Consider the following 112,563-nt stretch of genomic DNA (forward strand, 5'->3'; position numbering starts at 1 on the left):
GTGTTGCTGTTTTGAAAAGGTCTGGTTGTGTTAGCATGGTGCTTCAGTTATTTGCGATATTTATGAAACTGTCTCAAAACTCAAATGCTAGTATCTTGTCTACTAAAGGCTCAGAGAAACTAGACTGCAAACAGGGCAAAGGTTGCAGCATGAGAGTAAATATTTAGATTCCCTCTTAACTCTGCCAGGTGCAACATTCCCATAAAATAGGGATACTGAAACCAGCTCTGGAAATGGAAAATATAATCAGGATGTTTGTTTTATGATAATTTTAATCCCTTGATCCCAAATATTTGCTTCTGATAACTATTTTTACATTCTCTTACTCAGTATTTATAACTGAATCTCCATTCTCCCAGTTCTCTGAATGTGCTCCCCCATAACATACTCCTGATTTCATTCACATGTCCCACAATAATTTCACCAAGTACGCGCTGTGTTTTCTTCCGAATCGTTTGGCCTAGAGGTTCTGTGAATGATTCACTGAAGCATGCCCTCCCCTCTGCTACAAACCAAAAACACGTGTGAAACTTCTCTCTTCCATTTTCTTTTTTTGTTCTTTCTTTTTTGAGATGGAGTCTCACTCTGTCTCCCAGGCTGAAGTACAGTGGCATGATCTTGGCTCACTGCAATCTCTGCCTCCTGGGTTCAAGTGATTCTCCTACCTCAGCCTCTGAGTAACTGGGATTACAGATGTGTGCCACCACATCCAACTAATTTTTGTATTTTTGGTAGAGATGGGGTTTCACTATGTTGATCAGGGTGGTCTTGAACTCCTGACCTCAGGTGAAGCCCAGCTATCTATGCCATTTTCTACCCAGTTAATGGACACTCAGTTTGGAGTAGTGAAGACAAGTACCAAGCACAAGGCTTGGGTACTGGGTACCCAGAAAACACAGCTGCAGGTCTCAAAGGAGTCTTGGCCTTGTTGCTTGACTTTTAATTTTTTTGTGACCTACTATACTTAACTAATCTGGCCAGCCCAACCAGCAGTCCAACAGTAACATCTGTTAACCTAGATGAACTCCACCATCATTAAGCACCCTATCAGATTACATTATTTTTGTATCCAAAGATAATTTAGCTGAGATTATTTTCTGGAACTCTAGTTTTTTCAACTCTCCTGATGAACCAACAGATATTTTTACAACTCTTCTGATCAACCAACAGATGGATTTAGCCAAGGCCACAAACCAATTCAAAAATGGCAGTGGGCCTGATGCAGTGGCTCACGCCTGTAATCCCAGCAATTTGGGAGGCTGAGGCGGGTGGATCATGAGGTCAAGAGTTCAAGACCACCCTGGCCAGTATGGTGAAACCCCGTCTCTACTAAAAATACAAAAATTAGCTGGATGTGACAGCTGTAGTCCCAGCTGCTCAGGAGGCTGAGGCAGGAGAATCGCTTGAAGCTGTGAGGCAGAGGTTACAGTGAGCTGAGATCGTGCCACTGCAGTCCAGCCTGGGTGACAGAGCGAGAGTTCGTTTAAAAAAAAAAGGCAGTTGGCCGGGCGCGGTGGCTCAAGCCTGTAATCCCAGCACTTTGGGAGGCCGTGGCGGGTGGATCACGAGGTCAAAAGATCGAGACCATCCTGGTCAACATGATGAAACCCCGTCTCTACTAAAAATACAAAACATTAGCTGGGCATGGTGGCACGTGCCTGTAATCCCAGCTACTCAGGAGGCTGAGGCAGGAGAATTGCCTGAACCCAGGAGGCGGAGGTTGCGGTGAGCCAAGATCGCGCCATTGCACTCCAGCCTGGGTAACAAGAGTGAAACTCCGTCTCAAAAAAAATAAAAATTAAAAAAAAAAAAAAAAAAAAGGCAGTAAATTTGAACAGCCATTTTTCAAGGAAGATCTACACATGGACAGTAAGTACATGAAAAAAATGCCCAACATCACTAATCATTAGGGAAATTCAAATCAAAACCATAATAAGATGCCACTTCACATCTGTTAAGGTGGTCATTTATTTATTTATTTTTTGAGATAATCTCACTCTGTCACCCAGGCTGGAGTGCAGTGGCACAATCTAGACTCACTGCAACCTTTACCTCCCAGGTTCAAGTAATTCTTCTGCCTCATCCTCCTGAGTAGCTGGGATTACAGGTGTGTACCACCATGCCCAGCTAATTTAGTATTCTTAGTACAGAGAGGGCTTCACCACATTGGCCAGGCTGGTTTCAAACTCCTGACCTCAAGCTATCCATGTGCCTCAGCCTCCCAAAGGGTTGGGATTACAGGCTTGAGCCACCCCGCCCAGCAGGATGGCTACTTATTAAAAGAAAGAAAGAGAAAATAACAAATGTTGGCAAGGATGTGGAGAAACTGGAACCCTCATGCATTGCTGGAGGGAATGTCACAAAGAGGAAGAGGAATTTCTACAGTACAGTCATTCAGTACCAATTCCTCCTCGAGAGAATAGGCAGAAATCAAGGAACTGTAGGGAAACAGTGACTCTGAAAGTGACTCATGAGTTACGGACATTTGGCACATTGACATCAAACACCTACAATAACGTTCTTATAGTATGTAATCTCTCATATTCTCTAATTTCAAACCCTTAGCCCTGAGGGTTTCTTAAAAAATCCTGAATATCACCATGAATTCCATGAACAATAGCAGACTGTTTCTACCTCATTGTGGCATCTGGGCACCTATATCACGTGGCAGGCACCTTCCAAATACTTGGGAAGCTAGTTCTGAGTAACTCTGTCTTTCGGTTTAACTTGGCTCTGCCCTTCGGCAATAACAATCCCCCAAGTACCCTTGAATATTAACACTGGCAGCCTTACTGCTCACAAACAAGATTTAAATTGGGAAGGGCTGCTATTGTTCACACATTAACCAACAGCATTTCCTGACCTGTCATACATCCTTCAGCCTCCTGCCCTGTACACAAAGGGAACTCATAGGCACAAACGCATGATGTTGAATAAAAGCATTTAAACAGGTATAATCTTCAGGTCCATTCACGCGCAGACTTTTTGTTTTAGAACCACTCATAGGGAAAAGGAGAGGAAATGGTTACATCTACCATTTTAGATGTGAGGTTTGGCTTGAAGTCTCACACACACACACACAGACACACACACAGGCTTGGGTTTCAAATATGGCTCATTAAGCCAATAGTTGTTAAGATTTTTGTTTCCCTAGAACTTTGTGAATGTTTTCCAAAGATCGCTAGAACACTACAGGCAGTTCTCAATTTATGAAAGGATTGTATTCTTTTTTTTTTTTTTTTTTTTTTTTTGAGACGGAGTTTCGCTCTTGTTACCCAGGCTGGAGTGCAATGGCGCGATCTCGGCTCACCGCAACCTCCGCCTCCTGGGTTCAGGCAATTCTCCTGCCTCAGCCTCCCGAGTAGCTGGGATTACAGGCACGCGCCACCATGCCCAGCTAATTTTTTGTATTTTTAGTAGAGACGGGGTTTCACCATGTTGACCAGGTTGGTCTCGATCTCTCGACCTTGTGATCCACCCACCTCGGCCTCCCAAAGTGCTGGGATTACAGGCTTGAGCCACCGCGCCCGGCCCTGGATTGTATTCTTAAATTTACATTTTTTTTTTGGCCAGGCACAGTAGCTCATGCCTGTAATCCCAGCACTTTGGGAGGCTGAGGCAGGTGGATCACCTGAGGTCAGGTGTTCGAGACCAGCCTCATCAACATGGTGAAACCCCATCCCTACTAAAAATAGAAAAATTAGCTGGGCATGGTGGCTTACACCTGTAATTCCAGCTACATGAGAGGTTGAGGCACAAGAATTGCTTGAACCCAGGAGGAAGAGGTTGTGCTGAGCTGAGATCGTGCCATCCAGCCTGGGCAATGAGTGAAACTCTTTTCAAAAAAAAAAAAAAAAATTGAGGTATAATACATGTATAATATATGTACAGTAAAAGGTGCTAATTTTAAATGCTTAGCTTGATGGAATTTTAAATATGTATATATCCTGGTAAGCAATGAACTAGATGCAGGTACAGTACCCAGAAGGCTCCCTTGTGCTTCTTCCCAGGCAGTAAACATCTCTCACAGGTAACATTTATTCTGAATTCTATCATCAGAGGTTGGAGTTTTAAAATACTTTTTTTTTTCTCTCGAGACGGAGTCTTGCTCTGTTGCCCTGGTTGAAGTACAGTAGCACAACTCTCGGCTCACTGAAATCTCTGCCTCCCAGGTTTAAGCAATTCTCCTGCTTCAGCCTCCTGAGTAGCTGGGATTACAGGTGTGTGCCACCAGGCCTAGCTAATTTTTCTATTTTTTAGTAGAGACGAGGTTTCGCTGTATTGGCCAGGCTGGTCTCGAACTCCTGACCTCGTGATCTGCCCCCCTCAGCCTCCTAAAGTGCCGGGATCATAGGCATGAGCTACTGCACCCGGCCTTGAAATAACTCTTTTAAAAGAAAATAACTCAAACACAGATTTATTTATTTTTTTATTTGAGACAGGGTTGCTCTGTTGCCCAGGCTGGAGAGAAGTGGCACAATCACAGCTCACTGCAACCTCAGCCTCCTGGGCTCATTTGAACCTCCCACTTCAGCCCCTCTAGTAGCTGGGACTACAGACACATTCCATCACACCCAGCTGACTTTTTTTTTTTTTTTTTTTTTTTTTTTGAGTTTTGCTCTTGTTGCCCAGGCTGGAGTGCAAAGGCACAATCTCAGTTCACTGCAACCTCTGCTTCCAGGGTTCAAGCAATTCTCCTGCCTCAGCCTCCCAAGTAGCTGGGATTATAGGCATATGCTACCACGTCCGGCTAACTTTTTTGTATTTTTTAGTAGAATATAAACAAAACCTATTTGATCTTGCAAAATCTTATTTAAGATTAACTCAAGTTCATTGTTTTAATAAGATGACAATATCGTTTATAAACATTGACATTTATAAATGTGTTCATTATGCATGTCAAATGCTTCGGTAAAAACGGTAGAAAAATAGGAAAATAAAGAAAAAGAAAACAAATTAAGTGAACACATAAAAAAACAGATGTTGTGTTGCCTAGGCTGGAATGCAGTGCCATGATCTCAGCTCAAGTGATCTTCCTATCTCACCTCCCAAGTAGCTGGGACTATAAGCACGTGCCACCATCCTGTCTAATTTTTCTATTTTTTGTAGAGACTGTTTTTACCGTGTTGCCCAGGCTGGTCTCGAACTCCTGAGCTCAAGCGATCTGCCTGTCTCAGCCTCCCTAACGGCTGGAACTACAGGCATGAGTCACCATGGCTAGCCTGAAATTTAGTTATTTTTTTTAAAGGTAAGGGCTGGGATTACAGGCATGAGTTACCATGGCTAGCCTAAAATTTATTTATTTATTTATTTTTGAGACAGAGTTTCGCTCTTGTTACCCAGGCTGGAGTGCAATGGCACGATCTCGGCTCACCACAACCTCCGCCTCCTGGGTTCAAGCAATTCTCCTGCCTCAGCCTCCTGAGTAGCTGGGATTACAGGTACGTGCCACCACGCCCAGCTAATATTTTGTATTTTCAGTAGAGACGGGGTTTCACCATGTTAGTCAGGATGGTCTCGATCTACTGACCTCATGATTCACCTGCCTCAGCCTCCCAAAGTGCTGGGATTACAGGCATGAGCCACCATACTCAGCCAACATACAAATTTCTAATGCTTAAATATATTTTTCCTTAATATGAGGTATTAAAAGATATCTTTAACCATTTAATAGGTTTCATACATAAAGAGGATATTTAAAAATACATATATATTCAGGCCAGGTGTGGTGGCTTATGCCTATAATCCCAGCACTTTGGGAGAGCGAGGTGGGTGGATAACTTGAAGTCAGGAGTTCAAGACTGGCCAACAGGGTAAAACCCTGGGTCTACTAAAAATAAAAAAAATTAGCGGGGCATGGTGGCTCATGCCTGTAATCCCAGCTACTCAGGAGGCTGAGGCAGGACAATTGCTTGAACCCAGGAGGCAGAGGTTGCAGTGAGCTGAGATGGTGCCATTGAACTCTAGCCTGGGTAACAAGAGCGAAACTCTGTCTCAAAAAAAAAAAATATATATATATATAGTCAATAATTATTTGCTTGGTAATTCATATTTTGTTTAAAATAGTAATAAAATATTTTTTAATTGATACATAACAGACTCATGTTAAATGCACAAGGTGCGTGCATCTCAAGGATAGAGTTCCACCAGTGTTTCATAGGTATGCATCCTGTAGCTGGGCATGGTGGCATGCATCTGTGGTCCCAGCTACTCGGGAGGCTGAAGCAGGAGGATCACTTGAGCCCAGGAGGTGGAGGCTGCAGTGAACCATAATGGCACCACTCAACTCCCAGCCTGCGTGACACAGTTAGACCACCCCCCTCAAAAGTATGCATCCATGTAACTTCCATCCAGAGCAGTACAGAGCACATTTTCATATCCTAGAGGCTCCCTTATGCCCCTTCACAGGAGGCATGACAGAGTGAGACTCCATCTTAAATAATAAAAGAAAAAAATCATGTGGAAGAAAGGAAATGTACAGGGAAGTACTTTTCCTTCTGCATCTTGTTAACTTGCCAAAGGTAGCTATTACAGGCTAATAGTGGCCTCTCAAAAGGTAACGTTGAAGTTCCCAGCCTCCAGTACCTCAGCATATAGCATCCTAGCAAATGTCATTAGTTGACAGGAGGTCGTGCTGGAGAAGGTGGGCCTCATTCCATATGACTGGTATGGCCAAAAAGACAGGGCAGAAGTCATGCGAGAATGGAGGATTGGAGAGGTGCATCTACAAGCCAGCGAACGCTAAAGATTGCCAGCAAACCATCAGAAGCTAGAAGAGGACTCCCCTACAGGCTTTCGAGGGAGCATGTCCTGCCGACACCTTGCTCCCCGCCTTCTAGGCTGCAGGTCTGTTAGACAATACATTTTGGTTGTTTTGAGCCACTCAGTTTGCTGTACGTTGTCACAGTGGCCTTGACTTTGAATTCTTGCAAATAATGGGGGAAGGGGAAACAGTGAGTCACCTGAGCATCGTGACCTACAGGTTTTCAATGACTTTCCAGTTTATTTTCTGATAAGTGAAAATATTTTCAAGAACATGCACAGTGAACACAGGAATGCTAGGAAAGCAAACATAAAGGGCACACACACGACAGCTGACTGAAACTTTAATACACCTAGGGACTGACCACAACATTTACAAATCAGTGTTACAGCACTGGATTTTCAAAGATTAACATTTACAGTTATAAACTTTATTTTACAAGTTTCACAATGTTCAATTTCCTTAATATTTCAATAGGAATCTAACGCTTTTTTTTTTTTTTTTTTTTTTTTGAGACGGAGTTTCGCTCTTGTTACCCAGGCTGGAGTGCAATGGCGCGATCTCGGCTCACCGCAACCTCCGCCTCCTCGGTTCAGGCAATTCTCCTGCCTCAGCCTCCTGAGTAGCTGGGATTACAGGCACGCGCCACCATGCCCAGCTAATGTTTTGTATTTTTAGTAGAGACGGGGTTTCACCATGTTGACCAGGATGGTCTCGATTTCTTGACCTCGTGATCCACCCGCCTCGGCCTCCCAAAGTGCTGGGATTACAGGCTTGAGCCACCGCGCCCGGCCGGTAACTCTTTACAGTCTATCAAAATGGTAATATTTTACCTCTTTTTTTTTAAGCACTGGTGCTCTTTTTTTTTTTTGAAACAGAGTCTCGCTCTGTCACCAGGCTGGAGTGCAGTGGTGCAATCTCAGCTCACTGCAACTTCCATCTCCCGGATTAAAGCGATTTTCCTGCTTCAGCCTCCTGAGTAGCTGGAACTACAGGAGTGTGCCACCACGCCCAGCTAATTTTTTGTATTTTTAGTAGAGACGGGGTTTCACCATGTTGGCCAGGATGGTCTTAATCTCTTGACCTTGTGACCCACTCACCTCGGCCTCCCAAAGTGTTGGGATTACAGGCTTGAGTCACCACGCCCGGCCTCACTGTTGCTTTTCTTAAGTAAAATGTTAACACAGGGATCAATACATAAAAGAGAAAGTGAAGTTGTTCCATTTGGGGGGTTCCCATGAAGGGTCTCACGCTTCCCTAGGTGTCACCCCTTCAGACACAGCCCAGCCTGATGCACAGTCTGGGAAGCCATGGAATTAAAATATGAACAATGAATGCATAAAGATTTCACTCACATAAAAACTGGAGAGTGCATTCAGTGGCCATAACTTCCTAAGCGTCTGCTTTTCCACAAGCTTTTCTTTGGTTTCATCGCTTTAGAAAACTCTTTGAACATTAATTGTTTGAAAGGCAGCTATATTAGGCAGAAGCTGAAATGCTACACCTGGGAATTTATCTACACACTAGATGCTGCTGAATAAAATCCAAGAAGAATGATTTTGTTTCTTAAAAAAATGTTTTAAAGGCAGTTTATTGTTCATACTAACAAAAATAAAACATTTCTCATGAATAAATTCCAAAGCCAGGATAATGCTTAGAAAGATGAAGCATCCCTGCCAGGCACAGTGGCTCATGCCTGAACCCCAGCACTTTGGGAGGCCGAGGCAGGTAGATCACCTGAGGTCAGGAGTTTGAGACCAGCCTGGCCAACATGGTGAAACCCTGTCTCTACTAAAAATACAAAAAATTAGCTGGGCGTGGTGGCGGGCACCTGTAATCCCAGCTACTCGGGAGGCAGGAGAGTTGCTTCAACCCAGGAGGCAGAGGTTGCAGTGAGCTGAGATCACGCCATTGCACTCCAGCCTGGGCAACAAGAGCGAAACCCCACCTCAAAAAAAAAAAAAAAAAAAGATGAAGCATCCCAAAAATTCAAAGGGAGGTTTCAAGGAAATGCTACATCATGTGAGACTGTAGTGTGGATGCCCAAAGGGAAGAGAAAGGCAATACCATTCATACAATTCAATAAGTCCAGGGCAGGCTGGACTATAGGGAGATGGAGAGATGTGCAGTCACATTGATGAAAGACAGGAAGGCCATGTGGAACCCCAGGGGGCCACAGAGCCACAGGGAAGCATCAGGCTAAGGCCACAAGTTAACACCACAAAAAAGAAAGGCACCAGACACTTGGGCTTTTGGTTAAGTAGGTTGGGCTTACTCATTAAGGACCTCTTCTTGAGACTCATTCTTTATAATTTATTCATTTCACAAACACTTCTGCAGATTTCACAGACACTAATATAGTCCTTACTATATTAGCGATTCTTTTAATCCTCATAATAACTCTATGGGGAAGGGACTATTATTGGTCCCATTCTATGGAAGAGGAAACAGGCGCAGAGAGATTAAACAATTTCCCCAAGATCACAATGTTGGAAAATGTTGATCCGGGATTCAAACACCATTCAAGGGAATAAACGAAACCTTTGAAAAATGTCACCCATTTACCCTTAGAAAAATCCTTTAGAAATCCCCGTGGAATTTCTATAGGAAGAGAAATTTGTCCTAGAAAAATCCTAGGAAACTGCCTGAGTTAGAAAGGAAAGTAGCACCAGAACTGGCAGTCCACCTGCCCATCACGCTGCCAGAATACGATCTCTGAAATGATGACACATTTAAATGAGATGGACAAATATGAAATTGGACACAGCTGAACACAGGATTTGTTCCATGCTTAGTAAAGGCCCTTAGTACATTTGAATTTGTTTTAAAATGTCGGAGTAAAATCTTCAATGTTGCAGACTGGTTAAACCAACTGGAAGCTGATTCAGGAATCGCTTGCTTCTCTATCACAGAAGCGGGCATTAAAAAGGCAGTAAATAAATAGTAAACTTGCTATTTTCTAAAAAAAAGTGGTTTCCCAGCCTGACCAACATGGTGAAACCCCATCTCAACTAAAAATACAAAAATTAGCTGGGTGCTCTGGCATGTGCATGTAATCCCAGCTACTCAGGAGGTTAAGGCAGGAGAATTGCTTGAACCCAGGAGGCAGAGGTTGCAGTGAGCCAAGATTGCGCCACTACACTCCAGCCTGAATGACAAAAGGAGACTCCACCTTACAAAAAAAAAAAAAAAAGAGGGCTAAGAATAACCTTGTATATCCCAATTCATTACTTTATCGTATTCTTGAATTCTTTGTTTTATGTGAGAAAGTTTATTCTTTAGGTAATCACAGCGTTCTTTTTTTTCCAGAAATGTAGGATCCTGTAAAAGAAATATAAGTATTACTTTGGCTCCTGGCTTCCTCTGTGAAAAACACAGAAACATACATTGTCACCCAGGAAATGATCATACACAGCAATATTCTCTATAGCAGATTCTGAACGCAGAGTAATAGTTAAGCTCTCTACAGATTTTTTAAATGTACATTTCTTTTTAGAGCAGTTTTAGTTTCACAGTAAAACTAAACATAAGTACAAAGAGCTTTTATTTTAATGTCTGATGTACATAAAAAAGGAAATAAAGCCAGGTACAGTGGCATGTGCCTGTAGTCCCAGCATCTCAGGAGGCTGCAGTGGGAAGACTGCTTGAGCCCAGGGGTTTAAGGCCAGCCTAAGCAACACACCAAGACCCCATCTCTCTTTTTTTTTTTTTTTGAGACGGAGTTTCGCTCTTGTAACCCAGGCTGGAGTGCAATGGCGCGATCTCGGCTCACCGCATCCTCCGCCTCCTGGGTTCAGGCAATTCTCCTGCCTCAGCCTCCTGAGTAGCTCGGATTACAGGCACGTGCCACCATGCCCAGCTACTTTTTTTTTTGTATTTTTAGTAGAGACGGGGTTTCACCATATTGACCAGGATGGTGTCGATCTCTTGACCTCGTGATCCACCCGCCTCGGCCTCTCAAAGTGCTGGGATTACAGGCTTGAGCCACCGCGCCCGGCAAGACCCCATCTCTTAAAACAAAAAACAAAAAACAAGTGGGGCCAGGCTTGGTGGCTCACGCCTCTAATCCCAGCACTTTGGGAGGGCCAAGGTGGGTGGATCACAAGGTCAGGAGTTCTAGACCAGCCTGGCCAATACGGTGAAACCCCGTCTCTACTAAAAATATAAAAATTAGCTGGGCGTGATGGCAGGTGCCTGGAGTCGCAGCTACTCGAGGGGCTGAGGCAGAAGAATTGCTTGAACCCAGGAGGTGGAGGCTGTAGTGAGCCAAGATTGTGCCACTGCACTCCAGCCTGGGCGACAGAGAGAGACTTCATCTCAAAAAAAAAAAAAAAAGCAGTAAGTATAGAAAATATTAATAAACGGTCTCTCCGGCCTCTACTAATTTTTTTTTTTTTTTTTTTTTTTTTTTTTTTTGAGACAGGGTTTCACTTTGTTGCCCAGGCTAGAGTGCAGTCACACTGCCTCCCAGGCTCAAGTGATCCTCCTACTTCAGCCTCCCAAGTAGCTGGGACTACAGGCGTGTGCCACGTGGCTAATGTTTATAATTTTTTTGTAGAGACAGGGTTTCGACATGTTGCCCAGGCTGGTCTCAACCTCCTGGGCTCAAGTGTTCCACTCGCCTTGGCCACCCAAAGTGCTAGGATTACAGGCGTGAGCCAGTGTCCAGCCACCTCTACTGATTTTGAGATTAAGTTACACTTGGAAAGATGTAAAGAAAGTTCATCTTTTGGAAGGAAGAGGTGGAGAATTCCAGATCAATGCTCATTTCCCTAGGTTCCTAGTCAGGACACAGCAAAATGTATTCAGGACAGACATGACAAGAAATGGCATCAAGCAGCCATATTCCCTTAAAAGGAGCATCTCATGAAATACAAAAAAGGAACTATGTTAGCTAACAGAATCTAGAGTCTATCAATTATGTATGCACCTCAATGAGAATATAGTTTGAAGAAGAAAACTGTTTTACTCACATTCTTTTTTTTCTTAAACTCTTCGTGGATTCTTGAAATTCTCTCATGTTCCTAAAAATAATATATTGTATACCTAAGTTAAAAGTTTCCACTTATTCAAATCATATCTCAAAGCACACTGAGAATTAGAACAAAAAAACAATTTTTACCCAAGAAAATAATGAAAATGTTCACACACAAAAATTTAATTCACAGGCAAATATTTGAGGGCTTACTATCTGCTAGGCCCAGGAGTGTCTAAGAGAGAAAGGGCCCTGACCACCCGTGCCCCAGGCCCTTTAGGGAGGATACATAGCTTGCCCAGGGCCACACAGCAGGCAGGCTCAGTTTCCTTATTAATAAAATGGAAATATAATCATAATGACCTCAAAGGGTTTTAAGAAGATTCACTTATTTGAAATGATCCTTATAAAGTGCTTGCCACATAATAACCACATTTGCTATTATTATGTTCATCCCCTTTGGAAAGTTTATCCCTTTGGTAAGTTCTTTTTCGAGTTATTAGGTGTTGGGATTAAGCAGTTTGAGAGTATGCAACTTTTGAAAATAGCTAACATAAGGTTCCTCGTAATTTCATTCTAAGTTTTAAAATAAATACCAACTTTGTTAAGGAGTTGAACGGTCTATTCAACAGATTACTACAGCAATGCTCTCCTTCATCTATGCAAGCCTATGCATAGAGATTGTCAGATACTGCAAACCTAAAAACTAAACAGATATAATAGTTGAGAGTTGTTTTTTTTTTTTGGAGACAGTCTCGCTCTGTTGCCCAGGCTGGAGTGCAGTGGCACAATCTCAACTCACTGCAACCTCCACCTCCCTGGCTCAAGCTATTCCCGAGCCTCAGTCTCCCAAGTAGCTGGAACTACAGGTATGCACCATCATGCCCAGCTAATTTTTGTATTTTTAGTAGAGACGGGTTTTCACCAGGTTGGCCAGGCTGGTCTCAAACTCCTGGCATCAAGTGATCTGCCTGCCTTGGCCTCCCAAACTGGGATTACAGGTGTGAGCCACCGTGCCCAGCCAGTAATTTATAGTTCTAAAAGCTTGCCCTATGCCTGTAATCCCAGCACTTTGGGAGGCCTAGGAGGATGGATCACCTGAGGTCAGAAGTTTTAGACTATCTGGGCTGACAGGGTGAAACTCTGTCTCTACTAAAAACACAAAAATTAGCCAGGTGTGGTGGCTCACACCTGTAATCCTATCTACTCAGGAGACTGAGACAGGAGAATTGCTTGAACCTGGGAGGTGGAGGTTGCAGTGAGCCGAGACCGAGCCATTGCACTCCAGCCTGGGAGACACAGCGAGACTCCCTCTCAAAAACAAAAAAAAAGGAAAAATAAATAAATAAAATAAAATAAAAAAATAAAAGCTTGCCCTGAGAACCTTTTCTATCACTGATCCATACCCTTTTCCCAGCATATTTTCTTTTTTTTTTGGGTGGGGGACAGGGTCTTTGTTGTCCAAGCTGGAGTGCAGTGGTGTGATCACAGCTCACTGTAACCTCAACTTCTTGGGCTCAAGTGATCCTCCTGTATCAGCCTCCCAAGCAGCTAAGATTATAGTGGTATATCATTAGGCCTGGCTAATTTTAATTTCAATTAATTAATTATTTACTAATTAATTTATTCATTTTTTGAGATGGAGTCTTACTCTGTCCCCTGGGCAGGAGCGCAGTGGTGCAACCTCGGCTGACCGCAACGTCTGCCTCCTGGGTCCAAGTGATTCTCCTGCCTCAGCCTCCCGATAAGCTGGGAATATAGGTGCCCACCGCCATGCCCAGCTAACTTTTTGTATTTTTAGTAGAGATGGGGTTTTACCATGTTGGCCAGGCTGGTTTCAAACTCCTGAACTCGTGATTTGTCTGCCTCAGCCTCCCAAAGTGCTGGGATTACAGGCGTGAGCCACTGTGCTCGGCTGCTAATTTTTATTATTTTTTGTGTGTAGATGTGGTCTTGCTATGTTACTCAAGTTCATCTTGAACTCCTGGCTTCAACCAACCTTTCTACCTTGACCTCCCAAAGTGTGGAGATTACAGCTATGAGATCCCTTGCCCAATATTTTAATTCTTCAATCTCTTTTACATACTGAGATCATGAGTATTTGTGTTTTGAATGCTTGCCAGCAGTGAAGATAAACCTGGTGATTTAACTGTAATCTGTAACAACAGGTCCTGGACAAGGAATAAACTTGCTGCTGTGGTTAGCACTGCTGTGCTGGAGACGCAAGCAGAGATGAGCTGTAACATCTATCTAGAGTCTGTCACTGAATTTAAGGAGTGGTGAGGACCAGAGGGATTATTTGGAGTAAATATTTGTATTTTATGGGCTCAGAAAAGTCATGTGACTATTTTTCAAGGGTGCACAACCAGGTCTGTGAGACAATCTGTGCCTCCAAACAGGCTGAATGGGCTTTGAAATGCCTCACATGCTTCATGGGGACATGGTGGGAAAATGAATGAGCCTGTGGACTCTTGCTCCGGCAAAGCTCAGCCTGTGACCAAGGAGAAGCTAACTTTTGTGATACAATGTATATTTCTACTTTAGATAAGGACTAGAGGATACACTGATAATAATAACCATGGGCCTGCCATTTGGGTTACTTACAAGCCCTGTCTTGTTAAAAATCACAGGTAATGGCTGTTGTTGATATTGTGTGGAAACATCATGGGAAGACTTGGTCTCAGCCTGTACTGTAATCAGGACCCTCTTGATTTCCCAACTGCAGACCACGTGCTGCAGCCCTTGTGTATTGATACAAAGTATACAAACCAGACACCACTGGGGGCTGGCTCAAAGATTACAGGTCAGGATTGTCTGCATTATTTTCCGCAACAAGCCTCCTGCTCTTCCCAATCTGTGCTGATCCAGATTCCTGGGGCCTCATGCCTTTCTCACTCCTTTGAGAGCCTCTAAACCAGGCCACTCTTCTTAGACCTATGGGCCTTGCTTACTTTCCAAATGGTACTGACATTCAACCTCAATATTTGCTGAATTTCTCTTGCTTCCTGGTACTGGCGTCTCTTGGCCAACACCATTCCATTCCTCCAGGATTAGGAAAACGTCACTGCAATACAGCTAACTCATAATGATAAGTGATTTAAATGTATATTTAACAGTCTGTGGTTGAAACAAAGACACTCAATTAATAATGGTTCTTGGGTAAAAAATTTATATATGTGTGTGTGTGTTCACATATATAAATTTGAATTTAGTTTGTGTGTGTGTGTGTGTGTGTGTGTGTGTGTGTGTGTGTGTATGTGAGATGGAGTCTTGCCCTGTCGCCAGGCTGGAGTGCAGTAGCGCGATCTCAGCTCAATGCAGATGTGAGCCACCACACCCAGCTAAATTTTTTGTATTTTTAATGGAGACTGGGTTTCACCATGTTAGCGAGGATGATCTCCATCTCCTGACCTCATGATCCGCCCACTTTGGCCTCCTAAAGTGCTGGGATTACAGGCGTGAGCCACCACCGTGCCAGGCCTGACATTAAGTTTTAAAAAGCTGTGTTTTAAAAATTTAATCATACAAGTAATAGATTATACAGCCTCTTTTAAAAAGACAGATTGGATGGGTGTGGTGGCTCATGCCTGTAATCCAAGCACTTTGGAGGCCAAGGTGGGCGGATCACCTGAGATCTGGAGTTCAAGACCAGCCAGACCAGTATGGTGAAACCCCGTCTTAAAAAAATAAATAAACAAAAATAAATAAATAAATAAAAAGACAGATTATACAAATATTTATGGCGGCATTATTTATATTAGCTAATGAGCTGAACTGAACCAAATGTCTATCTCATGATGCATGGACAAACAAAATGTGGTATATTCATATAGCAAAATATTATTCCACCACAAAAAGGAATAAGTATTGACTTATGCTAAAATACAGATGAGTGTGAAAACATTAGGCTAAATGAAGAAGCCAGACACAAAGGATTTATATGACATTTTCAAACTAGGAAAATCTATTCAGACAAACAGGAGATTAGTGGTTGCCAATGGTTGGATAGATGTGGGAATGGGAAATAACTGCTAATGGGTATAGGGTTTCTTCTTCTTTTCTTTTCTCTCTTTTTTTTTTTTTGAGGCAGGTTCTCTCTCTGTTGTCCAGGCTGGACTGCAGTGGCGTAATCTTGGCTCACTCCTGAGTTCTTTTTCTGCCTCAGCCTCCCAAGTAGCTGAGATTACTCAGCCCGCCAACACACCCAACTAATTTTTGTATTTTTAGTAGAGATAGTGCTTCACCACATTGGCCCAGCTGGTCTAGAACTCCTGATCTCAAGTGATCCTCCTGCCTTGGCCTCCCAAAGTGCTGGAGTGATGAAACTCTTCTGGAATTTGAGTGGTGCTGATTGCACAACTTTGGAACTATACTAAAATTCACTGAATTGTACACTTTAAAAGGGTGGATTTGTGATATGTAAATGAGATCTCAACTAAAAAGAGTACATCTGGGCCAGACACAGTGGTTCATGCCTGTAATACCAGCACTCTGGGAGGCTGAGGTGAGCGGATCACCTGAGGTCAGGTGTTCGAGACCAGCCTGGCCAACATGGCGAAACCCCATCTCTACTAAAAATACAAAAATTAGCTGGGCGTGGTGGTGGGCGCCTATAGTCCCAGCTACTCGGGAGGCTGGCCCTGAGGCAGGAGGATTGCTTGAACCTGGGAGGTGGACGCTGCAGTGAGCCGAGTTTGCATCACTGCATTCAAGCCTGGGTGACAGAGCAAGACTCCGTCTCACAAAAAAAAAAAAAAAAAAAAAAAAAAAAAAAAAAAAAAGTATATCTGGCTAAAAAAATGGCACAGGTTATAAGGAATCCCTATTTCAGAGATAAAAACATGTGAAAAATGTGGAGGAAAAAAGAGCACCACAAAAAAGCTTAAGTTCCCTATAACGACCATTTCTATTCCCAGTGCTCCTCTTTGTCATGATCATAGCTGTCAGTCTGGTGTGTGCCCAGTAGCTCACATTTGTAGCATCATATCTCACATCTGCTCTTTTTTATTTTTTTGGAGATATGGTCTTACTCTCTCCCCCAGGCTGGAGTACAGTGACACAATCATGGCTCACTGGAACCTTGACCTTCTAGGCTCAGGCAATCCTCCCACCTCAGCCTCCTGAGCAGCTGGGACTATAGGTGCATGTTGCCACGCTTGGCTAATTTTTATATTGTTTGTAGAGAAGGGGTTTTACCATGTTGTCCAGGCTGGTCTTGAATGTTTGGGCTCAAGCCATCTGCCCACCTTGGCCTATCAAAGTGTTGGGATTACAGGTATGAGCCATTGTGCCCGGCCATATCTGCTCTCTACTCTTACTCACTGGGCACTCTGCCTTCGGGCCTGGGGTGCTAACTGCTGGGCTCTGGCTTAGCAGGGGAATGCAATGCCCCTGGTGGCTTCCCTACACTCCGCCCTCCCCTTTGTGAATAAACCTTTGTAAATTATCCTAGCTTGAATGTGCCGTCTGTCTCCTTTGGGACCCTGACTGACTTAGTATCTTAGGCAAATTTATATTTTACTTAAATAAGAATATAAAATATGAGTCAGCACAGAGTGAAAAAAAGAAAAAATACTGTTTAATAGCCGAAAACAAAAGATATTAAGCTACACAATTTGAACTGTTATCTTAACTAGGCACCTTGAGGATCTCAAATACTTTCCTAGACACAGAAAGCAGATGTAAATGGTTATATATTTTTTTAGAAGCCAGATTTTATGCCAGACGCAGTGGCTCATGCCTGTAATCCCAACACTTTGGGAGGCCAAGGTGGGTGGCTCACTTGAGGCCAGGAGTTTGAGACAAGCCTGGCCAACATGGTGAAACCGTGTCTCCACTAAAAATACAAAAAAATCAGCTGGGTATGGTGGCACATGCCTGTAATCCCAGCCACTCGGGAGGCTGAGACAGGAGAGTCACTTGAACCCAGGAGGTAAAGGTTGTAGTGAGCCAAGATTGTGCCACTGCACTCTAGCCTGGCAACAGAACGAGACTCTGTCTTACAAAAACAAAAAGCCAGATTTTATTCGTCCTCTAGATTTCAGTGGTTCTCCTAGGCAGTGGCACACACTAACCTGCCGGCTTTCCGAATGATGTGGCAGTCTGCTCATCACTGCATCCAGCTCATCAAACTTCCTCAGGACAGCCTGAACTTCTGCAGACAGCTCTTTGTACTCTGAAAACTGGTCCTGGAACACAGCTTTATAGCGTTCTCGCTCATCATCCGTCTGAATCACAGGGTATTTTCTGGGGGAAAGACATAAACCAAAGGTATAATTGTTTCACTAAAAGAAGCTGAATGGGAGATCAGCTTAGCTTATTCTTTACTGATCATATTGTACCTTCAATTCAATGTATCACCTTTCAGATAATAAACAACTATTTGCATACATGATTTTATGCACAGAGTATTAACGTAGAGACAAACTGGAAAATGAAAGGCCCAAATGGGGCCCCTCGACTTCTACCTTGAGGAAGAATTCAGACTGATACTTACGCCACATAATCGGGCATCACGATAGGTTTTGGAATGTGACCTGGGGGGATGTGTCCACTCAGTAGTTCAGGTTTCATTTTTGCTGTTCTCAATTCTTTGGAATTAACTTCTGATTCTCTTTGTCTGTCACCACTGGTGGCCATTTCACACTGCAGCTAGGGAGAAAAAGAGGATTTATTAATAAATAGAGATAGAAAAAAACCCCTCTGAATTTATTTAGAAAATGGGGAGGAAGGTCAGGTAGGGTGGCTCAAACCTATAATCCCAGTACTTTGGGAGGCCGAGGCAGGAGGATCACATGAGGCCAGGAGTTCATGAGCAGTCTGGCCAACATGGCAAGACCCTGTCTCTATAAAAAACTTAAGGCCAGGAGCGGTGGCTCCTGCCTGTAATCCCAACACTTTGGGAGACTGAGGTGGGTGGACCATTTGAGGTCAGGAGTTCGAAACCAGCCTGGCCAACATGGTGAAATCCCGTCTCTACTAAAAATACAAAAATTAGCAGGGAGTGGTGGTGGGCGCCTGTAACCCCAGCTACTTGGGAGGCTGAGGCAGGAGAATCACTTGAGCCCAGAAGGTGGAGGTAGTAGTGAGCCAAGATTGCACCGCTGTTCCAGTTTGGCGACAGAATGAGACTTCATCTTAAAAAAAAAAAAAAATCTGGCAGGTGCAGTGGTCTTGGAGGCTGAGGTGGGAGGATTGCTTGAGTCCAGGAGGTGGAAGTTACAGTGGCTGTGATTGTACTACTCTACTCCAGCCTGGGTAAGAGTGAGACCTTGACCCAAAAAAGAATAAAGAAAGAAAGAAAGAGAAAGAAAGAAAGAAAGAAAAAGAAAGAAAGAAAGGAAGGAAGGAAGGAAGGAGGGAGGAGGAGAAGAAGAAGGAGGAGGAGGAGGAAGGGGGGAGGAGGAGGGGGGGAGGAGGAGGGGGAGGAGGAGGGGGAGGAGGAGGAGGAGGAGAAAATGGGGAGGAAGACAGGAAGAAGAAAAGTAAAAATAGGAGTTAACATTTCACATCACAATTACATGTTTTATAGTCACAAAGTTGTTCTGAATGTTTCTGTAATAGATAAGGGAATCACATTTGGGATGTGGTAATACACAGTAGGTAAAACACATTCTAGCCCCAACTGTGGACATGTCAAAGGTGGTTGATGCAATGTCAAATATGCAGTCTTAAGAACCTACCTATTTAGAATTTACATCCCAATTAACCATAAAAGAATAAAAAATGTAATTCAAAATAAATTCAGGGGCTGGGCGCGGTGGCTCAAGCCTGTAATCCCAGCACTTTGGGAGGCCGAGGCGGGTGGATCACGAGGTCAAGAGATCGAGACCATCCAGTCAACATAGTGAAACCCCGTCTCTACTAAAAATACAAAAAATGAGCTGGGCATGGTGGCGCATGCCTGTAATCCCAGCTACTCAGGAGGCTGAGGCAGGAGAATTGCCTGAACCCAGGAGGCGGAGGTTGCGGTGAGCCGAGATTGCGCCATTGCACTCCAGCCTGGGTAACAGGAGCGAAACTCCATCTCAAAAACAAACAAACAAACAAAAAAACCCAAAATAAATTCAGGGATAAAAATGGAACAAGTCTACTTAAATGCAAAGAGAAAGTCATGATACTGGCAATTTGGGGTGATTTAATTGCACATAGCCACTGAGTGGATTACAAAAGGAAATGAGTTACATTGTTTTCATTATATGAAGAGGGAAAGCAAGCAAATTCACTTTCAGAATGAAATGCTTCCTGATCGTATTTTTTTTTAACGAGACAGAATCTCGCTCTGTTGCCAGGCTAGAGTGCAAAGGCACAATCTCAGCTCACTGCAACCTCCACCTCTCGGGTTCAAGCAATTCTTTCACCTCAGCCTCTTGAGTAGCTGGGACTACAGGCATGCACCACCATGCCTGCCTGATTTTTTTTTTTTTTTTTTTTTTTTTTTTTTTTTTTTTGAGACGGAGTTTCGCTCTTGTTACCCAGGCTGGAGTGCAATGGCACGATCTCAGCTCACCGCAACCTCTGCCTCCTAGGTTCAGGCAATTCTCCTGTCTCAGCCTCCTGAGTAGCTGAGATTACAGGCACGAGCCACCATGCCCAGCTAATTTTTTTTATTTTTAGTAGAGACGGGGTTTCACCTTGTTGACCAAGATGATCTTGATCTCTTGACCTTGTGATCCACCCGCCTTGGCCTCCCAAAGTGCTGGGATTACAGGCTTGAGCCACCGCGCCCGGCCCGATTTTTGTGTTTTTAATAGAGACGGGGTTCACCATGTTGGCCAGGATGGTCTCAATTTCTTTTTTCTTTTTTTTTTTTTGAGACGGAGTTTCGCTCTTGTTACCCAGGCTGGAGTGCAATGGCGTGATCTCGGCTCACCGCAACCTCTGCCTCCTGGGTTCAGGCAATTCTCCTGCCTCAGCCTCCTGAGTAGCTGGGATTACAGGCATGTGCCACCATGCCCAGCTAATTTTTCGTATTTTTAGTAGAGATGGGGTTTCACCATGTTGACCAGGATGGTCTTGATCTGTTGACCTCGTGATCCACCCGCCTCGGCCTCCCAAAGTGCTGGGATTACAGGCTTGAGCCAACGCGCCCGGCCTCAATTTCTTGACCTCATGATCTGCCCGCCTCGGCCTCCCAAAGTGCTGCGATTACAGGCGTGAGCCACTTAGCCCGGCAGATTGTCAGTAATTTTATATTATTTTCATTTCTTTTTTTTTGAGATGGAGTCTCGCTCTGTTGCCTAGGCTGAGTACAATGGCGTGATCTCAGCTCACTGCAGCCACTGCCTCCTGGGTTCAAGCAATTCTTATGCCTCAGCCTCCCGGGTAGCTGGGTTACATACAGGCGTGTGCCACCATACCTGGCTAATTTTTGTATTTGTAGTAGAGAAAGGGTTTTGCCATGTTGACCAGGCTGGTCTTAAACTCCTGGCCTCAGGTGATCCACCCGCCTTGGCCTCCCAAAGTGCTGGGATTATAGGTGTGAGCCACTGCACCCAGGCTAATATATTTATTTAAAAAAAAATTTTTTTTTTTTTGAGACAAGTTCTTGCTCTGTCATCCAGGCTGCAGTGCACTAACATGATCACAGCTCACTGCAGCCTCACACCCCTGGGCTTAAGCAATCCTCTCACCTTAGACTTCCAAGTATCTGGGACCACCATGCCAGATAATCTGGCTAATTTTTAAATTTTCTGTAGAGATTAGGTCTTGCCATGTTGCTCAGGTTGGTCTCAAACTCATGGATGCAAGTGATCTGCCTGCTTTGGCCTCCCAAAGTGCTGGGATTACAAGTATGAGCTGCTGTGCCTAGGCTTAATTTTTTTTTTTTTTTTGAGATGGAGTTTTGCTCTTGTTACCCAGGCTGGAGTGCAATGGCGCAATCTCGGCTCACCGCAACCTCCGCCTCCTGGGTTCAGGCAATTCTCCTGCCTCAGCCTCCTGAGTAGCTGGGATTACAGGCAAGCGCCACCATGCCCAGCTAATTTTTTGTATTTTTAGTAGAGACGGGGTTTCACCATGTTGACCAGGATGGTCTTGATCTCTTGACCTCGTGATCCACCCACCTCGGCCTGCCAAAGTGCTGGGATTACAGGCGTAAGCCACTGCGCCTGGCTTTTTTTTTTTTTTTTTTTTTTTTTAAAGAGACAGGGGTCTTGTTATGTTGCCAAGGCTGGTCTTGAACTCCTGGCCTCAAGTGATCCTGCTGCCTCCACCTTCAGCTCCCAAAGTTCTTGGGATGACAGACATGAGCCACCATGCCTGGCCTGGATTTTTAAATGTAAGGAGGATGTTGCTGGGACCACAGAGGAAGGGCAGAAGATGTCTTCAACTTGTCCAAGTGCTCCTAATCTGTGATTCCCTGAAAAGGGCTATTAGAATCCTAGATGCAAGAGATGGTGGTTTAAGTCATGCTAGTTTATTTATTTATTTATTTATTTATTTGAGACAGAGTTTTGCTCTGTCACCTAGGCTGGAATGCAGTGGCACAATCTCAGCTCACTGCAACCTCCACCTCCTGGGTTCAAGCAATTCTCAGCCTCCTGAGTAGTTGGGACTACAGGCACAAGCCACCACACCTGGCTAATTTTTTTTGTATTTTTAGTAGAGACAGGGTTTTACCATATTAGTAAGGCTTGTCTCGAACTCCTGACCTCAGGTGATCCACCTGCTTCGGCCTTCCAAAGTTCTCAGATTACAGGTGTGAGCCACTGTGCCCAGCCAAGTCACGACGGTTTCTAAACAGCAGAGCTCTTAGTAGAGGCCCTTTTAGTAAAAATTATGTGTTCAAAACAGAGAAAGAGAACACAAGATGAAATAGCCTAGAGAGGAAGTCTCAGACAGAAAGGAGGTATCCGAGATCATGCCATTGCACTCCAGCCTAGGTGAGAACACCGAGACTTCATCTCAAAAATAAATAAATAAATAAATAAATAAATAAATAAATAAATAAATAAATACAGAACTGAGGTTCAGAGAGGTCAAGTAAATTCTCCAAGGTCACATAACTATTATTAAGTAGAAAAGCCACAATTAAAACCCAGAACTGGGCTGGACGAGGTGCTTCACGCCTGTAATCCCAGCACTTTTAGAGGCTGAGGCAGAAGGTGGATCATTCGATGTCAGGAGTTCAAGACCAGCCTGGCCAACATGATGAAACACTGTCTCTACTAAAAATACAAAAAGTAGCTGGATGTGGTGGTGTGTGCCTGTAATCTCAGCTACTCATGAGGCTGAGGCAGAAGAATGGCTTGAGCCAGGGAGGTGGAGGTGGCAATGAGCTGAGATTGCCCCACTACACTCCAGCCTGGGTGACATTGTCTCAAAAACAAACAAACAAACAAACAAACAAACAAACAAACAAACCCAGAACTAGGCCAGGTGCAATGGCTCCTGCCTATAATCCTAGCACTTTGGGAGGCCAAGGCAGGAGGACTGCTTGAGTCCAGATGTTTGAGACCAGCCTGGGCAACATAGCGAGACCCTGTCTCTAAAAAAAAAATTAAGAATGATTTGTCTTCTTCTTTTGCCCAGGCTGGAGTGCAGTGGCATGACCTCGGCTCACTGCAACCTCTGCCTCTAGGTTCAAGCAATTCTCCTGCCTCAGCTTCCTGAATAGCTAGGACTACAGGTGTATACCACCATGCTTGGTTAATTTTTTGTATTTTAGTAGAGATGGGGTTTCACCATGTTGCCCAGTCTGGTCTCCAACTCCTGAGTTCAGGCATTACACCTACCTTGGCCTGCCAAAGTGCTGAGATCATAGGTGGGAGCCACTATGCCCAGCCAAAAAATAAAAAATTAACTGGGCATGGTGCCATGCACCTGTAGTCCAGGTTACTTGGGAGTTTCAGGTGGGAGGTTTACTTGAACCCAGGTGGTCAAGGCCTCAGTGAATCATGATCATGCCACTCTACTTTAGCCTGGGTGACAGGGTGAGGCCCTGTCTCAAAAAACAAGTAATAATTAAAAAAACAAAAAAATCCCAGAACTGTTTGGTTCATTGATACTTTTCTTTTGAGACAGTCTTGCTCTGCCACCCAGGCTAGAGTGCAGTGGCAAGATCACAGCTCACTGCAGCCTCAAACTCATGGGCTCAACCTATTTTCCCTCCTTGTCCTCTCAAAGTACTAGGATTACAGGTGTGAGCCACGATGCCTGGCCTAGTTCACTGATAATTTAAATGAAAGAAACCTGTTTAATTAAATGTATACTGTTCATATCCTGAAGTCGGAAGTTCTAGTAGCACATTAGAAACAAGCTTGTGACGGACAGGGCAAGCAATGCCAACTGCTACTGGAAAGTAATATCATGCTTGGGAACATGATTCCTCTTAGGAGCTGTAACCTCCCTCCCCTCTACTGACCCCTTAAGCCTTCAAGAAATGCTTGCCGAACTAAACTGAGAGTGGCTCGGGAGGGCCCCTATTTCACTGCAAATAAAAAACAAAACAGGATTATAAAACTTTCTTTTTTTTTTTTTTTTTTGAGACGGAGTTTTGCTCTTGTTACCCAGGCTGGAGTGCAATGGCGCGATCTCGGCTCACCGCAACCTCCGCCTCCTGGGTTCAGGCAATTCTCCTGCCTCAGCCTCCTGAGTAGCTGGGATTACAGGCACACGCCACCATGCCCAGCTAATTTTTTGTATTTTTAGTAGAGACAGGGTTTCACCATGTTGACCAGGATGGTCTCGATCTCTTGACCTCGTGATCCACCCGCCTCGGCCTCCCAAAATGCTAGGATTACAGGCTTGAGCCACCACACCAGGCCATAGGATTATAAAACTTTCATCTTCATCTTGCCAGGCAGCTTTAAAACTCCTTTGCTTCCTGATATCCTTATCCTGAAACTGGCTTTGGGCTTTGGTTTAACATTAGCTCATTCTAAAAACCACTAGCACTTAACTTACCTAACAGTCCATCTCTTAGATTGGATTAGGTGTGGAAGCTGCTAACCAGCCCTAAGGGAAGGTTATGAAAAGGAAAAGCTCTCCAACCTTGGCTCTAGGTGGGACAGAAGCCAGATCACCCAGATGCAGAAAGCATGCCTCACCACTGGGGCTCCACATCTATGAAAACCTAAGTGGCGAGAAGAGTACCCCGAGGAAATGAAATTAAGCAAGGATATTTTTAGGGAATACATTTGGAAGTTAGTATTTATTCTGCTGTGTTTCTTGCTGATTAGGATGCCATTTTTTCATCCTAATGAATTCCTATATATTTAGTCTTGAAAATGAATAATGGTATCAAACATTAGGGGAAGCTTTTTTGGCTTGAATAAATGAATTTCTAGTTACCTTTAACTTCTGTTTCCTTTTTTTTTTTTTTTGACCCCTATATGAACACATGGTTTAACTTCTAAATGTTTAACTATCTAGATCTTATGGCACTGAGGAAGCTGCTAGGAGCTTATTAATTCTCTGGACCTCGGCACCAGCTCCAGCATGAATCCCAGATCTCCTGGTCAAAGTTACTTTGAGCAGAGGGTTCATTATTAATTTGTTTTCTAGGTAAAACTTTTTCAAGCAAGAACTAATCATTTTTCTTACTTGCCCATCTCTAATTCTAAGAATTACCTTTTAATATAGAAAGGGAGCCTGAAGAAATCAGAATACATCCATAGACATTTCACCTGCTTTATATTTATTTTAATTATTTATTTATTTTTGAGACAGAGTATCGCTCTGTCACCCAGGCTGGAGTATAGTTGTACGATCTCAGCTCACTGCAACCTCCGCCTCCTGGGTTCAAGTGATTCTCCTGCCTCTGCCTTGCCAGTAGGTGGGATTCCAGCGTCGAATCACAATGCCCAGCTGATTTTTTGTATTTTTGGTAGAGATGGGATTTTGCCGTGTTGCCCAGGCTGGTCTTGGACTCTTGATCTCTGGTGATCCACTTACCTTGGATCCTTGCTAGGATTACAGGCATGAGTCACTGTGCCTGGCCTAATTTTTAAAAATTTTTATGGTCCTTTTTCTTCTGCTCTTTTTAGATTAACCTTCCTGATCATCAGTATGGAAAACTCCACTGGGAAAAGTTTTTTTTTTTTTTTTTTTTTTTTTTTTTTTTTTTAAGACAGAGTCTCACTCTGTCACCCAGGCTAGAGTGCAGTGGCATGATCTTGGCTCACTGCCTCCCGGATTCAGGTGGTTCTCCTGTCTCAGCCTCCCAAGTAGCTGGGATTACAGGTGTGCACCTTCAAGCCTGGCTAAGTTTTGTATTTTTAGTAGAGATGGGGTTTTATCATGTTGGCCAGACTGGTCTCAAACTCCTGGCCTCAAGAGATCCACTTACCAAAGTGCTGGGATTACAGGTGTGACCCACCACACACGGCCTCTATTGGGAAGAAATAGAAAACTACATATGAGACAAAGAATTAAGTCGTTGTTAGGCTTTTGTGGGAAAGCTGCATTAGACTCCAGCATGGGAAAGGTCACACTTAGACAGTACTCTTGATGACAGACATGTCAAAGGAAGAGGGAAAATGGCCCAGTCTCCAAGATTAATATGACCATTCTTTGCTTCCAGCAAAAACTATTCTAAGTAATGTTATGGATACAATGATTAAAATTTTCAACTTAAAAATGGTCTGAATGAATATCTGTCAGGTTAGAAACAGGGAGAACTAGTTTCAGTATGCATTTATTTCTCCAATTCTTGATTCTCTTTCCCTTTGAATATAAAACAAATTAACGCACAGACTTCTCACCTCAAACCCATACCATCACCTTCCATGCCCACATTAAATTCTGCCTTTTCTCACTTATAATATAAACCTGCTTACCACTTAAAGAGTTTTGTCAGAATTTGTTGTTGTTTCTACGTGATCTTACTTTATATCTATTATTTCTTTTAAAAGTGATCTTGGGCCGGGCGCGGTATCTCATGCCTGTAATCCCAGCACTTTGGGAGGCTGAGGCGGGTGGATCATGAGGTCAAGAGATCGAGACCATCCTGGTCAACATGGTGAAACCCCGTCTCTACTAAAAATACAAAAAAATGAGCTGGGCATGGTGACGCGTGCCTGTAATCCCAGCTACTCAGGAGGCTGAGGCAGGAGAATTGCCTGAACCCAGGAGGCGGAGGTTGCGGTGAGCCGAGATCGCGCCATTGCACTCCAGCCTGGGTGACAAGAGCGAAACTCCGTCTCAAAAAAAAAAAAAAAAAAAAAAAGTGATCTTATTTGCTTTTTAAAAATTATATTCATTAAAACCAAAAAACAAGCAGGGTCAGCCTAGTATTAGACCAAATTGCAGGCAGGCAACTGAAGCTCAGAGCAAGTAACCAATTTCCCCAGGATCACAGAGCTAGTAAGTAGCTGACCTAGCAGTTAAATTTAGATTATCTGACTCTTTTTTTTTTTTCCTGACATGGAGTCTCATTCCATTGTCCGGCTGGAGTGCAGTGGTGTGATCTCGGCTCACTGAAACCTCCGCCTTCTGGGTTCAAGCGATTCTACTGCCTCAGCCTCCCAAGTAGCTGGGATTACAGGTGCACGCCACCACACCCAACTAATTTGTCTATTTTTAGTAGAGATGGGGTTTCACCATGTTGGCCAGGATCATCTGATCTCTTGACCTTGTGATCCACCATGCCCGGCCTAGACTGTCTGATTCTAAAGTTCACTTGCTGGCTGGGCAAGGTGGCTCATACCTGAACAGTAATCCCAGTGCTTTGGGAGGCCGAGGCAGGAAGATCACTTGAGGCCAGGAGTTCAAGACCAGCCTGGGTAACATAGTGAGACCGTTTCTCTACTAAAAATTATTTACAAATGAACGAGTATGATGAAATGTGCCTGTAGTCCCAGCTACTTGGGAGGTTACGGTGGGAGGATTGTTTGAGCCCAGGAGTTTGAGGCTGCCCTCAGCCTGGGTGACAGAGGGAGAACTTGGTCTCCAAAAAAAAAAAAATTATAAAGTTCATTTTTGGTTATCATGCTAGTCTGACAATTCTTTCCTACTATGAACTACGAAGGACACAGGTGAGAATCATGCCCATTCCAGTGAAAACCTGGATGTCCTGATATTTCTTTCTTTCTTTTTTTTTTTCTTTTTTTTTTTTTAAGACAGGGTCTCACTCTGTCGTCCAGGCTTGGGTGTGGTGGCGCGATCTGAACTCACTGCAACCTCTCCCTCTGGGCTCAGGCCATCCTCCCACCTGAGCCTCCTGAATAACTGGAACTACAGGTGCGTGCCACCACACCTGGTCCTGATATTTTCTGCCAAGTTTCTCACTGGTAAGTCCGATAGGGATTCCTTGATTAAGTCATGAAGTTCCCTTTATAGGTCTGCTTTTAGAGTATTCACAGTGATCCACCTCCAGGAAAAGAGACCTCTAAATGGATGTTCTTTGGCTTTAGCTCCCATATCTTGAAAGACTAGAAGTTACCTGGATTGATATGATATCCAATGTAGTCCTAGGAGTGGGAGTTCTCATATCGGCTAGGTTATTCCTGATTATTCTGGAACCTCTCAGTATCTGGGACCCTACAATACATCCTGAACATTCTGAGCACCAACCTTCTAGGGCAGCCAGAAAGAGGTACCCTAGAACTGTCTGGGAGATCTTCCTAATCCTGCCCATCTATGAGCCTACATCAGGTACATGCTTACCAAACAATGACCCTGACCACCCTATCATTTGGGGCATCTTTCTCCAACTTACCCAGGCCATTCAGGTTGACTATGTACTTAATCCCACCTAGAGAGAATGACCAGGGAGCTCATAAATTCCACCCTGTCCAAAAATGACCCCCATTGCCACATCATTACCACAACGCAGCCCAGTGAGACAGCCCTGTCCAGCCTAGTGCTGAGTAGTCAACCTCTACAAAGTGTATACTTTCAAACTCCTAAGGCACACGGATTCTTCTCTTCTGCCCCAAGGATGTTTGAAACACACTTTTTAATGTTAGTACTCTGGGCTGGGCACGATGGCTCATGCCTGTAATCCCAGCAATTTGGGAGGCTGAGGTGGGTGGATCACTTGAGGTCAGGAGTTCACAATCAGCCTGGCCAACATGATGGAATCCCATCTCTACTAAAAATAAAAAATTAGGCCCAGTGCAGTGGTTCGCTCTTGTAATCCCAGCACTTTGGGAGGCTAAGGTAGGCAGATCCCAAGGTCAGGCGATTGAGACCAGCCTGGCCAACATGGTGAAACACTGTCTCTACTAAAAATACAAAAGTTAGCTAGGCGTGGTGGCACATGCCTGTAATCTTAGCTACTCAGGAGGCTAAGATAGGAGAATCGCTTGAACCTGGGAGTCAGGTTGCAGTGAGCTGAGATCGTGCCATTACACTCCAGCCTGGCAACACAGTGAGACTTTATCTCAAAAAATAAAGTAAAATAAATAAATAAATAATTAGCCAGGTGTGGTGGTGCATGCCTGTAGTCCCAGCTACTTGTGAGACTGAGGTGGGAGAATCGCCTGGAGCTGGGAGGCAGAGGTTGCAATGAGCTGAGATTACGCCACTGCACTCCAGCCTGGGTAACAGAGCGAGACTCTGTCTCAAAAAATTAAAAAAAAAATGTTAGTAGTCTGCCCAACTAACCCTGAGACCAGATTTTGATATCGCCTGTTAACGAGAAGGTCAGCTTTTAGAAAGCAAATTTCCTAAGGGTAAGTTTTAAGTCCCCTGTTTCAATATAAACAGTCTATCTAATCCTGATTCACCTTCTAAACCAAAGTCCTTTTAAACTCATTATTTTCCATGGAGGGAACACTATTTTAGGACTCTCACTGAGCCATGACGTAGCCATGATGATCGTTCTTAGCCACGTGAAATTTATGAATTTCTTCAGAAGGGGTGGGATTTACATTACTGACAGTGCTGAATGAGTGCTGGCAATGACCCTCCCAAAGCCATCCTTATGAGGACCCCCAACTGGGAAGACAGCTCCTTCCATTTACTCAAAATCACTTATATCTCTGTAGTCACAATGGAAAGCAGCCCATAGGATCATTATGGAAGTTCCATTTAAATCTCAAAGGGCCAGTGTTAGTAATTACTTAATGTCAGCCTTATATTGCTCATCTTGATACTTAAAATAGGTATTTATTAATTTAATTTTTAAAAAACTTAAAAAATTTTTTTGAATAAGTAATCTCTACACATAGTTAGCTGGGTGCCCACCTAAAAGGAAACCATTATTATGAGTTTCAGGGTATCTAACAGTATATTTGACAGCTTAAAAATGAGTATCTTCCTCAGTTAACTTAGTCTGATTGTTAGTACCACTGTCATTGAGTTAGAACAAGTGTAATTGAAATCCTGAGAGCAATGAATGCTGAATAAATGGATGTAAAACTAACTACAACATAAGGGTAGGAGAATCAGAAGTTAAAACAAGGCATAATCAAATCAAACCCTCCCCTTCATACAAAATATGATTACTGTAATTCTATGCCCAATGTTTAAGCTATATGGATTTGTAGCAGTGGGTGTGGGTCCATGCTGCCTTGTGAGAGGAATGCTTCCATCTTCTGCAGACCAGCTAATGTCAGCCTTACTTGTCCCACACCTGGTCAGTTCAGACTGGTCAGGTATCCCTTGATTTCTGTTTTTTTTCCCTTTTTTTTTTTTAAAGACAGGGTTTCAGCATGTTGGTCAGGCTGGTCTTGAACTCCTGACCTCAGGTGACCCACCTGCCTTGGCCTCCAAAGTGCTTGGACTGCAGGCATGAGCCACACGTCTGGCCCTCTTGATTTCTAAGAATTTATGGATATCCAGAAAAATCCTTGCAAAGTTGTTGAGCCTTCATAACAGCAATAAATGGGTCCACACACATCAGAAATAATTTAACTCAAATGACTCATTAAAAAAAAAGTGACTTCCAGTGTGTATTCTAGATGCTAAAAAAAAAAAAAGTGACTAATTACAGGTTTTCAAAAGATGCTTTGACCAATTAACAATGTTGAATTTGAGACAGCCAATAAACTGCTTTCCCCAGGAGAGGTGAGAGAAACAGCAATCTGTAAGCAAATTATTTAATTTTACAGTCTTTTATGATCTCTCTCATATACATACATATCTTCACAACCATCACACTCTGCTAATCTTCTGTATTTTTTTTCCTTTCCACTAGATTTGTAAGCCCTTGGAAACTGGAGATGATGCTTCTTAATAACATTCATATCACAAGTCACAGCCTAATTGGCACATGTCTATTCAATGAATGAATGAATGAATGATGACATTGATGCATTAATCACAATATCTTGGACAGACTCCTTTATCTACTTCATAAATCTCTTATTTCAGTATGAATCATTTATTCAAAAAGAGTCTCATAATAGGAGAATACAGTTAAAAGGTATGTTATCAAAGGTTTTTTTCAAAATAATCACTTAACACAGGCCTTGCACAAATGATAGTTATTAGAAAGGAAAATGTAAACATAACACATGAAAAAGGCAAAGATGACATGAAAAATGTTGAACCTCATACCTGATAGAGAAATGGTAATTGGCTGCCATGTTAGCTCATGTCTATAATCCCAGCACTTTGGGAGGCTGAGGCGGGTGGATCATGAGGTCAGGAGTTCAAGACCAGCCTGGTCAACATGGTGAAACCCGGTCTCTACTAAAAATACAAAAAATTAAGTGCCTGTAATCCCAGCTACTTGGGAGGCTGAGGCATGAGAATTGCTTGAACCCGGGAGGTGGAGGTGAGGTGGAGGTGGAGGTGAACCGAGATTGCACCACTGCACTCCAGCCTGGGCAACAAGAGGGAAACTCTGTCTCAAAAAAAAAAAAAGGAGAGAAATGCAAATTATACCTCATAAGATACTGCTGTTCACCTATCAGACTGACAGATGGCAACACATTTTCTAACAAACTGTGTTGGTCAGGGTGTGAAGAAACCTGTAGCACTGTTTGAAGTGAAAACTGGGAAAATCTCTATTGGACCATTTGGCAATCAAAATAAAAAGATACATCCTTTTGATGCAGGAATTCACTTCTCAGGATTTATCTGTCAAAGGTACTTGTACATATATGGAATGAAGTATGTACCAGTATGTATTTGTATGTATACGGTTATTCACTGTAGCATCGTTTTTAATAGTGAAAGACTGGGTCAGGTGCAGTGGTTCACACCTGTAATCCCAGGACTTTGGGAGCCTGAGGCAGGTGGGTCACCTGAGATCAAGAGTTTGAAGACCAGCTTGGCTAACACGGTGAAACCCCATCTTTATTAAAAATATAAAAATTAGCCGGGCGCGGTGGCTCAAGCCTGTAATCCCAGCACTTTGGGAGGCCGAGGCGGGTGGATCACGAGGTCGAGAGATCGAGACCAACCTGGTCAACATGGTGAAACCCTGTCTCTACTAAAAATACAAAAAATTAGCTGGGCATGGTGGTGCGTGCCTGTAATCCCAGCTACTCAGGAGGCTGAGGCAGGAGAATTGCCTGAACCCAGGAGGCGGAGGTTGCAGTGAGCCGAGATCGCGCCATTGCACTCCAGCCTGGGTGACAAGAGCGAAACTCCGTCTCAAAAAAAAAAAAAAAAAAAAATATATATATATATATATATATATATATATATAAAAAAATTAGCTGGGTGTGGTGGCAGGTGCCTGTAGTCAGACCCTACTTGGGAGGCTGAGGCAGGAGAATCGCTTGAACCTGGGAGGCAGAGGTTGCATTGAACCAAGATTGCGCCACTGCACTCCAGCCTGGGTGACAGAGCAAGACTCCGTCTAAAAAATAATTAAAAAAAAAAGCCTGGAAACAACCTAAATGCTCATTATGGTTAAATAAATTATGATACATCCACATAATGCAATATTATACAGTTATTAAAAAATACAGAAACTCGCCGGGCGCGGTGGCTCACGCCTGTAATCTCAGCACTTTGGGAGGCCGAGGCGGGTGGATCACGAGGTCAAGAGATGGAGACCATCCTGGTTAACATGGTGAAACCCCGTCTCTACTAAAAATACAAAAAATCAGTTGGGCATGGTGGCGTGTGCCTGTAATCCCAGCTACTCAAGAGGCTGAGGCAGGAGAATTGCCTGAACCCAGGAGGCGGAGGTTGCCGTGAGCCGAGATCGCGCCATTGCACTCCAGCCTGGGTAACAAGAGTGAAACTCCGTCTCAAAAAAACAAACAAACAAACAAACAAACAAACAAATACAGAAACTCTTTACATATCATGAAGAAAGCATCTTAGAAATATACTGTTAAGTGAAACAAACAAGGGATAGAACGTGTGCAGCACGCTACCGTTTGTGTAAAAGGGAAGGGAGAGCAAGTAACACAGGCAGGGGAACTAGGAAGCTAGGGTATAGAAATGAGATAATTTTGTATTATAGACCCTTTTGGATTTTCAACCAAGTAAATATGCTCCCTTTTCAAAGAAAAACAAATCCAAAGATTGAATTCTCAACTTCTCGCTAAGAAATAAGGTCTAGTATCTTAAAAAAGATATTTTCAATGAGGGTAAAATTATGATTATGAAAATAAATTATTACATATATGTAAATAATGGTAACCGCATCTTAGTCCTTTCAGAAAACTTGTGGGGTAGGAATCATTATTATTATTATTATTTGAGACAGAGTCTTGCTCTATCGCCAAGCTGGAGTGCAGTGGCACGATCTTGGCTCACTGCAACCTCTGCCTCCCAGGTTCAAGTGATTCTCCTGTCTCAGCCTCCCAAGTAGCTGGGACTACAGGTGCCCGCCACCACACTAATTTTTTTTTTTTTTTTTTTTTGAGACGGAGTTTCGCTCTTGTTACCCAGGCTGGAGTGCAATGGCGCGATCTCGGCTCACCGCAACCTCCGCCTCCTGGGTTCAGGCAATTCTCCTGCCTCAGCCTCCCGAGTAGCTGGGATTACAGGCACGTGCCACCATGCCCAGCTAATTTTTTGTATTTATAGTAGAGACGGGGTTTCACCATGTTGACCAGGATGGTCTCGATCTCTCGACCTCGTGATCCACCCGCCTCGGCCTCCCAAAGTGCTGGGATTACAAGGTTGAGCCACCGCGCCCGGCCACCACACTAATTTCTATATTTTTAGTAGAGACGGGGTTTTGCCATGTTAGCCAGGATGGTGTCGATCTCTTGACCTCATGATCTGCCTGCCTCTGCGTCCCAAAGTGCTGGGATACAGTCGTGAGCCACTGCGCCTGGCTCAGAATTATTATTATTGCGATCTGACAGATGAAGAAACGAAGGCATAGAAAGGTTAAATAATTTGTCTACTGCCACACAGCTGATAAATTATGAAATATAAATTCCCAGACACTACAAAATTTGGCATCTTTTTTTAAAAAAAAGCATTATTATTAATTTCTTTTTTTCTTTTTTGCGATGGAATCTCGCTCTGTCACCCAGGCTGGAGTGCAATGGTAAGGTCTTTCAGCTCACTGCAACTTCCATCTCCCAGGTTCAAGCGATTCTTTTGCCTCAGCCTCCCGAGTAGCTGGGATTACAGGCGTCTAATTTTTTGTATTTTTAGTAGAGACGTGGTCTCACCATGTTGGTCAGGCTGGTCTCTAACTCCTGACCTGGTGATCCGCCAGCCTCAGCCTCCCAAAGTGCTGGGATTACAGGCATGAGCCACCGCACCCGACCTATTAATTTCTTTTTTAATTGTCCTGTGAGTGTATGTAGCAAAAAATCTGGCATCTGAAAGCAAGAACAGCACAGACCTTTAAACACAAGTGAAGAAAGTTTGGGAGATGTCACTTTCAGTTTTAAAAAATTAAATTTTAAACATATGTTGGATTATGTTGGTTCTCCTGAACCAACTTTGTTCACCTGCATACATTTTCATCTTACAAAATTAAAAGAAGCTATAATAGGATTGTTCTATTTGGTTCTTTTAGTATCAGGAAAAAAGCTCAAAGTCCAAATATGAAGTCGAGGTAATAACTGTGCTTCCTTTTTTTTTTTTTTTTAAAGCAGAGTCTTCCTCTGTCACTGGAGTGCAGTGACACGATCTTGGCTCACTGCAACCTTCACCTCCTGGATTCAAGTGATTCTTGTGCCTCAGCCTCTCCAGTAGCTGGGATTACAGGCGTGTGCCACCATGCCCTGGTAATTTTTGCATTTTTACTAGAGACGGGGTTTTACCATGTTGTCTAGGCTGGTCTTGATCTCCTGGCCTCAAGTGCTCTGCCTTCCTCAGCCTCCCAAAGTGCTGGGATTACAGGCGTGAGCCACCATGCCTGGCCAATAGCTACATTTCACAGATGTATGATACTACTATGCAGATAAATAGATATAAGATAAAAGTATTTAATAAATCTAAAGCATAATGTGAAATAAACTTTATTCTTACCATTTTCCTTTTCGATGACAATGATGGCTCATGTATCTGAAATAAAAAGAGTTTGAATAATTTTTCAAAGGCATGTGAAACTACTTTGAAAATATTTTCGCCTATTTGCATTTATAGCCCAATCTCAATTTTAGGAGGTTGATCCTCTACTTGTGGGTGTTTCTCATCCTATTTTTTTTTTTTTTTTTTAGACAGAGTCTTGCTCTGTTGCCTAGGCTGAAGTGCAGTGGCGCTATCTCGGCTCACTGCAACCTCTGTCTCCCGGGTTCAAGCCATCCTCTGCCTCAGGCTTCCAATTATCTGGGATTACAGGTGCCCGCCACTACACCCGGCATATATATATATACACATTTTTTTTTTTTTTTTTTGTATTTTTAGTAGAGACGCAGTTTCACCATGTTGGCCAGGCTAGTCTTGAACTCCTGACCTTGTGACCCACCCGCCTCAGCCTCCCAAAGTGCTGGGATTACAGGTGTGAGCCACTGCGCCCAGCCTCTTATTGTCTTTTTGCTTAGGTTTTGAAGGGTCAGTGGAGAACTGAGAAGAGGGATAACTGTAATTCCCGGTCAATCAGGGGCATAGCGAGGAGTTGGGAATATGGGGATGGTGGAAAATGTTACATAAACCACTTTGAACTACTCCCAAATTTTATTTATTTCTGCCTCTCATTATCTTGCATGATTAAAGAGTTAGGACAATTACTTTGTAAAATTAATAGAAAAAGGCCATAGGCTATATTACATTTTCTAACCTTTAGGAAGTTATAGCCACACACAGACAGGCACAACTTTCAACATCAGAGGTGACTGAAGTCTAATCAGGCATATAACAAGTCTCATAGAAACAAGTTTTTGTTGAGAAAGTAAGAAGAAATAAAAGTATTATGCCGATCATTCTATTCATGTAGAATTTTCAAATATTAAGATTAAAAAACATGCAATTAGAATAAAATGAGGAAGTATGTGAGTTTCACTATCTGGATTTCATATTGATTAGAATTAAAATTCTTTAAACTTTGTACACAGAGATGTACGTTTAAGAAATAAATTGTAACTTTAAGAAACACAAATTTGCTGGGCGCAGTGGCTCACGCCTGTAATCCTAGCACTTTGGGAGGCTGAGGTGGGTGGATCACCTGAGGTCAGGAGTTCAAAACCAGCCTGGCTAACATGGTAAAACCCCATCTTAAAAAAAAAAAAAAGAAACGCAAATTTAATACATGTGAAGGTTTGTTACATAAAAAAAACAAAAATGTAAGAAACATGTTAAACTGCCAAGACAAATTTTTAGAAACAACTTGAATCTATGTAGAGTCCTAGCAAGACAATACGTTTTGTGACAATCAAGCTAGGCACAGGGGCTTACGCCTGTAATCCCAGCACTTTGGGAGGCTGAGGGGAGAGGACTGCTTGAGGCCAGGAGTTTGAGACCAGCCTGAAGCAAGACCCTGTCTCTACAAAAAAAATTATATATATATACACACACACATATATATATATTTTTTATATATATATTATATATATATCACATTGACACATGTCAAAGTTCTCTGTGTAACATGTAGGTTTCACCATGTTGACCAGGTTGGTCTCGATCTCTTGACCTCGTGATCCACCCACCTCGGCCTCCCAAAGTGCTGGGATTACAGGCTTGAGCCATGGCGCCCGGCTATAAAACTATTTTTTCCCACTGAGCATGGAACTCATACTCATAATCCCAGCACTTTGGGAGGCTGAGGCAGGAGGACTGTTTGAGCCCAGAAGTTTGAGACCAGCCTGGGCAACATAGTGATACCCTGTCTCTACAAAAATATAAATAATTAGCCAGGTGTGGTGGTATGTCCCTGTAGTTCCAGTTACCTGGGAGGCTGAGGCGGGAAGATTGCTTGAGCCTAGGAGGTTAAAGCTGCAGTGAGCCATGATTGCATCACTGTACTCCAGGCTGGGTGACAGAGTGAGACCCTGCCTCAAAACAAACAATCAATAACAATAACAAAAAACCAATTTGCTTCCCATTCCAGTAGGTGTAGAAAGAAAATTTAAGGCCGGGTGCAGTGGCTCATACCCATAATCCCAGCACTTTGGGAGGCCAGGTGGATTCTAGACCAGAACTCCTGAGGTCAGGAGTTCTAGACCAGCCTAGCCAGCACAGCAATGCCCCATCTCTACTAAATATACAAAAATTAGCCAGGCATGGTGGTGCGCGCCTGTAATCTCAGCTACTGGGGGGCTGAGGCAGGAGGATCATTTGAACCTGGGAGACAGAGGGTGCAGAGAGCGGAGATCATGCCACTGCACTAAGCCTGGGCAACACAGTGAGACTCTGTCTCAAAAAAAAAAAAAAAAAAAAAAAAAGCCGGGTGCGGTGGCTCAAGCCTGTAATCTCAGCACTTTGGGAGGCCGAGGCGGGTGGATCATGAGGTCGAGAGATCGAGATCATCCTGGTCCAACATGGTGAAACCCCGTCTCTACTAAAAATACAAAAAATTAGCTGAGCATGGTGGCGCCTGCCTGTAATCCCAGCTATTCAGGAGGCTGAGGCAGGAGAATTGCCTGAACCCAGGAGGCGGAGGTTGCGGTGAGCCGAGATCACGCAATTGCACTCCAGCCTGGGTAACAAGAGCGAAACTCTGTCTCCAAAAAAAAAAAAAAAAAAAAAAAAAGGAAATTAAAAAAAAAAAAAAGACAGGCTGGGCATGGTGTCTCACACTTGCAATCCCAGCACTTTGGGATGCCAATGCTGGTGGATTGCTTGAATCCAGGAGTTTGAGACCAGCCTGGACAACATGGTGAAAATTCATCTCTAAAAAAAAAAAGTAAATTAAAAAACCAAAGGGCTATTGGTTGTTATGCATCAGATTAATGCAAAAGATTAAAAACAAAATTCATATGTCAGTGTGTGCTAAGGACAAGACTTAATTTTTATTTATAGTTTTGCCCAATACATAACATGTGCAATTGTATAGTATCTGAGATGTCTTAGGAAAAATGGAAAAGGAAAAATTCATAATATAGTTATTTTAAAATTACAAAAGAATTTAAGGTAAATACTGAAATTTTCCGTGACACAGGATATTCGACTACACACATCTTCTTGGAAGAAAGCAAAATATCAACTTACTTCAGAGAATAATGAAGCCAGTGGAACATACACATCTGGTGTCTACTTGTAATGTTATATAACAGCCAAACAGCAGAGTGGGTTATCCCAGTCAAAGCATGTCAGATAGAGAGCCAGGTTTTTTGAATCTCAGATCAAAGAAAGAAAAGAAAAGGAAAGAAAGAGAAAGAGAGAAAGAAAGAAAAAAAGAAAAAGAAGAAAGAAAGAAAGAAAGAAAAGATTTCTACAAAAGCTTTCTGTTTTCAGTACTATACATTTTTAACAAGGGAGCAAATAACAGAAGAATCAAACATACACAAACAAATGAGGGATTATGAAATCACTCACCTCCTGTTGTTCCATGTATTCTCTATGTCTCCGAGCTGCCTCATGCCTCCATAACTTTAGGCAAACCAAAGCACTAATGAGATAAACTATCATGGTGACAAACAGGAAGATCATTGCAGCTATCTGTCCTCCTTCTACCCGGCAGAACACTGCGTTCACTGGCGTATTAAATAACGGATAGTAGCAGAGGCCACCACGGTTGGTATCGTTCACATAGACTATGGCTGCGGCCATATACAAAATAAACAAGGCAACGTTAATTCCAAATTCAGTTAGGGGCCACCAGTTAGAGTCCAGGAGAATGGTCCGGTAATACATGGACATGCCAAGAACGAGAATAATAATGGTGGTGATCCAAGCTAATCCAGCAACCACGAGTACAAAAGGGGTCTTAGGGCCGCTGTAGTAATAGCCCCCATACAAACTGCCCAGTCCACCAACGCCTCCCATGCCGTAGGGCTGTGAATATCCAAACAAGTTGTACCACTCACTGTCCTTGTGAATGTAAGCTGTGACACAAGCAAAGACGCCGGCCCCCAAAAGCAGCTCCACCACACCCAGTATTCTCAGCAGGCCTGCCCACGACTTCATGTAGGAATATCTCAGATTATACTCCTCCACTTTCTCGCTGTATGTTAGAACTGTTTGTGTGTGTCGGTCTAGCGATCCATAGGGATCCTGGGGAAACACTGCGTCAGCCTCTTTCTGGGAACTAAAGGTTCCCTCTGACCCTCCGTAAGGATCTTTGCAGGAGTTGTGGGGCGAACGGTGGTTTGGTCTTGCTGGAGAGGCTGGCGGTGAACACTCCACTCCATCGGAGATGTATCTGATATCAGATACCGGCTTATCCCATTTGGGGTCCTTTTGCTTCCCTCTGAAGAAGTTCTTCCAGGAGTCAGGGACAAAGCGCCTTACTGGTTTGAGATCTGGCGCTAGAGCTGGTTCCTCTGCGTCACTTGAGTAGAAGTCTGGGCCGAATGGTGGCTGTAATGGGAGAGGGGGTGGTGGCAAGGGATCAGCGCTCACTGCTCGCTCACTATTGTGAAGGGTTCCTATGGTATCATCTTGATAGGGCAAGTTGCCTGGGACCTCATCATAGTGCCTGTCCCGATTCCTGGATCTTCCATCATTTGACGACATTTGCGATTTTCACACCTGTGGCCAAATGTAAAGTTATCACTTATGATTAGTTACTTATCCTCTCGATGCTGACTTTATTCATGTAGCAGCAAAAAGTATTTAGGAGACCAAAAGAATCATGTCTAATTATTATGACATACAAAAATGATAAATATCAGGCTGGGCGTGGTGGCTCACGCCTGTAATCCCAGCACTGTGGGAGGCAAAGACAGGCAGATCACTTCAGGTCAGGAGTTTGAGACCAGTCTCACCAACATGGTGAAACCCTATCTCTACTAAAAATACAAAAATTAGCCAGGAGTGGCGGCACACGCCTGTATTCCCAGCTACTAGCTTACTCAGGAGGCTGAGGTACAGCTCACTTAAACCTGGGAGGCAGAGGTTGCAGTGAGCCAAGATTGCACCACTGTACTCCAGCCTGGGTGACAGGGCTAGCTAGACCCTGTCTCAAAATAAATAAATAAATAAATAAATAAATAAATACCTAGAGACTTTAAACCTATAAACCTATAGATTTTGCATATTTTATAACAATTACATTACCTAGGGATATAGTCATCATTCTATGCCATTTTAAGTGTAATCAAGATTTTAAATCTTAGGCTGGGCATTGTGGCTCGTGCCTATAATCCCAGCACTTTTGAGAGGCCAAGACAGGAGGATTACTTAAGGTCAGGAGCTGAAGACTAGCCTGGCAACATAATGAGACCCTGTATCTACAAAAAATTTTTAAAAATCGGCTGTGTGTGGTGCTGTGCCCACAGTCCCAGCTACTTGGGAGGTTGAGGTGGAAGGAAGATCACCTGACCCCAGGAGTTTGAGGTTACAGTATACTATGACTGCACCGCTGCACTCCAGCCTGGGTGACACAGCAAGTCTCTGTCTCTAATAAAAGGAAAAAAAATGAAAAATGAAATATCTATAAACTTAATTTCTGTGAGCCCTATTAAACAATAAAGAACAAAACTGACAAAACTTTAACAAAACAGAGCATGAACACATTCCCAAGTAGAGTCATTTCTTCAAACATCTAAATCAAAATACTAAGAGTTTGAGTGTAGTGAAATTTGATGGGTCAGCAAATATTCTTCATTTTCACTTGGTACAGACTAGCAGAAGCAGTCTGTTAAAACATAGGGAGTGCACAGCCCTTTCCCTTACTAATCAACAAAGTCTTTTTAGAGGAGTTGCTTCTTCCAGTCTCAAATATTAACACTTGAAACTAGATGTAAAAAAAAAAAAAGAAAGAAACTAGATGTAAAAGGCTCCCCCAAGCACAATAGAGAATGGCAGCAATGACCATTAATATTACTCTTTCCAGAGCAGTTACGTACAGGTGATTTACTGTTGCCAAGGAGAGATTCAAGTATCTCCGAAGGTATTCAATCCACCTCAAAAACAAGGCACAGAAAATGCACTTTTACTAAGCCTGTTGATTCATGAAATCAATGCTCTGAACCCATGTACGCAAAGAAGTAAACCATTTGCTAATTAACTACTAGGTTTAAGGTATGCTGCATTTCTCTCTCAAACTGTTTATAAGTTATTTTGTTTGAAGACTTAAAACAATTTTAATTCACACTCTGCCAAGTCTCATTATTGAAGACTCAAATTGGGCACATGGTATTGTACTTGATACTATGAAGGTCTCAAAATTAAAATGGCTAACCCCATCTTTTTTTTTTTTTGTTTTACTTATTCATGTATTCATTTGTTTATTTTATTATTTATTTATTTATTTATTTTGAGACGGAGTTTCGTTCTTGTTACCCAGGCTGGAGTGCAATGGCGCGACCTCGGCTCACTGCAACCTCCACCTCCTGGGTTCAGGCAATTTTCCTGCCTCAGCCTCCCGAGTAGCTGGGATTACAGGCACGCGCCACCATGCCCAGCTAATTTTTTGTATTTTTAGTAGAGACAGGGTTTCACCATGTTGACCAGGATGGTCTTGATCTCTTGACCTCATGATCCACCTGCCTCGGCCTCCCAAAGTGCTGGGATTACAGGCTTGAGCCAACGCGCCCGGCCTCATTTGTTTATTTTATATTTTCAAGACAGGGTCTTGCTCTGTTTCGCAGGCTGGAGTGCAAGAGCACAATCATAGCTCACTGCAGCCTCAATCTCCCTGGCTCAAGCACTCCAGCTGCCTCCTGAGTAGCTAGACTACAGGCGCATGCCACCACATCCAGCTAAATCTTTAAAATTTTTAGTAGACATGAAGTATTGCTATGTTACGTAGTCTTGAACTCCTGGGCTCAAGTGACCCTCTTGCCTTAGCCACCCAAAGTGCTGGGATTACAAGCAGTAGCCACTGTGCCTGATGTGATTTGGAAATTCCAAAGGGTTTATTTTATTTATTTTATTTTTATTATTATTATTATTATTTTTTTGAGACGGAGTTTCCCTCTTGTTACCCAGGCTGGAGTGCAATGGCGCGATCTCGGCTCACCGCAACCTCCGCCTCCTGGGTTCAGGCAATTCTCCTGCCTCAGCCTCCTGAGTGGGTGGGATTACAGGCATGCGCCACCAAACCCAGCTAATTTTTTTTTAGTATTTTTAGTAGAGACGGGGTTTCACTATGTTGACCAGGACGGTCTCGATCTCTCGACCTCGTGATCCACCCGCCTCGGCCTCCCAAAGTGCTGGGATTACAGGCTTGAGCCACCGCACCCGGCCGGGTTTATTTTATTTTACTTTGGAAAATGCAGACCCTTCCTTTAACCTGCCTTGCATCAGGCATGCTGAAGGTACACTGGTGAACAGAGCAGACTGAAATCCTTGCCTTCATGGTGCTTTTTAATTGGGGAAGTGCCAGGGGGATTGACAGATGACAGGTACGTGAAATATACAGTATGCTAAAGAACACAGTTGAGCAATGGGGTGAAGATTGCAATGGGGACAGGATGTTACAATTTTAAACCAAGTGACCAGGAAAATCTTCATAGAGAAAGTGATATTTGAGTATAGAACTGAAGGTGAAGGAGGAAGCCAGGCCATTATCAGGGACAAGAGTGTTCCCAGCAGATGGAACAGCTAGTGCAAAAGCCCTAAGGTAGGAGTGCCTGTTACGTTCAAGAAATACGAAGGCATGGAGGCTACTGTGGCAGCAGCGAAGTGATTAAGAAGGTAAACAACAGAACTGAGGCCATCTGAATCATGTAGGGCCTTGAAAACCACTGGAAAGGACTCTGTCTTTTGCTGGGAGTAAGATGAGAAGCCACTGGATGATACTGAATAGAGGACTGACATGATTCGACTAGTTTTAACAGTATCATTATGGATGCTGTGTTGAGAATACACTCCAGGAGGCAAGAGGCAAAACAGGATGACTAGCTAGGCCATTGACATAATCCAATGGATGACCGAGATCGTGAGAAGAGGTCAAATGTGAGACAGATATTTTAAATTTTTATTATAGAAATTTTCAAACATAGTAAGAAGTAGAAAGAATAGTATTATGAACCCTTGTGTACCCACATCCAGCTTCTACACTCAATTTATGGCCAAACTTGTTTCATTTATACTCCCCATACTATTTCCTCCGCAGTAAACCCCAGACATCTGATCGTTTTATCTCTATAATTCAGTCTCCACCCCTCCAACTTAGCCTTGGGGAGCAGCAGACTGAATGCAGCGTATTTCGGATGCATTAAAAATCCAGGTAAAGATGTTAATAGGGTAAGCAAGGCACAGAGGGTATCTACAGAATGGAGACAAGGGAATGGGGTGGAAACCCAGAGTCTTCTAATAGGGCAATTACTGTGATGGCCCCAGCAGGGTTTCCAACGCAAAGCAGCTCTGTACTTTACAGCGGTTATTTTTGTACCTTTCTCTTTTATTTCTTTCTCTAAAAAAGTTTAAGTTCTAGGAATGTTATTACCACTATAGTTTCTGAAGTACATTCCTAAGAAATGTAGAAGCAAAAGCACAACAAATAATTTTAGCAAGTTTTACACAGCATTTACGGAATATTCTTAATTCAATTCACTGGTAAAAATATGATTCAATGTAATGGATTTAACACCTCCTCGTTAAGTGGCTTATTTGAATCAAACCATCTTATCAATCTTTAAAAAGCAAGCAATTATTAAAGAGTTGTGGAAAAGCAAGATAATGTGATTTTTAGAAGGGAATGGTTAGCTGTATTTCACTAAATCTTAAATATCTGGATACTCCTCCTAATGTCTTTCAGGAGGTCACCTCAGAGTTCGTTTTGGTCCCGCAGGCCGAGGCAGCGAGGGTCCTTGCCCCACTCAGGTCCCGGATCCTGAGTCCACTCTTGGACACTCGTCTTGGAAAGCCGCGGCAGTGGCAGGAGAAATGGCTCCCACAGCAAAGTGTCACAGCAATCATGCCTGGTCGCCCTTATACAAACAGAACCACCGGTTTGCCTGGCTTAAAAGTTCTGCTGGACTCAAGAAAGGGGTAGCTTTCGAATACTTACGCGCTTCCGAGGGGTCGAAAAGGCTCTGCGGTTTTAACTAACCCACGACTGACTGGGGCTACCGAGCTTCTCTGCTGTGGGGTCTCCCCTGCGCCAGCCTCGGGGAGCCGGGTGCCACAAATCTCATTGTGTCCCCGGCTCTGCCCCCGCCGGCTGGGCGTTCGTCTTTGTGTTTCTGGCTGAAACCCACTGTCTTTAGAGATTCCGCCCCAACGAGGCCGGAACTCAGCCGAGAGACCCCACAGGTCATGAACACCGGGATCGCCGCGAACTGCGCGCCCCGCCCAGCGCCCGGAAGGACGGCGCCTCGGCCGCACCTGGGAGCGGAGAGCGAAACTCCGCGGGGCTCCGGCCTCCGCCGCGGGCTATGGCAGACTGAGCGCGGAGCGCGGGCCTCCCGTCATCTCCACAGACAGGGCCGAGGGGCACCAGGCCCTCCCCTCCCCTTCTCCTCCGGGTCACGTGCCCCCAGCGCTACCCTCCACTTACCTGCGCGGCCGCCAGGAAGAGCGCGCACGCCACCCAGGATTCTAAAACCGGGAGCGGGCTCCAGGGGCTGGGCGGGGCGGGACCGGGGGCAGGACGAGCCCGGCTTTGCCCCGCCCGGCTTTGTCGGCCCGACTACCGCTCTGGGCTCAGGTGGCTCGGTGCCACCCAACCGGTACCTCGCGGCAATGACTACCCACTGGGCTCCTTTGGAAAAGCAGTTACAGGTTGGAGTAGGAGTCACCGAGAGTTCTCATAACAACACTGCCATCCTCTTGCCTATCTTTTGAAAAAAGTTTGACATGGTTGAGGGAGATTCTTGCACTGTGCCTAAGGACCCGTGGCAGAGAGTGTTAAAAGACAGTAGACTCAAAATGAAATTCAACATTTTAATTTTGATATAAATAATGTAAATACTTTCCAAAAAGTATCTAAGACATTCCACTGTACAACACATCAAAACGGTATCTGGAAAGCTAGAGACAATAAAGCGTAAATAAGGCACGCAGTTTATTTACACTCATAATTGCATCCTAAACTGTTGAATAGTTCATATTTACAACCCCCATAACGTTTTTGCATTCTGAATTAGTCCTTCACATTTTGATATTTGGCATAATGTTCAAACACACTTTTTTTTTTTTTTTTTTTTTTTTTTTTGAGACGGAGTTTCGCTCTTGTTACCCAGGCTGGAGTGCAATGGTGTGATCTCGGCTCACCGCAACCTCCGCCTCCCGGGCTCAGGCAATTCTCCTGCCTCAGCCTCCTGAGTAGCTGGGATTACAGGCACGCGCCACCATGCCCAGCTAATTTTTTCTATTTTTTAGTAGAGACGGGGTTTCACCATGTTGACCAGGATGGTCTCGATCTCTCAACCTCGTGATCCACCCGCCTCGGCCTCCCAAAGTGCTGGGATTACAGGCTTGAGCCACCGCGCCCGGCTTCAAACACACTTTATACACACTGACCTCTGTTTAAACCACTCACAGACTTAAATACTACAGAAAAAATTCAGATAAGAGTCAGTTTCTTGTGATGAAATACTACAAGAATGAAGAATTAACAAACTGTCGTGTAACTTATCAGAAAAGCATATTAACTCTGCTGAAGTACCACTGAATTAAACAAAAATTAATCTGTGAAGTAGCAATCTGATTTGCAGGCTGGCTTCTATGTCCCATCACTCTCATAGTCTTCTATTATTATGTTTTCTTCCACGTCTCCTTGGGCTGAAAAGGGCTGAGGCTGGCTGGTAGGCAGTTCACTCGAAGCACTATTCTGACTCAAAGGAAGAACCCAGGTTTCTGGCTCAGTGGCTTGAGTGGGTTCACCCAGAGGTTCCTCTGCAGAATGTCCTCCATGAAGCTGAGCTTCATCTCCGCTGTCAGGGTCTATCATTTCATGTTCCCTGTCACTCAGGGCTTCCATTTTCAATCTGTCAGATTCACAATGTAGGCATTAATAAGAACCAAAGGAGGATATTCCTTAAATTACACCACGAGTGTGATGATTATGAAGCCATCTTTCATTTTCTTTCATTGTGCTGTTTAGCCAGTCCCTTTAACTATACAAACAAAACTACAAAGTAAACGACAAACTGTGAATAAGTTCCTACAACTTAAAATACAAAAATGGGTTGAACGTGGTGGCTCATACCTGTACTCTCAGCACTTTGGAATGCTAAGGTGAGCAGATCACTTGAGGTCAGGAGTTCCAGACCAGCCTGGTCACCATGGTGAAACCTGATCTCTACTAAAAATACAAAAATTAGTCGGGCATGGGCCGGGCGCGGTGGCTCAAGCCTGTAATCCCAGCACTTTGGGAGGCCGAGGCGGGCGGATCACGAGGGCAAGAGATCGAGACCATCCTGGTCAACATGGTGAAACCCCGTCTCTACTAAAAAATACAAAAAATTAGCTGGGCATGGTGGCACGTGCCTGTAATCCCAGCTACTCGGGAGTCTGAGGCAGGAGAATTGCCGGAACCCAGGAGGCGGAGGTTGCAGTGAGCCGAGATCGCGCCATTGCACTCCAGCCTGGGTAACAAGAGCGAAACTCCGTCTCAAAAAAAAAAAAAAAAAAAAAAAAATTAGTCGGGTGTGATGGCACATGACTGTAATCCCAGCTACTCAGGAGGCTGAGGCAGGAGAATTATTTGAACCCAGGAGGTGGAGGTTGCAGTGAGCCAAGATGGTGCCACTGGACTCCAGCCTGGGTGACAGAGTGAGACTCTGTTTCTCACCGAAAACCAAACAAACAACAACAACAACAAGAAAACTACCACCACCTAAAAGTAAAAAGGAATAATGTCTTCAGTAAAGATTTTTTTAAAAAACTGAGACCATCTCTCTATAACCCAGGCTGGAGTGCAATGGTGCGAACTCAGTTCACTGCAACCTCTGTCTCCTAGGTTCAAACGATTCTCCTGCCTCAGTCTCCTGAGTAGCTGGTATTACAGGCGCATGCCACCTTGCCTGGCTAATTTTTGTATTTTTAGTAGAGATGGAGTTTCACCACATTGGCCAGGGCAATCTCAAACTCCTGATGTCAGGTTTACACTTGTAATCCCAGCACTTTGGGAGGCCAATCTGCCTGCCTTGGCCTCCCAAAGTGCTGCAATTCCAAGTGTGAGCCACCGCGCCCAGCCTTTGGCCGGGCGCGGTGGCTCACGCCTGTAATCTCAGCACTTTGGAGGCCAAGGTAGGCGGATCACTTGAGGTCGGAAGTTCAAGACCAGACTGACCAACATGGTAAAACCTCATCTTTAAAAAAATTTTTTTTACAAATTAAAAAGAAAAAATGAAATATAGAAAAGTCGGCAAAAACATGGACAACTTTCGTGCCATTGCACTCCAGCCTGGGTAACAAGAGCAAAACTCCGTCTCAAAAAAAAAAAAAAAAAAAAGAACTACAAATGGTACAAATGGATACTAAATAAATTTTTCAATCTGATTTGTAATTTTAAAAATGAAAATTAACACAATGAGCTACTACTGTCATTTTTTTTTTTTTTTTTTTTTTTGAGACAGAATCTTACTCTGTTGCCAAGGCTACAGGGCGGTGGCATGATCTTGGCTCACTGCAACCTCCATTTCCCAGGTTCAAGTGTTTTCCTGCCTCAGCCTCCAGAGTAGCTGGGATTACAGGCATGAACCAACACATCCAGCTAATTTTTGTATTTTTAGTAGAGATGGGTTTAACCATGTTGGTCAGGCTGATATCCTCCTGACCTCCTGGCCTACTACTATCATCTTCTAAAATGTCAAAGATACTTTTAGAACCCAGTGGTGGCAAGGGTTAGCAGAAAAGAACATACTGATACACTGTAAGTGGATATAAAATTGGCAAAATATTCTTGCAAACAATTTGGCAATAGAGAGGAAAAGCCTCAAAAGGTAATATACCTATTGATCCAGCAATTTCATTTCTAGGAATTCATCCTAAGTAAATAGTATTTGATGTACATGATGATTTATCTATAAGACTGATAGTAAAAGCTCAAAAGAAGCTAAATGGGCAAAAATAATATATAAGTTGAATCACAGGAAATTAAACATCTATTAAATATTAAGTATTAGTATTCAATACTGAATAGTACTAAATATATGGTCATTTTAAATATGGTCAACATAAGTAAAAGTAATAGTACCAGTCATTGTAATATATAGCACTGAAAATACTGCCTCTCAAGCCACATCAAATAAATAGTTGAACCAATAGTAAAACAGTGAAGACTCTCATTCAATTTAGGTTGGTGCAACCCAATACATCTCAGGAGAAAAAAGACAATAGAAGATACTTGTCTTTATTTTGATGCCATAATCTTGGGAGGGTGGAGGAAAGGAGCCATTGAGAGACCTGGTCCTGCTTTCATTCAGAGGGATGTGGGAAGAAAAGCAATGTTTATAAAATGTGTAAGCCCTGATCACATCCCAGTGGGATGATGCTTCAAGAGCCAAGCCATCATGGTCTTTCTGTGATAGGAAAGATGCGCTCTGCATAGATAAGCCAGTATCCAGAAAAAACCATTAACACTACAAAGGCCTTAATGAATCTTTGAGGGTAGGGGGGAAAAGCTCATACCACAGGAGTTTTCCATTTGGGACTAGAAATAAAAGACAAGACAGGAGGAGTCAGAGGTGCCATTTCTGTCACTTTTGTCCATGCATCCAGTAAGCAAGATTTTTTAAGTCTTTTTTTTTAAGATGGAGTTTCGATCTTTTTGCCCATATTGGAGTACAACAGTGAGATCTTGGCACACTGCAACCTCCACCTCCTGGGTTTGAGCGATTCTCCTGACTCAGCCTCCTGAATGGCTGGGATTACAGGCATGTGCCACCGTGCCGAGCTAATTTTTTGTATTTTTAGTAGAGACAGGTTTCACCATGTTGGTCAGGCTGGTCTCAAACTCCTGACCTCAGGTGATCCACCCACCTAGGCCTCCCAATGTGCTGGAATTACAGATGTGACCGTGCCCAGACAGAATTTTTAAATCTTTAAATAATTCCGGAGTGCTTAATTCGATTTTACAAATAAGTGAAGTCAAACTGAAATATAGGTTTTGTATTAATCACTGATAATGGCATAGATGCTATTTTCAATAAAATGAACAGCATATATATAGACATCTCTTTATTTTGATGTTCTACATTTCCTTTCTTTTTTTTTTTTTTTTTTGAGACAGAGTTTCGCTCTTGTTACCCAGGCTGGAGTGCAATGGCGCGATCTCGGCTCACCGCAACATCCATCTCCTGGGTTCAAGCAATTCTCCTGCCTCAGCCTCCCGAGTAGCTGGGACTACAGGCGTGCACCACCATGCCCAGCTAATTTTTGCATTTTTAGTAGAGACAGGGTTTCACTGTGTTGACCAGGATGGTCTCGATCTCTTGACCTCGTGATCCACCCGCGTCGGCCTCCCAAAGTGCCGGGATTACAGGCTTGAGCCACCGCGCCCGGCATCTAAATTTTCTAAAATAAGAAATTATAGAAGATACTGCTACTTTCTAAGGCAGTTCCTAGTCACTGCAGGTCTTCAAGCACAGGCTAAGAACATCTCTCGACAGGAAAGCTGGAAAGGGGTTTCTAGACTTGCTGAACTGGAGGATTTTAAAGATTTCTCTGCCTTTGTGATTGCATGATTCCATTTAGTCTGGTATAGTCCATTGGGAATAGGTGCTCTAGGAAGGGTCTGCAATTGTATTGTATTGTAGACCCTTCCTTTTCTTAAATATAATATGCTGCTTAAGAAAAGGAAGTGTCTACAATATGATTATGTTTATAAATTACTAGGTACGGTACAGTATTTCTTTCTTGGACGTTTCAGATAACACTTATTGATTCATATTGAACATATTCAGTAGACATTTCACTATTAGCTTTTTAAAAATTGAGATGATCAGCTTACCTTCCAAAGTGTCGCTTTAGAGGGAGCCTTCCAATATCTTGGATAAAAGAAATCTGAGCTGAAACATATTTTTTAAAAGTTGTAAACAATTTCCCAAAGAAAATATACAAATGACCAATAAGTACATGAACAGATGCTGAACATCACTAATTTTTAGAGAAACGCAAATCCAAGCCATAGTGTGAAACCGATTCACATCTATTAGGAGGACTGTTACCAACAACCAGAAAACAAAAAGTGTGGGTAAGGATGTGGAGAAACTGGAACCCTTGTACATTACTCATGAGAATGTAAAATGGTGTAACTGCTGTGGAAAACAATAGAGTGGGCCCTCAAAAAATTAAAAATAGAATTATTATATGATTTAACAAATCCACTTCTGTGTATATACCCAAAAGAATTAAAAGCAGAGTCTCAAAAAGGTATTTGTATGCCATGTTCATATCAGTATTAATAATCAAAGGGTAGAAGGAACCCAAGTGTCCATCAATAAATGGATAACCAAATGTGGCATATACAACTAATGGAATACTACTCAGCTTTAAAAAGGAAGGTAATTCTGACACATGCTGCCACACAAATGAACTTCGATGACATCATTCTAAGTGAAATAAACCAGTCACAAAACAACAAATATTGTATGATTCCACTTACATAAAATATCTAGAGTCATAAATTCATAGAGAAAGAAAGTAGAATGGTGGCTGCCGGGGGAAGGGAAAGTGGGGAGTTAATGCTAAGAGTTATAGAATTTCAGTTTTACAGGAAGCAAAAGTTTTGGAAACTGGTTGCAGAACAAGGTGTATATACTTAAAGACTACTGCACTGTAGAATTGAAAATGGTTAAGATGATAAACTTTATGTTCTGTATATTTTACCATTATTAAAAATTCAAAAAGAAAAAGAATGACATAGTAGACTTCCAGGATGACAGCATAAGCTTTTGTGTACCCACTCCCAGAGATAAGGAAAATCAGTGAAAACTTTTCAAAATCAATCATTTAAAGTCTCTGGGAAATGAGGAAATATTTATTCAAGAAAATCAAACAGAGAGAATCTCAGGGATTTGTGCCACTATTTCCTCCCTTGCATTCCCAACCCTGAACTGAGAGGGCTCGGCTTGATGAAAATTTCATTCCAGGTGGGTGCAGCCAAGAACTAAGGATTCCTTCCTACTTGGGTGCAGCAGGGTGTCTGAGGCTTCCTTTCTCCATCCAGCCCTACTCATAAGATAAGAGGTTCTAACCCAACCGGGCGCGGTGGCTCAAGCCTGTAATCCCAGCACTTTGGGAGGCTGAGGCGGGTGGATCACGAGGTCAAGAGATCGAGACCATCCTGGTCAACATGGTGAAACCCCGTCTCTAATAAAAATACAAAAAATTAGCTGGGCGTGGTGGCACGTGCCTGTAATCTCAGCTACTCAGGAGGCTGAGGCAGGAGAATTGCCTGAGCCCAGGAGGCGGAGGTTGCGGTGAGCCGAGATCGCGCCATTGCACTCCAGCCTGGGTAACCCTAAGGCACTGCCCCCATCCCAACTGCAGTCTCCCTTACCCCAGCTTGTTACATAGCAGAGGGTCATTATTGGGAGAGGCAAGAGAAAATAATCAGAGGCTACCTCTGCAGCTGGGCACTCACCCAGAATAGTGAATTAGAGATTTTGCCCAGAGGAGAGGCAGTCCCTAGGAAAAGAGAGTCCTGAAGCTTTCCCCAAAGGAACTGACTTTATTTGAAACATAGTGTGGGGAAGTTCAAGCCTAAAGGGCACCCCTGAAACCAACTTCTCTCAATTAAGAACAAGCTAAACATAAGCCAACTGCTTCATAAGAAAGAACCAGTGAAAGAGACAACTAAAAACAGCCCTTCTGGTTTCAGAACAACCCTCAGAGACTGGCTTGAAAGTCTATACCTGCCCAAATTAAATTGGATCAGACTGTGGAGAAATTTTTGTCCTAAAGCACTGCTGAAAACAGAGCAATTAGATAGTAGCTAGGGAGTAGCCAGGCACAGTGGCTCACCCCTGTAATACCAACACTTTGGGAGGCCAAGGTGGGTGGATCACTTGAGGTCAGGAGTTCAGAATCAGCTTCGCTAACATGGTGAAACACCATCTCTACTAAAAACATAAAAATTAGCTGGGCACAGTGGCACACACCTGTCGTCCCAGCAACTCAGGAGGCTGAGGCATAAGAACTTCTTGAGCCCAGGGGGCGGAGGTTGCAGTGAGCCATCGTGCCACTGCACTCGTCTGAGTGAAAGAGTGAGACCCTTTCCATAAACTAATAGGGGGGCCAACAGTGTGATACCAAAGGAAGCAGAGAGCTATACAGAGATATCAGGGAAAGAGACAAAGTGAGCTCTGCTAAAACCACCATCATCCCAAGTTAACTGTGGGCACAGCCAAGGCTGAGCTCTCTGAAGAGGAAGAAAAGCTTCATATTGCAAAAGACAGACTTCATTACATGAATTTAGCCAAGTCACTAAACAAACAAGCACACAACAATAAAAACAAGCCCAGAGGAGGAGGATAAACATTCTCCAAAATTGCTACAATACAGTCCCTAAAATATCTCATTTTCAACAAAAAATTACGACATGTAAAGAAACAGGAAAGTGTGACGCACCCATAAGAAAAAGGTGGGCAAAAGAAATTGCCTTTGAGAGGGCTCAGACATTAAATTAGAAAAAGACTTCAGATAAGCCATTATAAATATTTTCAAAGTAGAAAAGGAAATCATGCTTAAAGTAGTAAAGAAAGCCATAATGACAATGTCTCATGAAAAAGAACATCAATAAAAAGACAATTATAAAAAGAACCAAATGAAAATTTTGTCAAAAAATACAACTAAAATGAAAAATTCACTCAAGGGGCTCAACACTAGATTTTAAGCAGAAGTATTATCAAACTTGGACACAGGCCAGGCACGGTGGCTCACACCTATAATCCCAGCACTTTGGGAGGCTGAGGCAGGTGGATTATCTGAGGTCACAAGTTCGACACCAGGCTGGCCAACGTGGCGAAACTCCATCTCTACTAAAAATACAAAAAGTAGCCAGGCGTGGTGGCATGTGCTTATAATCCCAGCTACTCAAAAAGCTGATGCAAGAGAATTGCTTGAACCTGGGAAGTGGACATTGTGCCACTGCACTCCAGCCTAGGCAACAGAGCAAGACTCTGTCTCAAAAACAAAACAAACAAACAAACAAACAAACAAAACACCTTGGACATAGATTGACAGAGATTATGTAATCAAAATATAGAGAGAAAATAGAATAAATAAGAAAAACCAAAACATCTTACTTTTACTAATTTTTATAAACCTTTTAAAATTCATAAGCCTAACACTATGAGGACTCTTGGATACTTACCTTTTGAAAAATCTACTACACAGGCCAAAGTAGGCGGATCACCTGAGGTCAGGAGTTGGAGACCAGCCTGGCCAACATAGTAAAAGCCATCTTACTAAAAATACAAAAATTATTTGGGTGTGGTGGTGTGTGCCTCTAATTCTAGCTACTCAGGAGGCTGAGGTAGGAGAATTGCTTGAACCTGGGAGGTGGAGGCTGCAGTGAGCTGAGATAGCACCACTGCACTCCAGCCTGGGAGACAGAGCAAGACTCCATCTCAAAAAAAAAAAAAAAAAAAAAAAAAATCTATTATACAATACAATCAAAATTATTTTAATTAACAAAATTGTATATATTTATTGTGGGCAACATTTTTAAAAATATATACATTGTAGAGTGACTAACTGTAGCTAATTAACACATGTATTACCTCACAGAGTTATTTCTGTGGGGAAGACACTTAACATTTACTCTCTTAGCATTTTTCAAGAATACAGTATATGTTACTTGGAATATTCTCAAAAGTTTTTCATTTTAAAAAAAAGAATACAATATATTGGTTAGGTGTGGTGGCTCACGCCTGTAGTCCCAACACTTTGGGAGGCTGAGTGGGGAGGATCGCTTGAGCCCAGGGGTTCAAGACCAGCCTATGCAACATGGCAAAACCCCAACTTCACAAAAAAAATACAAAAATTAGCTGAGTGTGGTGGTGCACACCTGTGGTTACCAGCTACTCAGGAAGCTAAGCTGGGGGATCACTTGAGCCAAGGATATTTAGGCTGCAGTGAGCTGTGATCGCACCACCACAATTCAGCCTGTGTGACAAGAGTGATACCCTGTCTCAAAAAAAAACAAAACTACAACAACAAAATATACACTATTAACTATAGGCATCATGTTGTAAAGCAGAACTCTTGAACTTATTCCTCCTACGTAACAAAATTTTGTATTCTTTGACCAACATCTTTCCTACCACATAAGCCCATGGTAATCCCATTCTATGCTCTACTACGAGATCAAACTTTTTTTTTTTTTTGAGACGGAGTCTCACTGTTGTTGCCCAGGCTGGAGTGCAATGGCGTGATCTCGGCTCACAGCAACTTCCACCTCCTTGATTCAAATGATTCTCCTGCCTCAGTCTCCAGAGTAGCTGGGATTACAGGAATGTGCCACCACGCCCGGCTAATTTTTTGTATTTTTAGTAGAGATGGGGTTTCTCTATGTTGGTCAGTTTGGTCTTGAACTCCCAACCTTAGGTGATCCACCCACCTCAGCCTACCAAAGTGCTGGGATTACAGGTGTGAGCCACCTTGCCTGGCTGAGATGAACTTTTTTAGCTTCTATATGAGTGAGAACATGAAATATGTGTCTTTCTGTGCCTGGCTTATTTTATTTTATTTATTTCATTTTAAATAAGGTCTTCCAGGTTCACCCATGTTGTTGCAAAGGAAAAGATTTTGTTCTTTTATATGGCTCAATAGTATTCCATTGTGTATATACACCAATATTTTCTTTTCTTTTTTTTTTTTTTTTGAGACGGTGTTTCGCTCTTGTTACCCAGGCTGGAGTGCAATGGCGCGATCTCGGCTCACCGCAACCTCTGCCTCCTGGGTTCAGGCAATTCTCCTGCCTTAGCCTCCTGAGTAGCTGGGATTACAGGCACGCGCCACCATGCCCAGCTAATTTTTTGTATTTTTAGTAGAGACGGGGTTTCACCATGTTGACCAGGATGGTCTCGATCTCTTGACCTCGTGATCCACCCACCTCGGCCTCTCAAAGTGCTGGGATTACAGGCTTGAGCCATCACTCCCGGCCTCCAATATTTTCTTCATCCAATGGACAATTATACTGATTCCATATCTTAGTTATTGCAGATAATGTGGCAATAAAACATGGGAGGGAGGGAAGATATCTCTTCAACATATTGACTTCATATATATATGTATGTTTGAGATGGAGTCTCACTCTGGAGTGCAGTGGCACGATCTCAGCTCACTGTAACCTCCACCTCCCAGTTTCAAGCAATTCTCCTGCCTCAACCTCCTGAGTATCTGGGATTACAGGAGTAAACTGCACCACCACACTTGGCTAATTTTTTATATTTTTGGTAGAGAGGGGGTTTCACCATGTTTACCAGGCTAATCTTGAACTCTTGACCTCAAGTGATCCACCTGCCTCAGCCTCCCAAAGAGCTGGGATTACAGGCATGAGCCACCATGCCTGGCCTTGACCTCATATTCTTTAGATATATATCCAGTAGTGGGAATGCTGGATCATATGGTAGTTCTATTTTTAGTTTAGTTTTTTTTTTTTTGAGACGGAGTTTCGCTCTTGTTACCCAGGCTGGAGTGCAATGGCACGATCTCGGCTCACCGCAACCTCCACCTCCTGGGTTCAAGCAATTCTCCTGCCTCAGCTATTTTTAGTTTTTAAAGGAACCGCCATACTGTTCCTCAAAACAGCTGTACTAATTTACATTCTTACTAACTTTGTGAGGATTCCTTTTTTCCCCATCCTGGTCAACACTTATTATCATTTGTCTTTTTGATAATGGTCATTCTAACTGGTGTAATGTGGTAGCTCATTGTGGTTTTAATGTGCAATTCCCTGATCATTAGTGTTAAGCCTTAATGTTAAGCAGTTTTTCATATACCTTGGCCATCTGTATGTCTTTCATATACATTGGCCATCTGTATGTCTTCTTTTAAGAAATGTCTAACTGGTCCTTTGCCTTTTGAGACGGCATCTCACTCTGTCGCCCAGGCTGGAATACAGTGGTGTGATCTCGGCTCACTGCAACCTTCCCTTCCCAAGTTCAAGCAATTCTCCCACCTCAGCCTCCTGAGTAGCTGGGACTACAGGTGTGAGCCACTACACCCAGCTAATTTTATCTTTTTTTTTTTTTAAAGATGGAGTTTCACTCTTGTTGCCCAGGCTGTAGTGCAATGATATAATCTCTGCTCACTGCAATCTCCACTTCCTGGGTTCAAGTGATTCTCATGCCTCAGCCTCCTGAGTACCCGGGATTACAGGTGCAAGCCACCACACCCAGCTAATTTTTAAATATTTTTGTAGAGACAAGGTATCACTGTGTTGCCTAGGCTGGTCTCGAGCTCCTGGGCTCAGGCAATCTCCCCACCTTGGCTGCCCAAAGTGCTGGGATTATAGGCATGAGCTGCCACGTCTGGCCCAGAATTTTTTTTTTTTTTTTTTTTGGAGATGGAGTTTCGCTCTTGTTACCCAGGCTGGAGTGCAATGGCGCGATCTCGGCTCACCACAACCTCTGCCTCCTGGGTTCAGGCAATTCTCCAGCCTCATCCTCCTGAGTAGCTGGGATTACAGGCACGTGCCACCATGCCCAGCTAATTTTTTGCATTTTTAGTAGAGACGGGGTTTCACCATGTTGGCCAGGATGGTCTCGATCTCTTGACCTCGTGATCCACCCACCTCGGCCTCCCAAAGTGCTGGGATTACAGGCTTCAGCCATAACGCCCGGCCCAGAATTTTTTTTTTTAACCTGAGAATTTCACTATTGTTGCCTAGGCTGGAGTGCAATGGCATGATCTCAGCTCATTGCCTCCCGGGTTCAAGCGATTCTCCTGCCTCAATCTCTGAGTAGCTGGGATTACAGGCATGCGCCATCATGCCTGGCTAATTTTGTACTTTTACTAGAGACAGTGTTTCTCTATGTTGGTCATGCTGGTCTTGAACTCCCGACCTCAGGTGATCTGCCTGCTTCAGCCTTTCAAAGTGCTGGGATTATAGGCATGAGTCACTGCACTCAGCCCCAAAATTTTAAAGACAGAGTTGACCTTACCAATTATCAGAAGAAAGGATTAAAGAGTAAATATATACTTTAATACAATGAAGAGTTTTATCTTATAGCTTTTATGAGTATTGATACTTAAAAAGTGTTTAAAATGTTGGGCACTCATAGGCAAAAATAAGATAACCTATATGCAGTGGTCATAATTATCTGTTGGTAAGAATCCAGATATCTTTCCCTTTCTTGCCAGTTCTTTTTAAGATTACTTCTGTGGTATTTCTGCAAAAACAAAACAAAACAAAACAAAACAAAAAAAACATATCCTGAATTCAATAATGAGGAATCACCAAACTCAAATTGAAGGATAATATACATAGTAACTGTCCTATATGCCTCTAAAATGTCATAGACAAAGAAAGACTAAAAAACTGTTCCAGGTCAAGGGAGATGAAAAAGACATGGAAACTGTATCACTAAATGCATCAGGTTATCTTTCATTGGATTCTGGAAAAGAAATGGGGAGCAAGTTGTCATTTTTACAAAGGATATTATTAGGGCTGGGTGTGGTAGCCCATGCCTATAATCCTAGCACTTTGGGAGGCTGAGGCGAGAAGACTGCTTGAGGCCAGGAGTTCAAGACCAACCTGGCCAACATAGTGATACTGTCTCTATTAGTTTTTTTTTTTTAATTTTTTAAATAAAAGGATATTAGGACAAATGGCAAACTTTGGGGACTATAAAATAAATAGTATTAGTGTTAATTTCTTGACTTGACGTGTATACTGTGGTTATGCAGGAACATGTTCTTTTTTTTTTTTTTTTTTTTTTGAGACAGAGTTTCACTCTTGTTACCCAGGCTGGAGTGCAATGGCGCGATCTTGGCTCACCGCAACCTCTGCCTCCTGGGTTCAGGCAATTCTCCCGCCTCAGCCTCCCAAAGTGCTGGGATTACAGGCGTGAGCCACTACGCTCGGCCCAGTGTTCTTGTTTTTAGTAAGTGCAGACTTAAGTTTTTAAGAATAATGAGAAATCATGTCTGCAATTTACTCAAAACTGGTTCAGCAAAATACATATATGTGCATGCTTATATTGACAGAGAATATAATTAGGCAAATATGGTAAAAATGTAACAATGAGGAAACTTAATGAAGGATATACAAGAATTCTTTTGTACTATTCTTGCATCTTTACATTTAAAATAATTTCAAAATAAAGTTTAAAAACTAGTGGCTGGGCACGGTGGCTCACACCTGTAATTCCAGCACTTTGGGTGTCTGAGGTGGGTGGATCACTTGAAGCCAGGAGTTCAAGACCAGCCTGGCCAACATGGTGAAACCCCTCTACTAAAAATACAAAAACAGGCCGGGCGTGGTGGCTCAAGCCTGTAATCCCAGCACTTTGAGAGGCCGAGGCGGTTGGATCACGAGGTCAAGAGATCGAGACCATCCTGGTCAACATGGTGAAACCCCGTCTCTCCTAAAAATACAAAAAATTAGCTGGGCATGGTGGCACATGCCTGTAATCCGAGCTACTCAGGAGGCTGAGGCAGGAGAATTGTCTGAACCCAGGAGGCGGAGGTTGTGGTGAGCTGAGATTGCGCCATTGCACTCCAGCCTGGGTTAACAAGAGCGAATCTCCGTCTAAAAAAAAAAAAACAAAAAAAACCCCACAAAAATAATTAGCCAGGTATGGTGGTGCATGCCTGTAATCCCAGCTACTTCAGAGGCTGAGACAGAAAAATGGCTTGAACCTGGGTAGTAGAGGTTGCAGTGAGCCGAAATCATGCCACTGCACTCCAGCCTGGGCAAAAAGAAAAAAAAGTTTAAAAACTAGTGTAATCTTAAAACAACTGGCAAGAAGAGGGGAAATCTCCGGATTCTGATCAACAGATTAATCATGACTACTGCCCAAAAGTTATCCCATTTTTGCCTAAGAATGCACAATATTTTCTAAATGTGTGCAGGTGTATACTACCACAGGCATAGTAATGTTTGTAGCATTGTAATTTCATAACATGAAAATGTACTATTAATAGGCATTTTTGTAATACTGAAATCAAAATATCCATAAGGTTAAATAAAAGTATTATACATTCTGAAAAAAATGAGTTAGATTTCAATATACTTTAGCATTGCTGCCTTGACATTAACTCATAAAAGATGAAAGGCTATCCACGGTAAGTGACATAAGCAAATTAAAGTTTGTCTCATTCTGCATGTTTCTACATTCACAGAAGAATATCTGGAAGAATTTATATCAATCTGTCAAAACAACCTGTGGTTGTAGGGGAAGTACTTTCAATTTTTACTTTATATACTTCTATATGGTTTGATGATTTTTTTTTTTTTTAAAACAGATCTCACTTTGTCACCCAGCCTGGAATGCAGTGGCGCAATTTCAGCTCACTGCAACCTCTACCTCCCAGGTTCAAGTGATTCTCCTGCCTCAGCCTCCCAAGTAGCTCGGATTACAAGTGTTTGCCACCATGCCTGGCTAATTTTTGTATTTTTAGTAGGGATAGGGTTTCACCATGTTGGCTAGGCTGGTCTAGAACTCCTAACCTCCAGTGATCTGCCTGTCTCGGCCTCCTAAAGTGCTGGGATTATAGGCATGAGCCACTGTGCCGGGCCTGTTTGATGCTTAAAAAAAACAAAACAAAACATGAAGGATTTATAAGTATCTGGATCAAGAAAAAAACAACATATCTCACTGTATATAACAGTAAGTTGGTCCACAAAAAGATACTGCTATAAAACCCTATTTCTTAAAAGAAAAGAAAAACCTATGTTATTACCTTGATTTCTCATTGGAATGGTTAGTAGAGCAAGGTATGGCAACAGCTGAGTTTGCAGGCATAAAGCTGGTAGGCAGAAGTCAGGAAAAAGTGCTTTTGCTGCCAGGCAATTTTCCCGATACTGTATGGAAAAGGAAAAAAAAGATAAAGGAAAAACGAAATTAAAAATATGTATTTCTAGACAAACTAAGTTTATTACATAAACTTACATAATAATGTTTTTATTAAGTTATGGGTTTATAGATCACAAATATACTTTTAAGAGCTTATCTAAGTAGTCCTTTACAGTCTTCCTAGCATTGTTTAGTAAAGTATTTCACCTACACAACTATTTCACATTTGATAGAACAAGGATTTTTAAAAGACATTGAATGTATAAGAAAAACAAATTTAAAAATCAAAGGAATTCTGTTTATGGGCACACACACATCACAAATTACATAAAATACTATTTTTCAATGAAATAATTTATTTTCTTTAGTCTACACAATGTTGGGCTGAGGAAGAGAGAAGCACAATCCCTGCCTTCAAGAAGCTAACAGTCTTAGATAACTCATATATAGCTACAATGTAAAATTAATATATGTGCTATAAAAGACAAAGCAAGTCAGTGAGATACAAACTGCTTAAAAGTCATTAAATTTTCCAATAAATCTGTTGGAAAAAATGTCTAAGGTAATACACTATAGGGTGATTTTCAGCTGTATGATTTTAGAACTGGAAGACATCTCAGAGATGACCCAGTCCAGGGGTCATGAATGCAGATATTATAGAAGTCAAGCAGGCAATATAAGTGAATGAACCAGCTGGGGACAGTGGTGCCTACTACTCTCATATGAAAGGGGCAGATACTACATGGTGAGGTGATTGCTGCTATGCAGAAATATGAGCCAGTGTTGCTTCACTTTCCTTTTATTTTTTAAAGATTCAGTCACAGACGGGCAGATCACTGGAGATTAGGAGTCCTAGACCAGCCTAGCCAACATGGTGAAACCCTATCTCTACTAAAAATACAAAAATTAGCCAGGCATGGTGGCACACGCTTGTAATCTCAGCTACTTGGGAGGCTGAAGCAGGAGAATCGCTTGAACCTGGGAGGTAGAGGTTGCAGTGAGCTGAGATCGCGCCACTGCATTCCAAGCGGTTCACTCTGTTGCCCAGGCTGGAGTGCAGTGGCAAAATCATTGTTCACTGCAACCTCTGTCTCCCAGGCTTAAGCAATCCCCCCATGTCAGCCTCCCAAGTAGCTGGGACTAGATGGAAAAAACAAAAACAATTTTTTTTTCTTTTTCTTGTAGATTTGGGATCTCATTACGCTGCCCAGGCTGGTCTCAAACTCCTGGTGTGTGCCACCACATCCAGATAATTTTTAAAATGCTTTTTATAGAGATGGGGTTTCACCATGTTGCCCAGGCTGGTCTCAAACTCCTGGGTTCACGTGATCCTTCCATCTCAGCTTTCCACTGCTCGGATTAGAGGTGTGAGCCACTGTTTCTGGTCTTTTTTCCCCCCAGAGATTCTAGAAATTCTGAAGCTAGAAATTCATATCTGATTTTTAATCATTTAAAATCATTCTAAGGCCGGGCGCGGTGGCTCACGCCTATAATCCCAGCACTTTGGGAGGCCAAGGCGGGTGGATCACGAGGTCAAGAGATAGAGACCATCCTGGTCAACAAGGTGAAACCCCGTCTCTACTAAAAATACAAAAAATTAGCTGGACATGGTGGCACATGCCTGTAGTCCCAGCTACTCGGGAGGCTGAGGCAGGAGAATTGCTTGAACCCAGGAGGCGGAGGTTGCAGTGAGCCGAGATCGCGCCATTGCACTCCAGCCTGGGTAACAAGAGCAAAACTCCGCCTCAAAAAATAAATAAATAAATAAATAAATAAAATTTTTAAAAATTAAATCATTCTAATTTTTAAAGACTGACAATTCATTTTGAAAACTCTGTTGTGTATTTTGTTTTCAACTTGTGGGCCACCCATATTTTACCTCTAAATAATTCAATCATCTACATTTTTAGCTGTGGAGAGTAAGAGCACAGGAGGTGAGTAACTTTTCCAGACAGGCAGGGCCAAGATTTCTTCTCCTTTCTTTGATTAACTTAAATTGACAAATAAGCTCTGTATGTTCTTACAGTATACAATATAATGCTCTGAAATATGTATACATGGTAGAATGGCTAAATGGAGCCAATTAACACATGCATTACCTTCCTTACATACATACATTTTTTGTGTGTGGTGAGAACACTTAAAATCTACTGTTTTAGTGATTTTCAAATATATGACACAGTGTTTTTATTTATTTTAAGATGGAGTCTTGTTCTGCCACCCAGGCTAGTGTGCAGCGGCACAATCTCGGCTCACTGCAACCTCCACCTCCTGGGTTCAAGCAATTCTCCTGCCTCAGCCTTCCAAGTAGCTGGTATTACAGGCACCCACCACCATGTCCAGCTAATTTTTTGTACTTTAGTAGAGACAGGGTTTCACCGTCTTGGCCAGACTGGTCTTGAACTCCTGGTCTTATGATCTACCTGCCTCAACCTCCCAAACTGCTGGGATTGCAGACCTGAGCACTGAGCCTGGCCGACATGTCGTTATTCATAGTCACCATGTTATATAAAATATCTCTTGAACTTAAAACTTATTCCTGCTGTCCAACTGAAATTTTATATACTAGGGATTTCTGTTTTCCAATCAACATTTTCAGGTTGAACTAGTGTTTGTTTATTTCTAATTTTCTTTTTCTTTTTCTTGTAGATATGGGATCTCACTATGTTGTCCAGGCTGGTCTCAAACTTGGGCTCCTCTTGTCTCGGCCTTCCAAATTGCGGGGATTACAGGTGTGAGCCACCATGCCTGGCCCTAAAGTTATGTTTAATTGAAACTAAAATATAAATATGCAGCTGGGTGCAGTGGCTGACACCTGTAATCCCAGTACTTTGGGAGGCTGAGGTGGGCGGATCACTTGAGGTCAGCAGTTCAAGACCAGCCTGGCCAACATGGTGAAACCCTGTGCCTGTCTCTACTAAACATTAAAAAATGAGCTGCGTATGGAGGCACGCACCTGCAATCCCAGCTACTTGGGAGGCTGAGGTGGGAGAATTGCTTGAACCTAGGAAGCAGAGGTTGCAGTGAGCTACTACACTTTTCAGCCTGGGTGACAGAGCTACTCTGTCTCAATTTAAAAAAACAAATAAAAAATAAATTATAACTATGCTTTGATTCCAATAAAACTAATAAATAAAACATGTATTATATTCAAATTTTGATCATCTTTTTCCCTCTAAAAAATTGTACAAGTGTTTATTTAAGAGTTACCTTTCTACGTTTTATAAAAACTCAGAATCTAATTGTGGACCTTGGCAACTATTTTGTTAAAAATGAAACATTTTTGGCCGGGCTCGGTGGCTCAAGCCTGTAATCCCAGCACTTTGGGAGGCCAAGGCGGGTGGATCACGAGGTCGAGAGATCGAAACCATCTTGGTCAACATAGTGAAACCCCGTCTCTACTAAAAATACAAAAAACTAGCTGGGCATGGTGGCGCGTGCCTGTAATCCCAGCTACTTAGTAGGCTGAGGCAGGAGAATTGCCTGAGCCCAGGAGGCAGAGGTTGCGGTGAGCCAAGATCGCGCCATTGCACTCCAGCCTGGGTAACGAGAGCGAAACTCCATCTCAAAAAAAAAAAAAAAAAAAAAAAAAAAAACATTTTTTCCTTTGTTATGTTTTAAAGAAAATAACAGCTTTGAATTATAATTCATGTACGGTAAAGTTCACATATTAAAAATATACAATTCTTTTTTTTTTTTTTTTTTTTTACCTTTTTACTTATTAGAAACCACTGGGGTTTGTGCAAGGGTCGAAAACTTGATCCTCCTCCTTGGCAATGAGCATATCCTCGGGCTTTGTTGGAATGTATCACACCTCTCGTAGCTACAGATGTGCTATATTCCCTGAGTAAAGAGCGTGTCTAACAAATGAGAAAGATGTGAAATAAAATAGATTTATAAAAGAGCACTACTGGTATTCCTGACATACACAAAAACACTAACTGTATTTAGTTTCTATGTGTTCACTTTCTTCAACATTACTACAGCCCTATAAAAAACAGCACTACAAACTTATTTAAAGCAAATTCCACTGGGACATATCAATCAAATGCAATGTGTAAAGTCTGACTGGATCTTGGACGGGGGTGGGGGAAACAACTTTAAATATATTTTTGAGGCAAATGAGAAAATCTGAACAGGGACAATATATTGCTAGATTAATGTTAACTTTCTTAGGTATAATAATGCTATGGTAGTTGTATTAGAACAATGTCCTTATGCATGCTTAAGTATTAAGTGTCATGATGTTCCCAACTATTAATACTTTCCAATCATTTAGCCAAAAACAAATGTGTAAATATATAGAGAGATTAAGAAAATGTGGCAAAATATGCAACTGGCAAACAAAAGTTAAAGATATGCAGCTATTCATTGCACTATCATTAAAAAAAAATTTTAAATTTGTGTGGGTACCTAGTAGCTGCACGTATTTATGAGGTACATGAGGTAATTTGATACTGGCATACAATGCATAATCATCATCTCAAGGTAAATGGGGTATCCATTATTTCAAGCATTTATCCTTTGTGTCACAAACAATTCAATTACAGTCTTTTCATTATTTTGTATTATTATCTAAGACAGGGTCCTGGTCTGTTGCCCAGCCTGGAGTGCAGTGGCACAATCACAACTCACTATAACCTCAAATTCCTGGGCTCAGGTGATTCTCCCACCTCAGCCTCCTGAGTAGCTGGGACCACCTATGCCCAAGGAATTTTCTTGGTATTTCTTTATAGAGACAGGGTTTTGTCATGTTACTCCAGTTGGTCTCGAACTCATGAGCTCAAGTGAGTTCTGCCTGCCTCAGCCTCTGTAAGTGCTGAGTTTACAGGTGTACCCTACTGAGCCCGGCCTTAATTTAATACTTATAACACACAGAAATATTAACATATCAAAACAGTGTTGTCCAACAGAACTGCCTGTAATGATGGAAATGTTTTGTATCTGGGCTGTTAAATAAAACAGCCATCAGCCACATGCAGTTATCAAGTACTGGAGATGTGGCTAGTATGACTGAGAAACTGAATTTTTAATTAAATTTAAATGTCAGTAGCTACATGTGGTTGGTGGCTGTTGTACAGGTAAGGGCAGTGTTAAGGTGTTAAAAAAATATATAAATTTTATAGTAAATACTTACAAATATGTAAAAGAAATACATTTTTAAAACTAGCCCAAATGTAGCAACATGTACAGTTCTTTCTCGTGTATCTACTTTTTTTTTTTTTTTTTTGAGACGGAGTTTCCCTCTTGTTACCCAGGCTGGAGTGCAATGGCGCGATCTCGGCTCGGCGCGATCTCGGCTCACCGCACCCTCCGCCTCCTGGGTTCAGGCAATTCTGCCTCAGCCTCCTGAGTAGCTGGGATTACAGGCATGTGCCACCATGCCCAGCTAATTTTTTGTATTTTTGGTAGAGACGGGGTTTCACCATGTTGACCAGGATGGTCTCGATCTCTTGACCTCATGATCCACCAGCCTCGGCCTCTCAAAGTGCTGGGATTACAGGCTTGAGCCACCGCGCCTGGCCTTGTATCTACTTTTTAATGGTTGTCAAATTTTGAGTATATATTAATTTTGAAATCAGAAAATGAGCTGGGGTCAGGCGTGGTGGTTCATTCCTGTAATCTCAGCACTTTAGAGGCCAGGGCAGGTAGATCGCTTGAGCTCAGGAGTTCCAGACCAGCATGGGTAATATGGTAAAACCCTGTCTCTAAAAAAAAAAAAAAAAAAAAAAAAAAGAAAGAAATTAGCAGGGCATAGCGGTGCTTGCCTATAGTCCCAGCTACTCGATGAGGGAGTGCCTGAAGTTGGAGGATCACCTGAACCCAGAAAGTCAAGGTTGCAGTGAGCCGTGTTTGTATCATTACACTCCAGCCAGAGCAAAAAAGTGAGATACTGCCTCAAAAAAAAAATAAATAAAAGAAAAAGAAAATAAGTTGGGCATGGTGGTATGTGCCTGAATTCCCAGCTACTTGGAAGGCAGAGACAAAAGGTTTCCCCTAAAGCCAGTAGTTCAAGATCAGGCTGGGTAACACAGCTATAGCTAGAGCCTCCTCTCATAAAACGAAAAACCATAACCACAAAACCAGAAAATAATTTGAGAGATCGGAGTGGTAGCTCACGCTTGTAATCCCAGCACTTTAAGAGGCTCAGGCAAGAGGACTGTCTGAGCCCAGGAATTTGAGACCAGCTTGAGCAACACAGTGAGACCCTGTCTCTACACACGCACCTACACACACACACACACACACACACACACACACACACACACACAAACACAAACTTTAGAAATAATCGGTGCTATATTATCAGCAGCAAAATCAGATTTGCTACTGAAGCTTCACTATAAACACTGAGTTGGATACATTAACTTCAGCATAGTTATGAAGTATGCCAGGCAATTAGGGATAAAAGTAAACTTTCTTAATTCTAAGGAAATACTGGTACATAAACATGTAAGTCAAATGGCCTTACATTCCAGTCACCACTGAGGATATCTGCAAAACTTAGAAATTCACTGGCTCTCACAATATCATCAATTTCCATGAAGAAATCCATGTAGTTTTGGTGAAGATATAAATTAAATAAGTCTCCCGGCATGTGTGACATTTCTACTACCTCCTATTGAAAAAAAAGCATAGATATATAAATTTGGTAAAAATGTAATGGTCAGATATATATGCACACAAATAACATATCTTTTGTAACCTGTACTAATTGTCATTAAAAATCTTACCTCAGGTTCAACAAGCAATGTATCCCGTTCATATTCTGATAAATGAGACGGCAACCGAGATGAGTCTAATTCTGTTAAAGATGTTCCTATAAAAAATTTCTGAAATTATTAAATATATTCTTTATAATTATATAGCACCTCTCATTTGAACCTTTTGAAAACTTTAGACATACAATGCCAACACAGTAAGCAAACTGTCAAAAAAGAATAAACAAACAACTGGAAGCAAGCACCCATTTTTTCCATATTAGCAAGAGCTAAATTTAGAATTCTGATGCTTAGATTATGGCATTTCTACACTTAAAATATTCTATTTCCTAATGCATTCCCATTTCACTTTTTCCAGCTTTGGGTTGCTTTCTTCCCTTGATTCTCATCTCAATGCAGTGGTCTTTACTCTTTTATTTATGATGTAGGAAGATGGTGTTCTCTACATGAAAGAGTAAGAATTCCATTCACTAATGCAAGAAAGAGAAGATAAATTTGTGTTGGGGAGGAAAAGAATTAGGGGAAGAAAAAGCATCAGGTGGAAATAGTCACTCAGGTTCAAAGTAAGAGGATCCAGTGGCAGAGGAGTGTCCTCACTGCCACCTAAGTGGTGCCCATTTCATTTTCCTCAGATGATATGAAGGTTTCCATTTAGAAATCCCAATTTCTGAGTTCATGTCCTCTGCAGGGACATGGATGAAGCTGGAAACCATCATTCTCAGCAAACTGACACAAGAACAGAAAACCAAACACTGCATGTTCCCACTTAGAAGTAGGTGTTGAACAACGAGAACACATACACCGGGGCCTGTTGGTGGGGGTGGGGGGCTGTGTTAGGGGAGGCATAGCATTAGGAGAAATACCTAATGTGGATGATGAGGTGAGCAAACCACCATGGCAAGTGTAAACCTATGTAACAAACCGGTACGCTCTGCACATGTACCCCAGAACTTAAGCGTTTTAAAAAAAAAAAAATCCTAATTTCTTTCATTTAGAATCATTAGAGTGAAAATAGGCATTTGCTATCAAAAGGAGGGACAATTTGGGAGACTACAGATGGGCAATAGGGAGGGGAGGAGCTGAGAGGGAGCAGTCATCAAAAAAGACAGAAAGGGCAATAAACATCTCTTGTTGGGGAGACACCAGGCTTGTAAACCAGACAAATACAAGAGGATTGAAAGAAACCCTAAACTACCTCATTTGTCTAAGCCCCCGGTGGCTGGAGCCCAGTGGGGTTTAGGCTACCAAACCCTTAGAGGACTTTAGGCTATCAACACTTGCCACTAAAAGTCTAGATGATCTGCACTCTTACCTTCTGCAAACTGTAATTTTAAAGATTTACATGCATGGATATGGTCTACAATACCATGTTTTTATTTTTAATCATCCTGCTCATGGTCAGAAAATACTCTATTTTCCTACTACATCTTAGGCCTAGGCAAATAGCATCTGACCTAGCCTTAGCTCTTAGAGTAGAACCAAAATACATGACGTTTTTTAAAAGGTGACATTTTATTTCCATCTTAAGACTATGTGACGTCCAACAGATCTAAAAAATGTAAAAATTTCTTACTTTTGCAATATAGAATTTTCCCCAAAGCTCTGAAGAGAAACAGAGAAACGTCTTTGCCACCAATAGCTTGGACCTCTTGATTTTCAAAAACCCTATCAGGTTTTTTTCTTCGTTTTGATTTTGACAGCACAGCATCCGATTTTAGAGACATTCCTTTTTTCCTTGGCCGTAAGTTGTTTTCTCCTGAATAATATACACCCAAGTGACAATATTTAAATTAAAATGTGAAAATTAAAACTAAAAACACTTAAGTGTTTTTAGTGTTATATAAATAAAGTTACACTAAATATTTTAATTAAACTATATTTTCCTAATAACCAAAAATTATAAATGACATTAACTGAATCAGAGTCCTCTTTGGGTTACTAACATTAAAATAGAATAAAGTGCTATTTGAAAGTTATTTCATAATGCAGATTTCAAACTTTCACATGCACAATAGCACACTCTCTAATAGGCTGACATTCCTCATCCAAAAATTCAAACCCTGAAATGCTCCAAAATATGAAAATTGCAGTGCCAATATGAGGTTCAAAGAAAATGCTCAACTGGAGCACTTTGTCCTTCAGATTTTCACATGAGGGATTTTCAATTGGTATACTGCAAATATTCCAAAACCTAAAAAGAATCTACAATCCTTCTATTCCCAAGTATTTCAAATAAAGGATATTCAACCTGTTAGTCATATCACCTTGGTTTCTCATGGTGTTATGTGAAAGGTACTGTTCTTGGTATGTGATACACATGAATTTAATCTTCATAATAACCCTGTGAGAGGATTATTATTTTTTTTTTTTTTGAGATGGTGTCTTGCTCTGTAACTCATGCTGGAGTGCAGGGGTGCGATCTCGGCTAACCACAACCTGTGCCTCCTGTGTTCAAGTGATTCTCCTGCCTCAGCCTTCCAAGCAGCAGGGATTACAGACATATGCCCGGATAATTTTTTGTATTTTTAGCAGAGACAGGGTTTCACCATGTTGGCCAGGCTGGTCATGACCTCCCAATCTCAAGTGATCCACCTGACTTGCCCTTCCAAAGTGCTGGGATTATAGGCATGAGCCACCACACCCAGCGTTTTTTTTTTTTTTTTTTTGACACAGGGTCTGGGTCTATCACCCAGGCTGGAGTACAGCGGCACAATCATAGCTCACTGAAGGCTGAACCTCCAGGCTCAAGCGATCCTCCCACCTCAGCCTCTCAAGTAGCCAGGACTACAGGTATGCACCACCATGCTGGCTATATTTTTTAAAATTAGAGATGAGGTCTCGCTATGTTGCTCAGGCTGATATAAGACTCCTGAAGTTGAAGCTTCCTTCCACCTTAGTCTCCAACAATATTGGGATAACAGGCATGAGCCACTGTACCTGACCAAGAATTATTATTAGACAGTTAATGAAATGAGATATAAAGAGGTTTAAAGAGGTTAAATAACTGGCTCAAGGTCATCAGTGAGTGAGTGACTGGAATCCAGGCAGTCTGGTTTTGCAATCTATGTTTAACAAACTCTCTATTGATGTTGAGAGTACCCAATTTATGAATATGCATGTGATCAAATTTCTTGTTTTTTTTTCCTTAATTTTTTTGTAGAGACAAGGTCTTGCTATGTTGACCTGGCTGGTTTCAAACTCCTAGGCTCAAGTAATTTAGCCACCTTGGCTTCAGACAAGAGTCACCATGCCTGCTCCAAATTTCATTTTTAAGTCTACTATTTAGAACTCAAGTACATGCCTTAAAAGCTGCTTAAGGGCCGGGCGCGGTGGCTCAAGCCTGTAATCCCAGCACTTTGGGAGGCCGAGGTGGGTGGATCACGAGGTCATGAGATCGAGACCATCCTGGTCAACATGGTGAAACCCCATCTCTACTAAAAATACAAAAAATTAGCTGGGCATGGTGGCGTGTGCCTGTAATCCCAGCTACTCAGGAGGCTGAGGCAGGAGAATTGCCTGAACCCAGGAGGTGGAGGTTGCGGTGAGCCGAGATCACGCCATTGCACTCCAGCCTGGGTAACAAGAGCGAAACTCCACCTCAAAAAAAAAAAAAAAAAGCTGCTTAAAACAGCAGAAAGAGCACAGGATCTGGATTTGAATCAATGTACTGTCTATCTCATTAGGCTGATATGAGAATTAAATGAAAAAACCTAATTGCTAACATAGTTTCTGGCCCACTCTTTAAGGTCAAATTGTTAACATTAAGCATTAAGTATCTGCTAAATGCCTTCCGATAAGGACAATGCAGTAAATCATGATCATTACAGTACAAATGTAACTCATTGCCATTAGTGAAGCTATCTTTTTGCTACATCATGGTTATTCACACTTTTTACATATTAACGGGAAATAAATTTATTAAATATACCTCATAAATTATCGTAAAAATAATTTAAAAAGTAAACCTACCTCAGCACAATACTGTTAAACTGATTAATGGCTGGCCATTTATTGAGCACTTAATATGAATCAAGCACTGTAAGAAGCACTCTATAAGTATCATCTTACGTATTCTTCACAGAACCCTAAGAGGTAAGTTCTCACATAAAAGGTGAGAAAAAAGAGGCACAGAAGATAAAGTCATCTGCATAGGCCTATATAACTGGTAAGTGGCAGAGGCAGAATTTTTATAAAGGAAGTCTCATTTTAAATTAACTTTGAAAGGTCAACTAACTCAAACAGAAACAAGGATACATACTACAACATATTCATATAAGGGTATGTATGCATGTGTACATATTTCTTTTTAAGCCACTGTCTCAATAAAAAAGAAGAATAGATAGGTATAGATCAAATATAAGTTAAAATGTTTATTTTGGCTGGCATGGTGGCTCATGCCTGTAATCCCAGAACCTTGAGAGGCTAAGGCAAGTGGATCACTTGAGGTCAGGAGTTAACAACCAGCCTGACCAACATGGTGAAACCCTGCCTCTACTAAAAAAAAAAACAAAAAACTGGGCATGGTGACAGGTGCCTGTAATCCCAGCTACTCAGGAGGCTGAGGCAGGAGAATTGCTTGAACTTGGGAGGCAGAGGTTGCAGTGAGCTGAGATCGCGCCATTGCATTCCAGCCTGGGCAACAAGAGTCAAACTCTATCTCAAAAAAATTAATTAATTAGGCCAGGAATAGTGGCTCACGCCTGTAATCCAAGCACTGTGGAGGCCAAGGCGGGCAGATCACCTGAGGTCGGGAGTTCAAGACCAGTCTGACCAACATGGTGAAACCCCGACTTTAAAAAAATAAAAAATAATAAATTAATTAGGCTGGGAAAGGTGGCTCACACCTGTAATCACAGCACTTTGGGAGGCCGAGGCAGGTAAATCACCTGAGGTCAGGAGTTGGAAGACTAGCCTGACCAACATAGTGAAACTTCGTCTCTACTAAAAATACAAAAAATTAGCTGGGCGTGGTGGCTCATGCCTGTAATCCCAGCTACTCAGGAGGCTGAGGCAGGAGAGCACCTGAACCTGGGAGGCAGAAGTTGTGGTGAGCCAAGATCGCACCATTGCACTCTAGCCTGGGCAACAAGAGCGAGACCCTTGTCTCATTTGTAAATAAAAGTTTATTGGCCAGGCACGGTGGCTCACACCTGTAATACCAGTACTTGGGGAGGCCGAGGCAGGTGGATCACTTGAGGTCAGCAGTTCGAGACCAGCCTGACCAACACCTTACCAACATGGTGAAACCCTGTCTCTACTAAAAACACAAAAATTAGCTGGGTGTGGCAGTGTACGCCTGTAGTCCCAGCTACTCGGAGGCTGAGGCAGGAGAACTACTTGAACCAGGGAGGTGGAAGTTGTGGTGAGCTGAGATCTCACCAATGCACTCCAGCCTGGTGACAGAGCAAGACTCTGTCTAAAAAAAAAAAAAAAAAAGTTTATTTTGATTTCTTGAATGAATAATTAAGAGAAAGTCAGTAATGCCACATGACTGTATCTTCCATAGTTACCTTTTGAAGCAGAAAACTGGAGGCTGTTTATTGCACTTCTGATATCACCAGAACATCCTTGACACAGCAACTCTAGAGCACTTTTATCAGGGACAGTAATTTTTCCTCCATTCTAAAATTAAAAAAAGAGTATTTTCTTAAAAATAACAACAACAAAAAACCCATTAAGTTTATTTTCTAAACTTAATGAAAGTAAATTAGATTCTTTTAAACTTAAATACTAAAAAGGGCTGGACACGGTGGCACATTCCTGTAATCTCAGCAATGTGGGAGAGGCTGAGGCAAAAGGAACACTTGAGCTCAGGAGTTCGAAACCAGCCTAGGCAAGATAGGAAGACCTTATCTCTACAAAACATCAGAAGAATTAGCTGGTGTGGTGTGAGCCTGTAGTCCCTGCCACTTTTGAGGCTAAGGTTCGAAGATCACTTGAGCCCTTGAGATGAAGGCTGCAGTGATCTATGATCTTGCCACCGGACTCCAGCCTGGGCAATAAGGCCAGAAAAAAAAATTATCTTAAAATAATAATAAAAAACTAAAAAGCCTCCATGTTAAACACTGGTCTATGAATGGTACAAGCATCAATGACTTATTACAGTTTAAGGTAAACTTTCAGGAAATATTAAATACTGCATTTTTTTACTTTTTCACTTTGACCATGTTGTATTTTAAAGTTTTTACTTTTTCTCACTATACACACACAGATATATACCAACCTATATATGTACACATACATACACACACAAAAAAACCCCTCAAAATGCAATAGAATGTGATAAAATTGGCTGGGTGCGGTGGCTCAAGCCTGTAATGCCAGCACTTTGGGAGGCCGAGGTGGGTGGATCACAAGGTCAAGAGATCGAGACCATCCTGGTCAACATGGTGAAACCTCGTCTCTACTAAAAATACAAAAAATTAGCTGGGCATGGTGGCGTGTGCCTGTAATCCCAGCTACTCAGGAGGCTGAGGCAGGAGAATTGCCTGAACCCAGGAGGCGGAGGTTGTGGTGAGCCGAGATCGCACCATTGCATTCCAGCCTGGGTAACAAGAGCAAAACTCCATCTCAAAAAAAAAAAAAAAAAAAAAGAATGTGATAAAATTAAATATACACAAAATAATCTGATATATTTACAAAATTTACATGAAAATTCCTTTACTAGGGTTTTCAACATATTATACAATCTGGTGAGGATGAAAAAGCCACAATTACCCCAATTATTTCTTCTTCTTCTTTTTTTTATTTTTTTAAACTGGAGCCATTTGAACTGATCAAGTCACTTAAAAAACACTTTTTTCTTGACACAAGGTCTCACTATTATCATCCAGGCTGGCCTTGAGCTCCTGGGCTCAACCAATCCTCCCATCTCAGTCTTTGTAGCTGGGACTACAGGCATGCACCATGGCTCAATTTGCAGTTCTCATGCTTATAGTAGAGAATGTAGTTTTTTTTTGAGACAATGTCTCGCTCTGCCACCCAGGCTGGAGTACAGTGATGCAATCTCAGCTCACTGCAGCCTCCGCTTCCTGGGTTCAAGCAATTCTGCCTCAGCCTCCAGAGTAGCTGGGACTACATGTGTGCACCACCACATCCAACTAATCTTTGTATTTTTAGTAGAGACGGGATTTCACCATGTTGGCAAGGCTGTTTTTGAACTCCTGACCTCAAGTGATCTGTCCGTCTCAGCCTTCCAAAGTGCTGGGATTACAGGGTAGTTTTTTTTTGTTTTGTTTTTGAGATGGAGTCTCACTTTGTTACCCAGGCTGGAGTGCAATGGCACAATCTCGGCTCGCTGCAGCCTCTGCCTCCCGGGTTCATGCGACTCTCCTGCCTCAGCCTCAGGAGTAGCTGTGATTACAGGTTCCTGCCGCATCATCATGCCCAGCTAATTTTTATAGTTTTAGTAGAGACAGGGTTTCTCCATGTTGGCCAGGTTGGTCTCAAACTCCTGATCTCAGTTGATCCACCCACCTCGGCCTCCTAAAGTGCTGGGATTATAAGTGTGAGCCACTGCACCCAAAGTAGGGTAGTTTTTTTTTTTAAAGACCTCAAAACACAAGTAATCCTACCATCCAGAACTAATCACACTTAGCATTTCTGTGTACTTTTTTTCTAATATGCATAGGTTTATATGTGTGTATGTGTGTGTGTGTATATACATATATACACATATATACGTATATATATATACACACATGTATGTATTTTGTTATTCACACTGTTTGTTTCAGCATAGTAAATTAGGGTCAGAACCAAACTTTAATCTCATCTGATACTTTGTATAGTGCCTGCCACTTATCAAGGGCTGATGACATAATTTCTTTTTTGTGATGGAGTTTTGCTCTTGTTGCCCAGGCTGGAGTGTAATGGCACAATCTCGACTCACTGCAACCTCCGCCTCCCAGGTTCAGGCGATTCTCCTGCCTCAGCCTCCCAACTAGCTGGGATTACAAGCACCCGCCATCATGCCTAGCTAATTTTTGTATTTTTAGTAGAGATAGGGTTTCCCCATGTTGGTCAGGCTGGTCTCAAACTCCCAACCTCAGGTGATCTGCCCACCTTGGCCTCCCAAAGTGCTGGAATTACAGGCGTGAGTCACCTCACCTGGCCTGATGACATAATTTCTATTGATAGTGTTACATAATTTTGCCCCTTTAAAAAAAGACTTATTTTTTTTTAGATGGAGTCTTGCTCTGATGCCCAGGATAGCCTGCAGGGGTGTGATCTCGGCTCACTGACACCTCTGCCTCCCAAGTTCAAGTGATTCTTCTGCCTCAGCCTCCCAATTAGCTGGGACTATAGGCACATGACAACCACCTGGCTAATTTTTTGTATTTTTAGTAGAGATGGGGTTTCACTGTGTTAGCCAAGATGGTCTCGATCTCCTGACCTTGTGATCTGCCCGCCTAAGCCTCCCAAAGTGCTGGAGGCGTGAGCCACTGCGCCCAAACAAAAAAAAATTTTTTTAGAGATAGGGTCTAGCTCTGTCCACGACAGACTACAGTCGTGTCACCTAGATCTCTGCAGCCTCCAACTCCTGGGCTCCAGTGATCCTCTTGCCTCAGCCTTCTGAGTAGCTGGGACTACAGGAGCGTACCACCATGCCCAGTTAACTTTTTAAGAAATCTTTTGTAGGCTGGGCACTGTGGCTCACATCTGTAATTCTAGCACTTTGGGAGGCTGAGGCAGGCAGATTGCTTCTCAGGAGTTTGAGACAAGCCTGGGCAACATGGCAAAACCCTGTGTCTACAAAAAATTCAAAACAAACTAGCCAGGACCAATTATAATGGCTCAGCCTATAACCCCAGCACTTAGGGACACTGAGGTGTGGATGGATCACTTGATGCCAGGAGTTTGAAACCAGCCTGGCCAACATGGTGAAAACCTGTCTCTACTAAAATACATATATTAATTGGATATGATGGTGCATACCTGTAATTCCACCTATTGGGAGGCTGAGGCATGAGAATCACTTGAACCAGGAGGCAGAGACTGCAGTGAGCTGAGATTGTACCACCGCACTCCAGCCTGGGCAGCAGAGAGAGACCCCATATCAAACAAATAAGCAACAACCAAAAAAAAAAAAAAAAAAAACGAGTCTGCTGTTGTGCTGCATGTCTGTAGTCCCAGCTACTTGGGAGGCTGAGGTGGGAGCACTGCTTGAGCCTGGGAGGGTGAGGCTGCAGTGAGCCAAGATCACACCACTGTACTCCAGCTTAGGTAACAGAGTGAGACCCTGCTTTAAATTTTTTTTTTGTAAAGACAGAGTATTGCTATAATACCCAGGCTGGTCTCAAACTCCTGGCCTCAAGCAATCCTCCTGTCTCAGCCTTCTGAAGTACTGGGATTACAAGAATAAGCCACCATACTGGGCCACCTCTCGTTATTTTATTTTTAATGTAACATTAAATTTTGATCATTTTCCATGTCATTAAATATATAATTTTCTTTTAGATGGAGTTTCACTCTTTGTCCAGGCTGGAGTGAATTGGCTTGATCTTGGCTCATTTGACTGCAACCTCAGTCCCCCGGGTTCAAGCAATTCTCCTGACTCAGCCTCCTGAGCAGCTGGAATTACAGGTGCCCACCACCACACCAGTTAATTTTTGTATTTTTATCAAAGATGGGGTTTTGCCTTATTGGCCAGGCTGGTCACAAACTCCTGACCTAAGGTGATCTTCCCGCCTTGGCCTTCCAAAGTGCTAGGATTACAGGCATGAGCCACCAAGCCGGACCCATTAAATATTTTCAAAACACTAATGGCATAATAATTCATCACAGTAATTGCTTCCTGTATTATTGGACTCAGATTCTCATTTTTCACTATTAATATCTGTTATTTATTCAGCTAGTTGCTCTACATTAATATGTTTAATCCTCAAAACCTTTCCCTTTGAGATTTCCCTCAGTTCCTGTCATCGTAGCAGTGCAACAAAAATTATGTTTTATGCATGAATTGGTTGGTGTATACCAGTAGGATTCCCCAGAACCATGATGCTGGGAGCAGAAGGTCCATCAGTTTTTTTCTTTTTAACATCACCTTGATTTGAAGTATAGAAAAAAATGACATACTGAAAGTGACAAGAGGTCGGGCACAGAGGGTCACACCTGAAATTTCAGCACTTTAAGAGGCTGAGGCGGGAGGGTCACTTGAACCAGGAATTTGAGACGAGCCTGGGCAATAAAGGGAGACCCTGTCTCTACAAAAAATAAAAAAATTAGCCAGTCATGGTGGTGCCAGCCTGTAGTTCAGGCTGCTCGGGAAGCTGAGGTGGAAGAATACTCGAGCCCAAGAGGTCAAGGTTGCAGTGAGCCATGATTATGCCACTGTAGTCTAGCCTCAGCAACAGAGTGAGACCTTGTCTCAAAAAAACAAACAAAAAAAAGTGACAACAGTTGTATGTGAATGTAAATATACTTTACACTACTGAACTATATATCTTAAAATGGTTAAGATGACATATTTTATAATATGTTTGTCACTACACATTTTTTTAAAAAGTTAAAAAAGTGACAACAGGACAATAGAAACAGTTGAATTACTGGTAACTACCAAACTTAAATACCAGAAAACATTTTCTTGATGACAGATACAATTTAGAATAGTAAACCAAGCAAAGGAAAAATATATCTCAATGTGAAAGTGAAAGTTTAATAGTAGGAAAAATTTAAAAATCAGTATTTCCTACATTTGCTAAAATGACATGCTTTATAACAAAATGTTTTAATTCTAAAAAATTAAAATAATACACATCGCTAGCTCCTTCAATTTACATAATACTATGTAAGCTTAAGCTGGACTTTCTATAGTTGTAAGGTTTACTTGAAGACTTACCTTGTTAGCTTCTATAGTCACTATCCGATTAAGAAATTTCATCATAATTGTTGGTGCCACAGGGTTGAAACTAAAAGTTTTATGAAGAAAGATAGCAGTTAAATGATTAAGTTAAAAATATAGTATGTATATGGTCTTTATAAACAGAAATTTCTTTCTTACCTAATATTTGAGATAGAACATTCTTCCTCAATTTCTTTGGGAAACAATAACCTTTGATTATTATCTCCACTGAGGCTGTCAGAGATTATAAATATAAGAGGACATCGACCAATCTTCACATACTTCCTAAAATAACAAAATACAGGAATGTTGAAATTTAAGCCACTTGTTATTTTATTTTATTTTATTTTTTGAGACGGAGTTTTGCTCTTGTTACCCAGGCTGGAGTGCAATGGCGCGATCTTGGCTCACCGCAATCTCCGCCTCCTGGGTTCAAGCAATTCTCCTGCCTCAGCCTCCCAAGTAGCCACTTGTCATTTAATTTGGAGTTTTAGAATACTTCACTGAAACTTACCTTAGAACTTCATGTAAAGTATGAGAATCCCGATAAAACTGGTTAGGTAAATCCTATGGAACATAAAAAATAAATAATAATATAGTTTATTCCATTGCATATTTATTTTTCAGATTTATAATTTATTTTTCAGATTTATACTTACACTTAAGCATACTTACACTTAAAAATATACTTATTCTATATATTTTAAAGAGAACTTTCATAAAAGTTAAAGGAAACATGAAATAGCTGATATACCAAACAGTAATATATATACATCAGTGGGGATCTCAATTTCAGACCAAATTTCTTAGGGTTGCTTTTCAGTTACAGTATTTTCACTGGGAAGTAATTTTCCAAACTTTCCTTTTGCTTTTCTATACTTAAACCATTAAAAATTTAATGTTCCTTATCCTACAGCTACTCCATTCAGGTTTATTAAAGAAGACTTTAGGTTTCTACTATTACAAAGCCTTTATGCTGTATTTTACCAATATTACTACTATGGAAACAGTTAAAGTTATCATGTAAGGTATATCTCACAACTGTTTGGTCAATAGCTACAGAAAGATTTTAAAAGCTGGCTGGGTACAATGGCTTACACCTGTAATCCCAGCACTCTGGGAGGCCAAGGTGGGCAGATCACCTGAGGGTCAGGAATTCGAGATCAGCCTCATCAACATAGTGAAACCGCATCTCCACTAAATATACAAAAATTAGCCCGGCATGGTGGCAGATGCCTATAATCCTAGCCACTCAGGGGAGGCTGAGGCTTGAGAATTGTTTCAGTACAGGAAGCAGAGGGCAGAGGTTACAGTGAGCTAAGATTGCACCATTGAACTCCAGCCTGGGGGTTAAAGGGAGACTGTCTCCAAAAAATAAAAATAAAAAAAATAATAAAAAAATTTTAAAGTTGTCCTTACTTCAACCAGAATTATCTTCTTATCAGTTCTCAGATCATCTCCAAACATTTGTAACTTGTTATACTTTGTTGCTCTTAGTAGAAACTCCTTGAAAACTGCTATCTGAGACTGATAGGGAAACATATGGAAGCTTGATTCTGAAAGGAAACACATATACCATTTTTATTTTCAACAAATTACATAAATTAATATTATACATCTGTATGTACACACACACACACACACACACACATACACTCGAGGCATCTCACAATACTGTAGACTATTTCCTAATTATGAAAAATTATTTAAATTTAAAATAGGATATTCCTTTCAAAAGATAAGAGTCAACATGGGGCCAGGCACAGTGGCTCATGACTGTAATCCTAGCATTTTGGGAGGCCAAGGTAGATGGATTGCTTGACCTCAGGAGTTCAACAGCAGCCTGGGCAACATGGTAAAACCCTGTTTCTACAAAAAAATACAAAAATTAGCCAGGTGTGGAGGCTTGTGCCTGTAGTCCCAGCTACTTGATGGGCTGAGACGGTGGGGATTGCTTGAGCCTAGGAGGTTGCAGTGAGTTAAGTCTATATTACGTAGAGGACTCTTGCTATTCTTGCTATTTGTTTTCTTTTAATAGGAGTGAGACTCTGTGTAATATAGAGTTAACTGACCTAAGAACACAGCTGTCAGTATAACATTCATATAATTGGTAAAAATATTTATGACTTTGGCCTACCAATGAAGACTTTCTAAATGAGTTCCAACACTAGAAAGATGGGAGAAGAAACCCAAAGCAGAAGGCTGCTCCTGGCAAAGAACTCTTCTTGCAGAAGAATCCTATAGAAAAAAGAGAGACCCAAAAGGAGGGCTGGGAGTGGTGGCTCACGCCTGTAATTCCAGCAGTTTGGGAGGCTGAGGCAGACGGATCACTTGAAGCCAGGAATTTGAAACCAGCCTAGCTAACATGCCAAAACCCTATCTCTACTAAAAATACAAAAATTAGCTGGATGTGGTGGTGCATGCCTGTAATCCCAGCTACTCGGGAGGCTGAGGCATGAGAACAGCTTGAGACTGGGAGATGGAGGTGGCACTCCAACTTGGGTGACAGAGTGAGAATCTGTCTCGATAAATAAATAAATAAAATAGTTACTATTATCAATTTTTGAGTCATTATCTTAAGGCCTCCTTCCAAATTCCAAAGACATCCTTGCCTTTTGCTTTCATTTGATTTTTTTAAAGCAGGTATTTACTGATCTATGTTATCTTGTTGGGGCCGCAAGTTTTTTTTTTTTTTTTAACACATCTTAAGGCTTGATTTAACAAATAAAATATCTTATTTAACACTGTCTAACCTCCTAGCCAGATCTTAGAAAAAAGTAGATAAACAGGCTGGGTGCAGTGGCTCACACCTGTAATCCCAGCACTTTGGGAGGCTGAAATGCGCAGATCATGAGACCATCCTGGCTAACACCGTGAAACCCCATCTCTACTAAAAATACAAACATTTAGCTGGGCTTGGTGGCACATGCCTGTAGTCCCAGCTACTCAGGAGGGAGGTGGAGGCTGTAGTGAGCCAAGATTGTGCCACTGCACTCCAGCCTGGGTGACAGAGGGAGACTCTGTCTTGAAAAAAGAAAAAAGTTGATAAATAATGCAAACAGAAGAACATGTTAACAAAACAGTTAAGACTTAATCTTTAAAAAATTCCATTCCCTTCCATTGGAGACATGCTTTTTTTCCTTCTCCTGAAATAACTTTTTCTTTTCTTTTTTTTTTTTTTTTTTTTTTTTTTGAGACGGAGTTTCGCTCTTGTTACCCAGGCTGGAGTGCAATGGCGCGATCTCGGCTCACTGCAACCTCCGCCTCCTGGGTTCAGGCAATTCTCCTGCCTCAGCCTCCTGAGTAGCTGGGATTACAGGCACGTGCCATGATGCCCAGCTAATTTTTTTTTGTATTTTTAGTAGAGACGGGGTTTCACCGTGTCGACCAGGATGGTCTCGATCTCTCGACCTCGTGATCCACCCGCCTCGGCCTCCCAAAGTGCTGGGATTACAGGCTTGAGCCACCGCGCCCGGCCAACTTTTTATTTTCTTTTTGAGACAGTGTCTCACTCTGTTGCCCAGCCTGGAGCACGATGATGGTACAATCATAGCTCATTATAACCTTGAACTCCTGGGCTCAAGTTGACCCTCCCACTTCAGCCCGAGTAGCTGAAACTACAGGTGCAGAACACTATACCTATTTTTTTTTATTTTTGTAGACAGGGTCTGGCTATATTGTCCAGCCTGGTCTTTAACTCCTGGCCTCAAGCAATCTTCCTGCCTCAGCCTCCCACGTGAGAGCCATCACACATGGCCTGTGAAATTCCGTCCCTCTGAAAGTGGAAAGTATGGGAAAAAATGCACTCATAGAACTTTATCTGAAAGGTCCCTTAAGAATAGGTTTTCCCCACTACTTCCAGAACCTTCACAGCAAATCTTACCAGTATTAAACATTTCCTTGAAATTATCTTTTTGGAAGTCTGGTAAAACTGGATTAATCCACTCTTGTACTTGAATACCAAGCTCCTTTGATAGTATTTTTATGGTTGTTGTCTTTCCACATCCAGGAGGACCTGTTACTAATAAAATAGATCCACCCTAAAATCAAATATAAATATTAATTAAAAACCCAAATCATTGGAATGCTAGAATATTATTTCTGACTTTTCATTCTAAATATTATTTATTTACTTCTATAAGTATTTGCTCCATGTCTCGTATAAGCAGATTAAATTTCCTAATAATGCTTGCTGGAATAAACCAACTTTATTATTTTTCTTTTTTTTAATTGCCTTTTTACCCCTTTTGCATACAAAAACACCTGCAAACACAGAAATAAGAGAATCTTATTTCTTCAACTCTAAATTCTGCTTCTGATAATGTCTCAATTCTTGCATTATGTCCCTCCCAAAGACTACTTAGTAACCAAGTTAAAACAACTAAACTTGGACTAAATTAGGGAGGTGATGTCTGAAACAAAGATTTTTAGAGATTACCGGAACTCATAAAACTTATTCTTTTTTTTGGACGGGGTTTCACTCGTTACCCAGGCTGGAGTGCCATGGCACAATCTCAGCTCACCGCAATCTCCGTCTCCGGGGTTCAGGCAATTCTTCTGCCTCAGCCTCCTGAGTAGCTGGGATTACAGGCACGTGCCACCATGCCCAGCTAATTTTTTGTATTTTTTTAGTAGAGACGGGGTTTCACCATGTTGACCAGGATGGTCTCGATCTCCTGACCTTGTGATCCACCCGCCTCAGCCTCCCAAAGTGCTGGGATTACAGGCGTGAGCCACTGTGCCTAGCCCAAATTTATTATTAATATAGACATCTCATTGGATGATATAAATTACTGCCATACAAATATAATATTCTTATGGGAAGATCTCAGTTTGGTTATTAGATTCTTTAAGAAATCCATATTAAGATACATATTTGGGCAGAACAGGATGGATCACACCTGTAATTCCAGCATTTTGGGAGGCTGAAGCAGGTAGACTGCTTGAGCCCAGGAGTTTGGGACCAGATTGGTCAACATGACAAAACCTTGCCTCTATAAAAAAAAAAAATACAAAACATTAGCCGGGTATGGTGGTGTGTGTCTATGGTCCCAGTTGGTCAGGAGGCTGAAGTAGGAGAATTGCTTGAGCCTAGGAGGTGGAGGCTGTAGTGAGCCAAGATCATGCCACTGCACTCTATCCTGGGCATTACAGTGAGATCCTGTCTCAAAAAAAAAAAAAAAAAGAAAAGAAAAAGAAAAAAAGAAACATATTTACCAGACATAAGACTCTAATGAAAGACTATAGGTTGTGGATCCCAGTAACATTCCTTCATACCATATATTTGATTTTTTAAAAAAGTCAAAGCTACAGAAATATCAGAAGATTTCCTACATACAATGGTAGGCTGTAATTCTTAAAATTTTTTTCTTTTAATAAGAACCTCTGTACTTAGACAAAGAGAGCCTGTTCCACTTTTGAAAAGGGCTGTGCAACAGTTATAGTGCTATTCACTGAGTTCAAAGTATATGGCTCAACAATATACAGTCCACATATAGACAGTAGTCTCATAAAATCATAATGAAGCTGAAAAATCCCCAGTAGTAATCCAAAACATCATTCACATTTGTGGTAATGCTGATGTACAAAACCTACTGTACTGCCAACTATATAAAAGTGCAACATGTATAACTCATTGTGTAATACATAATGCTTGATAATTATAATAAACAACTACGTCACTGGTTTATGTATTTACAATGCTGTATCTTACTAGAGTCTACTTGTTCTTATAAAAAAAAGTTGGACAGATTTGGTGGCTCACACCTGCAATCCCAGCACTTTGGGAGGCTGAGGAGGGTGGATCATCTGAGGTCCAGAGTTTGAGACCAGCCTGGCAAACATAGTGAAACCCCGTCTGTACTAAAAAAAAATACAAAAATTAGCTGGGCGTGGTGGTGCATGCCTGTATTCCCAGCTACTTGGGAGGCTGAGGCAGGAGAATCACTTGAACCTGGGAGGCAGAGGTTGCAGTGAGTCAAGATTGCGCCACTGCACTCCAGCCTGGCGCCTGTCTACGAAACTCTGTCTCAAAAAAAAAAAAAAAATATATATATATATATATATAAACTGGCCAGGCATGGTTGTGCATGCCTGTAATTCCAGCTACTTGGGAGGCTGAGGCAGGAGAATCGCTTGAACCTGGGAGGCAGAGGTTGTAGTGAGATCAAGCCATTGCACTCCAGCCTGGGCAACAAGAGTGAGATGCCGTCTCAAAAACAAAACAAAGGCTGGGCGCGGTGGCTCAAGACTGTAATCTCAGCACTTTGGGAGGCCGAGACTGGTGGATCACGAGGTCGAGAGATCAAGACCATCCTGGTCAACATGGTGAAACCTCGTCTCTACTAAAAATACAAAAAATTAGCTGGGCATGGTAGTGCGTGCCTGTAATCCCAGCGACTCAGGAGGCTGAGGCAGGAGAATTGCCTGAACCCAGGAGGCGGAGGTTGCGGTGAGCCGCCGAGACGGCGCCATTGCATTCCAGCCTGGGTAACAAGAGTGAAACTCCGTCTCAAAACAAAACAAAACAAAACAAAAAAAAGGTTAACTATAAAACAGCCTCAGGCAAGTCCTTCAGGAGGTACTGCAGAAGAAGGCACTGTTGTATAAGACATGACAGCCCGCCGGGCGCGGTGGCTCAAGCCTGTAATCCCAGCACTTTGGGAGGTCGAGGTGGGTGGATCACGAGGTCAAGAGATCGAGACCATCCTGGTCAACATAGTGAAACCCCGTCTCTACTAAAAACACAAAAAAATTAGCTGGGCATGGTGGCGCGTGCCTGTAATCCCAGCTACTCAGGAGGCTGAGGCAGGAGAATTGCCTGAGCCCAGGAGGCGGAGGTGGTGGTGAGCCGAGATCGCGCCATTGCACTCCAGCCTGGGTAACAAGAGCGAAACTCCGTCTCAAAAAAAAAAAAAAAAAAAAAAAGACATGACAGCTCCTTATGTGTTGTTGCCTCTGAAGACCTTCCAGTGGGACAAGATGTATAGGTGGAAGGCAATGCTATTAATGATCCTAACCTGTGCAGGCCTAGGCTAATGTGTGTTTGTGTCTTCATTTCTAATTTTAAAAACATTTAAAAAAATAGTTAAAAAATTAATACAAGAGTTTATAAAGACATAAAGAAAGAAAACACTTGTGTAGCCCTACCATGTATTTGTATTTTAAGCTAAATGTTATGAAAGAATCTAAAAGTTTATAAAGTAAAAAAGCTACATAAAGTCCTTAAAATGGCCTATACAAAAAGTTCCAGTAAGTGAAGCTTATTTAAACAAAAAACTTTTTAAGTTTAGTATAGTCTAAGTGTACAATGTTTGTAAAAGTCTACAATGGTGCACAGTAATGTTCTAAGACCTTCACTAACCACTCATACTCACTGACTTACCCAAACCAACTTCCAGTCCTACAATTTCCATTCCCGGTAAGTTCCCTATGTAAATGTATAATAGCATTTTTTATCTTTTATAATCATGTTTTTACCAAACTTTTTTTTTTTTTGAGACAGAGTTTTGTTCTGTTGCTCAGGCTGGAGTGCAGTGGCATGATTTCAGCTCACTGCAACTTCCATCACCTGGGTTCATGTGATTCGTGTGCCTCCCGAGTAGCTGGGACTACAAGCACACACCAACATGCCTGGTTAATTTTTGTATTTTTAGTAGAGATGGGGTTTCACCATGTTGGCCAGATTGGTCTTGAATTCCTGACAGCAGGTGACCGACCTGCCTTGACCTCCCAAAGTGCTGGGATTACAGGCATGAGCCACCAAGCCCGGCCTTTTTACTGTACTTTTTAATGGTATGGTTTAGGTATGTTTATTTATACGCATAGTTCCCACTGTGTTACAGCTGTCTACAGTATTCAATACAGTAACATGCTGTACAAGTTTGTAGCATAGAAGCAAGAGGCTACACCATACAGCCTAGGTGTATTCCAGGCTATACCACAGGTTTGTGTAAGTTTTGTATTAAGTATATTCTATGATATTCTCATAACAATGAAATCACCTAATGATGCATTTCCCAGAATGTATCCCCATCATTAAGTGAAGCATGACTGTACATTAATTAAGATATCTTTAAACAGAAACACATATAAAACAAGGTTATATATTGATGAACTGACAAAAATCTTGTCACCAGAGGTTGGCAGAAACCTAATTTAGTGTTTTCCTTAGAAACAGTGGTTCAGTATTTGCTAATTCAGCAACTTTACAGAATATAACTACCTTGAATAAAGACTACTATAATATCAGACAGATCACTTATTTTTTTTTTTTTGAGACGGAGTTTCGCTCTTGTTACCCAGGCTGGAGTGCAATGGTGCGATCTCGGCTCACCACAACCTCCGCCTCCTGGGTTCAGGCAATTCTCCTGCCTCAGCCTCCTGAGTAGCTGGGATTACAGGCACGCGCCACCATGCCCAGCTAATTTTTTGTAGTTTTAGTAGAGATGGGGTTTCACCATGTTCACCAGGATGGTCTCGATCTCTTGAGCTCGTGATCCACCCGCCTCGGCCTCCCAAAGTGCTGGGATTACAGGCTTGAGCCACCGTGCCCGGCTACAGATCACTTCTTTACAAAGAAAAAGAAGCCTATGCACAGGTATTACACATTTTTTCATGTAATATACTTAAGTGCCTGTTTTCTGACAGAGTAGGTATAGCCACATAGCAAATTTCCCTTCTACTATGAGAACTAGGAGGTAGTTTCTTATCAGAACATTATAACATGAAGACTTTTGTTCATCTCATTATCCACACTGTAACAGAGTTTTACGGAATTCTGAAGGAAAGAAGTTGTCCTGAAAACTTAAACTCTGCAAATATTTGGTGTATTGTACTTAAAATAAATTTTGAAAAGTAAATTTAGTTTGCCCACTGATAAATCCAGATCCTACTTTTTTTGTTTTTTTTGAATAAAAATGTTTTCTAATTACTGACATCACTGAAACTTTTCTAAAATAAAGGGTAAGTGATTTGGGCTAGGCATGGTGGCTCTCGTGCCTATTAATTCTGGCACTGTGGGATGCCAAAGTAGGAGTGCTACTTGAGGCCAGGAGTTCAAGACCAGTGTGGGCAACACCACAAGACCCTATCTCTACAAATTTTTTTTTTTTTAAATTAGCCAGATGTGGTGGCACATGCCTGTAGTCCCAGCTACACACCACAGCCTTGAACTCCTGGGCTCAAGACAGCTCTCTGAGTAGCTGGGACTACAGGTTATAGGAAATGCAGGATAGAACAAGTTAATTAACATTAGAAGGAAACAACCTAACAAATCCAGAGTGTGAGACTTCTACATGTCAACTGGCCTGATCCCCTTCATAAGTCAATGTCTTGGAGAAAAAGAAAGGGTTAAGTAAACTATTACTAGATTCAGAAAAAGAAAAGGCCTAAGGGATGTAACAACCAAATTAAACATGTGCTCCTTGATTAGATCCTGTTTGAAACAAACCAGCTACAAAAGACATTTTGGGGACAACTGTAGAAACGTGAATATAAATTGATCACTAGATAGCATTAGGGCATCCTGGTTAATTTTGTTAGAGAGAATAATGGTATGTAAAATTAATTAGGAAAATCATGTTTTTTTTTTTTTTTTAAAAACAGAGACATATGGAGGTATCCAAAAGTCTAACTGAAATGTCACAATGTTTATAACTTACTTTAAAATACCTAATGGAGAAACAATGAGTATATGCTGTATACATGAGTACTTTTATTATTCTCTTTTCCTTTATGCTTAAAAAATCTCAAAATAAAAAATCTAAAAAGAGATTGATGGAAGGAGAGATATTCTACCTTGGGGGTTCAGGGTAATTGAGCAGTAAGGAAGTGAAACAAAAAACAACAGTCTAAAATAAATAATGACTGTTTTTGGCTATATTTAGTATAGAAACCAATGTGTAATTTGCCTGCTTTCCTTAGCCTGAGATAATCTGATGTGCTAAATACACTAGCATCCTAATTGGTTTACTGATTCTTTATGCTAATAGTAAGACATAAAGAAAAAGAGTTACAAATAAAGGGGAAAACTCAAAGTTTCTGAGTCTTTTAGTGAAGTTGGAAGTAGTAAAATCAGGAAGCTTTCTTTTTTCGTTTTTCTTTTTTTTAATGGTCTTGTTCTGCTGCCAGGCTAGAGTATACCAGTGTGATCACAGCTTACCACAGCTTCCACCTCCTGGGCTCAAGTTATCCTCCCACCTCAGCCTCCCAAGTAGCTAGGCACCACAATGCCCAGTTAATTAGCTATAGAGACAGAGTCTCCCACTATGTTGCTCAGGCTGCTCCTGGGCTTAAGTGATCCTCCCACCTTGGATTCCCCCAAAGTGCTGGGATTACAGGCATGAGTCACCACGCCTCACCAGGGAGCTTTCTACTGGAGGAGATCTAGACTTATTTAGAACAAAATCATCATAAAACTTCAACTTCTAACAACACACTGTAAGTTAGAAAAATATTTGATGTTAAATATTTTAAAACACATTTCTTAATTACCTGTTTTGGTTGCCTTTCTAAGACTTGAGCTTTTAACCAGGTTTCAACTTCTTCAATTTTCTTTTTATGCACAGCAAGCTCATGCTACAACAAAAATTTCAAATTTAAAACAAAACATTTTAACTGAAGATTTTTTGTTACATCAGCACATATTAACCTAAGCACTATCAATGAAAAGTAACAAACCAGTAACAATCTATATAATGAAATGGTTCTTTTGATTTGAACTTTTATATTATTTTAGAAAAATTCTAAAGTTGGCACTCTGTATGATAACTTTGGCAAGTCTGTAATTATAACATTTTTTAAAATCCAGAAATACATTTGAGAAGACAGTAGAGAGGAGTATTACATTTAGTACAAAAATTTAAGAAAATATCAATTCTATGTTGGGATTAAATTATATCTAAAAGAACTAATGATAGAACTTTAGAAAAAGTATTGAGGTAAGTCTGAGCCTTGGAAAATAAAAAAATCCAGAATTTTTTCTAACACTTAGATTCTTATGAGTAAAAAATCTGAAAATGTACATCCTTCTGCTTTCTATCCACCCTATGCACCCTGAAATTAAATTACGTAGGTATGTCTGCATGCTTTTTAGTACCTGAGTTTCTGGTTTATATTTATCCACCCATGGTTCATTTTCAGACAGATATTCTTTTGAATTTTCTAAACCGTAAATCTGTTCTAATGAAGACAGATTTCCTCTTTTTCTAGCTGGAAATATGCTACTTTCTAACGCAGAAGGCCCATTTTTTCTTCTATGACTTGAGTTGTTCACACCTAATGATGTGGCAGTATTAGGAGAGATGTCTCTACACTCTAGCAAATCATCGAATGATGGGTCAACCCAGTCTGTTACCTGGAAGAAAAGAAATCAGGTAAATATAATCACGTTTTTTTCCCCATCTACTTCCTATATAACTGAACTACTCTGGAAACAACATATTCATAAATTTATAACCTTTAAAATATAAAAAAAAATTTTTTTTGAGACAGGGTTCTCACTTTGTCACTCAGACTGAGATTGTACCAGCACAGTGGTACAATCTCAGCTCAAGCAATCCTCCCACCCCAGCCTCTTAAGTAACTGGGATTATAGGCACGCACCACCGGGCCCAACTAATTTTTTTGTATTTTTTATAGAGATGGGGTTTAGCCATGTTGCCCACGCTGGTCTCAAACAACTCTTGGGCTCAAGCAGTCTTCCCATCTCAGCCTCCCAAAGAGCTGGGATTACAGGTATGAGACACCACACCCGGCCTAAAAATCTTATAAATTAATTCTTTTTAAATAAAACTGCCTCTCTCTGTAATAGTTGTTTTTCTACTTTACAGTAAGTACAAGTGAACACTTGTCTACTTGACCCTAATGATAAATGCCACATAAAGGAGTAAAGAACACAAACTTATTTTTATTAATTGTAATCTTCTCATCATAAAGACTAGAATGATTTTTTTTAGCTCTCTGTAGGATGAAACATAAATATTAAATTACCTATTAAAAAAAGCAAAACAAAATAAAGGATTAAATGATATTATTTTAACAGAAATAGCAGTAAGAAGAGTAATACATCTGCCTTGACCAGGTTAATATGTTCACAAACTAAGAACAATTTCATATATCCAAATAATCCGTATCAGCTTTAAGACTTAATGAAGGTACAGGCCAAGGATCCTAAAGTTGTAATTTGTAATTAAGACAGGATTACACTTTTTTCTTCAGTGCATGAAGCAACTAATGTTTTTATAATCGAGGCAGGCTTTCCACGGGGAGAGCTGTCACTCAGAAATGCCTAGGAACGGTTGGCTGTGGTGACTCACGTCTGTAATTCCAGCACTTTCAGATACAGAGGCAGTGGCAGTAGGATAGCTTGAGCCAAGGAGTTTGAGAACAGCTAGCATAACATAGGGAGACCCCTAACTCTACAAAAAATAAAAAATTAGCCAGACATGGTGGTGCACGCCTATATTCTCAGCTACTTGGGAGGCTAAGGTGGGAGAATCACTTAGGCCCAAGAGGATAAGGTTTCAGTGAACCATGATCACCCCACTGCACTCCAGCCTGGGCAACAGAGTGAGACCCTGTCTCAGTAAAAAAAAAAAAAAAAAAAAAAAAAAAAAATTTGCTAATAATTAGAAATTATTAGCTAACAATGACAAATAATTAGAAATTAGAAAATTGATTTTTAACACTTTTAATATAAATCTAGAAAAATACAGCTTAAGATCTGGTTGTAGAATCTACTGCCTGGCTAACAACAAAAAATTGTATTTTCCTTCAAGAATATTCAGCTATATTTGTGAGCTATTCATTAAACAATGTTCCTCTCTTGGAGAAAACGAACCAGAAGTTGGAGCTGAAAGTAAGCTTAGGGGAGACAATATGGGGCTTATGGATACTTTATGAATGCTAAGTCACACTTTACTCTTAAGACAGAGAGTTAGGAATATTATCGGCAGTGGATTGGAAAAGGCAGGCCACTGGGAAAAATTTCAGTCATAGCTACCTGATTCATTTCATCCTTATCAAAAAATTGTGACTGGTACTATAATTTTGGCCCCTTCTATATTTTTGAGTGTATAAAAATATCTTTTGTGATGGTAAACCTTTTGATAGCAGTTCTGATTTGGAAATTATTTATACATTTTATAGTTTCATTTCTTACATAAATGTGGACTCCCATATACTGAAAAAAGAGCAAGATAAACAGCAAAGTTAAGTAATTTACTTAACATCAAATAAAATTTAGAGCCACCACTTAGGGAAATAGCTAACCTGCATGCATGAAACTGATCCCCATCCCACCTTAACCCCTATCTTGCTGAGAACTGACACATTGAATCACATTACTTCTAAGAAGTAGGGCTTTTGATTAAGCTGTAACACCAACTACCACTCACACTTCTCTCTTCTATGTTCTTTCAAATGTTTTCAGTGTTTTCTTTGTGACTGGGACTGTAAACAGTCAAAATTAAGGTTGTAAACCTTCAAAATTAAGGTTGTAAACCTTCAAAATTAAGGTTGTGCTTTTAGAGAACACTTGTTTCACAACTTATACCAGACTTGCTTAAACCACTAATTACAATAGATACTGGGCTCTTACTTTGATAGCAGTAACAAGTTATTAAGAATGTATATAAAAATTTATAGTTATTTTAAGGCAATTATTTTATAGCCATTCTAGTGTATCATACCTTTGTGGAAGATACCTTTGGTCTAAGAAAAGTTTTTGACATTATAAACTGTAATAGTTCCCATCCGTAGTATAGGACCTGTAATACATTTAACTCTAATTCACCTAGGGGAAAAAAAAAGAAGCCCTCAAATGAAGAAAAACTATAAATACAGAATTACAGTAGTAAATGTATACTGATATAATCAACAATACAATAAAGGCTCAATAACTAGTGTAAAAGAACAGTCAATTTAAGTGATACAAGAAACCGAAATTCTAAAATAATTTTACTTTTAATGACTATAACTGGATCAAGAATCTACTTGTGGTGTTACAAACGGAATTGTTCACATGAACTCAATGACGTATTCAAGAAAAACAGAAAAAAAAAATCACAAACTGTGTACTTACCTTTTGTCATTAAAATCAGGAAATTCTATTTGAGCAGTTTTTATACTGAAAATTAAAGTTTTCCTTATTTCAAATTACAGTTGCAGTTCTTCAGTTCCAACATTTCCCAAAAAGTAAAATACAATGAATTCACTTGCTGTGGACAAAGCATTTAAATCTTACTGTAAAACTGTTTTCATTTGATCACGTTATTAGAAAATTTCTTAGTAACGCTGTTTTTCAACTGTGTTTTCAAATTCTTAAATGTTTATGCAAACTAGTGAATTCAACAATTTTAAGTTAGCCAGAAGAAAATTTTAATGCCTACAAACTTATACACTGAAAACTATACTGTACTATTTTACAGTTTGGAGGCACACATAGCCTATAAACACCCCTACATAATTAGAAAACAAATTGTTGGCCTTTCGTCCCAAATCGCTCACGATTAAAGACTTTGACGTTTCAAAAGGTACACAGTTGGTAAAGAAACAAAACAAAACATTTGAGTAAATATAGTTTGTAGCCCGAAATAAACGATGCAGACTGTTGTCACGGGCAGGACTCTATTCACTCTTTGAAAATAAGATTGACAATTACCTCCTTTAAAAAGCAGGTAACTGTCCCTGAAGATGCCAGGTTCCTGAAATGAGATGTCAGAAGTAGACCTTCAAGACTATTCGTAGCCGACCCACTGCCACCCCACACAGTGAACAGGAAATACTAAGCTCAGATATTCGTCCAACGTAATCCTGTAATCAGTAGGGTGCCGGGTTGAGCTCGCAAATCCCCGCTGCAGGACTGGGCTCTGCACCCTCAATCTTCTCATCCCCAGATGGGACGGGCGGGTCGGGAGGAGGAGCGACGAGAGCCCAAGAAGGCTTGAAGGCAGAGATAGACTCGCGTCTCTAAGACATAGACATATTATAGCGGCAGCTGCGGCGGCCTTACGTTCCCGGAGCTGCATTCCCTTTTCGGCGAAGAGCGGAGGTGCCCACGGTCTACCCCAGGCGAAAGGGTGGCCAGCCACCTGGCCTTATCCGGGCCGCTCTGAGGTACGGCCTCCCGGGGACCTTTCAAACTGGTCGGCGCATCCGCGACGCAACCGAAGGGCGGGGCCCGCCGGAGTGTGTGACTTAGGCATCCAGCGCACTGCCTGACCTGAAGCACCGACCCGAGTTATACCCACCCTCCAACTTTGCGATGGAAACGTGTTAGGGAAAGCTAGGTAACTAGTGGGCCGCAGCTGGGCCGCCGGGACAGGCCGGTGGCGCCGCGGTGGGCCTCGAGGTCCTAGGGGACCGTGGGCTCTTGCTGTGGCCCGCCCCTTCCGGCTCCTCCCCGTAGTGCAAAGGGCGCTTGAGCGAGGTGATCGGAACAGTCGCAGCGAGGACCATGTTGCTTCCGAACATCCTGCTCACCGGTCAGGGCGCGCGGCCGGGAGGGGCTGGGCGGGGGCAGGCGAGGTTTATGGAGTGCTCTGGGCCCTGGACGCCGCTCAGTGTCCTGTTTGGAGGCATCCCGGGAGGGGCTGGGCGGGGGCAAGCGAGGTTTGCGGAGTGCTCTGGGCTTCGGGGCCCGCTCAGTGTCCTGTTTGGAGGCCTCGCGAGGGCCGCGAGCTGGCTGCAGCGCCGCGGGAGCCGACCCTCGCGGGCTTGGCGGGAGGCGGGGGAGGGGACGCCGAGCGTTAATTCCGGTGGCCCGAGACTTCCGGGGGAGAAGAGAGGTCGGCAGATCCAGCGCTCTTGCTTGGCGGTCTGCTTAGTCTTTCTGAATCTGGTATTTTTGTGTGTAAAATGGGTTGTTGATTCTTTGGCAGGGTTGGCTTTGGGATTTTTAGCGAAATAATGTAAGGCCATATCTGGTCCACAGTAGAGCCATTAATGGTGGATGCGTCACTCCTTAGGCCTTCCTGGGCCGTATTTTATTTTTTCTTTGCTTGTGATAAACTCCTCAGATCAGATTTCGGGAAATGAGTTCAGATGTTTGTGGTGTGACTAAATTACTGTATGCCTTTGTTGAGTTACATCAGAGGTTCCCCCCAACACCTTGAAGGAGCGGCGTTTAGTGAGCATTTCGGGTCGTTTCTCGCGTAGGAGTGGGTCTTTGAAGCCATATTCTGGGTGCGTGTTATCAGTGAAGGAACTAAAATGCTGCGTAACGGCTTCATCGAATATTTTAGTCCTGAAAGTGTTTATTGTAGACCATTCGTGGAAAAATCTAATGCATGTAGATTTTATTGGAACGTACCGAAAAATTAAGACTGGGTAGAAATAAAGCAGTAAAGTTACAGCGTTCATCTAAACATAAGATGGTTGGCAGCGCACGAGACAAGTCTGTTTCTGAGAGGTGCCGATTAACCAGCCACAAATAATATTTAGCATTTAAGATTTCTTCAGTGGAAGATATTACAACATCTTTTTGCATGGATCAAACACAGTGCCTTGGTTATTAATATTGTGTCATTGTCAAAACTCTAAAGTGAGCATTTTATTGAAAACATGTTGAGTCCAGTGGTCAGACTTGGTGAATTATAGTGGACTTGAGGTAACTGTTACTCTCCTGCGTATAGGAACTGGATTATCCCTGTTATCTTATGCTCAAGTTTAATTTCAGGGATGTTAAACCTGAATAGCTGAAAATTAGAAATTTGATCTTGAAATGTAATTATAATAGGTATCAAAAGGGGAAGGTAAGAAGCAATGTTTAGTATATAGTATTGTTATTTATGTAAAAGGGAATATATGTTGTATTTATGTATATACAAAGAGTATGTACATGTACATTCATATGCAACATAAATAGAGTTTCTCTGGGAAGATATACTTGTATGGGAAACTGGTTCACAGTGGTTGTCTTTAGGGAAGGGTGCAAGGGGTAAGACTGCTTACATTTTAACATGAACAGTTTTTGTTTTTGTTTTGGGACAGTCTCATTATGTTGCCGGGGCTGGTCTCGAACTTCTGAGCTTAAGTGATCCCCCTGCCTTGGCCTCCCAAATTGCTGGGATTACAGGCATGAGCCACCACACCTGGCTATGAACAGTTTCTTAATCTATTTAAATTAAAGCAAATAGGCCGGGTGGGTGGCTTATGCCTGTAATCCCAGCACTTTGGGAGAGAGAGATGGGCAGATTGCTTGAGCTCAGCCTGGGCAACATAGCCAAACCCCATCTACAAAAATTAACCAGGGCATGGTGGTACACACCTATGGCCTCATCTACTGGACATGCTGAAATGGGAGGATTGCTTGAGCCCAGGAGGTCAAAGCTGCAGTGAGCCAAGTGCCGCTGCACTCCACCTGAGCAACAAAGAGATATCTTGTCTTTAAAAAAAAAAAGTAAATAACTGTAATTGATTTGAGGTGGTTAATTTTATTCTGAGAAGTTCCATGGTGGTAGCAGGCAGTTTGGATCTTCGTCAGAATCTGCTGAGCCTCACCCTTGAAGGATCAATACACTGGGTAATATTTTGACATTCAGTTAGCTTTGGAAAATTTTTATTAGATCGTAGTACATATTGAGGTGGCTCATGCCTGTAATTCCAGCACTTTGGGAGGCTGAGGTGGGCAGATCACCTGAGGTCAGGAGTTCGAGACCAACCTGGCCAATATGGGGAAACCTCTAAAAATGCAAAAATTAGCTGGGTGTGGTGGCAGATGCCTGTAATTCCAGCCACTCAGGAGGCTGAGGCAGGAGAATCACTTGTATCTGGGAGGTGGAGGTTGCAGTGAGTTGAGATTGTGCCACTGCATTCCAGCCTGGGTGACAAGAAGGAAACTCCATCTCAAAAAAAAAAATTTACATTTGATTGCTAATTAGAAGATTTTTCATTCATCAAGAACCTTAAGAAGGGCAGAGACCAGGGGAGACTCTGTCTCAAAAAAAAAAAGGCTGGGGGGCGAAGGTGGGCTGCAGTGTGATGAGTAGTATTTCACAAACAGTATTTTTCTGTGGCTTATCTTACAGGTACACCAGGGGTTGGAAAAACCACACTAGGCAAAGAACTTGCATCAAAATCAGGACTGAAATACATTAATGTGGGTGATTTAGCTCGAGAAGGTAAGGGACACTTTGATGTTAGATTTGCTTTTTTTATTTTAAAGTCTGATAGTGGAGTGTTAGTGCTGGGTATTGTCAGGGGGTACAAAAAACAGCTTGCCATTAAAGAATATATACTCTTAGTTAATCCACAAAAATACTAAGTGTCTAATGCTATGTCCTGGTTATTTTGACCATTTTCCCTTCTGTCTTCAAAATGGCTAGCAATTCTTATGAATAGTTGGGAAGGCTCCTATGAAGATACTGGATTTAGGATAGGTAGAATGTGAATAAGGAGAATGTTTCTAAGTTGAGCATACAAAGGTTTGGTACTGCTAAACATGTATATGAGCACAGTGAGTATATTGGTCTCACTGGAAAAAGATTACTTTGAGTTCAGGTATAGGACATGATTATGCTATGGTATCTTAGATTAGTTTGAGATTTGCATGCAACTGCATGTTTCCTAAGATGATAGATATTGTTATTTATTTTACCCTGTTTTCCCCTAATCTTTTATTGCTCCCTTATTTGTGTCTTCTTTTTTTTTTTTTTTTTTTTGAGACCAAGTTTCGCTCTTGTTACCCAGGCTGGAGTGCAATGGCGCGATCTCGGCTCACCGCAACCTCTGCCTCCTGGGTTCAGGCAATTCTCCTGCCTCAGCCTCCTGAGTAGCTGGGATTACAGGCACACGCCACCATGCCCAGCTAATTTTTTTTCTTTTTATATTTTTAGTAGAGACGGGGTTTCACCATGTTGACCAGGATGGTCTCGATCTCTTGTGTGTCTTCATATTTTTATAGGCAACAATGATTTGTACATGGTAGGAACTCAATAAATTTAAGTAAAGGGATTTAAAGTATGCCTCATTAAAATTAAGAAAACATAGTTTGATTTTTAAAAAAAATTTTTAACAGTTTAACATAGATTTAAAATTTTTTAAGTTCCTGACAGTTGCTACTAAAGTAACTATTTCAGATTGATCTAATGTACATATTTTTTTCAAATGATCTAAAGTCTGATCATCGGATATCATGGAGTCTGGCAAGATGGCTTCTCCCAAGAGCATGCCGAAAGATGCACAGATGATGGCACAAATCCTGAAGGATATGGGGATTACAGAATATGAGCCAAGAGTTATAAATCAGATGTTGGAGTTTGCCTTCCGATATGTGACCACAATTCTAGATGATGCAAAAATTTATTCAAGCCATGCTAAGAAAGCTACTGTTGATGCAGATGATGTGCGATTGGCAATCCAGTGCCGCGCCGATCAGTCTTTTACCTCTCCTCCCCCAAGAGATTTTTTATTAGATATTGCAAGGCAAAGAAATCAAACGCCTTTGCCATTAATCAAGCCATATTCAGGTCCTAGGTTGCCACCTGATAGGTATTGCTTAACAGCTCCAAACTATAGGCTGAAATCTTTACAGAAAAAGTCATCAACTTCTGCAGGAAGAATAACAGTCCCGCGGTTAAGTGTTGGTTCGGTTACTAGCAGACCAAGTACTCCCACACTAGGCACACCAACCCCACAGACCATGTCTGTTTCAACTAAAGTGGGAACTCCCATGTCCCTCACGGGACAAAGGTTTACAGTACAGATGCCTACATCGCAGTCTCCAGCTGTAAAAGCTTCAATTCCTGCAACTTCAGCAGTTCAGAATGTTCTCATTAATCCATCATTAATTGGGTCCAAAAACATTCTTATTACCACTAATATGGTATCATCACAAAATACTGCCAATGAATCATCAAATGCATTAAAAAGAAAACATGAAGATGATGATGATGATGATGATGACGATGACTATGATAATTTGTAATCTAGCCTTGCTGCATGTAACATGTATACTTGGTCTTGAATTTATTGTACTGATATTAAACATGCATGCTGGATGTTTTCAAGTTGTGTTTTAGAAAACTTTAATAATATTTAATGAGTAAATACAATTATCATACTTTTCAATTTAAATGAAGGTTCAGCCTTAAAAGTGTAAGAAAAATAAAGTTGTCATTCATTAACTTGATTGTTGGTGCTTTGGCAATTATGTTTTTAAAAGCAGTTTTCTCCCTGTTGTCACCAAGAGGAGTAACAGTTGACAGTTGCAGCAACTTGTAGTACTGCATTCTGTTATTACCATTAGTGTGTCACCTCGAGTGTCCTCAGATATATAGATCATAGTAGGCTCTCTAGTGTGTATGTCACTCTTGTGATCCATTCTCTCAGATTGCTGAAGTATAACCATGAGTCCTCTTTGGAGAGACCACTTGGTCAGGATTTTTATTCATAGTGAATTCTTACCTGCTTTGTTGATCTTTCTGAATCACCAAACGTCCTAGGTCCCATTTTTCTGTCCCTTTGGTTATACTAAGAAACCTTAGTGTCTTCCAGTATGTCTCCACTTAAAAAATTAGTGTCTCTTTTTGCAGGTTTTGAGCATCTTTGTTCTTCATATTCCTGATACTATAAGTCAGTATCATGTTCACTTTTAATCCAGGTCTGATAATTATTAGGTTATAGCTTTTATATATATATATATATATATATATATATATATATATATATATATTTTTTTTTTTTTTTTTTTTTTTTTTTTTAAATTTTATTTTTGAGCTGGAGTCTCTGTCACCCAGGCTGGAGTGCAGTGGTGCAATTTTGGCTCACTGCAACCTCCACCCCCCCAGGTTCAAGCAGTTCTCTTGCCTCAGCCCTGAGTAGCTGAGATTACAGGCATATGCCACCATGACCAGCTAATTTTTGTATTTTTAGTAGATGCGGGGTTTCACCACGTTGGACAGGCTGGTCTCAAACTCCTGACCTCATGATCCACCTGCCTCAGCCTCCCAAAGTGCTGGGATTACACCATGAGCCACCGCGCCTGGCAGTCTATATTTTTTTGATTTTTAATTTTTTTTTTTGTCCAAAAGAACATCAATTTCACAAGGTTGTAGTTTGCTTTCATACAGCTACTCATTTTCCATTTTATTTTATTTCTTGAGGTAGAATCTTGCTCTGTTGCCCAGGTGGAGTGCAGTGGCACAGTCTCAGCTCACTGCAGCCTCCATGTCCCAGGTTCAAGCTATTCTTATACCTGAGCCTCTGGAGTAGCTGGAATTACAGGCGTGTACCACCATACCTTGCTAATTTTTCTATGTTTAGTACAGATGGTCTTTCACCATGTTGTCCAGGCTGGTTTTGAACGCCTGGCCTCAAGTGATCCACTCACCTCGGCCTCCCAAAGTGCAGGGATTACAGGTGTGAGCTACTGCACCTGGTCTTTCCATCTTATAGATCTATATGAAATCTGGTTTTGTTCCTCACTATTGAATGCCACCTTTCTGAGTCACACAATAGTCAATTTCATTCATGCATTCCAATGTTACTTTCACTCAATTTAACATTTCTAAAATAATAATAGCATTGAGAACAATGATAACAACAGACCAAGGACAATCCAGTAAGAGGCACTTGTCTTCCTCTTTGGGTCCTCTCCTACCTCTACTCACACCATTTCATTTCGTTGAGACAAGAGTCTTGCTCTGTTGCCCATGCTAGAGTGTGGTGGCCTGATGATAGCTCATTGCATCCCTGAACTCCTGGGCTTAAGTGATCATCCTGCCTCAGCCTCCCTGGTAGCTGGGACTACAGGCACACACCACCCTGCCTGGCTAATTTAAAGTTTTTTGCAGAGATAGGGTCTGGCTTTGTTGCCCAGGCTGGTTTATTCCTGGGCTCAAGTGATCCTTCTGCCTTAGCCTCCCAACGTGCTTGGATTACAGATGTGAGCCACCGTACCTGGGGTACTCAAACACCATTTTAGTCAGTTGTGTATAGTCCCAACCATCCTCTTTGTTCTTTATTAGTGAGATTATTTCATGAAATAGGATCTAAGTGCTAAAGGAAAAGTTTTTTCCTCCCTTCTGTAATGCCAGGTAAAGCATTTCTGATCTGACTTGACCTGGAGTTTGATGAAGGTACTTTGTGGGGTTTTTTCATTGTTTTTTCTTCGTTTGTTTGTTTTTGAGACAGGGTCTTGCTCTGTGGCCCCGGCTGGAGTACAGTTGCAGTTTCCCCTTACTGCAACCTCAGCCTCCCAGACTCAAATGATCCTCCCGCCTCAGCTTCCCCAGTAGCTGGGACTATAGACAAGTCCTCACTGTGTTACCTAGGCTGGTCTCCTGTTCCCAGGCTCAAGTGATTCTCCCACCTTGGCCTCCCCAAAGTGCTGGGATTACAGGTGTTAGCCATTTCGCCAGGCCTGATGAGGTGCTTTGTAAGGTTTGACATGCCAGATTTTTTAAGCCAGATCCTGTTTGAATGTATCCGGAGATATTCTGAGGCATCCAACCTCATTTTTATTTCAAGTTGTGATGTATTTTAAGGGAAACCAGGCAGTCATCTATAATGCAGTGTTTCTCAACTAGGTGATTTTTGCCCTTTGAGAGTATATGTACGAAGATGTTTTTGGTTGTGTGGAGGGGGAGGTGATCGCCAGATTTACTACTGCCATCTAGTGATTAGTGGCCAGGGATTCTACTAAAGAGCCTACAGTTCACAGGACAGTCCCGTCTCCCCTAATAATTACCAGACTCAAAATGTCATTTGTAATAAGGTTGAGAAACCTTGCTGTAAATAAATGAGACTTATTCTGATGTTCACTAAAGTCAGAAAAAAGCCTTTAAGAAAACCCTAATTTTGGCCGGGTGCGGTGGCTCAAGCCTGTAATCCCAGCACTTTGGGAGGCCGAGGTGGGTGGATCACGAGGTCAAGAGATCGAGACCATCCTGGTCAACATGGTGAAACCCCGTCTCTACTAAAAATACAAAAAATTAGCTGGGTGTGGTGGCGTGTGCCTGTAATCCCAGCTACTCAGGAGGCTGAGGCAGGAGAATTGCCTGAACCCAGGAGGCGGAGGTTGCGGTGAGCCGAGATCGCGCCATTGCACTCCAGCCTGGGTAACAAGAGCGAAACTCCGTCTCAAAAACAAAACAAAACAAAACAAAAAACCCTAATTTTAAACATATTTCTAAAAGTTTAGTATCATCCTAGTGATCATGTGGAATTGCAGTAGTAGTTGAGAGAGGTTATCTTTACTCTTGAAACCAAGGCAAAAAAAATTAGGTGGGGAATTAAGTTTAAGAAAACTGGCTGGGCATGGTGGCTCATGCCTATAAATTCCAGCACTTTGGCCCAATGTGGTGGCTCATTCCTGTAATCCCAACATTTTGGGAAGCTGAGGCAGGTGGATCACCTAAGATCAGGAATTCAATACCAAACGCCGGCCAACATAGTGAAACCCATCTCTACTAAAAATACAAACAATTAGCTGGATATGGTGGTGGACGACTGTAATCTCAGCTGCTTAGCAGGCTGAGACAGAAGAATCACTTGAACCCAGGAGGCAGAGGCTGCAGTGAGCCGAGATCATGTCACTGCATTCCAGCCTGAGCAAGACAGAGTGAGACACTGTCTCAAAAAAAATCAGTTGGGCATTGCTGCGGGTGCCTGTAATCCCAGCTACTCGGGAGGCTGAGGCAGGAGAATCGTTTGAACCTGAGAGGCAGTGGTTATAGTGAGCCAAGATCATGCCACTGTACTCTAGCCTGGGCAACAGAAGAAGACTCTGTCTCAATTAAAAACAAAACAAAACAAAACAAAACTATTAAGAGTCTTACTGTGGTATGAATATAAAAATGCTTCTCTTTTATTTATTTGTTTTTTGGAGATGGAGTCTGTTGCCCAGGCTGGAGTGCAGTGGTGAGATCTTGGCTCATTGCAGCCTCTACCTCCTGGGTTCAAGCGATTCTCCTGCCTCAGCCTCCTGAGTAGCTGGGATTACGGGCATGCACCACCAAGCCCGGCTAATTTTTGTATTTTTAGTAGAGATGGGTTTTCACCATGTTAGTTGGGCTGTTTTTTTTTTTTTTTTTTTTTTTTAAGACGGAGTTTTGCGCTTGTTACCCAGGCTGGAGTGCAATGGCGCGATCTCAGCTCACCGCAACCTCCACCTCCTGGGTTCAGGCAATTCTCCTGCCTCGGCCTCCTGAGTAGCTGGGATTACAGGCATGCGCCACCATGCCCAGCTGATTTTTTGTATTTTTAGTAGAGACGGGGTTTCACCATGTTGACCAGATGGTCTCAATCTCTTGACCTCATGATCCACCCGCCTTGGCCTCCCAAAGTGCTGGGATTACAGGCGTGAGCCACCGCGCCCGGCCTAGTCGGGCTGGTTTCTAACTTCTGACCTTGTGATCCACCTGCCTCAGCCTCTCAAAGTGCTGGGATTACAGGCGTGAGCCACTGTGCTCAGCCCATAAGAATGCTTTTCTTACTACTATTCTCACAGTCTGAAGATGCCTGCTCACTTGATACCCTATCCTATACGCAATCATGTAAGTATACTCTTACTAGCATCCTTAATTTTCCTGGCACCAGTTTTTCAGTCTTTGGCCTCTGTTCCTAAATGCAGGATACCCATAGGTCTAGACAAAGTAATATATTGACATTGGATCCATTTCCAATAGAAATTGTAAAGCATAGTTTAGCCTTCAACACTTAGAATCTTGATATATCTCTAACCCAGGGGTTGGCAAGCTACTGTTGTTTTTGTATGACTTCTGAGCTGAAGACTAGCCTGTAAAGTGTAAGGTATTATCTGGCCCTTTACAGAAAGAAAAAATGCTGTTCCCTGTTCTTTTCTTTTCTGAATCCCATTTTTCCTCTCCCCTTATCAACTCCCACTGGAAGTCTTGGAAACTTATTCTTCTATTGGCCTCTCTGACACTGCTCTCTCCCCATCTTTGCATCTGGTCCTTTCCCTTCCACCTGTTTCCCCCATGACTTCATTGCAGCCATCTTGTAATCCTGCCCCTCCTACTAGTAATCTCCCTCACTCAGGACTAGTCACTCCCTTGTGCTGATGACTCTTAAATTTATAATTAAAACAGCCCAATTTCTAGACACCTATTAGACATAACAATCTGAATAGTTCCCAGATGTTTACAGCTCTAAGTGAGTATGTTTAAAGCACATGCTCTGGAGACATCCTTGACTATACTTGCCCATTCCTCTGATTTCTACCTCTCAGACATGTAGATACACATTCACTCTCTCCACACAGATCCACTTGGCCTTTATATCTTTATGGTTTCTCTGACACATCCCTACTGTACCCCTATTCCATCAAGACCACTGGTGCTGTGCCTAGAATCCTACCTAGAATCTCCTATTTGACCTCTTCAGTATCTCTTTCCTTCCTCATCTACACTATTGTTTCCTTAAAAGCGAGGAAGGAGAATGACATGATTTGAACTTTTTATGCACATAGTCCATCCTCCTTAAGGAAATACAGGAAATTTTTAATAAAATGGCCACGGTTTACCAGCAGCCATTCTCTCCCCATGTCCCCTTCAGTGTACTCGTCATACCCTAGTATTCTCAAACACTTGGAATTTTCTACTTCGAGTCTTTATGCATGCTGTTCTCTTTATAGGTTCCCTTATCTTCCTTACAACTCCTTAAGAGGCCCAATGCCAGTGTCATCTTTGGCTCTCTAACTTCACTATGCAGAATTAATTGCCCTTTTCTCTCCACATAAAAAGCCAGATATTTTAAAGGCACCCAATCATTCTAAACCAGTTAATTTCTTGTTCTAATTGCTTTAGAGTTATCAGCTTCTTGTTGAGTTGAGGTAAATGTGGTGAATATGTTTCCAAAAGAAGAAATATGAAAATATTTCAAGTGTTGGCAGCAGTGTCAAAATAATTAACATCCCAATATGATTAAAGAACAGCTTTCACTTGAGTGTGTGTAAGTTCTAGGATGGCAGTTAAACGTAACATCATGATTATACAGTTTGACAAATAGCAGTAGCTGGGAAGGTTTTTTAAGGTAAGAATGAGCTTTAAAAAAAATTGGGGGTGGGAAGGTGGAGCCTGGCTCAGTGGCTCATGCCTGTAATCTCAGTACTGGGAGGCCAAGGCGGGTGGATCACCTGAAGTTAGGAGTTCCAGACCAGACTGGCCAACATGGTAAAACCTTGTTGCTACTAAACATAAAAATTAGCCAGGTGTGGTGGCAGGCACCTGTAATCCCAGCTCCTCAGGGGGCTGGGCAGGAGAATCACTTGAACCCAGGAGGGAGAGGTTGCAGTGAGCCAGGGTCATACCATTTAACTCTAGTCCCACAGTTGATTTTTTTTCTGCAAGTAATGTATCTGTACCTGGAATTAAATAAGACACAAAGCTTTGTTTAGAAAGTTGATATAATTTTCTAATCTCTTGGTCCTTTAATCAAATCAAACTGATCTTTGCTTAAGATCCTATGTATAGGCAAGTATAAATTTGGCTTCCAGTTGAAACTTTCTAAAGTAGCCTCAGTTTACCTGACCCCTTACCACTTATTTTCTCATTGTTCTGACTTTACCTCCTTTGAAATGGCCTGCCCCTTCCTAGTCTATACCTTTGACTATCTTGTTTTCTCTATTTAGAAGAGTCTTCCCTAGTGTTTTTTGTTTTTTTTGTTTTTAAATATATCTAACTACTGCAAGTCTCTGCTTAGATGTCACTTCCTCCAGGAAGCCTCCCTTAATATCCCAAGTTTATGTTAGGTGTCCATTCTTACTGCTCCCATATCACCATGAACTATAACATTAAAATATTTTAATTTCCAGGTGACTTGTCTGTCTTCTCCCACTTTGTTTTAAACTCTGAAGGAAGGATTGTTTGTCTTCTTGTTCACTTTATCAATTATGTCCTCATAATCCCTTAGGTCACTGGTATGTGGTGTTTGGTGAATGTTTTTGGGAATGAATGTTTATATTTTTATTTGTTTTTTTTTGTTTTGTTTTTAAAACTTTTATTAATTTTCTTTCTCTTTTTAAAAATTTAATTGTTTTGTGTGAATGAGTGTTGACAAGTTTGGATTACAGCTGAGCACAATGGCACATGCTTGCAGTCCCAGCACTTTGGGAGGCCAAGGCAGGCAGATCACTTGAGCTCAGGAGTTCGAGACCAGCCTCGGCAACATGATGAGACCCTGTCTCTACAAAAAATACAAAAATTAGCCAGACATGGTGGGACATACCTATAGTCCCAGATACTTGGTGGGGCTCAGTCAGGAAGATAACTTCAACCCAGGAGGCTGAGGCTGGAGTGAGCTCAAATTGCACCACTGCACTCCAGCCTGGGTGACAAAGTGAACCCCTGTCTCAAAAATAATTAAAGTTTGGATTACACTATTTTATTAAAACAGATTAACATGGCTGGGTGTGGTGGCTCACACCTGTAATCCCAGCACTTTGGGAGGCTGAGGCCGGTAGATCACTTGAGGTCCAAAGTTTAAAACCAGCTTTACCATGGTGAAACCCCGTCTCTATTAAAAGTATAAAAGTTAGTTGGGTGTGGTGGCACGTGCCTGTAATTCCAGCTACTCAGGAGGCTGAGGCCAAAGCAGGAGAACTGCTTGAGTCCAGGAGGTGGAGGTTGCGGTGAGCCAAGATCGCACCATTGCACTCCAGCCCGGGCGACAGAGCGAGACTCTGTCTCAAAAAAAAAAAAGTAAATAAAAATATATTAACATGATTTAAGAATTTCTGCACTTCAGCATTTAGTATAAAGACTTTAATCCTGTCTGGGCATGGTGGCTCACACCTATAATCTTAACACTTTGGGAGGCCGTGGCAGAAGGATTTCTTGAACTCAGGCGTTCAAGACCAGCCTGGGCAACATAAGGAGACCTCATCTCTACAAAAAATACAAAAATTCACCTCTACAAAGAACAAAAAAATTACCCAGGTGTGGTGGCACACGCCTGTAGTCCCAGCTACTCGGGAGGCTGAGATGGGAGGGTCACTTGAGCCCAGGAGGTCGAGGCTAGTGCTGTGATTGTGCCACTGCACTCTAGACTGGGCAACAGAATGAGACCCTATCCATATAAAAATAAAGACTTTAATCCTAAAAGTTGACACATCTATTTTAGACAGCATATGTTGGTTCAAGTCATCCTTTACTATTTTTTTAAGATGGACTCTTGATCTGTCACTCAGGCTGGAGTGCAGTAGCATGATCTCAGCTCACAGCAACCTCAGCCTCCTGAGTAGCTGGGATTATAGGCGCCCACCACAATACCGGCCTAATTTTTGTATTTTAGTAGAGGGGGTTTCACCATGTTGGCCAGGCTGGTCTCCAACTCCTGACCTCAGGAGATCCACCTGCCTTGGCCTCCCAAAGTGCTCAGATTACAAGCGTGAGCCACCATGCCCGGCCAAAGACATCTTTTAAAAGTCAAAGATTAGGCCGGGCGTGGTGGCTCAAGCCTGTAATCCCAGCACTTTGGGAGGCCGAGGCGGGTGGATCACGAGGTCGAGAGATCGAGACCATCCTGGTCAACGTGGTGAAACCCCGTCTCTACTAAAAATACAAAAAATTAGCTGGACATGGTGGCACGTGCCTGTAATCCCAGCTACTCAGGAGGCTGAGGCAGGAGAATTGCCTGAACCCAGGAGGCGGAGGTTGCGGTGAGCCGAGATCGCGCCATTGCACTCCAGCCTGGGTAACAAGAGCGAAACTCCGTCTCAAAAAAAAAAAAAAGTCAAAGATTTAAAATATGAAGGGATCTCCATGTTTACCTATTCAAGATTGCCGCATAGCACAGAATCAGCTGTATTCTTAGATTTTGTGGTACTGTTAAAAAAATACAATATTGTAAAAATAGTATATTTTCATGTGTGTTTACTTTTTTTCCACTTTTCCATCTTGTGTGAATTCTTGTTTATTGAGCAATTTATTGTTATTTTGGTATTATATTTTTTATATTATTTTTTATTTTATATTATCTACATTTCGATCCTTTGTCATTTTTCCCATCTGTTACTTTTCTTAGAGCTTTATTATTCCTCAAGGAAGAGAGTCAACATTTTAAATGACTGGATCAGTCTTTTTATTTCTGCCACTCAACAAATTCAAATGAATCATTCCTTTATAGATCCATCTGGAGTTTGTGTTATAAAGTATTTAGATTGTTTTCTAAATTGTTACTCAGTTTTCTTTATACCAAGACAGTTTAATTTTTTAGATTGAGAGAGTTTCTGGTAGGTGAGGAATAGCCCGAGGAGGCAGAGGCCATAGTAGGGTAGTAGAAAGGTGGTTTATGTGCCCAGAATCAGCCCACAGACCCTCCAAGCAAGACAAGGAGTTACAACTGCCTCAGTGCCCCCTAGTGACCATCAGACTACTCCTGTGTCCCTTCAGAACTTAGGTTCATTTTAATCTCATTTCAACCCATACCAAAATATTAAGGGGAAAGAGGTGGGAAGACTGCTATATAACCTGCTCTCAGAGATGGCTAATGGATGATCTAAGCCTACCTTACATTAATGCCTCCTAGCAGCTGTGGGGAAGGGTAAGATGGTATGTCTTACCTCCTGAAAGAAAACTTTTGAAAGCCAGCTGTGATTTGTTGGAAAGTTCTTTTTTTTTTTTTTTTTTTTTTTTTTTTGAGACGGAGTTTTGCTCTTGTTACCCAGCCTGGAGTGCAATGACGCCATCTCGGCTCACCGCAACCTCCGCCTCCTGGGTTCAGGCAATTCTCCTTCCTCAGCCTCCTGAGTAGCTGGGATTACAGGCACGCACCACCATGCCCAGCTGATTTTTTTGTATTTTTAGTAGAGACGGGGTTTCACCATGTTGACCAGGATGGTCTCGATCTCTTGACCTCGTGATCCACCCATCTCGGCCTCCCAAAGTGCTGGGATTACAGGCTTGAGCCACCGCGCCAGGCCTGGAAAGTTCTTATGTTAAATTTAAATTTGCCTCCTTTGTAACTTTGTACATTATTTTTGTTTTGCCTTCTGAAATAAGACTATTTAACTTTTAGGAGGAATGGCAGTTTGGGATGCTGGAAATCTAGAAGTAAAGATACTGTTCAGGAGCATCTGGGTCCTGACCCTTCTCAATCCCCATGAGGATGTGAGCTCAGTGACAGAGGGTTCATTTCTGGAATCAACAATCTGTTACTACTTTTTCTTTCTTTTTTGAGACAGAGTCTTGCTCTGTCACCCACCCTGGAGTACAGTGGTATGATCTCAGCTCACTGTTACCTCCGCCTCCCAGACTGATGCAATCCTTCCACCTCAGTCTCCCAAAAACTGTGACTACAGGTGTGTACCACCATGCCTGGCTAATTTTTTTTTTTTTCCTGTAGAGACAGGGTCTCAACATGTTTCCCATGCTGGTCTTGAACTTCTGGGCTCAAGCGATCCTCCTACCTCGGACTCCCAAAATGCTAGGATTACAAGCGCAAAGCCACCATGCCTGGCCTGTTACTGCTTTTGATAAATGAATCTGCTTTTAATGTATTTGAGTGTGTTTGTGTTTGTTCAGGTGTTTCCTCTTCCCACCAATCTGTAGTTCAACAAAAACAATGTAGTCCGCTTCTACTAATAGCCCCACAAATTCTGAAGTTGGCTATTCACTTTTTTTTTTTTTTTGAGACGGAGTTTCGCTCTTGTTACCCAGGCTGGAGTGCAATGGCGCGATCTTGGCTCACCGCAACCTCCGCCTCCTGGGTTCAGGCAATTCTCCTGCTTCAGCCTCCCGAGTAGCTGGGACTACAGGCGTGTGCCACCATGCCCAGCTAATTTTTGTATTTTTAGTAGAGATGGGGTTTCACCATGTTGACCAGGATGGTCTCGATCTCTTGACCTTGTGATCCACCCATCTCGGCCTCCCAAAGTGCTGGGATTACAGGCGTGAGCCACCACGCCCAGCTTATTCACTCTTTATAGTTGGTTTCAGTTTTGATATTTAAAGCAGTTTCAAATACACTGCTATTCAAGTTTCTCTATAGACAAAATTCTAATTTGTCAGTCAGTATGGCTCCTTTATATTTGGTGTTTGTGACATTTGTTAGTATTTAAAATAATAATTGATAATACATTTCCTTTTCTAAAGTCTAGAAATAGTTGAAAATTACTTAAAGTTACTTAGAAAATACTATTTTAACAAGCAATTCTAAATTTCTTTTAGAACAATTATATGATGGCTATGATGAAGAGTATGATTGTCCCATTTTAGATGAAGACAGAGTAAGTATGACTTTTTCACAAAGTATGCATTTGTTGAATTTAATAGGAAAGTTGACTTCAGTTTTCTTAAGAAGCATTTTTTTTTAACTTTTCTTACAGGTAGTTGATGAGTTAGATAACCAAATGAGAGAAGGTGGAGTTATTGTTGATTACCATGGTTGTGATTTCTTCCCTGAACGCTGGTTTCATATAGTTTTTGTGCTGAGAACAGATACCAATGTATTGTACGAAAGACTTGAAACAAGGTAAGAAAGGAAAAACATCAGATTCTTAAAGCATAGTATTAACTTTTATTCAGATTCCTGAAATTGGCCAGAAGTACCATGATAAAGGGTTTTTGAGTTTGGTTTTGTTTTTTTTTTGAGACAAAGTCTCTCTCTGTCAACCTGGCTGGAAGGCAGTGAGTGGTGTGATCTCAGCTGACTGCAACCTCTACCTCCCTTGTTCAAGCAAGTCTCATGCCTCAGCCTCCTGACTAACTGAGACCACAGGCACATGCCACCATGCCTGGCTAATTTTTGTATTTTTTGTAGAGATGAGGTCTCGCCATGTTGCCCAGACTGGTCTCAAACTCCTGGGCTCAAGCAATCTGCCCACCTCAGCCTCCCAAAGTCCTGGGGTTACAGGTGTGAGTCACAGCACCCAGCTAATAAAGGGTTTTATTTGAAAATATGACTACTTTAAAATATGGGCAGTACTTTCTGAGTAAATTAATATCTCAACTGACAAATCTGATTGAGCAAAATGTACTATGTAGAAACCCTATTTAGCCATGCTTTTTCTTTGATGTAAAAACCCTTGCTAGGAAAACAGCCAAATCCCTAACATACTCTTTGCTTATTGACTGTACTTCCTCAATTTATCCCCACATCAGGAATGGGAAAGCTTATGAAAAACTAACAAAATAAACTAGCATTTCACAATCTTTACCAGATACCCGAGTTAAACCGACAAATGGAGCATCGGATTTAATGCAGAAGAATGAGTAAAGAGAAACTTTTAGGGAAGTCTTTTTTTTTCCCCCACTGTCTTTTGATCAAAGCTGTGGGAATATGGGGATTCTAGAGAAATTAGAGGGCAATCCCAGAAAGGAAAGCTCCAGAATTTTGCTTAAGGTCAGAGACAGAATTTGTGGTTTTTACTGATTAGAGTCAACTCTGACTAACCACTATTGTTTGGGATACTTGTAAAATCCTTGCACAGAATAGTATGGTAGCAAATATACGTATAGAAGAAGTTAAATTGGGGCTAGACCTAAAACTTACTTTCTTTAGGCAGTGAAAAGCCATTAAAAGTTTTGGGGCAGAGAAGTAATAGATACTATATGGTACATATATGTGGTACATATGCCTTTTTTCAATCAAGACAAATTAAAATTTTGATTAAAAAGTTACTGTTTTACATATATAGCCAAGGGTATGACTAAAGTATGAAAAAAACTGTGAGAGAGCTAGTTAGTATTTTAAACTATTGAAAAGGTTATAGAAAAGTAACAGCTTTAGGCTGGGCATGGTTGAATGGTCGGGGGGAGGCAGGATGGCTCACATCTCACACTTATAATCCCAGCAATTTGGGAGGCTGAGGCAAGATGATTGCTTGAGCCCCGGAGTTTGAGACCAGCCTGGGCAGCATAGCAAGACCCAGGTCTCTACAAAAAAAAAAAAAAAAAAATTTAGCCAAGTGTGGTGGCATGCACCTGTGGTCCCAGCTACTTTGGAGGCTGAGATGGGAGGAATGCTTGGGCTTGGAAGGTTGAGGCTGCAGTGAGCCATGATTGCACCGCTGCACTCCAGCCTGCTTGACAAAGCAAGACTCTGTCTCAAAAACAGCAACCAAAAAACAAAAATAATCTACCTTATTGAGATTTAATGTACATTCACCCATTTAAAGTACATAATTCAGGTTTTTTTTTTCCAGTTTTATGTATACATAATAGGTGTATATATCAGTTGTTCAGTTTTTTGTATATCAAAAAGTTGTACAATCATTACCACAACCAATTTTAGAATTTTTTTGTCACCCCAAAAGAAACCCCATGCCTAGTAGTAGTCACTTCCCACTTAACCCTCAGTTCCCCAGCCCTAGGCAACCAATCATCTACTTTCTATCTTTATGGATTTGTCTATACTAGACATTTCATATAAATGAAATCATACAGGATATGGACTTTTATGTCTGTCTTCTTTCAAGTAGTATGTCTTCAAGGTTCATTTGTGTTGTAGCATGTACCAGTACTTCATTCCTTTTTATTGCCAAGTACTATCCCCTTATATGGACATATCATTTTTAAAATACATTTATCAGGTTGTGGACATTTGGGTTTTTACTTTTTGGCTGTTATGAATATTGTATCTATAAACATTTTTGCATATGTTTTTGTGTGGACATCATGTGTTTATTTCTCTTGTTGATATATCTAGGAATTGAATTCCTGGGTAATATGGAAACTTTTTATTTGACCCTTTGAATAACTGCCAAATTGTTTTCCTTAGTGGCTTCATCATCTCATATTCAAACTATCTGTGTATGAGAGTTCTAATTTCTCCACATCCTCACCAACATCTGTTATTGTTCATCTTTTGGTTGTAGGCATCCATGTGAATTGTAATTTTGATTTGCATTTCCTTGATCGCTAGAGATGCTGAACATCTTTTCATGTGCTTATTAGACAGTTGTGTATCTTCCTTGGAGAAATACTCAGAACCTTTGCTCAGGTTTTAATTGGGTTACACATCTTCTTATTACTAAGTTACGGGAGTTCTGCTAAAAATTCATTGGGAATTTATTGAATAGTTGACAAACTGGGGGGTGGGGGGAACCTCAAACAAATCTAAATGTTGGGCTTGTGATCCTTAGTTAGCCCTAGTGTCAATAAACTTTATAGTTTAAACAGGTATCAGTCTTTCCTCTCTAGGTGAAGAGACCATAAGTGTCTTTCTGTAATTTTTTATGTATTTCAAAGTGTTCCGTTTCTGGTATGTTTCTAAAACTCGAATTAATGCCACTTACTTTTCTTTTTGTTTGTTTAACCTCCCTGCCTTCTAGGGGTTATAATGAGAAGAAACTAACAGACAATATTCAATGTGAGATTTTTCAAGTTATTTATGAAGAAGCCACAGAATCCTACAAGGAAGAAATCGTGCATCAGCTGCCCAGCAATAAACCAGAAGAGCTAGAAAATAATGTAGATCAGATCTTGAAATGGATTGAGCAGTGGATCAAAGATCATAACTCTTGACTTATAAGGCTAGCTACTTTATAATCACTCTTGTTGATATCTCTCTGCCAACATCATAGAAATTGTTCAGGTATCAGTAACACTTTATTAAAATCACCTTGCAGGACTAGCAGATGGATAGTATATAGGTTTATGCCTGTGTTTCTTTTTCTCTGTGAGAAAGGTAAACATCTGAAATATAATGAATATAGCATTATTAAGGATGAGGCAAAAACTGTGATTTTAATACTTAAATTGCTAAAGATAAATAAATCTGACAAAATGGGTGGATATCTTTTATTACAGAAAAAATACAGATGATTGCTTAAAATAAAACTAAAGATAAATCATCAGAGTATTCCTTTTTTCTTTCTTTAGAGAAAAAGGGAAGTGTTGTACTCTATACAAAATTCAAAAGATATATAAAAAGTGTTGAAAAGTTAGATCTCCCTTCCAGACCACCCTGTTTCCAGGCATCACAGGTTCCTTCCCTTTAGGAAATAATGTTACTGGTTTCCCATATGTCTTTTCAGAGGTTTTATGCCTGCACAGTGTATATATATGTGTGTACATTTTTAAAAGAATATAATAGTATGTTGTACACACTATTCTGTACCTTTTTTCACT

At 41.7% G+C, this 112,563-nt stretch overlaps 4 protein-coding genes across 14 annotated transcripts; 2 read left to right on the plus strand and 2 right to left on the minus strand.

The window, feature by feature from the left end:
• Positions 1–8,482: 8,482 nt before the first annotated feature.
• MARVELD2 (MARVEL domain containing 2) lies at positions 8,483–44,634 on the minus strand. 5 transcript variants are annotated; one of them, XM_074385087.1, is made up of 9 exons: positions 44,548–44,598; positions 43,815–43,978; positions 38,475–39,629; positions 35,028–35,063; positions 26,029–26,070; positions 18,235–18,389; positions 17,813–17,984; positions 11,737–11,787; positions 8,483–10,084 (listed from the first exon to the last, which is right to left on the minus strand). In XM_074385087.1, the coding sequence occupies exons 3-9, from the start codon at positions 39,612–39,614 to the stop codon at positions 9,962–9,964; spliced, it is 1,719 nt and encodes a 572-aa protein (XP_074241188.1). In that variant the 5' UTR covers positions 39,615–39,629; positions 43,815–43,978; positions 44,548–44,598; the 3' UTR covers positions 8,483–9,961. The 5 variants fall into 5 exon arrangements, with proteins under 5 accessions (XP_074241188.1, XP_074241173.1, XP_074241180.1 ...); XM_074385072.1 differs by lacking the exon at positions 43,815–43,978 and having other exon boundaries at positions 44,548–44,634; XM_074385079.1 differs by lacking the exons at positions 43,815–43,978; positions 44,548–44,598 and adding an exon at positions 44,059–44,508.
• Positions 44,635–44,919: 285 nt separating this feature from the next.
• Positions 44,920–92,679, minus strand: RAD17 (RAD17 checkpoint clamp loader component). 6 transcript variants are annotated; one of them, XM_039478735.2, is made up of 19 exons: positions 92,544–92,678; positions 92,193–92,235; positions 91,614–91,749; positions 91,222–91,325; positions 88,629–88,886; positions 88,025–88,108; positions 81,414–81,570; positions 78,950–79,086; positions 78,045–78,097; positions 77,690–77,815; positions 77,528–77,597; positions 72,198–72,309; positions 68,261–68,443; positions 66,700–66,785; positions 66,438–66,584; positions 63,676–63,825; positions 59,853–59,973; positions 49,948–50,005; positions 44,920–45,979 (listed from the first exon to the last, which is right to left on the minus strand). In XM_039478735.2, the coding sequence occupies exons 3-19, from the start codon at positions 91,621–91,623 to the stop codon at positions 45,715–45,717; spliced, it is 2,121 nt and encodes a 706-aa protein (XP_039334669.2). In that variant the 5' UTR covers positions 91,624–91,749; positions 92,193–92,235; positions 92,544–92,678; the 3' UTR covers positions 44,920–45,714. The 6 variants fall into 6 exon arrangements, with proteins under 6 accessions (XP_039334669.2, XP_039334619.2, XP_039334748.2 ...); XM_039478685.2 differs by having other exon boundaries at positions 92,193–92,678; XM_039478814.2 differs by lacking the exon at positions 63,676–63,825 and having other exon boundaries at positions 92,193–92,679.
• Positions 92,680–92,924: 245 nt separating this feature from the next.
• AK6 (adenylate kinase 6) lies at positions 92,925–112,286 on the plus strand. Of its 2 annotated transcripts, XM_003925773.4 has the most exons (5): positions 92,925–93,015; positions 95,560–95,652; positions 108,661–108,719; positions 108,819–108,964; positions 111,765–112,286. In XM_003925773.4, the coding sequence occupies exons 1-5, from the start codon at positions 92,988–92,990 to the stop codon at positions 111,955–111,957; spliced, it is 519 nt and encodes a 172-aa protein (XP_003925822.1). In that variant the 5' UTR covers positions 92,925–92,987; the 3' UTR covers positions 111,958–112,286. The 2 variants fall into 2 exon arrangements, with proteins under 2 accessions (XP_003925822.1, XP_010334846.1); XM_010336544.3 differs by lacking the exon at positions 95,560–95,652 and having other exon boundaries at positions 92,948–93,015.
• Positions 95,562–97,547, plus strand: TAF9 (TATA-box binding protein associated factor 9). The gene is made up of 2 exons (XM_010336541.3): positions 95,562–95,652; positions 96,649–97,547. The coding sequence occupies exon 2, from the start codon at positions 96,666–96,668 to the stop codon at positions 97,455–97,457; it is 792 nt and encodes a 263-aa protein (XP_010334843.1). The 5' UTR covers positions 95,562–95,652; positions 96,649–96,665; the 3' UTR covers positions 97,458–97,547.
• Positions 112,287–112,563: the final 277 nt, after the last annotated feature.

This window comes from Saimiri boliviensis, chromosome 1 (genome assembly GCF_048565385.1).
Source record: "Saimiri boliviensis isolate mSaiBol1 chromosome 1, mSaiBol1.pri, whole genome shotgun sequence".
Taxonomy (NCBI): Eukaryota; Metazoa; Chordata; class Mammalia; order Primates; family Cebidae; genus Saimiri; species Saimiri boliviensis.

Bases quoted from the DNA above. Each gene is read 5' to 3' on its own strand.
- MARVELD2 (XM_074385072.1), bottom strand. From the start codon at position 39,614: ATGTCGTCAAATGATGGAAGATCCAGGAATCGGGACAGGCACTATGAT. The intron at 35,064-38,474 runs GTGAGTGATTTC...TTTTTATTTCAG, and splicing joins AATACATGGAACAACAGGAG to ATACATGAGCCATCATTGTC. The intron at 17,985-18,234 runs GTAAGTATCAGT...TCTTTCCCCCAG, and splicing joins GTGATGCCCGATTATGTGGC to AAAATACCCTGTGATTCAGA.
- TAF9 (XM_010336541.3), top strand. From the start codon at position 96,666: ATGGAGTCTGGCAAGATGGCTTCTCCCAAGAGCATGCCGAAAGATGCA.
- RAD17 (XM_039478735.2), bottom strand. The intron at 81,571-88,024 runs GTAATTAAGAAA...ATTTGATTTTAG, and splicing joins TAGAAAGGCAACCAAAACAG to GGTGGATCTATTTTATTAGT. The intron at 79,087-81,413 runs GTAAGATTTGCT...GTTTCCTTTCAG, and splicing joins CAAGGAAATGTTTAATACTG to AATCAAGCTTCCATATGTTT.
- AK6 (XM_003925773.4), top strand. From the start codon at position 92,988: ATGTTGCTTCCGAACATCCTGCTCACCG. The intron at 93,016-95,559 runs GTCAGGGCGCGC...CTTATCTTACAG, and splicing joins TCCGAACATCCTGCTCACCG to GTACACCAGGGGTTGGAAAA. The intron at 95,653-108,660 runs GTAAGGGACACT...AATTTCTTTTAG, and splicing joins GGGTGATTTAGCTCGAGAAG to AACAATTATATGATGGCTAT.